The sequence below is a fragment of the Mus musculus genome, chromosome 9 (assembly GCF_000001635.26).
Source record: "Mus musculus strain C57BL/6J chromosome 9, GRCm38.p6 C57BL/6J".
In the NCBI taxonomy this organism is placed as follows: Eukaryota; Metazoa; Chordata; class Mammalia; order Rodentia; family Muridae; genus Mus; species Mus musculus.
The window spans coordinates 110,410,570-110,526,282 of NC_000075.6; the positions used below are offsets into that span (position 1 = coordinate 110,410,570).

The following is a 115,713-nucleotide window of genomic DNA, read 5'->3' on the forward strand; positions in this document are numbered from 1 at the left end:
AGCCCTGCTGAGCAAAGAGAAGCAACAGCTTAGATCCCAAAAATGAGGCCAGGAAGGGATCAATGTGAGCTAGAACAGGGAGGGGGTAGGGGGTAGTAGGAAGTCTTGGTTTTTGTTTTTTGTTGTTTTGTGGGTTTTTTTTGTTTTTGTTTTTGTTTTTGTTGTTCTTTCTTTAATTTTTTTACTTTTCTTTCTTCTTCTTCTTCTTTCTTCTTCTTTCTTCTTCTTCTTCTTCTTCTTCTTCTTCTTTCTTCTTCTTCTTTCTTCTTCTTTCTTCTTCTTCTTCTTCTTCTTCTTCTTCTTCTTCTTCTTCCTTCTTCTTCTTCTTCTTCTTCTTCTTCTTCTTCTTCTTCTTCTTCTTCTTCTTCTTCTTCTTCTTTCTTTCTTCTTTCTTCTTCTTCTCCTCCTCCTCCTCCTCCTCCTCCTTCTTCTTCTTTTTCTTCTTTTTTGGAAGTCTTAATTCTTGTAGACAGACCATGTAACAAAGGGGCATTCCAGAGGGTGGCACTGCAGGGAAAGCTCTAGGATTCAGAACAGCCAAGTAGCCGCCTCTGCATCTTGAGCATCCTATCCCTATTGGCTGCCCTCCCCTGAGCCTCACTACTTATTTGGCAGTGCCAGAGCTTGAACCTAGTGTGTTGTGTGTTAGGCAAGCACTCTCACCACTGAGCCCCATCTCTAGCCCCCCTCTCCTCTGTAGAATGGATAAATTCCCAGTGGATTCATTCCCAGCCCCAAATGGTACTTCTCAAGTCAAATTACTGCAAACACAGATGTGAGTTCTGGGGTATCTATACAGTTGCTATAACAGAGTACAATAGACTAGATGAGCCAGCTAGCAGGAATTTAAGGCTGGGAACGAGGCCCAAGTGTAGCATACTTCCCTAGCAAACGTGAAGCCCTGAGCTCAACGCTCAGTTACAGTAATTGGTATGAAAGTGTCAGAGAGCAAAAGATCCATCATAGATGTCAAATGCTGATGCCGGTGGTGGGATGGGCCGGGGAAGGTGAAGGGGTAGAAGGGATGCCCCATCTCATCCTCCCCTCCCACTTACCCATTTCCCCAGCAAAGCAGGAAGTTAGAGGTAACATAGGCTCCCATGGTTCAAGGGAAGAGTCAGTCCCATCACCAGGGGGCAGCAAACACCACATTAAGCCAGGTCAGCTTGTCCTCTCAGGACCTTTCCTTCCAGTAAGCTGCATGGCCCCTTAAAGACACACTGAAAGCCTTCCTCCTGTTACCAATGTGGAAACTTGTGTCTGGGTTTTGGGAGTTGACCACCCAAACTGCCCCCAGCAAGTGAATGTAAGAGTCCAGGATGGAGGTGGGTCATTTATTCAGCCTACTTTACTTGCCCCCCCCCCCACACACACACACCAGGATCCCACAAAATGTTTTAGGTGCTGTTGAACGAAACAGGTGAACATCTCTGCCCTCAAGAAAGACGACATTTGCCGGGCAGTGGTGGCGCACACCTTTAATCCCAGAACTCGAGAGGCAGAGGCAGGCGGATTTCTGAGTTCGAGGCCAGCCTGGTCTACAAAGTGAGTTCCAGGACAGCCAGGGCTATACAGAGAAACCCTGTCTCAAAAAAAAAAAAAAAAAAAAAAAAGAAAGAAAGAAAGAAAGAAAGACGACATTTTAAAAAAATGAGCCCAAGATATGACACAAAGCAGAGACTCATCATTTGGAAGGCTGAGGTTTGAGGCCAGCTTGGGCTACTTAGGAAACCCTATCTCAAAAGAAACTGTTGTTAGGAGAAGAGGAAGAGAAAGAGGTGGAGGAAAAGGAAGGGAAACACAGAGAGAGAGGCACAGACACACACACACACAGAGAGAGAGAGAGAGAGAGAAAGAGAGAGAGAGAATATATACAATGTGGATAGAAACTTATGTGGACAGTCAAAAATATGTGAAAGATGACCCATCTCATCAGTAACCAGAGAAATGCAAACCAAACTACACTGAAAAGCCATTTCAGATTGGTGACTATGATCCAGTTAATAACAACAGTCCTTGTCAAGAATGAGTTACTTTGGGCTGGAGAGATGGCTCAGCAGTTAAGAGCACTGACTGCTCTCCTGAATTCAAATCCCAGCAACCACATAGTGGCTCACAACCATCAGTACAGCTACAGTGTACTCATATACATAAATAAATCTTTTTTTAAAAGAGTTACTTTCACTGTACAGCTAAATTAAACTTGTTTACGTTTGTTTGTTTGTTTGTTTGTTATGGCGACAATGTCTCTGTGTCGCTCTGGCTGTCCTAGAACTTGCTCTGTAGACCAAGCTGGCCTCAAACTCACAGAGATCCACCTGCTTCTGCCTCTCGAGAGCTGTAATCAAAAGGCATGCACCACCACCTCACAGATCAAATTGGCACAAGGATTCCTTGGCCCAGAATTCTCTTCCTACTTGTCTGTGAGCTCTGGAAATGTTCCAAACCACCCCAAACAGGAAGCTTTGTGTTTTCTCCCTGATGCCTCCCTTGGCTCAAAATCCTGAATCTTTACAGAGCAGGGAATGAGGCAGAGAAGAGGAAAGTGTTCTCCCAAAACATCCTAAGATTGTGAGAGCCCAGGCACAGGAGAAGAAAGGGGGCGGGGCGGGGTGAGGACAAAGTTAGACTGTCCTGACTCTCTTAGTCTCAGACTTGGCAAAGCAGAACAGGGGCCGGGGCTGGGGCCGGAGTCGGGGCTGGAGTTGGGGCAAGAGCTGGAGCAAGGCTGAGGCAGGGCCGGGGGCTAGGGCGGGGGCCAGGGCGGGGGCAGGAGCTAGGGCAGGATCTGGGGCAGGGACCGGGGCAGGGACCCGGGCAGGAGCCGGGGCAGGGACACCCACCTTGCATTGCTTCCTTTCCAAGCCATCATCCAGGTTCTTTTTTTTTTTTTTTTTTTTTTGGTTTTTCGAGACAGGGTTTCGCGCCACCACGTCCGGTCATCATCCAGGTTCTTGAAGCTTGGGAGAAAGGCTTTTTCCTTACACCTAAAAAGAGGATGGATTATGCCGGGCGTGGTGGCGCAGCCTTTAATCCCAGCACTTGGGAGGCAGGGGCAGGCAAATTTCTAGGTTCGAGGCCAGCCTGGTCTACAAAGTGAGTTCCAGGACAGTCAGGGCTATACAGAGAAACCCTGTCTCAAAAACCAAAAAAACAAACAAAAAGAAAGAAAGAAGAAAAAAAAAAGAGAGAGAGAGAAAGGAAAGAAGATGGATTTGCCCCAGGAGGGAACACAGGAGCCACTCCTGTCTGCACCTCTTCCTTCTAGACGGTCCTGGGCCTTCGAAAAACTAAAGAATGTTGGGCACTTTTCCCTGGGAAAGATTCCAAAACAGGAGATTTTCAAGTACCTTTGAGGAAGCCTATCCAGGGGAACCAGAAACATAGCCCTGGCACCTAGGGTCACTTGGCCAGCAGATGGCGCGAAGGCCATAGTATTGCCAGGTCTTGACTACAAGCTTCCAATCCTGCACGAAAAAGCCCAGCAGATTCCAAAATATGTCTAGTCGACCTTCCTTTTTATTTTCTTTTTCTTTTTTTTTTCCAGTTTATATTTTGCATTACGTTTCCTTTGTCTGTATGTGTGTGTGTTGGGGGGGGGGGGCCGGAGCTCCGCATGTATCACAGCCTGGATGTGGAGGTCAATGGACAACTGGAGAAGGTTGGTTCTCTCCTTCCACCATATGGATTCCAGGAACGGAACTTGAGCAGCAGACTCGACAAGAAAGTGTCTTTTTTTGTTTTTCATTTTGAGACAGTCTTGCTAGGCCAGTCTCAAGTTGGTACGTAGCAAAGGATGTCCCTTAACTCCAGTTCTCTTGCTGGCCTCCACTTCCTAGGCGCTGAGATTGCAGGGACTACCTTGTTTAACTTATCAGTGGAATTCCTACAGCATCCTTTATTTGTTTATTTATGTAATGGGGAAGGAAGAGGGGGCATGCATGTGTGGAGGTCAGGGAACAACTCATTTCTTTCTTTTTTTTTTTTTTTTTTTTTTTAAAGATTTATTTACTGATTATATGTAAGTACACTGTAGCTGTCTTCAGACACTCCAGAAGAGGGAGTCAGATCTTGTTACTGATGGCTGTGAGTCACCCTGTGGTTGCTGGGATTTGAACTCTGGACCTTCTGAAGAGCAGTCGGGTGCTCTTACCCACTGAGCCATCTCACCAGCCCCGCCAGACTCATTTCTTCCCGTTCACTGTGTGGGTCCTGGGGATCAAACCTGGGTTGTCAGGTTTGGTAGGAAGGGTCCTTACCACTTACTCAGTCCACCAACCCAAAATCCTTTTTTTTTTCCCCCAAATGACTGTTTCATGTGGGGTTGAGGGATGCTTTTGTACTTCTATCTCCACATGGAAGAAAACAACAGGGGAATTTTTTTTTTCCCCGAGACAGGGTTTCTCTGTATAGCCCCGGCTGTCCTGGAACTCACTCTGTAGACCAGGTTGGCCTCGAACTCAGAAATCCGCCTGCCTCTGCCTCCCAAGTGCTGGGATTAAAGGCATGTGCCACCACGCCCGGCACAACAGGGGATTTATCCCTCTTATGCCTAGAACACAGTTGCAAATTTAAATCAATAATAAAAGGACCTTCATGCAGGGCGTGCCTATAGGTTGCATACTGCACCGATGTGTGTGCCAAAACTACTAGGTCAGGGGTGAGGTTAGTTAGAAGACCTCTCAAAATGTACCCAGGGATGCCATTCTGCCTGTGGATAATGACACAACTCATGTCCACACACTGGTTTAGAACATCAGGAAAGGGAAAAAGGCCTGTCACATACGTCTTCATGCAAGCACTGTGGCCACACCCAATTTCTTCACCCAGCTCACCTTGCTCAGACCACTTGAGCAAGGCTTCCGGAATCTGTGTCCACCTCCTGACCACACATTACAGAAATGGGGAGGCCTGAGAAGAAAACGGGCTTTCCCAAGGGCCCACAGGAGCTCAGATGGGTCTTTCTTCACAGTTCAGCAGCCCCAGTGAAGACTTCCGGCTAGGCCTGATATATGTTACATGGGAATAGATGGGCATCAGAATTTGGGGTGGGGGGCACCCACCCGAACCTGCCTTTTGAAGTTCATAGGTGGATGAGTTTCTTGCGGGAGGTGGGGTGCTTTTCTTGGAAGTGCCTCTCTTTAGCTCTATAGCCCTATAGGACCCAGAGACCCTGGGTTCTCTGCAAGAGCGGCAAAAGCTCTTAACCACTAAGCGTCTCTTCATTCTTCCTTTCTTTGTCAATTTTGAGGACCATGTGAGTGTCTCAGACTTGTGGAGAGCCTTGGCTTAGAAACCTGCAGACACCACTGAGTCTAAAGCCTTGACTGTTTTTCTTCAGTGCTGGGGATCGTAACCCCAGCCATCCACACAGGCCAGGTGAGTGCTTCACCAGTGAGCTGCACCCTGACCCCTAAAGGCTCGATTTTACCAAATCTGCCATCCTCTAATGGCCATCTTATACTTTTTAATTAAAAATTTAAAAAGATTTATCTATTTTATGTGTATGCCTGAGTGCTGTATTACAGATGCCCTTGGGATCCAGAAGAGGGTGTCAGATGCCCTATGACCTACCAGGTGTTCCTGGGGGTGAACCTGGGCCCTCAGCAAGAACAGCAAATGCTCCTGACCACTGAGCCATCCTACAGCCCCTTTATTAGATTTCATATATAATATATTCTGCTTATATTTCCCCTCCTCCCAAATCCTCTGCACCCCTCTGCCTACTGAACTTTACGGTCTTTCTCTCTTTAAAAACAAAACAAAAAACAGGGTCTCTTGTTAGACCTGTAGCTGTGGATGTCCTTGTACTGATCCCCCTGCCTCCACCTCCCAAGTGCTGGGATTACAGGTATCTGCCAACACTCCAAACCTGAAATATAAAACATTTAGTGTTAAAACAATTATGGACAATTCGCATAACTGTATTCTAAAATGTGCAAGCTGAGTGTGGTCTTTGACAGCCCAGTTACTCAGGAGGTGGAAGCAGGAAAATTACCTGAGCCCAGAAATTAAAGCCCTGCCTGGGTCACACAGCACGACTCCATATCTTAAGAAAGAAGGAAAAAAAATATAAGGGAAGAGAGGAAGGAAGGAAGGGACAGAGGGAGGGAGCTGGGAGGGCAGGCAATTGTTTACCGAGCTGTACTAAGCTTACTTTCCCCCTTTTCATGGGGAGCAGGGGTTAAGACAGGGTTTCTCTGTGTTACTGTCCTAGAACTCACTTCATCGACAACGCTGGCTGCAAACTCAGATATATCTGCCTGCCTTTGCCTCACTAGTGCTGGGATTAACACCTGAGCACTTGCCTTTTCTTAATGTCTTTAAAAAACAAAACCACTATTATTTTGTTTTATGTGTATGAGTGTTTTGCCTACATGTATGCCTGCACCACATGAGTTCCTGTTCCTGAGGCTGTCAGAAGAGAGCAACAGTTCCCCTAGGACTGGAGTTACAGGCAGAATCCAAGCCCTCTACAACAAGAGCCAGGGTTCTTAACCACTGAGCCATTTCTCCAGCTCCCGCCTGCTCACTTTTCTAAATTCTAACTCCAAAAGTGTAACTTTTCCCTTTCCATCTCTTCCTTGGACACCAGTCCAAATCTTAAGCATGTTTGCCCTGACCCTCTGGCTTTCTCAGTGTTTCCTCCGAAGGCTCCTCCCCTCCCCTGGCCCACACATACTTTCTACAGCAGCTTGCAGACCCTAACTCAAAAGGGACGGTTTTCTGTCTTTCTCTTAGGCTTCCTTCTCCTGGCAGTTGCTAGGATTTACAATTTGCCTGCCTAGTTTTTTTTTTTTTTTCTTTTCCTCAAACTCTAACTGTGAGAAATGAATTGATTAATTAATTAAAGAAAAAGGGGAAAAGAAACTTTACAGATTTGGATGAGCATTTTGCTAAAAGACAGACAGATAGACACTAAGCACATAAAACATGCTAAAAATAATTAGCCATTAGTAAAATGTGATTTAAAACCACAATAAAATAACATCCCATCACCAATGCTGCACTCAAGCAGCTAAGGCAAGAAGTTTTTGAATTTGAGGTCAAAATAACCTTTTGAAACGGAGGTAGGGTTGCAAGATAGTTAGTATTCGTTTTGAAACAAAGAGATAGTTGCCTTTTTCCTGGACCAGGAAGTGCAGAACCATTTATAGTTAAGGTTACAGACATTTAATCCTAAGCAGGACTGGGCCTAGCTTGTCTTTACTATAAGATGGCTTCTAAGCCTAAGATGGAGGCAGGCTGGTTTGTCACCTGATAACAATGGCTCCTTAGCCATGGGATGGCGGGGAAGCTAACAGCCATTTCCACTAGCAGAAAGGTGGGGCCTTTTTGGTCCTCTCTGAAGATGCTTCCCGGGACGACCTATACCCACTAACAGGAATTTTTGTCCCTTTGCACAGTGAGCTGCTGGGGGCAAAACACAGTGAGGATGCTAATGTCAGCTCTGTGAGGGGCTGGAGGGCCATGGATTGTCAGGTCTTAATTTTTCAAAGTTTTATCCTTGATCTTATCCAAAAGGCTAAGGATGACTGACAAAGAGATGGCCAGTGGGTAAAAGGTATTTGCTTTGTAAGCCTGATGTCCTGATGTTTATCCTGGGACCCACGTGGAAGAGAGAACTGTTAGGGACCAGGTGCTCCCCCAGCCCGCCTTCGGTGACATTCAGCTCTGGCAGCTATGGCATCACCAGTCTGCAAACGCAACACGTTTCTACTGTTACCAGGAGTTGGGTACCCTTTATAAAGTCCCTGACATAAAGGCCTGCGCTTCTCCTTCCTCTCCTATTCCTTCCTCCCCTCCCTCTTCTCTCTATTCTGCCTGCTCAGTAGACCCCTCCCAAATAGATCTGGATTCCATACTTGTGTCATGGCTATGTGTGCATGTACATATACTAAATAATAAAATATAATAAATAAATATTTTATTTCATTTTAATTATTTATTAAGACAGGGACTCACTATGTAGTCTTCCTGGAACTCCTTATATAGACCAGGCTGGTCTTGAACTCACAGAGACCTTCTGTAAATAAGCCCCTTGAGGTGCAAGTAGCCAGACTTCCAGCCCCTTGAGATGAAGGTGGCCAAGCTCTACCTTACAGGGAAAAAAAAAAAAAAAAAGCCCAAGACCAGGCCATAGAATCCCACCAATGCCTGAGCTTGCCCAAGATGAAGTCATAAAATCCCACCAATCCCAGGCCACCCTGGAAAGCTCCCCCTACCCCTTGCTCAGCTCTTTGAAGCTTCTTCCCTCCCTCCCAGCAGAGGCAGCCATTTTTCTTGTGTCTTTCCCAATAAATCTCTTGTGTGATGATTTATGCAGTGTTCCTTGGTTGGCTCCCTATGGCTATGATCCCTTTTCCTCAGAGCTGTAATGCTTATACCCTCCTGCCTCTGCCGACCAAGTGCTGGAATTGAAGGTGTGCACTACCATACCACACTTTTATTTTTTAAAGACTGGGTCTTACTATGTAGCTCTGGCTGGCTTGAGACTCATTATGAAAACCAGTCTGGCCTTGAACTCACGGAGATCCACCCGGCTGTGTCTCCCAAATACTGGGTTTAAAGATGTGTGCCACCATGCCCAGTCCATAAGCAAAATTTAAAAGTCAAGATGTGGTGACACTCAGTGTTTTAAAAGTTCATGTATTTTTGGTTTGTTTTTGTTTTTTTTGAGACAGGGTTTCTCTGTGTAGCCCTGGCTGTCCTGGAACTCACTTTGTAGAACAGGCTGGCCTCGAACTCAGAAATCCACCTGCCTCTGCCTCCCAAGTGCTGGGATTAAAGGCGTGCGCCACCACTGCCTGGCTAAGTTCATGTATTTTAAAAATGTAGTTAACACTGTGGGTAGCGCCTTGAGTGTGGCTTCACAGCATCTCTTTATGAACCTGGGTGATGAGCTCACACGTGGAGTCCGTGGGTTCTGGGCAGCTATTTTCGGGATCAAAGCAGAAGAGCCAGGTAGACCGAAGAGCTGTGAACGGGCAGGTCTGGAGAGGGTCGACAGGGACACTGAGGCCCAGAGTGAACAGGCAGGCCCAGCCTGCCCACAAGTCTCTTGCTCCTAGCTTAGGACTCACGTTGATGTCCTGGTTTATTGCCCAAACCTCCTTGCCTTTCTTGGCCAACAGTGTTTCATAACATTGGCTAATATTTGATCTCTAGCCAAGGAAAGGAGGGGTCCTCTTTCTAGAGACACCAGACCTTTATGTCACCGGCAGTTCTTGGGCAAGGCAGTCTCAATATCATCTACATAAAAGGGGCCAAGAGTGGTAGTGTGTCAGAGACAATGGCAGGGCTGTGGAAGACCTTTGTATTGGTGGTGGCCTTGGCTGTGGTCTCCTGTGAGGCCCTTCGACAACTAAGATATGAGGAGATTGTTGATAGAGCCATAGAGGCATACAACCAAGGGCGGCAAGGAAGACCCCTCTTCCGCCTGCTAAGTGCCACTCCGCCTTCTAGTCAGGTGAGTATCTGCCATTCCAATCTGGAAAACAGGCAGTGCACGTTTCTCTTACCCGGGTGCTGGGGAAGTAGCTCAGTTGGTTGAGTGTCTGCCTTGCATGCAAGAAAGCCTGAATTTGAATCCTAGCACTCCACAGACGGATGCAGGAGGATGGGAAGTTCAGGGTTAGTCTCAGCTAGGTAATGAATTCTAGGCCAGCCACTTCTATTCACAGATAGGACATGTCTATACTCTCAGCCAGTCTCCTGGCATGAGACATGAAGAGAAGGGACAAAAATCTTGTTCCTATTTTATATAAGAGGATACTGAAGGGCAATCACAAGAGTGTCACATAACTGTTGGTGGGAAAGAGCACATTTTTTTTTAGACAGAATGTCATGTAGCCCAGGCTACATGGAACTTGCTATGTAGCTAAGGATGGCCTTGAACTCCTGATTCTCCTGCCTCCACCTCCTGACAGGTTTGTGCCACCATGCCTGGTTGAACCCTTTATTTATGTCACCCTAACTGACTTGGAACTTGCTATGTAGATCAGACTGGCCTTGAACTCACAGAGATCCACCTGCCCCAGTCTCTTAGTACAGAGATTCAGGCATATACCACCACTGACTTTACCCTGTAGGTCTCCATTATGGCCATTTAATAAGTCCCAGATATTGGTGGACAGGACAGACTTGGACTAGACTGATGCAGGCAATATCATGTGGCCCCTCTGTGCTTTGTTCCCTAACCTGTAGAAGAGAGATGTTCATGAGTTCTCTGTTGCTTCTTTAGAATCCTGCTACCAATATCCCACTCCAGTTCAGGATTAAAGAGACAGAGTGTACTTCCACCCAGGAGAGACAGCCTAAAGACTGCGACTTCCTGGAGGATGGGGTGAGTCACCTTCTTCCAGATCCTAGACTGCCTCCTGGAGGAAGAGAAGTCCCCTCCTCTCTTGCCTTCTTTCATGTCACCTGACCACTTCACCAGCAGTTGTAATGTTGAAGCCTTTTTCAAAATCAGATTTTTGGGCCCTGAGATGGTTTGGTGGTTTGAAGGGACCCTGGGACCCACATGGTGGAGAGATCTGACTTCCACAGCTGTTCTCTAACTTCTGTAGACATTACTCTCACACAACCCAAGTAATCAAAGGAAAAAAAAAAAGATTCTCTTTAATACCCTTTCTTACTATAAATTATTGCAATATCTCACTACAACAGCATCATGTGGCTCAGTGATAGAGTCTTATTTAGCATGTACCTGGTGCCACCAACAAAAAAAAAAAAAAAAAAAAAAAAGAAGAAAAAGAAAAAGAAAAAAAGAAGATGATGCTGTTTAAAGACAGAACCAGAAAATTTTTAAAATGTTCTTTTTACCATTCACATTTAAAGTAGTGGTTAAATTTACTGACTCATGACCCAGGAACAGGCATTGCCTGTTGACATGGCTTCACCCACCATCTTCAATAGACATGGTTTTCTTTGGGAACGATAACTTATGGTTACCTCTCCTGTAATCATCTATGTGCATGTCCTGCCGTTTATATTAATGGGTGTGCATCTGTTCCTCCCAGCCACTCTTTTCTGGGTCTGCCTTGCATCTCTGGTTTGAGGATAGTCCCTCTTTCCAGAAATGTGGGAAGGTGCCTCTAGCTCTTGCCCCCACTCACCTACAGGAGGAGAGAAATTGCACAGGGAAATTCTTCAGAAGGCGGCAGTCAACCTCCCTGACCTTGACCTGCGACAGGGATTGCAGTCGAGAGGTGAGTAGCTTTACTGCCCCATGTCCACTCCAGGCCTCTCACCACAGAGGCCGGATCCTGAGGTTAGACATCCCCTCGTGCTGGGCTCTCTCCTGGGCTCTGGGAGACACTGAGTTGCTGTGTGTGTGCTGCATACACAGGGTCTTCATCTGAAAAACCAAGCCTTTCAAAAAGTGTGGCATGTCCTTTGTCAGTATGGCTTAGATCTTCCCACTGTTAGGGGAGTGGGGAACTTGGAAGAGTTCTAGAGGAGACTCTGGGGCTTGGGAACATCACATGACAGCCTATGGAAGCCTACCTCCCCCCAATTCAGATCTGCTCAAGCCCTCTGGCCGCCTGTGGATGGAGGTCAGTCCTCCGTGACTCATCATGCCCTTGTAGCTGATACCTCTGTTGCCTCACCCTCTTCTTGAGGGGAAGACCACAGGCGGGTTGGGAAAGGACTCTCTCTGCTGTGATGGTGGTGACTGTACAGCATCTTTCCCATAGGATACCCAAGAAACCAGTTTTAATGATAAGCAAGACGTCTCTGAAAAGGAAAAGTTCGAAGATGTGCCCCCTCACATCAGGAACATTTATGAAGATGCCAAGTATGATATCATCGGCAACATCCTGAAAAATTTCTAGGGCTGGAAAGAGGAGGGAGGTGCTCCCTGCATACTATGACCTCCTCTTTACCTCCACTACCCATCTCCCCCTGCTGCATTCAGGATCTGCCCCTCCTTCCTGCCCTTCCCAGGAACACCCCCTCTAGAGTAGCTCTAGCTCCTAAAACATCCATACCTTTGTCCATTTGCTTCCTTCTGCTGGGCCTTCCTGCCTTACCCTCTATCTGAAACCCTTATTGATTCTTCAAGGCCCAAGTTCAAAAGTCCCCTCCAGCGGGAAGCCTCCTCATTCTCCCAGAGCCAAAGTCCTGCCCACATCAGTTCACTCATAATCTTCAAACCACATTGGTATTACCTGCTGTGTCCCCAGCCAGACAACCCTGTATCTATTCACAGCTGGGCCTCCCGGGCCAGTTGCAGGTAGAATGAATATTTCAATGATGTGTCCCTGGAATCCTGGGAGGACAGAACCCTGTAGACTCCTGCTCTCTGCCTAGTCACTGTGACACCAAATGCCCCTTTACATACCCAGATCCCTTAATGGGGATGTGGCAGGTGGGTGTGGTCAGATCACCTTGTGAGGCCTATAAGAGAGGTTCAATAAAAATGCTTCTGAGATTAATGACGATGTGGCTGGATGATGCACAGGTCCTGGGATGGCTGAACTTGGCGTGAGGAGCCAGGTGTCAGGCTCTGGGTTAGGGGTGAGGAGATCTAGAGTCTGTGAGGCCAGAGAAGGGGGACCATAGAGAAGTAAGAGGCCAGCTAGATGGCTCAGTGGATAGGGGTGCTTGCTACCAAACTGGACAACCTGAAGACAATCCCAGGACTTACATGATGGAAAGAGAAAACTACTGAAGGTTGTTCTCTGACCTCTGCATATGTGCACGCACACACACATTCACACAAAATAAAAAATAAGAATGTTACATTCTTTCCCTAATTTTTAAAAGAGAGGAACTGGGTCTGGGGACAGAAGAGCCCAGGAAGGCAGAGTAGTCTGTCCCCAGTCTCTCTGGCTACCTTTAGTTCCTTGGCACAAAGTTCCAGTCAAGACTTTAAACTTTCACTTGGGTATTAAGAAGATCACCTCAATCATCACTATCTGAAGGTCACTGCTTGTGTGTGTGTATGTGTGTGTGTGTGTGTGTGTGTGTGTGTGCGTGTGTGTGTGTGCGTGTGACAGGCAGGGTCATGCTGGTGAGAGGCCAAACCTACTGTGTCTTGGGACTGGACTCCATCTTAAAAAAACAAACAAAAAGCCTGAGAACTTGACCTGTAGCTAAACCAAGTACCAGGAAGGACCCCATGGCTTGTCCTTGGCTCATATTCCAGAGTTACTCCCTAGCTACTTCCTAGTGACAGTCAAAGATTAGTCTGGTGGTCTCAGATGTACTTTCAGACTGTTTGTGATTGTGTAAGGTCTTGCTTCAGAGCACCCACCTGTCGGTGTACAATAGACATTCAGTTAGATGCTTGCCAGGCTGACCCCCCCCACCACTTGCTCCCATTCCCTATACAACCTTGTCCGGATGAGAGTTCGAGGCTGCTTCACCAAACCATCCTGTGAGGCAGCGGTGAGTAGGTCCAAACTTGAGTTTGTGATAAAGAGACCCTAATGTGATTACATTGGTGTCGGCTCCTTGGTTGTCTTTTGGGGTTCATGAACACTTCCTGGCACAACACTGGATAGCCCAGGCTGATGTTAGACTCACATCAATCCAACTTCAGCCTCCCCAGTGTTCAGATTTGCAAATATGGACCTCCGAGCCAGCTTTACTTCTTTTACTTACTCTGTTAACTGTAATCGAGGCATCTTGATATGTAGCTGTCCTCCCCTTTTACCTCCTCCAACTCCCTCCTCCCCTACCCCCCCCCCAGCATCCTCAACACGTCCCCTCCCCCACCTCATGTCTTCTCTGAGTCCTGTTAGCGCCACCGGTTGCAAAGCTGACTGATCTTGTGGACTTGTCCAGGGAACCACATCTGCAAGTGAGTCCACAGATGCAGAGGCCATACTATGTTCAGAAGACAGTTTCAGAGCGCTCTATCCTGTCCATCCCTCTTCTGTGATGCCCCTGAGACTTGGGTGGGGCATGTGTGATACAGATGACCCACTTAGGACTGAGCACGTGGTAGACACCCACCCTCAGCACTCTGACCAATTATGAATATCTGCACTAACACTGATCTCTGTGGATGTGAATTAAAGGCGTGCGCCACCTCTGCACAGCTGGAAACTCACCACTTTATAAACTAACCTAAAGTTACAAAAAAAATAGTAGTTTGAACATAGATGCCCTTGACTTGCTGGATAATGATCCCCATGAAAGACAAGAGTTATTAATGAAAATCTCAGTACAAGTCACTGGCCAGGGAGGCCGGAAAGGCCCCCCAAACAACACAGGCTAGTGCCCCTGTTGCTGAAGACATAACGTCCTTTGTTATAGGACATAGAGAAATAAAGTTGTTTTTAGGGAGCTAGATCTATAGTTTGGTGCTGGTTGAGGAAAGGAAACCCTTGAACGCTGTGGCAGTCTGGAGAAGCAAATACGCAGCGGGGGGTGACAAGCAAATGCCATCTGTGTGTCTTCCACCAGCATCGTTCGTAGAACGTGAAACGCACAGATGCTGGTTGCCGACACTATGACCAGGGCGAATTATCGAAAGGTTTTATTTGGGCTTACGGTTCTAGAGGGATGAGAGTCCATCGTGCCAGGGAATTGTGGCAGAGGGTGGCGACATGGCAGCAGGAACAGCTGAGCTCACATCTTGACATGACCCAGAAGCCGGAGGCAAAGATTTAGTGCAAAACTTTTGCTATCTTGAGGCCTGCCCCTGGTGGTGCACTTCTTCCAGTCAGGCCACGTCTCCTAATCCTCGCCAAACAACTGCTAACTGGGGACCAAGTATCCAAATGCCAGAGACTCACAGGAGATGTCTCATTCTAACCTCTCAAAGATTGCTTCTGCTAGAGGTTCATTTGGCTTTTCCCTTATTTTCATGGGAATATTTATAATTTGTCCAATATACTTTTTTTTTTTTTTTTTTTGGTTTTTTGAGACAGGGTTTCTCTGTGTGGCCCTGGCTGTCCTGGAACTCACTCTGTAGACCAGGCTGGCCTCGAACTCAGAAATTCACCAGCCTCTGCCTCCCAAGTGCTGGGATTAAAGGTGTGCGCCACCACGCCCGGCTATACTTTTCTTTTAAAGCAAACCAAATAAAAATGTAATTTACTTCTAATATTTAAAAATAAGTCAGGAGAGGGCTGACTCAATTGGTTAAGTAGTTGCTATGTAAACCTGAGGACCAATATTTGATCTTGGGCGCCCAGGGTAAGAGACAACACAAAACACTGGATGTGGCGGTGTACAGCCTGCAATCTCAGTACTTGGATTGGATGAACTTCAAGCTCAGTAACGATCCTGCTTCAAAATCTAAGGTGGAAAGCACTCAAGAAAGACACCTGATGTCGACCCCTGGCCTCTGCACACACACCTACACACATCGACACACAATCAGGAAACTGCAAGAATATTAGGCGTGTTCTCTTTATTTCTCTTTGGTTTCTCAACACAAAAGACATGCGTCCTATAAATAAAAGTTTCCCGTGAAATAGCTGTGGGTGAAGAGGGTCAGGATTCCTACTTAGTTCCATCAGAGGCTGGGCTTCAGCTCTCTTCTGCTTGTGACCTCTGGTGAAGCCCAGAGAGAGAGGAGAAGAGGAAGTGCAGTGGCCAGACCCCATGGCCCACCAGGCGTGTCGGACCCACCTCCTGCTACATTCTTTCCAGTGTCCTTGGGTGATGCCTGTTCTCACATGATCCTACAGTTCTGACACTGAGACAGATCAGCCATCGCCCTCAGACAGGGGAGTATAAAAATGTTTCTGTTCGCTTGTGTGCTCAGAGCCTAGATCAAAACACTGACTTGATGGTTCTTGGAAACACTGTCTACACTAGGAGGTGGGAGTGGAGGCAGGAAGGTTAACCTGGCAGCAGCAGGCCGGGGTGGGGTGGCGGGGGGGGTGGGGAGATGGCGTATCATCTCTAGGGATGCAGTCTGCTTGCATCGTGAGGACCCAGGAGGCCCACCTGGGAGCCCACGGACTGGTTCTCAGCACCTTCACAGTCGAGGCTGGGCAGTACATTCACAGAAGGACTTAATAAGAGGAGCGTGGATACACCCCTCCTAATAGGACTAAGAGGAAACCAAGACCCATAGTCCCCTAGAGTCTACCTCAGCAGGCAAACTGAGGGGCAGGAAGAAATGCTGGCGCTCCACTGGGAGCCTAGTTAAGATGTATCAGTTACCAGATTGTTCAGTCTTTTAAGATAAAAACATTATTTTCAAGTGCTTAGAGCAGAGGCCCGGCTCTTTACATTGCAGGGAACAAGAGTCCTTCCTTCTGAATCTATGGCAATTGCACACACTGGGAAACCTGATGGTCTGGGGAAAGGGACCACCCCCCTGCCCCCGCAGGCTTCACCCAGAGCCGCCTGAACCGTCTTCTAGGCCGATCCAGGCAGGCAGCAGAGGGCAAGAAACCAATCAGGTGGACAGTGGAACAGACCGGACCCTAAGACCCAGTTTGGGGCTAGAAACAATTATATCCTTCTCGTCGCTACTGGAAGGATTTTAGGAAAGCAGATTTTGGCAGCGGCAGTTGAAGGTCTGCCCCACTGCCCAGTGCACTGGTAAGAGACAGTCTCCCTCTGGGTCCTTCTGTGCTATGGTAAGGTCCCATCCAGAGGGAGGAGGAGCATTGAGTCTCTTCACGAGGTCATTTGCCAAGATCAGGGGAAGAAATAGAAAATCTCTTCCTTGCAGCAGCAAAAGACATTTCTTTGTAAGCCTTTATACCATGACGCCAGCGTTCGTAGCTTGAATGTAAAGGCCCATCTTGCTGGAGAGAAGGTGGACGGACACCCAGGGTTGGCAAATGGATGGAAAATAGCGGAATGGCAGGGAAGACGAGTCACCTGACCAAGCTGGTCCATGGCTGGTAGGAGCAAGCCCCTGGTTAGGTCCTAGAGGTACAAATGGTCAATGTGCTCTGGAAGCGTTGTGATGAGGGAGAGTTATTCAAGGATGGTGGATGGGTGAGTGCGAATCTGGGCAGACATGTTGTTTCTTGCTGGCCAAAAAGGGAAAGGATGTACGTGGGAGTGGGGATCTGTGGGAGCGCTGGGTGGTGTAGGGAGGTAACCATGGGGTGACAGTTGGGAGCTCGGGCAGAGGTGAGTGGCAGTAATTTAACCCGCTCCCTAAGCCTATGATTTAAAAAGTCCTCTGACGTGGGTGAGGAGACCAAACCCCATGAGCACCTTGCTACAGGTCAGTCAAGAATGTCCTGATTTCAGACACACTGTGGGATTCAGAGGAAACCCCGACTGCTTTAGGAGGACGTAGGACCCTGGGATCCGAATGTGGGAGTGGACACCACTGTTGTCATGGTTGATGGTTCTCCATGTAAATGTGTGTTTGTTTTTAGTGTCTTTTCTGTTTCCGTCCTGTGGAAAATGTTCACTTCAAGCCTTTTCCTTCCAGTTTCTCTTCAACATTTTCTTGTTTCCATTTCCTCCAGTTTCTCTCGAGCATCTCCATTCCCTTCCTGTTTCTTGGGGACAAGTGGAGAAAGACCTCACTGGATTCCCAAAAAATCAGGCATGGGGAAGACTTCTGTTCTCCCTGCTTGCTGGAGACAGGGGCCAAGTCCTCTGTGCCCCTGTCGAAGGGAGAGCCCGTGCACTCGCAGCATGCTAGCTGCTGTAGCTGCACCACCACAGGCAGTGACAACACCAGGGTGTCCCTTCTCTCCCAGCTTTACCCACACTTCCCAAGCGGCCACAGCAGGGCTGCAGGAGAAGGGAAGGCTCGGCTGGAAGACCTCCTGCCCATGAGTGCTCCCTGTGGCAAGGGGGAGCTGGGCCAGTGCTGCAGCAGGTGTTCGCTGGGCTTGGATGGAGCCTGTGTGCCTGGACCAGCAAAGCACTTCCGTGTTACTGGCTGTGGGACCCCAGAGGGACTCCTGTCCTGTGCTGTGCATCTTGACAACCTAAGGTCACAAGGGCAGCACAGTGAGAGAGGACTTAAGCACCTGGAAAAACTGTCCCTCTGGCAAGCTCACATTACACCCCGTCTTCTGGTCCACCACTGCCTCTTCTGAGAGGACTCTCCCCTGGAAGGAAGCGCCTATGCTTGTACCAGATCCCTAGCCCACCACGTCCCATCCTCTCCTTAGATGGTGAGAAGAGGGATGCAGCCCACACCAACCCCCCCCTCGTGGCATGCCATGGGGGCCATAAATGTCCAGCGGTCCGTCTCTGGGTCGTACATCTCCACTGAGCTTAGGTTTGACTGTCCATCGTAACCTCCCACTGCATAGAGGCGCCCACAGCTGGCCACGAGGGAGACCCGGCTCCGGCGTGTGTGCATGGGTACTATGAGACACCACTGGTCTGCCACAGAGCTGTACATCTCAGCAATACTGAGGAAGCCAGAGCCATCATAGCCCCCACAGACAAACATCTTGCTTCCCAGGGAGGCGGCTCCGTGTCGGCAGCGCTTGTTGAGCATGCTGGCTGCCGGGTGCCAGGTGGCCGTGTGGTGGTTGTAGTGTTCCACCTGCAGTGGGGAGAGAGTGTGCGGGTACAACACGGTCAGTAACAAAGCCTGGTCCTTGGGGTGACCCTCCAAGGCACAGAAGCCTACACGGTGCCAGCCTGGGAGACACTGGGAACAGGGAGTTCAGTTAGTGTGTACCCTTGCTCTGATGCTCTCTCTTCACAGCTGTGCACCTGCTCTTATACTAAGCTGATACCCTCTGGGCACATGCAAGGAAACGAAGAAAGGGTTTTCCTAAGGAAAGGTTTCTAGGTGATGGTGGAGCTGGAAGGAGAGTACTGTCTCACTCGACTGTCCCCAGCGCTTTCTGCCTTGGTACTGACTGACTCTGGAGCTGCTACTGCATGGCTGCTGAGCCCAGCAGTGTCCAGAAGAACAGTTGCTGGCATTCACTCCTGGCGTATGCCTGGGCTTTCTCTGCAGTGGGCTTTCAAAGGCTTTTCAGCATTCCACGGACACCTGAATGGAGTAAGTTCAGGATGGTTACACCCCACACTTCCTTGTGTACATGGGCTGTCTGGAGTTTTAATGTTTTTTAAGGTTTATTTACTTATGTATATGACTGCTCTATTTACATGTATGCCTGCATGACAGAAGAAGACAACCAGATCCCATTACAGATGGTTGTGAGCCACCATGTGGTTGCTGGGAATTGAGCCTAGGACCTCTGGAAGAGCGGCCAGGGCTCTTAACCACCGAGCCTCTCTCCAGCCTCAAGTGAAGAATTTTAGTGGATGCAGGAGATGCCTTTACCCAGAAGTGGCGGGGTTGAAACTTTTTTGTTTGTGTAGTGTTGGGAATTGAACCCAGGGTCTTGTGCATGCTAGACAAGCAATATACAACTGGATTACACCCCATCCCAGGACTGAATTTGGAAGAAAAAAAAAACTAAGGATGGAGGAAGTCACCCAGGAGAGGCCAGACTCACACTGCTGAAGATCTGCAAGCCATCGTGGCCTCCTGACACATATATCCTGCCCTCAAAGACTGTCACCCCAGCAGCACTCCGGTTTGAGCTCATCGGAGTCACCACTGTCCACCTGCAGAAACAGTGAAAAGAGCAGGGGTGTGAGTTTGGCGTTCCTGACCTGCCAAGACAACTTGTGTCTGGAGAGTTTCAGATCTTCTCACTTCTCCCTCTACCCCTGCAGACAGCACTGCCTGCTGCTATGTCTCTCCCCCAAGTCTCAGATGCATCGAGTCAGTATGGCACGTGAAATCAGCACATTCCAACAAGACTTGCCACACAGGGCTGCAGCCGCTTTGCATCCCTTGGTCTTGTTAATGAGACCTAGTTACTCTGCTTATGAAACTTCGGAGAGTGTCCACTGGAACCCCCCTCCCTCAGCACTCCTGTGGTCCACAGTACTGGTTAGCTCACCTCCTAGTCGGTATTGCTTCCACTCCTAAAGCCACTTGCCTGGCTCTGGTTTCCCATCCAGATGATTGCTACAGCCTTGTCCTCAGGCCATCTTTATCTCAATCCCACACAGAAATGGGAGTTGAATTGCTTTTCCTGCAGCTGTAACTCGTCCTTAAGTGGTTTCTCACTGTCTTCTTTCAGGCAATGCACACGTACCTCAGTGTGGGTTTTGTTTGGTTTCTTCCTTCCTTCCTTCCTTCCCTCCCTCCCTCCCTCCCTCCCTCTCTCTCTCTCTCTCTTTCTTTCTTTCTTTCTTTCTTTCTTTCTTTGAGACCTGTAGCCCTGTGTAGCCCTGGCTGTCCTAGAACTCTGTAGACAGGGCTAGCCTCGAACCCTCTACCTCTGCCTCCTTAGTCCTGGAATTAAAGGCATGTGCCATCCTGCCTGGTTCTGTTTGTTTGCTGAGGAAGGCTCTCATTCTGTAGCTCGGGCTGGCTTTGGACTGGAGTCCTCCTGTTGTAGCTCTCAAGTGCTGAGACACAGGATCTTACTGGCCTGGAGCTCATCTATTAAGCTAGACTGGCAGGCCAGCAAGCTCTGAGGGATCCTCCTGTCTCCACCTTCTCAGCCAGGACTATAAGCATGAACTATCATGCCTGGCATTTTTGGATTCATTCTTGCAGGGCAAATATTTTATAAACGTAAGCCATCCCCTCAGCCTCACTGTCTGTCTGGTGAGTCCACCTTGTGCCCCTGCCCTAGAGTGATGAATGCTCCCCACACCATGATAAGAGCTCCAGACACAGCACAGACCTCCAAGGAAAGACAGTGACAGTGCGCTCATGGCCTACCAAACTGAGCGCTAGGAGGAACCTGTCAATCTGATAAAAAAAAAAGCAGGCACCAGGGAGGACCAGCCTACCTGAGGATAACCAAAAGGGAGCACCAGGGAGGACCAGCCTCCTTTCTACTTGATAAGAGCTGCAGTCAGTTGCTAGGCAACAGAAGACTGGCTTTAGAATGTGCTGATGAGTTGGCTCAACCCATCCGCTCAGTCAGTTATCTAAGACGGGAGGATACAAACACCAGAATGAGTAATTCAGCCAGCATTGCCAGTGTTTCTAGTGTTCCACAAAAGCATCCTACACGATTGTAATGGGTGTTACAGAGAACGCAAGTTTAAACGGGATTCCTCACCGCCAGATTTTCTAGAACTTTTGCAATGTCGTATGTGTGGTGGCAAGACAAAGGCTCTGAAGAAACAGATACCAACTCTGCCCGGGGTTCTCTGACCCCACAGTCCTTCACAGCAGGCCTCACTGCTGTGGAACAAGCTGTGCAGATGCTCCTTATCTGCTTCTAAGGAGCATCTGCACCTGCACTTCCAGTACAGTGGACTGACGTGACCAAGGAATAAGTGTTTCCAAACATCTCAGCCTTTCGTTTATTTGAAATGGGTTCATGTCACCTCGAACTCCTGAGCCTCCTGCCTCCACCTCAAGTCTTGGGATTGAACCACCATTGCTTTAGCTCTTTTGAAATTTAACCATGAAATTTCACTTAAACAAGGAATTAAAAAATATATTTTTTTGTTTTGTTTTTTTGAGACCAAGTCCTGCTTTGTAGCCTTGGCTAGTCTAGAATGCACTACATAAAGCAGACTGGTTTTGAACTCACGGAGACACACTTGCCTCTGCCTTCAAGTAAAGGGATCAAAGGGGCGCATCACCGTGTCTGACATTTAGCCAAGGATGTAGACATCGACTACATGCAAGTATTGTTAAGTCACTTCCTAGCCAGGAGAAGCTTTAAGCTCCGTGCCACGGCATGTCTCTGTGGCTGAGGTGGCTCATCAGAGTCCTGAGGTTGAGACCTTTTCTCCAACAAAGCAAAGCAAAACTAAACAAGAGGTGGGAGTGGGGGTGGGGGGAGGGGGGCTGGAAGCCTGGCAAGCACAAAGGCCTGGAGGTGGGGAAGGTAGGCCGAGTATAATAGTTTCTATCTGTAATTTCAGCACTCAAGAAGCTGAGGCAGGGGGATAAGTCAGCCTTACTTGTCCGTCTCAGGTGAGTAGGTCTCCACAGAGTTGAGGGAGGAGTTGCCGTCATAGCCTCCACACACGTAGATCTGTCCATCCAGCACGACTGTCCCCATGGCACTGAAACAGACAGAATGGTCATCCCAGCAGCCTCTCACACACGCTAAGAAACTAATCTGTCAACTGTCTTTTTCTAGAACAGACCCGATCCCAGGGACACAACCAGGTAAGGGCAGACCACAAAGATCTGTTCAGTGGTCCTCTGCTCCTGCTTCCTCCCCGATCCCCCCCCCCCCCCCAACGAGCTCTCTCCTCCTCAGGCATTCAGCCCTTGATCTGCCTGAAGTGCTCACCTCTCATCCCATGGCAGGATGAGTTCATTCACTTGTTTATGTAGCTGAGGATGGCCCTGCACCCCTAATCCCCCTGCCTCCATTTTCCAACTGCTGAGATTATAGGTGACACCGTCGTGACTAGCCTGATTTACCCCAAACTACTTTTAGGCTGGAGAGATGGCTCAGAGGTTGAGTACTGGCTGCTCTTCCAAAGAACTACAGGCATGTGCTATACAGATATACATAAAAGCAAAACACTCCAACACAGATATAAATAACAAGAAAGAATAAAAATGTATTATTATTAATGTGTGTGTGTATGCGTGTGCACATGTGCAGAGATCAGAGGACAGCATCTGGGAGCTGGGTCTCTCCTTCCACTGTGGGTTCTTAGGACTAAGCACAAATTCATCAGGTCTGTATAGTAAGCACTTTGGCCCACCTAGCAAACCCAGGGCCTCAGCCTAATTTAACTGTGGGTTCAGTCACACACTTTCAGAATTACTACCTTCTGACCCCATGCTCCAAGAGTGGCTTCTCTATTAGGACACATGTCACATCTATTCATTCACCAGAGTTTCATCAGCCATGTAGAAGGCATAATGTTTTAGACAATGGTTTTATGAGTGGAGAACAAAGGCTCGGCATGGTGGTGCAATCCCAGGGCTGAGGAGGCTGAGGCAGGGAGGGCTCAAGTTAGAGAGCAGCCTGGGCTACATAGCAAGAGCCTTTTTTTTTTTAAGAAAAAAAAAAATCAATCAATCAAACAAGCAAAAGTAACAAATGAACAGCCAAAACTCCTGATGATGGGTACTCATGTGTCACCACGAGATGAGGTAAACTCCTGATGATGGGTACTCATGTGTCACCATGAGATGAGGTAGTATGTGTGTTGCCTCTGACTTCCTACTCAGTTCCTTTGTAGTTTAGCCTGTGCTTCTGTGATTCCTGGCTCTGCACAGCCCCTCCTTGGCCTTGGTGGAGGAGATTCCAGCTTCTGTTTGTTATACACTTATGCATCACCCTTCAAGGAAGAATTGCTGTAAGCATGGCCTGCTGGGCTCTTCTCAAGGCTGCTTGGAGAAGACATGCCTGAGAGCTAAACAACACAAGCCCAGAGTCCCCTGTTCCACACATAAGCTTCCCTAAAATCCTGATTACCCAGGGTCTAGGTAAGCACAGATAACCTTCAACCCTATATAAACCTTGTGAGACTTTAAGCGGTAATGCCAAGCTGCCTGACAAAGTGTTGATGCTACAGAGACTAAAAACTGGAAACTGCCACTTTTCAAGTATACATAGCAAGTCAAACTACAGTAACAGCCCTTTGAACCTGCTCTAAGAGGAGATCTTCCTTGTCTTAAGGAAGATCATTAGGAAAATGACAAATTTAATAGGCATTGATCCCCCTCCTAGACATGGATGTGAAACATACCTGAAGTAACTCTATTTCCTTTTTCTTGGTATATAACATTGGGAATTGAACCTCGGGCCTCGCTCTTGTTAGAGCAAGCTTCCTACCACTGAGCTGCTGCCTTGGTCCTAAGCACAAGGCGGCTAAGTCAGGAGGTGAGCAATGATGGGAGAATGAATCAAGAGGTGCTCCCAAACCATAGACAACAGTCAAGTAAGAGGGATGGGCTGGAACAATCCAGTACCAGAAACAAAGATGGAAAGCGAGCAGAAAGGAAGCTGTCACTGGCAGGATGGAGAGCTATGCGGGATGTCAGAACAGAAGTGACTAAGAACATTTAAGGGAACCTGTAATTTAAAAGGGACAAATGGAACTGGGCCCATATTGCTAATACCAGGGCATTAGCCACACGAAGGAGAGGGATGCCCAGAGAACTTTCCTCCCATTTAAATAACACAACAAACCCTCCGACATCAAAGCCAGAACGTCTCCTAGAGGGACACACACGCTGTCAAAGTAAAAGAGCCACCTGTGGCTGGGATATGAGAAAGGGGTCCCTCATTCACAAAAAGCTGCAAACTGTACAAAGGCAGAGGGTAGACACAGAAAGGTGGGGAGGGGAAGAGAGAACTCTGGGAACGTCCTTGGAAGAAGCACATCGTGCGCATACACTGCTTCTCCCTACAGGGATGCGCACAGACCTCTGTGCACTCTGTAACTCTGCCCTCCCTGCTGCTGAGCAGGTGCCTTCCGGCTCAGGCCAGTACTGCTCAACGTGGATCGCCTCTGGGCGTCAAAGCCCTCCACGCTAACCACTGCCTCACCACACGTGCCATCACTTGGCATCTTTTCCCCCTTCCCAGACATGTGATCTCCCAAGTAGAGAACCAGATGTATGGCAAGGAGGATGGGCCTGTGAGGCCAAGGCTAGGCCAGAGAACTATACAGAAATACCTTTAAAGAGCAAGTGGCTGGTAGGTTTCAAAGTATCCTTTAAAAACAGCACATTATTCTCCTCCCTAAAATTGAGTACAAGTCATAGAAACTCAACATACAGGCAGACCTGTTCTGGTTAAATGTGCAAGGGTCCTTGGGCTTCCTTCCTTCCTTCTCAGACCCTATGAGGAGAGCCAGAAGAGTAACATTTGTGACTGCTCGTCTGCTGTGGCTGACTGATTGACACCCTTTAAATAGTGTGGGCCCCTACCACTGCAGCGCATGCCTGACGTAAGGAAGGACACTGCCCATCATCTCTGGACTAAGAGGGTTACACTCGGGCACTACCACGGTGTCCTCCAGCCATACTTCTCATCCTGGAAATGAGCAGGCGAGCGGTGGGAGACACGGATAGCTAGACCATGTTGGATGATGTACAAGTTCAGTCCACCTCGTGAATACACGCGTGCTCACGTCTGGAGAGTGTGCGCTTCCGGGGCAGCGGGAGCGTATGTATGGCACGAGAAAGCAAGCACAGAGAAAACCACCCCGGGCTTCCTCCATTACTAATGAGGTTAAAACTCCTTATCCTTCAGGCTTCAACTTTAATCCCACCTCTTCCCAGATCTTCCAGTCTAGTCTCTCGCCCTCCTGGAATCTTCCATTACACACATTTTCAGTCCTTAGCTGCCACTTACATAACATGTCCATGTCTTGGCTCCCCAAGTTCCTCAAAGGACAAGGCAGGTATTTTATGCTTAAGCAGATGGGGGCTTGCTCCCAGGAGGTGCTGGCAGTGGCTGGCCTGGCAGCAGGACTTCCCAGGCATTTACTTTATTATGTGCCCCTACATGGGGCTCCCCAGATGCTCAGTGTGTGCTCAGCCTGCACTTGGCTTCCAGAATACCTTCGCTTGCTATTCATGCTCCCCACTCGGGTCCATGTGTCCGTCTCAGGATTGTAGGCCTCCACGGTGCTCAGCCGCAACTGACCATCATATCCCCCGATAGCATAGAGGAGCCCGTTCACCACAGCCACACCCACACGGCTTCGGGCTGTTGTCATGGGATGGCACTTTTCCCAGCGATTGGCGATAGGGTCGAACACTTCCACCACATTCAGGGAATCACCTGCATAAAAATTTGCTACTCAAATTAAAACAAATGAGACCATTTGTTTAGCTCACAGCTACTGGGTATTGACTATACGGAACATCTGACTCAATCCTATTGGCTCTTCCCACAAATTACTCAGAGTAAGTGGGCCCACTAAAAACTCTAGCTATAATAAAGATTTTAGACTCAGATGGGAAACATTTGCTCTTTAATGAGAGTAGTTCTCAGTCATAATCAGGTAAGCTTGAAATCGACAATGAGGGCAAATGCACAGGATGGTCTGCCCAATGCAGAAAGCATGCCAGAGTCAAGTGCATGGGTCCCAGTGCTACCGGCCACTTCATCTAATGACCAGACGGGCTGCATTGGGTCCTCATGCTGTTTTGGATGTGAAGTTAAAGGCTACCAGAACTGCCATGAGGGTTAAATGACATAATGGATACAGCACCCTGCATGGATCTAGAACATACTTAGAACTCAGTAAAGAGCAGCCACAGAACCCAGGAACCCTCTCATCCTCCCCAGATCATGATTAGCAACTCAGACAATTATCTTCCCTGTGGCTTGCGTGGACCAAGCCCTTGTTACATCCAGTGTTTGTTTCTGAAGACTTATCTTTTCTAGGTTATGCTGTTAACAAGCAGAAGGTCACTAGCTACCTTTCCTAACCTTAACTGAAAACAGATCTGTCAATTTCCCCCTGACCCCCCAGGAGGCTTTCCTAGAAATGTGACTGTCTATAGTACAAGAGCTATAGGTAATGGTGGTTTTGTACTGTTTTGTTTTTGGAAGCAGAGTCTCAATAACTGTAGCCCAGGCTGGCCTCAAACTCCAGACCCTCCTGCTTTAGGCTCTGAAGTACTGGGTAATACCGTGTGTAATGGAGCTGCTGATGTTTCAGCATCCCTAGACTGTAGAGCCTAATTCTTCAAGGCACCTTTAGCATTGACATCAATTCAATATTATGAATCCATAATAAGCCCTACTCTAGGGCTACTCTCTGGTGTCTTAAGATAAGGACGGGAGACAGAACAGCATAAAGAGGAGGAACCAGAACAACCAGGCTAGCTTGACTGGGTTTCTTCATTCACTCTAGGAAGGGCTTTGCAAAGGGGAGCTGCAAGATACCTGCTGAGTTGAGGCCCCCCACAGCGTAGATGAGCCCAGCGATGGACGTGCAGCATCGGGGCCGAGTCCTGAAAGCTGGCAGGTGGGGCCGGCGCTCTGGCATCAGATGATAGTCCTTTGCTTCATCGACCAGGTCCCTGGAATAAGGCGCACGATGCTAGGAGAGGAGGCACCTCTCATTTTGGTCTACCTTTACACTTATGGGCCTGGCTCCTCCAGATCTCAGTGTAGGGAATCTAGGAAAAGTCTTGTGGAAAATTTGGTCTACCAGTGTCTGTCTGTCTGTCCACCTGTCTCTTTTGGTCTCTCTCTCTCTCTCCGTCTCTCTGTCTCTCTCTCTCTGCCTCTGTCTCTCTCTCTGTCTCTCTGTCTCTGTCTCTGTGTGTCTCTGTCTCTCTGTCTGTCTCTCATGCTAGGGAGTGAATCTAGGGCCACAGAGAAGCCTGAATGCTCTACTACTGAGTTCTATCCCCAGTGAGGTTTAGTGTCAGGAACTCAGGTGAGATACAGGCTACTGAGAAATGCTCCGAGGTGAATGAACCACCAGGTGAAGATGTCTCAGCTAGGACAACCGGGGCAACTCCTCCTAACAGGCACAAACCAAATGTGATTTTGAAAAACAGTGTGGGAGTTAAAATGGGAGCATTGGGGGAACTCAAGCAGCCTACTTCCTATCAGCACTCAGACCTAGCTCTTCCTTCCTGCCCATCACCATCCACGGCTCACACCCTCCTGTCAATCACCCCTTGCTTGCACCTCGGCAACTGCTGTCAAGTGCTCCAGATGGATTTCTCAGGCCCTGGCTTGCCCTCCCCAGCCCCTCCAAACCACAGACTACATTGCTTTTCTCTAAGAACCTTCTTTTGTTAGCTACCTACTGCTGACAGAATAGTTCGTATGCCTCGATATTATCCTTCAGACTGCTTGTCACAGGGCCCCGGCTCCCTCCAGCCACACAGTTCTTGCTCCCTGACATACTATCACAAAGCCCTGTACCACGCCACTGCTTACTCCCGGAACCTGCTGATCCCAACTAGGGGTGGAATCATGGGAAACTCAATGTGTAAAAATCTTGTCAGTAAAGGAAAAAACCAAAACCCAGCATTGTGGCTATAACAAGCAACTGGGAAGACAGGCCTTCTTTGTTTAAATTGCTTAACAACCCATCTCCTGTGCTGGTGGCTCTAGGCAGAAGCTCTACACAATGGTATACAAGCCCCCCCCCCCATCACTCATCAGAGGCTAGTCACAAGCTACAATTTATTGCAGAGGGCAGGGAGCCTCCGGGAAGCCCCATTTGTACTATCAAGTCAGCTGCCAGTGTGGGCAGCATACACAGAGTACATTCATAACTCTCAGTGGATGAAGCTGAAGAACACATAGATAACTTAGGGAAGAAAAGCCCCTTCTGCTCCTACATGGCATCTCTCTGCTTGTGAGCAATGTGTGAGTTAACTGCCTGCTCCAAATCCTTCCTCCCCTGAGCTACGACAGGTGGCCAATTCCTCCTCTTTGCTGGGCCGTGTCCTGGACAAGGCCACCCACACTTACCTGCATTTGTGACAGCACCGTACCAGGTCATCTTGCTGCACTCGATCTGATAAGAACTGGGGCCGGCAAAGAGGCAGGCGGATATTGGACAGCAGCTCGGGCAGGCATGGTCCCCTCTGCTCCCGGTCATACCTGACCCAGGCCAATGCAGCTTCAAAAACCTATGGGACAAAGAGCAGATGCTCTTGCAGCTACCCAGAGACCACGCTCCTGCCTCCTCGCTCTCAGTTCTTCCACTGCCTGTACTGAGGCAGGTCCTCAGGCGATCCAGCTTTCCTCCCACCCATGTCTGCAATCCACTGCTTTCTTTTGTTTTTGTTTTTTTTAAGATCTATCTATCTACCTACCTACCTACCTACCTACCTACCTACCTACCTACCTACCTACCTACCTATCTAGTGATAGTACATCTCTGTTTTTAGACACACCAGAGAGGGCATCAGATTTCATGAGAGATGGTTGTGAGCCACCTTGTGGTTGCTAGGATTCGAACTCGGGACCTCTGGAAGAGCAGTTGATGCCCTTAACCGCTGAGCCATCTCTCCAGCCCATCCACAGATTTCTTTACACTCCTCCAGCTATGCTCTTAGGCCTAGTCTTTTGTTTTTGAGACAGTTTACGATGCAGCCCAGGCTGGCCTAAAAGGATTCAAGATGCTCCCAAGTGCTAGAGTTCCAGGCACACGAGACCACGGAAAGCTTAGGTCCACTGGTCTGTAATGTAAGCCTGGGTTACTGGAAAGCTTCCTGGATTTCATTATCGATTCTTTTCCGCATCACAACAGAACATCTTTTTCCTGGTTGATCTTGCATCCAACCAGCTCTAAATTCCAGGCCAGGCCAGTTCCTCTGTTTACACTGTCCACCTAGCAACCTTCCTTATTCCTTCAAACACAAGAATATAACCAGTTGAAGCCCCTCAGGCCTCGCAGATTGCTACTCAAATAAACTCGCGTGGGCTGCTCCAGGATACATTGGTTACTGGAAGAACCTAGGAGGTAAACATTCTGTTCTTAGGATCCCGTGCTTCTAAGTCTCTGTCCATGCTGCTAAGCTCAGGGGCCACTTCTCTACCTGTCACTAATAGTTAAGGGTGGGGCAGGTTATCTTCAGATAGTTACGGAATTTAGCTGAGTTTGTGTTAGCATCTCGACGGCTGCCTCCTAGTGTTGGGAGTTAGATGAATCCAAGATTTCTCACAGCCCTAATGAAAGGACAAAGAGAACTCTAGCTCTGTCCTTGCCCAGGGGCAGACTTGGCAAGGTCTAGTATGGGGCTGGGGCCAGGCTCACATATTAAGGTTTTGGTTCCTGGGGAAATCGCCTTTTCCCCATGAAAGACTGCAGTTATCAGTCCTGAGGCAGCTGTGTCTGAGGTATCCTGTGTTCTCTTGCCACATTGTCTGACTTAGCTTCCTGCTGACCGTGGCCCATTCGCCCCCCCCCCCCCCCCCCGCTGTAAACAATATGCAAGATGCTATTCTTCTTTTGTTTGTTTGAGACAGGGTTTCTCAGTACAGCCCTGGCTGTCTTGGAACTCACTCTGTAGTCCAGGCTGGCCTTGAGCTCAGAGATCTGCCAGCCTCTGCCTCCTGAGTGCTGAGATTAAAGACGTGCGCCACCACTGCCCGGCAGAATGCTATACTATTTAATACACTTGCTTGACATAAGCTATCAGTTTATGCAAAACCTCAATCCCAGGTTTCTGCCTTCTTTATTTTCTCATCCGCAGTCCTCCCCACCAGGCACTATTCACAGCAGTAACTCCTCCCCTCCCCCATTGTATGCACCCGGCACACGCTTGCCACAGCACCACATGGATAGAGGTCAGAGGACAACCTTGGGTGACAACCCTCCTCTCCCATCTTGTTGTTTGCTAACTGTGTACAGCAGACTAGTTGGACCACAGGCTTCCTGGAACCTTTCTGTCTTTGCTTCCCCTTTTACAAAAAGAGTACTGGGACCCACCGGAGGTCACTGCTGTGCCTAGCTTAATGTAGGCTCTACGGATTCCAATTCAGGTCCCCCGTCTAGAAGAACAAACTCTTCAGCCACTCAACCAGGCTACGGCTCTTGGCTACAAACATCCTACATTTTTATTGGACTTCTCAGTGGATCAAAGGCAATAGTGATGACCCCAGGAGTTTGCTGAACCAAACTTGTTACCGTGCATGCAATGTCCTTCACTGCTAGCCCTCAACACTGTCCCAAACATCACACACTAGCTTCCTTTTTTAAAAAAATTTATTTATTTATTTATTTATTTATTTATTTATTTATTTATTATATGTAAGTACACTGTAGCTGTTTTCAGATGGCTGTGAGCCACCGTGTGGTTGCTGCACACTGTCTTCCTAAGGCTACTTACACTACACCTCTGCTGATAGGTGCATCCTTTGCTCTTCCTTGCCCTGCCTGATAACAATCTGCTTTTATTTTAATTTTTCTTGACCACTCCAAGAAGGTAAGACTTTTACTTTGCTTTACCAATAGTGCCACCATACAAAATGGTTGTTATAAACAGATTTCAAGAACTTCCCAATTTCATAGCGAGGTGTATGTGTTTGTGTGTGCGAGCGTGTGTGTGTGTGTGTGTGTGTGTGTGTGTGTGTGTTTCCCAGGCTAGTTTCCAACTTGTTTTTGAGATAGAGTCTCACTACTTAACTAGTCTGGAACTTGCTTTGTAGCTGACCTGGAACTTGCTATGTGGAACAGGCTGGTCTTAAACTCATAGAGATTCTCCTGTCTCTGCCTCCCACATGCTAAGATGAAAGATTTGTGCCTATGCCCAGTCCCAACTTGTTATACAATTAAAGATAAGCATAAACTTGTAAGTCTGCTGCCTTCGTCTCCAGTGCTGGGATTACAAATGTGCACAGCCATGTCTTCTTTATGTGGTACTAGGAACTGGATCGAGGGCTTTGTTCATGGTAGGCAAGCTCTCTCCAAGTAGATCCCATGCCTGACCCTGATTCCAGAGTTTCAAGTCCACCCATACTTCAACACCACTTCCACCTCTTCCAGCTCAGAAATCCCTGATTGCCTCTCACATTGCCTGGTCCTCCTCCCTGTCAGCTCTCTAGATCTGTTCTAGTTCCTCACCTCTCTGCTGACCTGTGTTCTAGAGATGGCTACATGGGTGTCCTCCATTCCTGTGCCAAGCTCCTCCCTCCTTTGGACATGCTCACTCTAGAAAAAACAAAACAAAACAAAACACCACCACCACTGCTAATTTCATAAAGGCCGCATATTTTTAAAGATTTATTTTAAATAATTAATGTGTGTGTATGTGAGTGTGTGTGAGTGTGTGTGTCACATGTGTGTAGGGTGCCCATAGGACAGATAGGGTGACTGATTTCCTGGAGCTATAGGTGGTTTTAAGCCCTGCAACATGAGGAAATCAGACATGGGTCCCCTGGAAGAACAGCAGATACGCTTAACCACTGGACCACCTCTCCAGCCTTTAAAGTCCAGCTCTTCAAGTTCAGTGTGCCTTTTATTCAATACCTGCACCAATATGCGACACTGACAGAGAACACCCATGGAGCTGAGCACTTTACGTTTAAGCCAAATCATCAGCCCCATCTCCCTGCCCCTCTCCATCTCTCTGCCCTTCTCAATCTCCCAGGCTCATCTGTCCATCTCATATATTTCATTCCCCCAGATTTCTAATATTCTCCCCTCAGGCTCCCTCTCAACTGAGAAGACAGAAACAAACCAGAGAAAAATGTCAATAACAGATGTCTCCTAGCATCTCCCTGTGTGCACACAGGCTCTCCCTTGGGCTGCTAGGGATGCAGATGGCTTTTTGCTCCTGTCTGATACTGCCAATCCCTGCTGCTTTAGATGATCCTTCTCACTTCAGAACACCACGCAGCCACTGCTTCCCCATTCCTCTAGGATCATCCATTCTCCCTCTCCTAGAAAGTCCATCAACAAGTCAACGATGGATAATTTCTCTAGAAAGTCCATCAACAAGTCAACGATGGATAATTTGTCTTGCCTTAACAAAAACAACACTACTTCCTCTAAATTCAAGTGCTTGATTTTCAGGTTAATTAAAAAAAAAAGATTTATTTATTTCATGTATGTGAGTACACTGTCGTTAGTTACCTTTGGACAGACCAGCAGAGGGCATCAGATCTCATTACAGATGGTTGTGAGCCACCATGTGGTTGCTGGGAACTGAACTCAGGACCTCTGGGAGAGCAATCGGTGCTCCTAACTGCTGAGCCATCTCTCCAGCCCAATTATTTTTATTTTATTTTATTTTATTTTATTTTATTTTATTTTTGGGGGGTTTTCAAGAAAGGGTTTCTCTGTGTAACCCTGGCTGTCCTGGCACTCACTTTGTAGACCAGGCTGGCCTCGAACTCAGAAATCCACCTGCCTCTGCCTCCCGAGTGCTGGGATCAAAGGTGTGCGCCACCACACCCGGCTTCCAATTATTTTTTTAATGATAAATATTGGAGGGCTAGAGAGAGATCACTCAGTGGTTAGGAGTACTGGCTGTTCTTCCAGAGGTTCTGAGTTCAATTCCCAGTAACCACATGGCCATTCACACCTATCTATAATGTGACTTGATGCTTTCTTTTGGCAGGTAGGCATGCAAGCAGGCAGAACACTCATACATTAAATTTAAAAAAAATTAACTCAAGCTCTAAAAATAAGGGAAATGTAGCTGATAAATATACTACCATTTAGATAATAAAATATAAGAAAGATTTTAAAAAATACATATAATAAAACCCAAAAATATATAAAAATTGTATATTCATAGTTTGTTTTTAAAAAGGGTGGAAGGAAGGATGGACAGGAGGAAAGATGGACAGGAGGAAAGATGGACAGGAGGAAGGATGGGCAGGAGGAAGGATGGACAGGAGGAAGATGGACAGGAGGAAGATGGACAGGAGGAAGGATGGATGGAAGGAAGGATGGACAGGAGGAAGATGGACAGGAGGAAGATGGATGGAAGGATGGACAGGAGGAAGGATGGGCAGGAGGAAGGATGGGCAGGAGGAAGGATGGACAGGAGGAAGGATGGGCAGGAGGAAGATGGACAGGAGGAAGGATGGATGGAAGGAAGGATGGACAGGAGGAAGATGGACAGGAGGAAGATGGATGGAAGGATGGACAGGAGGAAGGATGGGCAGGAGGAAGATGGACAGGAGGAAGGATGGACAGGAGGAATATGGACAGGAGGAAGATGGATGGAAGGATGGACAGGAGGAAGGATGGACAGAAGGAAGGATGGGCAGGAGGAAGATGGACAGGAGGAAGGATGGGCAGGAGGAAGGATGGACAGAAGGAAGGATGGGCAGGAGGAAGATGGACAGGAGGAAGATGGACAGGAGGAAGGATGGACAGGAGGAAGGATGGGCAGGAGGAAGGATGGACAGGAGGAAGATGGACAGGAGGAAGATGGACAGGAGGAAGATGGACAGGAGGAAGGATGGATGGAAGGAAGGATGGACAGGAGGAAGGATGAGCGGAAGGAAGGATGGATACAAGGAAGGATGGACAGGAGGAAGGATGGACAGGAGGAAGGATGGGCAGGAGGAAGGATGGATGAAAGGAAGGATGGATGGAAGGAAGGATGGACAGGAGGAAGGATGGGCAGGAGGAATGATGGATGGAAGGAAGGATGGACAGGAGGAAGGATGGGCAGGAGGAAGATGGACAGGAGGAAGGATGGACAGGAGGAAGATGGACAGGAGAAAGGATGGACAGGAGGAAGGATGGATGGAAGGAACGATGGACAGGAGGAAGGATGGATGGAAGGAAGGATGGATGGAAGGAAGGATGGACAGGAGGAAAGATGGGCACGAGGAAGATGGGCAGGAGGAAGGATGGGCAGGAGGAAGATGGACAGGAGGAAGGATGGACAGGAGGAAGGATGGGCAGGAGGAAGGATGGGCAGGAGGAAGGATGGGCAGGAGGAAGGATGGATGAAAGGAAGGATGGATGGACAGGAGGAAGGATGGACAGGAGGAAGGATGGACAGGAGGAAGGATGGGCAGGAGGAAGGATGGGCAGGAGGAAGGATGGACAGGAGGAAGGATGGACAGGAGGAAGGATGGACAGGAGGAAGATGGACAGGAGGAAGGATGGATGGAAGGAAGGATGGACAGGAGGAAGGATGGGCAGGAGGAAGGATGGACAGGAGGAAGATGGACAGGAGGAAGAATGGACAGGAGGAAGATGGACAGGAGGAAGGATGGATGGAAGGAAGGATGGACAGGAGGAAGGATGGGCAGGAGGAAGGATGGACAGGAGGAAGATGGACAGGAGGAAGATGGACAGGAGGAAGATGGACAGGAGGAAGGATGGATGGAAGGAAGGATGGACAGGAGGAAGGATGAGCGGAAGGAAGGATGGATAGAAGGAAGGATGGACAGGAGGAAGGATGGACAGGAGGAAGGATGGGCAGGAGGAAGGATGGGCAGAAGGAAGGATGGGCAGGAGGAAGGATTGGCCAGAAGAAAATGGCCGGAAGAAGGATGGATGGAAGGAAGGATGGACAGGAAGGAAGATGGACAGAGAAGATTGGATGGAAGGATGGACAGAGAAGGATGGCAGAGGAAGGATGGACAGAGAAGATGGACAGGAGGAAGGATGGACAGGAGGAAGGATGGGCAGGAGGAAGGATGGACAGGAGGAAGGATGGATAGGAGGAAGATGGACAGGAGGAAGGATGGATGGAAGGAAGGATGGACAGGAGGAAGATGGACAGGAGGAAGATGGATGGAAGGATGGACAGGAGGAAGGATGGGCAGGAGGAAGGATGGACAGGAGGAAGAATGGGCCAGGAGGAAGGAAGGAGGAAGGAGGAAGGAGGGAGGAGGAAGGGGGAGAAAACAGGAGGGGGGATAAGAGGAAGGAGGGCAGGAGGAAGAGGGAGAGGAGGAAAGATGGACAGGAGGAAGACGGACAGGAGAAAGGAATGGACAGGAGGAAGGATGGATGGAAGGAAGGATGGACAGGAGGAAGGATGGATGGAAGGAAGGATGGATGGAAGGAAGGAGGGACAGGAGGAAAGACGGGCAGGAGGAAGAAGGACAGGAGGAAGGATGGGAAGGAGGAAGATGGGAAGGAGGAAGGACTGGCAGAGGAAGGGAGGGGAGGAGGAAAAAGGAAGGAGGAAGAGGGCGGAAAGGAGGAAGGATGGACAGGAGGAAGATGGACAGGAGGAAGATGGACAGGAGGAAGATGGACAGGAGGAAGGATGGATGGAAGGAAGGATGGACAGGAGGAAGGATGAGCGGAAGGAAGGATGGATAGAAGGAAGGATGGACAGGAGGAAGGATGGACAGGAGGAAGGATGGGCAGGAGGAAGGATGGATGAAAGGAAGGATGGATGGAAGGAAGGATGGACAGGAGGAAGGATGGGCAGGAGGAATGATGGATGGAAGGAAGGATGGACAGGAGGAAGGATGGGCAGGAGGAAGATGGACAGGAGGAAGGATGGACAGGAGGAAGATGGACAGGAGAAAGGATGGACAGGAGGAAGGATGGATGGAAGGAAGGATGGACAGGAGGAAGGATGGATGGAAGGAAGGATGGATGGAAGGAAGGATGGACAGGAGGAAAGATGGGCAGGAGGAAGATGGGCAGGAGGAAGATGGACAGGAGGAAGGATGGACAGGAGGAAGATGGACAGGAGGAAGGATGGGCAGGAGGAAGGATGGACAGGAGGAAGATGGACAGGAGGAAGGATGGGCGGAAGGGAGGAAGGAGTGTGTGCTCTGCCTGTGCAGACTGTGGCTGCGCTCACTGACCTGCTCCTCTGACTTCACATTCAGCTCATCCCGGGACACCAGCTCAAGCACGTCTTCCAAGGGCAGGGCCAGGAACTCTTCGGACAGAGACACCTCTACAAAGTGCTGGTGGATGAAGCTGTTGGCTGCATCGTACAACACAGCACACATCATCGTCTCGGCAAACTGGCGCACACCCAGGCAATTTTTGGGGTGAAGCCTTTGGCATGAGATGCAAAAAGAAGGATCAAAGGAAGGAATAGTGCTATCTTCAGTCATTTTCTAAATGGTTTTGAGTACAGCCATGGGACAAAAGCTAAATTTTGTTCCCAGCATTGTTAGAAACTCCCTATGGTGTGAGGTACCATTTTCCATGACCCATCTTCATAAGGTATCGGCTTAGATGGGCTAGCCTTAAGTCTTTGTTTCCTGGGGCATGCGTGGCCTTGTCATGTCAAAGTGGAATGGACTGTCAGGAAGTCCTATGACCTAACTGTCACATGAGAAGACAGCGAGAACACACTGGGATGCCTTGTCACCAAGCCAGATGCTGCGCTTTCTGAGTATCCAGGGCACGAGTCCACCTCTTAGGCACTAGGAAGGCACCAAAGGCATGGAAGAGTCACCTTTATTCAGGGACCATTACACATTTTTTTAGGCAGAGGGAGGCTCCATGATCTAAGAGTTCAAAACCCTAGGAACAACAGCAGAACTCCATGCAAGCTGGCCCATGTCCTTCATGTCTCTCTTCTCTGCCTCCAGTCCCACAGTGGGCATGCTGGGATGTCCAATGTGTACCACTACATGGGGCTTTGTAGTGGGTTCTAGACTCAGTTCTTAGCAGCAGCAGAAACAAGAGGGACCCTGCCTCAACGATATGAAATGAGATTCCATACACCCCTGAAAGCTGTTCTCTGACCTCCATTCATTTGTGTGGCATGCATGCCCCTCTCCAAATAAATAAGTAACATCAACAAGCACACACCAGAAGATAAAATTAAAAGTAAAATTTAAAAGTAGCATTTTCAGACCAGTGAGATAGTAGATGAAGGAGCCTGTTGCAAAGCCTGACAAGAACCTCAGCTCAATCCCTGGGACCCACACAGTGGCTATCCTCTGATCTCCAGATGTACAACATAGCACGTGTGCACTCATGTAAACACACACATGCATGCACGGACACGAAACACACAGGCACACACACACACACACACACAGACACACACATGCATGGAACAAACAAAATGAATGTAGGCAAAAGCACTCAGCACAGTGCCTGGCATGAAGCTGGATGCTATTAAAGTTCCTATTATATTTGCTTTCTTACTCTCAAACAAACCGAGCAGGATTCTGCAGTCTTTGTGACAGAGTAGACTCTGAGGGATCCAATTACCCAGCTTTCCTGTTCCCCTCTAGAGTCTTGGTTGCCCTGGAACTCTCTATGTGGTCTAAGAAGTGGCCTCAAACTTGAGGCATGCTTTTGCTTCAGCCTCACGAGTGCTTCGATGACAGTCACAAGTGACAACATCTGGCTCCTCAGTGGGTTCTCTGAGGCCAAGGAAACAAAATCCCCGTGGAGCAGCCGAGACTAGACAGCAAGGAGCAGGGGGCTGAGCTGAGGAGAAGTGTCGCTTAAGAGACGTTAAGCTGGTGTAAGGCAATGAGGATAGCTGAGCTCCCACAGCGGGTGCCTCACTTGGGGCCCATCCACCCAACCGCACACACCGGGAGCTGAATGGAGCCCACAGATGATGGGGCAAGGGTGAGCTCGCGCCTTCTGCTCCCCTCCCCACTCTCTCCAAAGGTTAGGACCGCTGCATGTACTTTGGTCAGCTTGATATAACATGGAGCACTGGTCGTGCCTTCCTGAGTGAGCTGTGCTACTCCACCCCACAGGAAGGAGTACGGGAAGGCAACCTGCGAGGCCGCAGATGGGAATGGCAGAGAGTGGCCTCACAGGCGAGACACCCACTCAGGATAGAGGTAGGAAGGAAGCAGAGACCTGTGTCTTTCACTAGCTCCTTCCACAGCCGTCCGCTTCACTGACAGCTCAGTTTTGCACGTAAGGAGACTGTCAGGGTATCGTGCTGCGCTATTGCAGACCTATCTAAAACAGAAAAGGAACTGCTGGGCTTTGTTGTTGTTTGAGTGAGGGTCTATGTAGCCTGGAGGGAAACAGGAGAGCTGGGGAATTGGATCCCTCAGAATCTACTACATATGTACCTAGAGGTGATATGTAGACCAAGTTGGCCTCATCCAGCCCCACCTGCTCCTGGATGCTGGGACTAAGGATGTGTGCCACCTTGTCCAGCGGCTCAGCATCTAGAAGAGAAAATGCCTTATGACAGATAACGTCTGGTGTTGCAGCGATAACCTCAAAAGCCCCTAGGTGGCACTGTTGTCCTCTGATGAAAGTGTAAAGAATAGCAACTGGCAGCACCCATTGCATCTGCAAGTCATTATCCGTTTGTGTGTGTGTGTGTGTGTGTGTGTGTGTGTGTGTGCGCGTGCGCGAGTGTGTGTGTGTGCTTGTATCCCTCCAGCCTCCTCTAGAGAGTGTCCTAAGGCAGGGACAAGGCTGGTCCTGGAGCTGCAAGGTTTCCACCTGCAACACATGGCCTCAAGGTGAAACCATTTGCCCTGCAGCTAGCTGAGGTGCACCTCTACATTTGAGGCATCACTGCCACAGTTGTGTGTCAGTGTGCACATGACAGTGCTCAGTGATGCCCACGGGCATCAAATAGGTAGGATGTGGAGACCCTCCAGGGGCCACACACACTCTCAGTGGGCAGGACTGGTGGAGTGGGGTGGGAAGGGGAGGTCAGCTCTGAGAGGATGATGTTCTTGAGCACAGGGCTCAGGTGGAAGGCACGTTGATCATCAGGCTAAGCATGGAGACTGGACTTGGAAGAACATCAAATGCACACGGGAGCTCTTCTGCTTCTTCCATGCCTGTGTATGGCCCAGCCTAAAGCTCACCTCCAAATCTCTGGTGATTAAATGGCCTTTAGCTTATGACAGAGCACTGTCCCCTGAAGGGAAGGAAGAGCTTATCTGATCAGCTAAAAGATCACAGAAGAACCCAGGAAACCCCTTGCCAGGAAGCAGAAACAGTAGGAGTATAATCCGCGGTCATCACCCTAAACGACCTCACAACGACGGCCTCCAGTGGACAGACATAAAGGTGGGATCTGATTGAGCTGCGTATAAAAAGGGACTCATGTGGGTTAAGGATCTAAACAAACATGGAGATGGCTATGGAACAGTTCGAATAAATAAATAAACAAATAAATAAAAAAAGCAAACAGTGCCAAATAAATCAATGTTAGTTTGTTGAGAAGTTAGCTAAGTTATGAGCAATGCTAAATGGATACAACAGACTGTATTTAAATGTGCACACACACACACACACACAAAATGATAAAAGAAAAAGAAGTCATTATTTAAGAGGGTCTTGGGGAGCACAGAGGAGAGGGAGCCGGGGAGCACAGAGGAGAGGGAGCCGGGGAGCACAGAGGAGAGGGAGCTGGGGAGCACAGAGGAGAGGGAGCCGGGGAGCACAGAGGAGAGGGAGCCGGGGAGCACAGAGGAGAGGGAGCCGGGGAGCACAGAGGAGAGGGAGCCGGGGAGCACAGAGGAGAGGGAGCCGGGGAGCACAGAGGAGAGGGAGCCGGGGAGCACAGAGGAGAGGGAGCTGGGGAGCACAGAGGAGAGGGAGCTGGGGAGCACAGAGGAGAGGGATGGATGGAAATGATGTAAATACAGAACACATTAGAAATTCTCAAAAAAATAAATTTAAAACTAACAACAAAAAAGGGGGGATAAATTAGCTAAATGAACTGCTGGTCAGATTGAAAAGGGATGGTCACAAAGAGTCTATGCCATGCCACAACAGTGTATGTAAATGGCCAAACAGTTGGGTCCTGCACAGTGCTGATCCCAAGAAATGCCATCTTTACAGAGTAACTCCCAGCTCGTTGTTCAAAACACTGCAGACACACCATTAACTCAGCAAGGTGGCAGGGGTTTCAGGACAGAGCACGGCACCCACCACCTGCTTCGCTCACCTTTCTCGGAGGAACGTGCAGCAAGCATCTTTGATGCTCTGCAGCTGCAGGAAGCTTGCCCCCATCAGCAGGGACTGCACATTCTGCTGGTCGATAGCAAGGTTGCCATTATAAGCAAAGTTGATGAGAGCCTCCAGGGCACTAGAAGGAAGAGGAGAAGCACGAGAAGCTCTTCAGAGATGAGTCTTGGCCCACCGGTCACTCCGTCCTAACTGAACTGACATGACAATCTACGGTGGTCTGAATAAGAATGGCCCCAAAGGCTCAGCTATTTGAGTGCTTGGTCATCAGGGAGTGGCACTACTTGAGAGGGACTAGGAGGTGTGGCCTTGTTGGAGTAAGTGTGTCAATATCGATGGGCTTTGGGGTTTCAAACACTCAAGCCAGTCCCAGTGTCTCTCTCTTCCTGCTGCCTACATGTTCCTGTCATGATGATAATGGACTAAACCATTGATAAGCCTCAGTTAAATATTTTCTTGTATAAGAGTTGTTGTAGCCATGGTGTCTCTTCACAGCTGTAGAACACTAAGAAACTACCTGAAGAATACATGAGCCATGTTCAAAAATAGTGCTTACTGTACAATCATGAGGACCCATGTAGCAAGGAGAGTCCTACAAATGCCTGCAGTCTTGGCTCCTAGGAATCTGATACCCTATTCTGACATCCCTGGGTGTCTGTCGTAGGCACACTCACCTGCACACCCACATGTGTGCATATACTCACACAGTCACACACATAACAAATAAACAAACAAATCCTTTCTGGAAATTTGTTTAGCTGAGTTGAATGCGGCAGCACATCCTGTGAGTTTGAGGCAGGAGGATCTCAGGTTCAAGGTCCAGCCTAGACTACATAAGGCAACATCTCAAACACACAACAAAATCTACCTTATTGAGACTATTTTAAATGGAATAACTATTTCATCACAGTCAAAGATTCATCCTAGTCAGGAGTGGTGGTGCACACCTTTAACCCCAGCTCTCAGGAGTCAGAGGCAAGCCAGTCTGGTTTACACAGTGAGAACCTGTCTCAAAACAAACAACTGAATAACTGTCCACATATATTTCTTCAGAGTCCTCATAAAGAAACAATCATTTCCAATCTCTCTATTGAAAAAGTTAACGGTGGCTGTCTTTCTAGTTTAGCTTCTCTGTCCATCTGTACATGTGATCTATGTGGACAAAGTCATCAAGAGTTTCACTAATCCCTCTCATTCTGCTATACTAGTTAGTGTCACAGTCACTGTTTTGGGGTGATTGATGTATAATGATACTAAAATATGTTCTAAATTTATTGCCTTTATTATCAGGCACCATAATTATTGCCATTATAAATTACTGGCATTATAGGGGCTGGAAAGATGGCTCAGGGGGTAAGAGCACTGACTGCTCTTCCAAAGGTTCTGAGTTCAAATCCCAGCAACCACATGGTGGCTCACAACCACCCATAATGAGATCTGATGCCTTCTTCTGGTGCGTCTGAAGACAGCTACAGTGTACTTACATATAATAATAAATAAATCTTTGTGCCAGAGCGAGCAGGGACTGAGCGAGTGGAGTTGACCAGAGTGAGCAGAGGTCCTAAATTCAATTCCCAACAACCACATGAAGGCTCACAACCATCTGTACAGCTACAGTGTATTCATATACATAGAATAAATAAATAAATCTTTTTAAAAAACAATAAAAAATTATTGCCATTATAAATTTTTAAATTAGGGAGTAAATGTTTAGGAAATTAAAAAAATGTTAGGGAGAGATTTCTTTTTTTTTTTAATTAAATTATTTTTTACACTCCATATTGTGTTTCTGACCTTATATGTGCTCCCATAGAGAATGAAATAGAAATCCCAGCCGTGTAGCTCTGGCCTCTCCATCTCTCTGGCCTCTTCTATCCTGGCCGACCTCACTGTATCCAGCACTCTAAGCCCACTCTCACCTCCCCCCGGGCTGCTCCCTCTGTCTGGAGGACTGTTCCTGCAGAAAACTCACTTCTCATTTCCTGGCCACCCCTTCACTCTCTGCTAACTTTTACTTTTACTTCTCCTTCCTCCCCCACTTCCCCCCCCCTTGTTCTGTTTGTTTTTAAGACAGGATCTCTTCTTTTAGCCTTGACTATCCTGGAACTCACTCTGTAGACCAGGCTGACCTCAAACTCACAGAGATCCACCTGCCTCTGTCTCCCAAGTGCTGGGACTAAAGGTGTGTGCCATCTTCTTCCAGATTCTTTAAAAAAAAAAAAAAAGTCATGTAGCACAGGCTGGCCTTAAACTCACTGTGTAGCCAGCGATGACTTCTGAACTCCTTACCTTCCTGCCTCCACCTCTTCAGTGCTAGGATTACAGCTGTGTGCCACCATACTCTTTTCATGCCTTGCTGGGGATCGAACCCGGGGCTCTGTGTATGCTAGACAAGCACTCTACCAACTGAGCTATACGCCCCATCCTGCTTTGCTCTCCTCACATTACTTTTACTCCCAGCTACATATCACTGTTTCTGTCCTGAGGTGTCTACATGGACGCTGTTCAGTGAGGCACTTGAGTACCTGGGTCATTTACACAGCTCCTCCAGACACAGTCTGACACTGGAAGGATAAGCCAATCCATTCCCTTCAATGTTCTGATCCATCAAATGACTATTAAGTCTGTCACACTCTAGATAGATGCTGTTCCTTAGAATACAGTAGCTATTATCCACATACATTATTTAAGATTAAATTGAAATGAATTAAAGTTAAATAAAATTTTTAAATTAGACCTTCTGACTCAGAGTCCCGTTTCAAGTGCTCAGTAGCCACACTGTAGTGGTGCCTACCTACAAACCCACGTGGGAGCCTGAGATGAGATGACTGCCACTTGAGGCCAGCCAATAACAAGGCTATTACAAAACCTTATACAGAAGGCTTAATGGATAATACAGTTCTAGACTGATGAAGAAAAATGTATCACAATGTTCACTGGAAAAGCCCAGAAATGTAGACAGTAATAAATATATTTACTACACTGGTACACAACCCTAGTTAAAAAAATATCTTGGCCAGGCAGTGGTGGCGCACATCTTTAATCCCAGCACTCCAGAGACAGAGGCAGGCAGATTTCTGAGTTTGAAGCCAGCCTGGTCTACAAAGTGAGTTCCAGGACAGTCAGGGTTACACAGAGAAACCCTGTCTCAAAAAACAAAAAAAACAAAAAACGAAAAAACACCTATGAAACTCCCACAAGGAAGGTATGACAACACATGTATAATCCCAACACCAGCAGGCTATATAGCCAGGAGGATTTCTAGTTGAGTTCGAGGCTAGTCTGGGCTACACAATAGACTGTCAAGCCAGCAAACCTCCTTCATTTCACCCTGCTTTGAATCAGCGCTCGATATATGGTACAGTTTCACCCATAGCCAGGATTCATGGGTCCAGGAATCAAGGGGTGGAAAAGGGAATAGTTCCACTCACTATCACTCCTAGCGACCCTCTAGGAAAATTTTTGCTCCCTTTCCCCATAACTCTAGGTTCTGCTGGCCTAGAAGTTTTGTCTCCAGAGAGGGGAGTGCTCCTACCAGGAGCTACAACAAACATTCCACTGAACTGGAAGCTCAGACTTCCCCCTGGTCATTTTGGGCTTCTAATGCCCTTAAACCAACAGGCTAAAAAAGGAATAACAGTGTTAGGAGGGGTGATAGATCCAGATTACCATGGGGAAATTGGATTACCTCTTCACAATGGTGGTAAGCAAGATTATGTCTGGAGTGTAGGAGATCCCTTAGGGCGTCTCTTTGTACTACCATGACCTGTGATTAAAGTCAATGGGAAACTACAACAGCCTAATCCAAGCAGGATGACAAAGGACACAGACCCATCAGGAATGAAGGTATGGGTCAATCCTCCAGGAAAAGAGCCAAGACCTGCTGAGGTGCTGGCTGAAGGTGAAGGAAATACAGAATGGGTAGTAGAGGAAGGTAGTTATAAATACCAATTAAGGCCACGTAACCAGTTGCAGAAACGAGGATTATAAAGTAATATGAATGCCCCATTGTAAATTTACTAATGCGTTTGCGATTGTACGAGGGATAGTTATATCATGTTAGGCGTATTTACAACCTTGTTATTGTTTCATGTGAACATGAGATATTATTTGTGTCAAGTTGACAAGGGGTGGATTGTAGTGGCTATTCCTGGTTGTCAACTTGACTATATTTGGAATGAATTACAATCCAGAATTGGAAGGCTCACCAGTGACCCTTATCTGGAGGCTTGGAGATCCTTATCTGGATCTTGGTTTGGAGATCTTGAGCCATAGTGGCTATGGATCCCAGAAGATTGAATCTCCGAGTTTAAGGAACACACCTTTAATCTGGGCTACGCCTTTTCGATGACTGAGGTGCTCACTGTCTGCTAGTTCCCCACAGTGTGTGGAGCTATTCCACCACAGCTGTGCTCTAAGGCAGCCAGCCCCTCATGTGGTCTAAGGCTCAGGCTGAATCTGGCCACGGGAAGTGTAAGGGTGTGGGGGGTGGGGATCTGGCCACAGGAAGCATAATGGCGGCAGCGGGGGCATGTGTGTGTGTGTGTGTGTGTGTGTGTGTGTGTGTGTGTGTGTCTGGCCATGGGAAGCACAATGGTAGGGGTTCAGGTTCAGTACCTTGGGTCCATTCCCTGCATTACAATCTCATCCTGCTTGCACTCCATCATGTCGTTCGTAAACATAGCATGGAAGTACGGGATGGAGGCCGCTAAGACGATCCGGTGAGCACTGAACTTGTGGTCCCCAATCTGTGGGCCAAAGAGAATACAAAGACAAATATTGAGCGACACTGCTACAAAAGCCCCATCTTGATTTCCACAGCTTACCCCTGCTCATGGCAGTGACAAGGAAGACATCCCAGGGATGACAGACGGGCAAGGCTCATCCCAGAGACCCTCCCTGGGCACATAAAGCCTATACACTCAGTGATGGTGGAAGAGATGAGGTGTAAAGATGGTAGCAGAAGCAAGCCTGAAAGTGACAAGTACCAGCTCTTATGTACAGTGCAATTCCTCCCATTCTCTAAAACACACACTGCTTCAGCACTTTATCGGAACTCCAAGTTTATTAAAAGGCAGATTTATTAAAAGACAGAAAAGTACTCAAATTAGAGCACTTAAAAGAATATTTGTAAAAAAACAAAACAAAACAAGAAACCCCCCCCCAAAACCAAAAACCACAGAAATAGTGTCAAGAAAGGAGAGGAAAATAAGGCTTGACTTGAGGAGGGCGGTGAGGGTGGCGGGGAAAGGACTGAAGACACAGCAAGCTGTGGAAGATGACAAGCAGCTCACATGGTGTCACAGGAGAAAATAACCCTGCCAGAATCTTCCAAGAATGGCCTATGCTACAATGGCTGCCAGAGGGTCAGAGGCCATGTCTTTGATAGTCCAAAGGGTCAGAGGTCATTTCTCTAACATGCTCTTAGCTACTGAGTCGCCTTTCCAGTCCTATTTGAGTCAGGGTTGTGAGAGGTAAATATGTAGCCCTAGTTGGCCTGGAACTTGAACTCAGAGAGGTCTGTCTACCTCTGCCCCATGAGTGTTGGAATCAAAAGTGTGTGTCACCATGCCCCGCTCTAATGGGCTATTTTAATATTTTTAAAAATATTATTTTTTTTCTGAGATAGGATTTTCCTGTGTAACCCTCGATGTCCTGGAACTCGCTCTGTAGATTGTCCTTCCTCTGCCTCTGGAGTACTGGGATTTAAGGCATGTACCACCACTGCCCAGCTTTAACATTTTTATTTGTGTATGTATGTGTGTCTCTGTAGTATGTGTGTGCAGGTGCCTGTGGAGGTCAGAGGAGGACATCAGATCTCCTGGTGTTGGAGTTATAGGTTGGTTGTGAGCTGCCCAATGCAAGTAGTGCTGGGGACTGAGTTTAGATCCTCTGGAAGAGCAGCTCTTAAACACTGTGCCATCTTCCCACTCCCTATTATTAGATAATTTTGCTTCTAGTTTGTTGCTTTGGAGTTTTCTTTCTTTTGTTCGTTCGTTTGGTTGGTTGGTAGGTTTTGTTTTGTTTTGTTTTTTTGTTTAGGATTTTTCTGTGTAGCCTTGGCTGTCGTGGAACAGGATCTGCAGACCAGGCCTGCTCTGCCTTCCAAGTACTGGGATTAAAAGCTTGAGCCACTACCACCTGGCAAATTTATTTATTTTTATTTCATGTGCATCAGTGTTTTGCCTGCATATATGGCTGTGGGAAGCTGTCTGATCCCCTGAAGCTGGAATTGCAGCTGTAAGCTGCCATGTGGTTGCTAGGAATTGAACTCGGATTGTCTCGAAGAACAGCCAGTACTCTTCGCACTGAGCCATTGCCCCGGCCTGCTTTGGAACGTTCTTACAGCTTTCTGAACACTAACCCTGAGCGAGCAGCTACTCTTTCTGGAAATTTTAGACTTTCTCTGTTTGTGGAGTACTAAGGTTTCAGGCTCTGTACCTGGGTGCTGATTTCTCTTACACATTCTCTGCCTTATTTTAAATTCTGGAAAAGTATTTTCATAGCACATCTTTTATTTTTCTTTTTCTGTGTGGGCATGTATGTAACATACATGTGTGTGTGCAGGTGTGCTTGGCCATGCTTGCACATATGGGAACCAGAGGTTGACACTGGATGTCTTCATAGATTGTGCTCCACCTGCTTTTGTGAGCCTGAATCTGAAACTTGCTGCTTTGGCTAGGCTGATGGCCTGAGCCTCTGGATCTCCCCTCCTCTGCGCCCAGCACAGGTTACAGATGTGCTGAGACTCCTGCCTTCCATGTAGGGATTGGAGATCCACACCTGGGTCCTCGCGACTGTGCAGCAGACATTCCATTCAGAGTCCTCTCTCCGTCCCTCACCACTTCCTCGTTGGATCATTCTATCTTATCATCCTGTGTGTGAGTGCTGGGATACACATGACCAAGTTTGGGTGTGGGGGGGTCAGAGGACAACTATCAGTGACCAGTTCTCTTTCCACCTTGGGTTTTGAGGATCACACTCAGGAGGCCAGCCTTGTGTTATAAGCATCTGAGGGTGAACCATCTTGCCAACCTCTCATGCCATTCCCTTGATAAGATTCCTCCTTTTCTAGTGCTGTGTGGGTACGTGTATGGAAGCCAGAGGCTCATGTTCAGTGTCTTCCTTAATCACTGTGTATTGTTCATTATGTATGCACAGGTGTGTGTGTGTGTGCTGTGTATGTGTGTGTGTGTGTATGTATGTATGTGTGTGTGTGTGTGTGTGCTGTGTGTGTGTAGGCCAGAGGTTGATGTTGAGTGTCTTTTTTTTTTTGAGATAGTCTCTTTTACTGAACCTGGAGCTCACAGATCCAGGGCTTAGTCTTCAGGGTGTATGACGGCAGGGCTTCACTCGGGCAGAGGTGCTGTGTCCACTCCTTGTATAAACCAAACAGCATGCATGCCTGCTGTGGTTTTGTTAGAAGTGGTTTGGACTTTCCAGTTACAGCTGATTTCCTTTCTTAGAAGCTGCTAAGAGGATCAAGCTTTCAGAATCATTATGTGCATCTTTAAGAACTGTGTTCCTTTCGGCAGCCATGAATGGCAAGAGCTAGTTACTGAATATTTTTAAGGTATTTTTTCTTCTGGTATTGGGGATTGAACCGGGGCTTGTACATGTCAGACAAGTACTTTACCCCTGAGCTACATCGCCAGCCTGGTAGGAGGGTTTTACGTTTGAGGCCAGAGTGGACTAAGCATATAGTACATTTCAGAAATAGTTTCAGCTATGTAGTAAGATCCTGTCTAAAAAAGTCCAGGAGCCAGGTGTGGTGGCACATATCTTTAGTTCCAGTATCTGGAAGGCAAAGGTGGGCAGATGTCTTGAGTTTGAAGCCAACCTGGTCTACCTATTGAGTTCCAGGGTAGCTGAAGTCACATGGAGAGACCTTGTTATAAATCAATCAATCAATCTCTCTCTCTCTCTCTCTCTCTCTCTCTCTCTCTCTCTCTCTCTCACACACACACACACACACACACACACACACACACACACACACACACACACACTTACTTTTCTGTCCTGTCTCCTGTCTTGGTATGGTCTGTGAGTAACAATAAGGTTTTGCACTTTTAGGTGGCTAGGAATAAAAGCTAGAAGAAGCATTGACATCTCAGGATGCTGTGAACGAGATGTGAAGCATGGTCCACGGCCCCTGTGCTAAAAGTCTGGTCCTGAGCTCACAGTACTATCTGGGAAGGCCTAGCTGGAGGAGTGTGTCCCTAGGGACAGTGTCTTGTCCTGGCCTCTTCCTCTTCCAATTTCTGCTTCCTATGAACCATGAGGTGAGGGGCTGTGTTCTGTCATGCCCTCCTCACCAGGGTGGCCTAACACCTCTGTTAACACTGGCTTTGATAACACTGGATACCAGAGTGGAAAGAAATTCAAATGTCGGTGTCCAGATATGGTCCATATTATGCTCATACCTTGGTTTGTTTTCCTGTGTGATGCTAGGAATTGAACCTGTGGCCTTGTACACACTGCTCAGTCACTCTGCAAACTGACAAAGCTCAGCAGCTGTTGAGTGACTGACGGCCCACAAAGCCAAAACAGTTACTATCTGACCTTTCACAGGGAACAAATACCAAGAAGGAAGTGGGCCAGTCCTCCAGAAAGAGGAAGCAGCAGTTCTCAGTTAAGACCTCAGCCCTGGGAATGCCTCCCTCAGCTCCTCTCAATGCTTCCCTCAATAAATCTATATGAGCTCTGCTAAGACAAACCAACACCTCTAACCGAATCCCTCTCCATTTCCTGCTCATGCTCATGGACTCTCTTAGCCAAATCAGCAAAACTTATCTGCAGTCTGTGGAATTCAACACTGACTCTACACAAAGTGCTTCCTCCTTTGTAGAATGCAGAAAGGCTGAGCCTGAGATAAAGGCATTTAATCCCCAGGACCTGCCTTTTTGTTAAACAGTCTCAAATTCAAGCTGGCCTTGAACTTGCTGTGTAAGTGAGGCCCAGGTGGACTTGTGAGTCTCCTGCTTCAGCCTCCCTAGTGTTAGGGTTATAAGTATCACCACCATGCCTTTAATCTCAGAGACAAGATCTTGCTATATAGCCCTAGCTGGCCAACAACTTTAGCCTAGGCTGCCTTCAACTCAGAGTAATCCTCCTGCTTCAGTCTCCCAAACACTATGATTATAGGCATGTGTCACCATAGTCAGTCCTCTGTCATTAGCCTTCTTTTTTTTTACTGTGTGATGCTCTCCAGCATCACCTGAGAGGTCAGCAGGTGTGGTAAGGGCCAAGCTGTGGACAGCTTGACTTCAAGGCTACCAATACAATCAGTCCTGAAGAAATAAGTGAGCTATACCAGGCTCTCTGTTCAGATGGCTTCTAACAGGCTAGTGTATAAGGAACTGTCAAGGAGGGGAGGGGGGTCTTTTTCTTCAATGCTGGTGATCTGCCCACCAGCCCACAACACTGACAGAGGAACCTTGATCAGCTTGTTAGAAGCAGAAATGAGCCTCACAAATCCACAGGGCTGGGAAATGGATGGCAAGTGTTCTCAAATACACCAGGTTCAGCCTGAGGGTCTGGCAGTGTTTTAAAGTATACTCCACCAAAAAGTGAGGGGGGGGGGGCTGGCGAGATGGCTCAGTGGTTAAGAGCGCCGACTGCTCTTCCGAAGGTCCCGAGTTCAAATCCCAGCAACCACATGGTGGCTCATAACCATCCGTAACGAAATCTGATGCCCTCTTCTGGAGTATCTGAGGACAGTTACAGTGTACTTACATATAATAAATAAATAAAAAAAAAGTGAGGAGGGGACATGGTGGCACACATCTTTAATCTCAGCACTCAGGAGGCAGAAGCAGGTGGACCTCGGAGTTTGAGGCTAGCCTGGTCTACAAAGTGAGTTCTAGGATAACCAGGATTACCCAGAGAAACTCCATATCAATAATAATAATAATAATAATAATAATAATAATAATTAAAAAATAAAATAAGAGATAGAAGGAATATTCCAGACTACTGATGAAGCTTTGGTCTTTCTGCTTTTCAGACTCCCCAGGGTAGGAACTCAGGAAGGCAGTGAGAGTTGCTGAGTGTTGACAATGGGATGTGGGGTTCCACCCCACATAAAGAGCAGGTTAAGACGGTCTAGCCTATTTCCAGCCTTTGAGAAGCCTATTACCTTTTATCACTCATACTGGACAGGGGAGCAGAGGAGAGGGGGAGAGGAAGGCAGAGTCCTCAGGAATCACTGCGTCTGACAAGACCAAGATCAAAGCTATTTCTTACCAGTCCAGAGTCCTCATCATGAGACTTCACGTGCACAACCGGCTCCCATCTCACCTTCCTCCTCGCTCCTCTAAGACGTGCATTCTTGAAACCACCGGATGCTATTTTCATGCCTGAGCCTTTGAGGCCTCCCTCCCTCAGCCCACAATGCCTCTTCCCACCCTATCTGTCTAAGATCTGTCATCCTGAAATGCATCGATCACATACCATTCTTCCCCGTGAAACAGGCACAAACCCTCCATACTTTAAGCAGGAATCGTCCTTTTGGTTTCTTGCAGGCTGCTGGTTACAACTGCACACCATAGAACTCACCACACTGTGTCTTATCTAACAGTGAGTTGAAGAGCATCTTTGCCACTAATCTATAAACACCAAAGACAAAGGGAGGCCTCTTCCTGGTGTTGCTTCATACACCTAGCCAAGCGCCATGCCCAGGTGAATGTGCTTGGCTAGCAGTATGCTGACTCATGGAACATCACAGACAGACAGACTGCCTTAGCCCTGGGGGGGGGGGGTTCAGCAGCCCCTTCTGAGCATTTGAAGGACAACGGGAGGTGAAGAAGGCTCGGGTGCCTCAGAAGCTCACCCTCTAGAGGGAGAAAGCAAACGCACTTGTGCTTAGGAGAGGAGGAGCGGAGTGCCAGGGCTTCCTGTGCACAACACACACATCTCTAGATCAGCCAGGAGCTGGTGGTGGCGGCGGCACACGCTTTTAGTCCCAGCACATGGGAGGCAGTGCCGGGCCAGCCTGGGCTACACACAGACAAACCCTGTCTCAAAAACAAACAAACAAACAAACAAACAGAGCCACTAGATCCAGTTCAGGACAGCTGATGTGGGCCCTAAAACTCTGCGTTCAAACAAGCTCCCAAGCAGTGCTGATGCTCTGGGTCCAATGACAACAATGTAAAGGTATCTTCTAGTGAAGGTGCAGTAGAAGAGGGAGTGACTAATTACACCAGAAGAAAAGTGAGACTCACAGAGACTCAACTTTACACAATTACCCACTATGCTAGGACAGGGCAGAAGAAAGAAAACTCGGGTCATTTCCAAACAGAAACACATGGGTCGGCAGGGAGAGAGGTGTGTGAACCTGTAACTACAACATTAAACGCAAATGCCCAGTGTTCTAGGACCCCAGTGGCTGCACACACCTGTGATCACACCTGGGAGAAGGTAGCAGATCAAGAGTTCAGGGTCATCTGTGACATCACCAGTTTGAGACCAGCCAGGAGATATGAAACCTGGCCTCAAAAACAAACACACAAAGATGAAAGGATCCTTAAGGCACGAACATAAACCTGCCCGGCAGATGTGTCTGCAGAGGCAGGAAGCATGGAAGACAGAGAGTGCAGATCACAGACAGTTACTGCAGGAGACTGGGCGACTAGAGGAGAAGAGCAAGAGGGGCGAGAGGAAAGTCAGAGTACTGAAAGCACAGTGGGCAGAGCTAGGAAAGCCAGCGGGCTGCCGGGTCCCATCATAAGCACCTTTTGCTGGCCTCTGAGTCAGCAGGGGCAGTGGGGATTTGTGAGCAGCTTAGAGTAATCGGGCAGTCAGTGCAATCAGCAGTCCCTCCCTACACCCTCCAGAAAACTAGCTGCCATCTGCTGCTTTTGCATTTCCCTCCACCTCTGGACAGTGTGATAAACTTATTACCTAGTCCAAAACACAAACAACAAGACAGTATTTACCAAAATAAGGCAGCGGTACCTTGAAGACGCTGGTTGCTGCACAGCTCTGCCCCGCCCCATACTTCCCTGACAAGTCCATAACCTTGTTTCCAGTGTACAGAGTAGGCTTTCCTGGGGTGGTGGGATAGCTTAGTGGAAAGAGCTCACGATACGAGCATGAGGACCCGAGTTCAGATCCCAGCACCACATACAAATCAGGCTGTGGCAGAAAGCGTCTGGAATCTCAGGAGTCAGGACAGGAGGTCCCTGGAGCTCACTGGTCATTCGGTCTAGCCCAGCTGACCTCCAGGTTCAGCAAGAGACCTTAGCTCAAAAACATAAGTGGAGAGTAACTGAGTAAGATAGCCAAGATATCCAGTATTGACCTCTGGCCTCCATATGCATGCACACACAGAGGGACAGGTACAAATGCACCATGCGTGCACACATGCGTGGGAGAGCCATATAGACAGGACACACACACACACAAATGAAATGAGATAAATTAAAAGTGTAAAAGACGGGCTGGAGAGATGGCTCAGCGGTTAAGAGCACTGACTGCTCTTCCGAAGGTCCTGAGTTCAAATCCCAGCAACCACATGGTGGCTCACAACCATCCCTAATGAGATCTGGCGCCCTCCTCTGGTGTGTCTGAAGACAGTACTTACATGTAATAAATAAATAGATTATTTAAAAAAAAAAAAAAAGTGTAAAAGACTCGCCTTCAATAATGAGTTCTTGCTCTGCTTATTCCCACCATCTCCCCTGAACAAAAATGAAGGAAAGTGCAGGTAAAATCCTGTGGATTCCTCATGATCCATGGAGCAATCCTACCACGTATGCTACAGATTTACCCCTAGCCTCTGCCTTCACTCACAGATAAGTCATAATTATTGCTGGCTTTATCCACTTATTCATAAAGGCAAGGTAGTTTGATAAGAATGGCCTCCATACTCATGGGTTTGAATGCTTGCCCCATAGGTAGGGGCACTATTAGGAGGTGTGGTCTTGTTGGAGTAGGCGTGGCCTTGCTGGGGGGGAGTGAGTCACTGTGGGGTGGGCTTCAAGGATTCAGTTTTCTTCTGCCTGCAGATTAAGATAGAGACCTCTCAGCCGGGCGTGGTGGCGCACGCCTTTAATCCCAGCACTCGGGAGGCAGAGGCAGGCGAATTTCTGAGTTCGAGGCCAGCCTGGTCTACAGAGTGAGTTCCAGGACAGCTAGGGCTACACAGAGAAACCCTGTCTCGAACCCAAGCCGCACCCTCCCCACCCCCAAAAAAGAGTTGCTGAGGTCATGGTGTCTCTTCACAGCAATAGAAACCCTAAGACAGACAGTGTACATCTGTTTTGGTGCTGGGGTTGACGTGAGAACCTGAGGCTTGCTGGATACTGCTCTTCACTGAGTTGCTCATAAGGTGCTAGAAGATCAGAGTTTTAAGCAAAGAACTAAGCTGAGTGGGGAAGAGAGGGACCTGGGCTGACTTCACGCACTTCCTCTTTTCTTTTTGGTTATTCTGTTCTTACCATGTCAGCTCCCTGAAGGTTCCACAAAATAACAAACACACATGTGCCTACCTCTGGCCCCGTGCTTATTCTTCTTTTCACTCCATACTTCTCCCTCCCCTGCTGGAATGAATCACTCCTTGCCCGTGGATCTCTATTCAGAGAGGCTGCTCTGGCTCCTCTGATAAAAACAGCATTCTCAGACTCCTTACTCTGCTCAAATTCATCACAGACTTATCACTATTGGACATTCATAGCAGTTTTTCGGTTTGCTGTTTGCTATCCTACTACGAGCACAAGCTTACATTCACAAAGACCTTCCTTGAACAAGGAAGACAGAGACACATCTGTGGAATAAAATGAAAGTCACCCAGAGAGAGCAGGATAACAGAGTCAAGAAGCTGAGCAGGGCTGGGCAGTGGTGGTGCACACCTTTAATCCCAGCACTCAGGAGGCAGAGGCAGGCGGATTTCTGAGTTCGAGGTCAGCCTGGTCTACAGAGTGAATTCCAGGATAGCCAGGGCTACACAGAGAAACCCTGTCTCGAAGAAAAAAAAAAAAAAAAAAAAAGCTGAGCATGTATATGAACACATGTGCTCGTGTGTCAATCTGTTGGTTACCCAGTGATCATTCCCTGAGGTCTACAGTAACTCTCTGGGAAGGCCAGCAAGATGACTAACAGGTCAATGCCCAGAACCCATATAAAAACCAGAGGTTCAGGAACATGAGCATCTGTAATGCCAGCACTCCCACGGTGAAGACAGGTGGCCAATCAGCAAAGTGTGCCGTGTTACCACATCTTATATATAACAGTGCTGGTGGGCCAGTTAGTTAGTGTTGCAGAATATTTGATCACACTGTTTTGTTTACTGGAAAAACCTATTTCTAGTTGTGGTGTGGCTCAGCCCTCAGCACACACCTTTAATTCCTCTGGCTGGAATACAGACAAGCCCTTAGTGCACACCTTTAATTCCAAACAGGAAGCACCCATGTTTGTAAGTGATGTCTTAAGTTGAGCAAAGTGACGAATCAGAGAAATTTGACAGAATAGGATATACCTAACTCTCATGAGAAGAGAGAGGAAAGGGGAGCTACTTAAGAGACCAGTGAAAAGAGAGAGAGTGGGGGAGAAGCATTTTAACTGAGACAGTTGTAGAGACTCTGTGAGAAAGGCATGACGGATGGCATGACTGCTTAAGAGATCCCATGAAGCAATGAGGCTTGGATGACCTGATACTTGTGAGCTCCGACTTAGAGCCAGGCAGCACGCTGGGGCCCATAGCCATGTTCCCAGAGTAGGCAGAGGTCAAAGGGCAGGGCATGTGGGCCTGGAGTTGCCAGTCGGTGGGTGCCCGAGGGTAAAAATCTGCACCTTACAGAGGCTTGGTAGGGCAGAGATGCCAGCTCAAGGTTCATGGTGTCAGCACCACCCCTTCCACCTCTTCCCTGTGAGCAAAGGCTGCAGCCTGAGGTACAAGCTAACAGCCCAATGGAAACAACAACCATAACTGCAATCCCAGAGAGCGGCCTTTGACCAGGTAAAAATCTTTGGAATTCTGCTTAAATGTGAAAGAAAGAAAGAAAGAAAGAAAGAAAGAAAGAAAGAAAGAAAGGAAGAAAGATAGATATGAATATATCATATATGAATATGAATATAAAAAGTCATAGGGAGAAATAGTAAATAAAGTCTCTGAAGGAAGGAGAGAGCTAGAGATTTAAAAAAGGAGCCAGGTGGTGGTGGCGCACGCCTTTAATCCCAGCACTCGGGAGGCAGAGGCAGGCAGATTTCTGAGTTCGAGGCCAGCCTGGTCTACAAAGTGAGTTCCAGGACAGCCAGGGCTACACAGAGATACCTTGTCTTGAAAAAACCAAAGAAATATAATAATAATAATAATAATAATAATAATAAAATAAAAAAGGAAAATATTTTCTATGTTAAAAATGGAGAAAAACGCAATGACGGAAGGCATCTGGATCCTGTATAACTTTGTTTCACTTATCAGCTTACAAATAATTATATTTTCAATAATGATCAAATGTTAGATATCCTAATTTTTTTTGATATCCTAATTTTTAAGAGAGACTATAACAAAGCAAACTTAGATAATAAAGAACTGAAAAAAAATCCCTGCTAAATTATAGACAATACAACAAAATTTAGGCAATCCTTTGAATCATGAAATTTCAGAGGAATCCAACCTACAGCCAACAGCACCACCTTGTGCCACGACTGCAAATGGCAACCCATAGAGATGCAACATTGTGAACTAAGAGTACAGGTGGTTTCAGGATGGCATCTTAGCTGGGCATGGTGGCGCACGCCATTAATCCCAGCATTTGGGAGGCAGAGGCAGGCAGATTTCTGAGTTCAAGGCCAGCATGGTCTACAGAGTGAGTTCCAGGACAGCCAGGGCTACACAGAGAAACCCTGTCTTGGAAAAAAAAAAAACATAAATAAATAAGCCTCTGCACCATTCTTGGGAACTGAGGTGGACAGAGAAAAGGCCCAGCCAGCTACAGAGAGAGAAAGGGAGCTTGCGGTCGCTAATTAGTGAGCACTACTGTCTAATCTGACTATGTGAGTTCTATCCCAGGGCTCTGGAAGGTAGATGGGGAGAAGTAATACCCACATGTTGCTCTCTGACCTCTACGTGTTCTCTGTGGCATGTTCTCACTCCCTCCACAATAATAAATCAATGTCTTTTAAAATTTTACATAAATGTATATAGAGCATACATACATATACAGCTGAACATGTGGTTCATGCTGATAATCTCTGCATTCATGAAACCCAGGCAGAGGACTTGTCAAAGTCAACCCAGGCTACACAGTGAGCTCCAGGTTAACCTAAGCTACAGAATCAGACCTTATCTCAAAAACAAAGCAAAGCAAAACAAAGCTCTTCATTTGGTGTGTGTGTGCATGTGTGTGCATGTGGGTGCATGTGGGTGTGGAGGTAAGAGGGCAATCTCTGGGATCATTCCTCAGCACTGTCCATCCACTTCGCTGTCCTGGAACTTGCCAGTTCAACATATCCATGTGATAACCACAGAATATATATGATGACTGACTGGTGAACCCCAGATATGCACCCATCTCTGCACCATCATGCCCAAACTTTGGTTCTGGAAAGCAAGCTAAGCCATCTCCCTGGCCCTTTTTCAACCACTTCTGCAAGTAGCCTGGCATCCTCAGCTTCAAGTGAGGCAGAAAGGGAATTTGGTGCCTTTCATTAACAATTTGGAAACAGTCATCTTCATGCTGTAATGGAGCTATGAGACTTTACGATCAAAATTGGGAATTTTGAATAAGGCCATCTGTCTTTACTGTGTTTCTTCCTATAGCACTAGAGATGGAAACCAGGGCCTCCCATACGCTGAGTGCGTGTCCCACAGCCAAACTCCATCCCTAGCCCCTCAGCCATACCATTTAGTAGGAGGCACTTCCAATTCCTAGATACTGTATGTGGAGTCACAAAGTAATTGTCACTGTACCCTACAAAAACTTCAGCGCTACAAAGGACCATTAAAACACACGGAGGCCAATAAGCTGTAGCTAGCCGTGTTTGTTTCAGACTTCCCTTTGTCAATAATTTTATTAGAACACAGCCACATTAGTGCTTAAGTGTACTGTGCAGGGCAGCTTTTCAAGCTATTCACAGTCACAACTAAAACTGTATTACCTAAAATCCCCAAGGATTCTATTTTTAGGTTTTCTAGCTCATAGCTCACACACACTTTGATTCATTCATTTTGTCCTCAACTGGAAGAAATGATGCAGTCCGATGTTTGGGTGTTCTCTCTTCTCTCTATGGTCTTGCTGACACATAAGCTAACCGCAAAGACGCTAGATGGTCCCACGCCAAAGAGGCGGGAGTGCCAAAAGTCAACGAGTTGAAAGTAGGAAGGTGAGGGCCACGCCTGTCATTTAGGAAAGTCTGGGAACATGCTCTAGGAAAACTGTGGTTTCATTTTGCCATCATCAAGCTGAACCAGCTGGGGCTAAGCGCAAACAGAGGAGCCTCATGCACACAACAACAAAGGAACCGTCTACGGTGAGAAGCATCCCCAGACACAGGCTTCTGACGGTCATTCACCCCGCCAAGCTCCAGAAGCATCAGGGAATCCCATGGATGGCTCTCCACTGCTAACAGGGTTGCAGACCGCTGAGCCTCCAGCTTCCCATGTCAGCTGTCAGGCAGCATTTCGTGCACAGTCTCTCACAGCCGCCCAGTCGGCATCCAAACGTTAAACTGCACCATCCAAAATGTAAATCAAAATGAGAAAGAGATCAAAGCCTTTCTTCCCTTCATCTTTCCCTTTCCTTGTTGTTTTGAAGCAGGCTCACCTTGTAGCCAAGACTAGCCTGGAGTTTACTAGGTAGCCCAGGCTGACTTTAAATTGGTGTCAGTCCTCCAGTTTCGGCCTCCCATGTTTTGGGATTACAGGCGAGAGCCACCACACCTGGGCAAAAGCAAACTTTTGCTGAGTATCGAGTTCTTGCCACAAGTGCTTTGCTCCTCAAGGAGTGTATTCTTCCCCTGTGACTACTTTAGAGACCAGGGACTCTAAAAGTGAACACTACTTTAAGAAATTGGGAGGAAGTCTTGTGAATAAACTAGTCAATGAGTGTTCGGAAGTTTAAGATCATACACGTCTCCATGTGTGGCATGGAGCTTGTGCTGCAATCTCAGCACTCTGAGGCTGAGGCTGGAAGATCACCAAGTCTGAGACTGCCCTGGCTACACAGTCAGTTTCCGGCCAGCCTCAACTACAGATCAAGACTCTGTATCAAAGCTACCTCCACCCCCAACCCCTACCAAAAAATACAAATAAAAAGAAAGAAAGAATTAATTAATTAATTTGCATCTAGAAGTCAGCCAAAGGGTCTTTCTTTTCCTCTCTGCTGCAACATCTGTAGTGTTGAATTTAGACACACTAACATCACCACCTTCCAGGCTCAGAAGTGACTCTAAGGTGGTTTGGTTGTATCCTGCTCTGTGTGCTTCATGCCATCTGCCCCGGCGCAGGAGAGTCAGCTGACAGAGAGCGTAAAATCATCACTTCCACCCATACAAAAATAGCTACGTTGGATCTCAGCTAATGCAGTTTTGTGCCTTGGATAAATCCCTTAATAGCTCTAAGCTTCAGGCTTTTCGTTCTACAAAATAAATGGCTTTAGTAGAGCCCTCTATGGATTCCTTTTAACATGGTTATTCTAGCTCTATAATTACCCTGTATTATACACTATACCATACATAACAAATATGGCATGCACCAGCAAGTCCTGACTTCACGTCCTTCTCCACCTACTCCTCTATTGCAGACAGGGAACAACTTCAGACTCACATGTGCAGCGCTCCAAGCCAGCTTCAGGGGAAATTCTGTACCTGGATCTGGTGGCCCAAAAGAAAACATTCTAACACTGTGCCCTTCGCTCATAGAAAAGGCATTTCCTTCTGGAGGTTAAAGTCTCTAGTTCAGAAATTTTGCAGGGACAGAAGAGATGGCTGTCGGGTCAACTGTGTGCCACACAAGCCCCTCAGATTTGAGTTCAAATCTTGGAATCCACAAAAAGGCAGAAGAATCGACTCCACAAAGTTGTGTTCTGACCTCCACACGTGTGTCATGGCAAAGTGTGCACCCCACACCCCCACACCCATCACACAAGCACACAGTCCTCCCCCTCTCCTCTAAGCTCACGGGGTCTGTGAATACTAAATATTCAGGGTTGCTGACAATCTCCCCATTCTGTTTTCACAAATACAGAAGAAAGGGAGTGTGTGAGTTGAGGGGAAAATAGGAATAACCCCCCTGCGGCCTTGAGATCTCAGGAGAAAGGATGTGACCTGGATCTGGGAGGTGGCTGGACCCGGGTGAACCTGATGCTCACTTTGGAACTCTGTCAGAGGCATGGGGATGAGATGGGGAGAGAAGCTGAGAACTTCCACAGACACAAACTGCTCTATGCAGACCTCAGTCACATCCCACAGGTTGCCAAGAACCTGTGGGCCATCCTCCTTGCCAAAGAGAAGAACCATGGGGTTTTGTTTTGTATCTAATAAGTCCATATTCAAAACAAAACAAAAACTACTCAGGAGGCAGAGGCAGGCGGGTCTCTGTGAGTTCGAGGCCAGCCTGGTCTGGAGGCCTAGCTCTAGGACAGCAAAGATAAACAAATAAACCCTGTCTTGAAAAAAAATAATCAACCAACCAAACAAAAAAGTTCAAGTGACTGCAATAAGAAAGTGTTTTTTAAATTCTACTTTTAATTAACTAATAAATTTAGAGGTAGGGTCTCTTTATTTAGCTCTGGACTGGAACTCAGAGAGATACCCCTGCCTCTGCCTTCAGGGTGCTGGGATCAAAGGTGTGGGCCACTAAACTTGGGTAAAATGTGATTGATTTTTAAAAACAAAAACAACTAATATATTACTCTTCTTTGTCACACTTCTACTTAACTACCCAACAGGCTCCCAGGGAATTTAAGTTTAAACATTTCCAAAAGGAAAATTAAATCTAGGTTCACTCGTCAGCCGTGGACTTTGAGGTGTGAGAAGACCATGCATGCACACTTTCAGTCTTCCTCGGGATGAGAGGAAAGAGGAGAGCTTATGGTGTTAAGACTGAAGTATCGACCATCTAGTGATTGCCATATGCAGGGATCCATCCCATAATCAGCTTCCAAACGCTGACACCATTGCACACACTAGCAAAATTTTGCTGAAAGGACCCAGATATAGCTCTCTCTTGTGAGACTATGCCGGGGCCTAGCAAATACAGAAGTGGATGATCACAGTCAGCTATTGGATGGGTCACACGGCCCCCAATGCAGGAGCTAGAGATATTACCCAAGGAGCTAAAAGGAACTGCAACCCTATAGGTGGAACAACAATATGAACTAACCAGTACCCCGGAGCTCTTGTCTCTAGCTGCATATGCATCAAAAGATGGCCTAGTCGGCCATCACTGCAAAGAGAGGCCCATTGGACTTGCCAACTTTAGATGCCCCAGTACAGGGGAACGCCAGGGTCAAAAAGGGGGAGTGGGTGGGTAGGGGATTGGGGGGGTGGGTATGGGGGACCTTTGGGATAGCATTGAAAATGTAAACGAGGAAAATATCTAATAAAAAAAATTAAAAAAAAAGACTGAAGTATCTTAAATCCCATCACAAAGCAGTAATTGAAGTAAGTCCTGACGCTGTCAGTCACAGAGTGCTCAACACTAGACTGTAGAAACTACACTACAAGTCTAACCCTACTTTTGCCTAGTTCAGCCTGTAACCTTAAACAAGACCTTTTCAGGCTCTGGTCTCAACTGTAAATGCAAACTATTGAAGTAGAGCAGTAGACTGCAAACTCTTTGAAGGCAAGGGGCATAGATAAACTAAGATAAATTCAAAACTGCACACCTAAACCAAGTGTAGTGGGGGCACTGTTATCAGTTCAAGGTTATTTTCTGCAAGCCAAATCCAGCATACATAAGACCCTGCCTCAAAAAACAAACACAAATAGCTAGGCATAGTGGGAAAGGCCTTTAATCCCAGCACTTGGCAGGCAGAGGCAGGCTAACCTCTATGAGTTCCAGGGCAGTCTGGTCTACAGAGTGAGTTCCAGGACAGCCTGAGCTACGTAGTGGGTAACTGTTTTGAAACAAACACAAACAAAACAAAACAAAAAAACCCTGCCAATGGAACACATACTTTTATTTATACTTTGTCTTAGCTAGGGTTCCATTGCTGTGAAGAAACACTATGACCAAAGCAACTCTTATAAAGGACAACATTTAATTGGGGCTGGCTTATAGGTTCAGAGAGGTTCAGTCAATTATCATCAAGGGCGGAAGCATGGCAGCATCCAGGCAGACCCGGTGCTGGAGGAGCTGAGAGTTCTACATCTTATTCCAAAGGCAGCTAGGAAAAGACTGGCATCTTAGGCAGCTAAAGGGAAACTCTCAAATCCCACCCCTACAGGAACACACTTCCTCCAAAAAGATCACACCTACTCCAACAAGGTCATACCTCCAAATAGTGCCACTCCCTGGGCCAAGCACATTCAAATCACCACATACTTTCTTCGGAAACATCATTAAATTATTATTAATGTCAGAAGCAATGGCATGCACCTATAGTCCCAGTTATTTTGGAAACAGAGGCATGAAGATCACTTGAACACAAAAGTTTAGGGCCAGCCTGCTCAACACATTAAGATCTTATCTCTTGGGGGCTGGTGAGATGGCTCAGTGGGTAAGAGCACCCGACTGTTCTTCCGAAGGTCCAGAGTTCAAATCCCAGCAACCACATGGTGGCTCACAGCCATCTGTAACAAGATCTGACGCCCTCTTCTGGAGTGTCTGAAAACAGCTACAGTGTACTTACATATAATAAATAAATAAATCTTAAAAAAAAAAAAAACATATCTTTAAAAAAAAAAAACAAAAAAAAAAAACAAAAAAAAAAAAAAGATCTTATCTCTTTAATTATTATTAAAGGCTTGAGAGATGGCTCTGTGGTTAAGAGCACTGGCTACTATTCCAGAGGACTCAGGTTCGATTCCCAGCAACCACACAGCAGCTCACAAACATCTGTTATTCTACTTCTGAGGGATCCAATGTCCTCTTTAGCCTCTAAGGGCACCAGGCACACAAGTGATGTACATCTGTACATGCAGGAAAACACATCCATACACATAAAACCAAACAAGTAGAAAATATAGCTGGATGGTGGTGGCATATGTCTTTAATGCCAGCACTTAGGAGGCAGTGGCAGGTAGATCTCTGATTTCAAGACCAGTCTGGTCTACAAAGGGAGTTCCAGAAAAGCCAGGACTACACAGAGAAATCCTGTCTCAAAAAAAACAAAAACAAAAGAACACACAATAAATAAATAAGTAAACAAACAATAAAACACAGATACCTACTATTCATTGAGCATTTATTACATGAAGTTTGAAGCTAATTAACTAATTGAATCCTTAGCAGTCAGGTGGGTAATGATGTCCATTCACAGAGGAATAGACTGACTCACTAGCATTTAAGGAATTTAAGTTTTGTCAGCTATGAAGTGGCAGAGCCAGGATTCAGATCCAGGCAGAGCCTGTGCCATATTGCCTCTCAGATCATAAGATCAGCAACATTCCCAAGAAAAACCCAGCACAGAGAGATTACAAACGCCAGCAAATGCGTACAAGATGAAAAGCAGACAAGTTATGTCTGACTTCAATGGAGAATTCTGAGCATTCCAGAGGTCAGCACCTGCAGAACCACCTCCAACTCCAAGCACCAGCAACACTCCACTCCTCTGTGTGTGTGTCACCAGGAGGGGCCCAGAACAGGCAATACTCGTCCTCTCTACCAGGCAAGCAACTGCTGTCACTGCCCTAACAAAAAACAGGTGGTTACCTTCTCAACAGGTTGAGCTCCCTGACTCCCGGCTTGGGGAACTAGCGCATTACTGACCTCAAAGGAGATTCATTGACTCTGAATACATCCTGAGAGGACAAGTCCTTTATTTTATAGCTATGGTTCTCACAATGCAGTCCTAGAGGAAGACAGCATCACTGGTGAACTCGACGGGGCTCATGCCAGACCTATGAATCAGAAATCCCAGGGTGAGCGATACGAACAAGGCCACCAGGTGAGTCTCATATCTGCTGAAGTTTGCAAACAACTACTCTAATTGGGGTGGGGTGGGGTGGGGGGGAGCTAGTTATTAAACCGCTAACCAATTCTTTAGAATCTGCTTATTTGAAAAACAGTCTGGACTCATGGGAAGGTGGAGAAAAGAGTAAATTATGAGAAACCAAGACAGATTTTGCAGAGAAGCTCTTGTGAGTAGTGACTGTAGCATTGGTGTACTAGGCCTTTCGATGGCTCCTAGCACCAGAATTCTCCTGAGGCTCTATAGAAGGGGGTTTTGGAACCAGTGAAATAAATGTTGTCTACAGTCTAGCTCCGGTCTATGCTTTTACACAGGTCCTTATGACTCTGACCTGACACAAGCAAAGTAACTGAGACTTGCACTCTCAGTCGGAAAGACGTTTGAATGATACAATTGTTCCTTTGCCTGAATGGAAAAGATTTTCGTGGGGAAAAAAAAAATCATACAAGCAATTTCTGCTGTAAGTTTGGTAGATTCAGCATTTATGTTGAACGCAGAGGCAAATGTATGGCTTTAGGGAAGTAAGTATCTGTGACCACACTCCATCTATCTACCACACAGCTTTCCTTACTGGCTCACCTCTTACAGCCCGAATCTTTAAAAACAAACACTTTTCTTTTTCTGCCGTCTCTTTGTGTGTGTGTGAGAGAGAGAAAGAGAGAGAGAGAGAGAGAGAGAGAGAGAGAGAGAGAGAGAGAGAGAGAGAGCGTGCAGGTGCCACAGCACACCTACGGAGGGCAGAGGGCCATTTTCAGGGGTCAGTTCTCACTTCCACTATGTGGGTCCCAGGGATGCAACTCAAGTCATCAGGCTTGGCAGCGAGTCCCTTTCCCCACTCAGCTTGTCACCAGCACACAGCCTAAATCCTAGCGAAAAACTTCTTTCTTATTACTGCCTTTCAGCAGCCTCTACATCCCAAAGGTCGGTGCCACAGTTAAATCAGTCTGCTTCCAAATCTCTACTGGCCTTGCCATCTTCTGCCTCCTCTAATCCATCTTATTTTTTCTTAATCCTCTTGGTTTCCCTATCTTATCTGAGACGATCTGCCCCTTCTCAGACCATTTCACTACTCTAATTAGAGATCCATTTCTTTCAGGATTGATGAAAAAGTTAACATAGGTGCTATACAAAGAATACCAAATATCTAATCCTCACTAATGGTGAGATTTAAGAATCGTCTTTAAGCCGGACAATGGTGGCGCACACCTTTGATCCCAGCACTTGGGAAGCAGAAGTAGGCAGATTTCTTAGTTCCAGGCCAGCCTGGTCTACAAAGTGAGTTCCAGGACAGCCAGGGCTACACAGAGAAACCCTGTCTCAAACAAACAAACAAACAAACAAACATTAAACACAAAAAAAAAACCCCACAAACAAACAAAAAAGAATCATCTTTAAACTGAGTGGTGATGGCTCACATCCTGACTTGAAAAACCAAAAACAAAGAACAAAAATTATTTTCACATTTCGAAATTTAAACTTAAAGAGATTAAGTAATGTGCCCATGGTTACAGCTAGTGTGTTCTTTCTCCAAAGCCACCCTCAGTTTGTTTTGCTTTTTAAAGTGCCAAACCATTAACCATTCAACTTTTTTTTTTTTTTTTTTTTTTTTTGAGACAGGGTTTCTCATAGACCTGGCTGTCCTAGAACTCACTCTGTAGACCAGGCTGGTCATGAGGTCTGCTTGCCTCTGCCTCCCAAGTGCTGGGATTAAAAGAGTGCTCCACCACTGCCCAGGAGCCACCCTATTCATTCCTACCAGTCTGACTCGAATACATGGAGAAGCAATGCTTCCTTAACTCAGTAGAAGATAAAGTCTAAGAGGTGTCTGTGTCTTTCTGTTGTTTTGAAACAGGAAGAGGGAGTGTCACACCGAGACAGTAAGAGCCTTCCAGGCAAGGTCCAACAGGAAAAACCACAGGCAGGCAGTATCCCCACCTGGAGGGATCTACCTGGCTCAGCAGGGCACCAAGGTGCAGCCCTGCACGACTCAAAGCACAGGGGGCACTGGCCCTTGACACCAGACCAGAATGCTGGATGGGAACAGGTGGCAAAAATATCCCTCTCCCCAAACAGTCCTTTAGCCTGGCCTCCAGGACCTTTTAAGGTGGTGACAGTAGATTGTTTTCCAGCATGGAAGAGAGTAGCCCACATCAAAAGATTTCCAGATCCGATTCTAAAAGCGCCAAGGGCAAGCAATGACTCCTGAAGAGAAGGCTTAGCATTTACAACAGCACAGCCAACTTCAAGGAGCCCAAAGAAATGACTTTAGGACAAGATAGGATGTCTTAGTGGTACCCATCGGAATGTGGAGTCAGCCACCGCCCCTTCCTCCATGGTCTGCCTGTAAGAACATTTTCTCTTTTCTGTATGACAGAAAAGGAGGCGGATACCCCAATGTCTCCTGCTCTTAGGGCGTCAGAGGCACACCTCTCAATCTTTCCTTCCAATGGCTGAACGGCTGTCCCCTTTACTCTCCCAACTTGGCCTCATTTCCCCCTCTGCGCTTGGCACCGCTCTCTACTACTCTGTTCCCCTCTAACCTTTCTCCACCCACAGTCGGCTGGACCACTCTTCCCCTGTCCACCACCCTTTTCTTCCCGCTCAGTCCCTTTCCCCTCAGCCAGCCACCGCCCAGACCATGGTACCTTTAGCGTCACGTCGCATAGCTTGCCCTGCCGCCGGATCTCCTCCATGACGCCGTAGCCGCGACTAGGCAACTCCGACACGGAGAAATGCACCAAGTCCTCCAGCTCCTCCGCGCCGTCCTCCACCATCTTCCCCGGCCGCCGCAACTGCGCAGGCCTGGCCAGCAGGCTTCACACTAACCAGGGCGGGGCAAGGGCTCACGCTGAAGGCTGCCCAGAACGCGAAGCCGGAATCTCACTGGCCTGCGCGGCCACCGTACCCACAAAGTCCTCGACACCGGAAGTCTCGCTGCCCCGCTTCCTGGTTTATACATAGCCTTTTTCCCCCCGTAACTCAAACTCAGGCTTCGCATATACAGCTACTCTAAGCCTTCCAGGTTAATTGACTCCATCTCTGTCTTCTTTGTTCAGCTCTGACTTTCCCTGTATCTTTAACGGAGAAATGTGGGCTTAAATTCCGCCACCACCCTACACTACTTCCGTAATCCCTGCAGGCTTCCTGTTGCCATGGCGACTGTGTACACAGCCAGTCGGCTAGCTGTCCTGGTTGCGAACAGAGCTCCCTCAAGTTGCTGCAGTTCTAGCGGTCGCTCTACCCGAGCGCCACTGCCCCGCGAGGTGAGCAGTGGTCACGAGCCGGTGGCGTTAGGTAAAAGGGAAACCTGGTGGGGATATCCTCCCAGCTGCTGTCAGTGGCTGGGTTCCTAACTCCTTTGGTTCTTTTATTTGTGAAAAAAAAAAAAAAATCGGAGACACCCCTGGAGATGCTCCTTTCAACCTGGTCGCAGCTTAGGGGAGCTAGGAGTTTCTGATGTTCCTTAGTCCCACGAGTCTCCACTGAGGTCCCACGACTTGCCTTAGACGGAGAGGGCGTGAGTTTGAGTGTCAGAGATCATTAAGACACGGTGTCATCACTTAGAGCCTTCTAACTACCGAAGAGGAAAACCCTCTAGAGGGGCACAGGAATGGGACCAAGGCAATCTGTCACACACATTTTAGAAAAGCATTCCACACACTGGGTGAGAAATAGGAGAGTGGCCAGTTTTGCCTGGGTGCAAACTTTGGGTTCATCTCATGCTGAGATGCAGTAGGACCCAGTGTTGTGGGTTTAAAGGGTGTTTGTTTCTTAGTCTTTATCCCTGATCGAGGTAAGAGCATGGTAGGTATGAACGCCTAGTGCCTATGAGTAATCCCATTGACTTCTTGTCAAGCCTTCGTGGGTGTTAATGTATATCCTGCTCATTCCCAAGCCCAAAACAAATGGAGAAACACTGACTCTCTCAGCACAGAGGTCTCCTGGTGGCTCGTCAGAGTCACTTTATTATGTGAAGTATGTAAGGACTGTGTTCAGATTTCTGGGAGTATTCCATCCTGAGGGGGAAAAAACACTACCTAATGGGAGGGTATCTTGAGACTGAGCATGGCTTCTTGTACTGGGAAATGAAGTATCCTCCCCAGAACGCTGCAAGTTCAGGGATTAGAGTAGTGTGGGAGGGGAGTGACATATCACATACCTTGGCACTCTCTCAGTAGTGGCTGAAGATGGTGGACCCACCTATGGAGATTCAGTCACCCTCTGACTTCCAGCCATGAGTATCACCATCAACTACCATTTCTTGAGCACCTGGTGTGTGCTGGGCGCTGTTCTGGACCTTGTGGGGGGCATCACAAGAGGTAAACGGCACGACCCTTATCCTCAAGCAGCTTGTAATTTGACTTGGGAGCTGAAGCCCACATAAATGAAGCGGCATAAGAACGGTAGCAAGCAGTACCTCAGTAAGTGCGAAATGGCATGTGCTTCCTTCCGCGGCACTGTTGGCTAGTGGGCTCCCGAGAGGAGTATAGACCCTCGGAAAGGCTTGTTGCCAACTGCGCATGACTCCAGGGATGCTCGGCGGCATGAGCATCCGGAGGACCCTGGAAAGGTCGGATGGGGGGGCTGCATGTGCACGCGCGCGTTGGAAGTTGTAGGGCAGAAACGGGGGGGAAAGCTCTGGAGCAGCCTTTGAGCTGGCCTGTGAACCCGCTTCCAGAACTCTCTGGATTCTTTGTAATTCCTTCTAGATGTTATACTCAACGGCACTGGAACCTTCCTGGGCAGGAAGATAAGACTCTTGGGGCTTGTGTTCAGAAAGGTTTCCCAGAGCTGTAGAAACTGAGTATTGAGTAAAAGAAGCACAGCTCCCATCTGGAGATACTAACCCCAATACTTGGGAAGCTAAGACAAGAGAATTGTGAGTTCAAAGCCAACCTGGGCTACACAGTGACACCCTTTCGCAAGGAAGACTTTATTTTTTTTTAATCGTGAACAACAAACCACTTCTCTCTGTTCTCAGTTCTCAGTAACAGAAAGTAAACTCGGAAGTGAAACCTTCAGTCTCCTTAATGTGGGGTCCAAGTTAGAGGCCGTGTGATTTTTTTCTAGAGCTCAAATTTGCAGACACACACACACACACACACACACACACACACACACACACACAAAATGTTCAGCCAAACTATGTTCTTTTCTTACTCCAATATTTTTCAGATTAATTTTCTAAAAACAAAAACAAAAACAAAAAAATTGGAAAGATCCAGCAGAGTGCTAGGGAAGACTCATGAAACAGTGACATGTGTGGACACAGAGGGTAACTTGGAGGAACTGGGTCTCTTCTTTGACCATGTAGGTTCTGAGGATCAAACTCAGGCCATCAAGCTTTGTGGCAGGTGCCTTTACCAGTGACATCTTGTGGGCCCTCAAAAGCCTTGTTTGTTTGACACAGGGTCTCAGTATGTAGCCTTGGCTGGCCTGAAGCTGGATTCGTAGACCAAACTCATAGACCCACCTGCCTGTGCTTTCAGAGTGCTAAGATTAGATGCATGTGCCACCACACTCGGCCGCTTAAATGACTTTAATACATACTAGCAGTAGTTCTGTGTCACGTGAGAGCGTTTTTCCGTAAAGGTATTTAAAAAATTACTAAACATCCCTTCAGAATGTTAGAAGAGTGAATCAACTCCTTTGTCTGGCATTTCACTTTTGCGGCTATATGCTTGCTATTCCACCCCACTCCCCCCCCCATCCCCCCAACCCTGTGTCCCCGTCTGCTCACCTGTCTACCTGCCCTCCTACTCCTTCCCTGTCTCCTCCTCCTTTAAAACTACAGGTTGCTTTAGGGGCAGGGGCTTCATTCCTTTTTAAACTGGCCCAACCCTGATGGGACAATTTAAAGGGAAATGTACAGTGAAGCCTATGTCATGCTCTGTGGACCTTCTCTGTACTTAAACTTTGTACATTGTGCAATAGTAGTTCCAAAAAGCCAAGTGGTGGTGGCGCACACCTTTAGTCCCAACACTCGGGAGGCAGAGGCAGTCAGATCTCAGAGTTCTAGGCCAGCCCAAACTACAGAGTGAATTCCAGAACAGCCATGGCTACACAGAGAAACCCTGTCTTTGAAGAAAAAGAAAAAAAAATAGTAGTTCCAAATGGGTTTGTCTTCTTTGAGCCAGGGCCTTGTTTATCCCAGACTGGCCTTGACCTCCATATGTAGCTGAGAATGATCTTGAACTTCTTCTGACCTTAATGCCTCTACCACCCGAGTCCAGAGATGTTAGGTAAGCATAGCACTGCCACCGGCACCTGGCTCTCAGGAAGGGCCCATCTTAGGGCTCTAAGGTGTCTCACTGGGTAAAGTCCGTGCCGATTCAAGCGTGAAGAGCTGAGTTTGGATCCCTAGCTCCCACATAAAGGCTTCGAGAACAGAGACAGATGCATCTCTGTGGGCTTTCTGGCCTGCAAGTATAGCCAAAAATGGTGAGCTCCAAGTTCACTGACAAACCTTGCTTCAAAACATAAGGTGGAGATCAATGGGGTAGACATCCCATTTCTACTGCTAGCCTCTACATGCACTTACAAGTGAGTGTACACACACACACTGTTTCATCTTAAAACTCTACTATGCTAATTTGCCTAATAAGAATGACATTTTTAGTATAGTATATATTTGTGTATATATGCAAATATGAATTTTTTTTAAGACAGAGTTTCTCTGTGTAGCCCTGGCTGTCCTGGGACTCACTCTATAGACCAGTCTGGCCTCAAACTCACAGAGATCCTCCTGCCTTTGTCTCCAAAGTGACAAAATGACTGGGATTAAAGTCATGCACCTCTTCATGTCAGCCACCCATTTAGTATATTTTCATCAGCTTTTCTTGATTTTTTTTTCATGTGTAATTTAGCTAGACTTAACAAAATTAATGATTTTTACAAGTAGATTTTTACTTCTCTTTCCTTGGAGCTCTTGGGATCTTGTGTCCTTGATCATCACTGTACGTCATGAGACACTTGAAAAAGCGATCAAGTTTTCAGTCCCCCTTAACGTCATAAAATTCAATAGGGCTCCACAGTCTACGTCTGTAATACAGTCCTTGAGAAGGAGACAGGAGCACAGGAGGTAAAGGACAGCCTTGGACCTGTGAGATGACTCATTTGCCTTGTTAACCTGGCGACCTGAGTTTCCTCCCTGGAGCTCATGTAAAAATGGAGAGAATGAACAGTGGAGCCCATGTAAAAGTGGAAAGAAAGAACTCTGACCCCACAATCTGTTTTCTGATTCCCACAAAAGTTTAACTAATGTTTAAAATTAATTCTTACAAAAGGCCAGCATGAGATAGATATACAAGCCCTGGTCTTAAAAGAAAACAAAATTAGTTGGATTATCAATTCTACTTAATCAGTTCTTTGCTCCTCCACTATCTGGACTCAGTGCAGCAGCCCCTTTGGCAACATCTCTCTTAACTAGCAGTTGACTTGGCTTGATCCTTAGTGTCTGTGACCTCAAAGTATTTTCTGTTATGAGATGACTCTTCATATTAGAAAGTCTTTTAACTAAGCTGGCCCCCCTATCGCTTCTATTCTCTTGTTTTACAAAGTGTCCATCCCACAAAGCTCCACCAGCATTTGTTTTAATGTTTAATGTTTAGTGTTATATAAATGGGTAAAGAATGTATGTGTGGCTCCCTGTTTGGAGGAGCCTGGAGAGATGGGTCCACAGTTAAGAGCACTTGCTGTTCTTTCAGAGGACCTAGGTTCAATTCCCAGCACCCACATGGTGGCTAACAACACTCTTTAACTCTAGTTCCAGAGGATCCAATACCCTTTTCTGGTCACTGTGGGCACTGATCATGTTGTATGCAGATATTTATGTAGAAAAAATACCCGTACACATAAAATATAAACAAAACAAACCTTATCTTTTTAAAAAATGAAAGTGGTGAGAATATAACTAGGTTTGAGAAGAGCAAGAAGGGACAAGAGACTGATTTTTTTTTCAGTAAAGTCAGAGAAGAAGACTATTGATTATGGACTAGATCAAGAACACTTAATTAGGGGCTGGAGAGATGGCTCAGTGGTTAAGAGTGCTTATTGATCTTTCCAGCACTCATGTCAGGCAGTTCATTACTGCCTGTAACCCCAGGTCCAGAAGATTAGACACACTCTTCTGGCCTCTAGGGTACTTACAAACATCATGTGGCACATACTCACATAGACACATACAAATAAAAACTGAAAAAGGAGAAGAAGAAGAAGAAGAAGAAGAAGAAGAAGAAGAAGAAGAAGAAGAAGAAGACTAGCAAGATGGCTCAACAATTAGAGCTCTCACCCTGCAAGCCTGTACTGCCATACACTGAAGCAAGTGTCCCTCATCCACAGAAATAATAATAAAAAAATATATCTTTTGAAAGATCCTGGACTGGAGAGATGACTCAGCAGTTAAGAGCACCGACTACTTCAGAACCAAAGATCCTGAGTTCAAATCCCAGTAACGACATGGTGGCTCACAACCATCCATAATAATATCTGATGCCGCCGGGTGTGGTGGCTCACGCCTTTAATCCCAGCACTCGGGAGGCAGATGCAGGTGGATCTCTGAGTTCGAGGCCAGCCTGGTCTACAGAGTGAGTTCCAGGACAGCCAGGGCTATACAGAGAAACTCTGTCTCGAAAAACCAAAAAAAAAAAGATCTGAAGCCCTCTTCTGGTGTGTCTGAAGACAGCTACAGTGTACTTACATATAATAATAAATAAATCTTAAAAAAAAAATAAAGAAAGTCCCTTAATCTATTCTGTTCTAGTTAGTGCGTTGGACAGGTGTGAAAGAACGGCTGGCTTTAATGTGTTCCAGGCAAATGTGTCAGGAGACTAAAAGAGCAAGCATAAATGGGTTCATCTTATATGCAGGACATTTCTAGAAACAGCAGCTAAAATTAAGCCACTAAAAGGGACCAGTTTTTTTTTTCTTCTTTAGATTTCAGTCTCTTTGGAATCGTGGTGGAAAAATCACAAAGCAGCTGAAAGACAGGAAGCACGTGTACTTACAGGGCAGGGACTGTGGGTTGTGATTCATCTCTTGTAGCCAAGGCTGTCCTCCAACTCACAATGGAGCTGAAGCTGGCCTTGAACTCCAATCCAGCTGCCTTTACCTCCCAAGTATTAGGGTTGCAGGTGTGCACCACCATGCTAGGCTTTTATTCTGATCTTATTGAATGGCATCTCCCTCCTGGTTGGTATTTGATGATGGCTACTAAAAATATTGTCGTTCTCCTTTCTCCAGCTAAAATGGGTACTAGGAAAAAGGTTCAAGCGTTTGTTCGAGTCAGGCCTACTGATGACTTTGCTCATGAAATGATCAAATATGGAGAAGACAACAAAGTAAGTGCAGTGTGTTTGACTTTGTTTATGCAGACCTTCCCTTTTCACACAGCCATTTAAAGACCGCCACAGAGGGACTGGAGCGAGAGCTCGGTGGGTACAGATGCCGGCCAGCATGCAGCATGCCTGAGGGCCTGAGGACTGTCCCCTCCATCCGAATGGTGGAGGGAAGGAACCAACTCCTAAGAGTTGTCTTCCAAATTCCATACACATGCTATTGTGTGCACATTTACACACACACACACACACACACACACACACACAATTTTCATCAAAGGGGCTAAGACAGAATTGATAGATGTTCATGTAAACTCTAGAGTCAGTCCATCAACTCCAAACTCTGCTGTTAGTGAGGAATTTCTTGAGATTCTCATTTTTTTTAATGTGTTCATATGGCGGGAGGAGCACACTGGTGTGCTCCAGCTCAGGTGTGGAAGTCAGAGAGCAGCTTGCAGAACTGTAGTTTCTCTTCTCTCATGACGTGGGTGCTGAGGAATCAAACTTGGATTGTTTGGTTGGTAGCAGGCACCTTTCTTCACTGAATCATCTTGCTGGCCCTCAGGTATTTTAAATGAATAGCTGAAGAATAAATTGCTCAGGTGCTGAAAGTTCTGGTAGTCATAAAAGAGCTCAGGGATGGCCCTGTGTAATGTGCTCTATGGCATGATTTAAACAAACATGGACCCACAGAGCATGAAATTTTCTCAGCAGCACTTGCTATGGGGTATTCATTTGTTTGGATTTTGTTGGAGTCGGGGTCTCATGTAACCCAGCTGGCTTTGAACTGGCTGTTTAAAATAGGGTAACTATGGCCCTTGTGCTTTTACTTCCCAAGTGCTGGGATTGTACCTACAAATCACCCTGATAACCCTATCTGTCTTAGCCTTAGTTTTGTTTTTCTATGGACAGCTAGGTCTTGGTTCTTCTATTACAGTAGCCAGTAGAAGATTTCAGGGAAAGCCCCATCAGGAGCTTGGGGAATAAGCTGGATATATATGGTGCTGTACCATCATCTGAACAGTTGGGAGACTGAGAGGAAAATCCAAGTACCTAAATTCAAAGCGAGCCTTCATATCACAAAAGTGACATTTAAAAAAGGCTTGGAGTCTCACTGGGAAATGGCTGGAGGTGCATTTGAAATTCTGCTGGTCACAAGTAGGTTAGGCCCCCTCCATTTACATTAACATAAGTGACTACTTGTATCTGAACACTTGATCATCCCACCATTGCTCCCAGTGGCTCCCAGCTGAGGAAGTAAGCGCTGGCCATAGCGCAGAGGATGCAGAGGCATCAGTCACACAGACAGGGCCTGCCCGGGCCGTTGTTTCCAGTTTCCCTGTTGCTTTGCCTAAGTCAAGACTCAGTAGTTAAAAGCACCGGGTGCTCTTCCACAGGACCTGTGCTTAGTACACAGTACCCACAACCATACATACATATACTACATGCATACACATTCGTGAAAACATGTTAAAAAACAAAAAAGTAAATTTAAAAACTTTTTTTAAGCCTCACATCCTCTGTTATTTCTAAGTTGGACTTTACTGACCAGTGATTGATTATTTATTTGTTTGTTTGTTTGTTTGTTTGTTTGATACAGTCTCCCTATGTAGCCCTAGCTGTCCTGGAATGTTCTATGTAAATCAGACTGCCCTTGAACTCACGGAGATCCACCTGCATCTGTCTCCTGAGTGCTATCAGTGATTCCTTTTACAAAGGCTTCCTAAACATAACTCCAACTCTCTCTTATTTTTTGTGACATTTCACACATGTTCCCCACAATGGCCTGAAACTCCAGAGCCTCCTAACATAGCTGTCCGGGGCTGGGTTCAAGTGTGTGTCACCCACACCTGTTGTCTATCTCTCTCTCTCCCCCTAGAGCATCGACATCCACTTGAAGAAGGACACTCGGAGAGGGGTTGTCAATAACCAGCAGACAGACTGGTCCTTCAAGCTGGATGGAGTGCTTCACAATGCCTCCCAGGACTTGGTTTATGAAACAGTTGCCAAGGATGCGGTTTCTCAAGCCCTTGATGGGTACAATGGTAATTTAATTAACTGTTACTTTATCTAGGACTCTGAGGATCCCCACTTGGAGGAGGAGGTACAAGATGTACTCTATCCTGAATAAAACAACACAAAAGAACTTCATTTACTTACATTGTAAACTTACTTGTCAGCCTGTGATCTAGTGGTAGAACATAGATTTACTTAATGACATTGTAGGCATGGCTTCATGGCTTCATCAGTCTCTGAGATGTTACCTTTATTGGATTGTTAGACGATCTTGGCTTTTTTATCATTAATTAATTAGTTTATTCACTTTACATCCTGATTGAAGCCTCTCTATCCCCCCCCCGTCCTCCTAGTCCCACCCTCGCACCCCTACCCCCATTCCCCATCACAGAAGGGGAGACCCCCCAATAGTACCAACCCACCCTTTGCATATCAAGTCACAGCAGGACTAAGTGCATCCTTTACCACTGAGGCCAGACAAGGCAGCCCAACTACGGGAAAAGGACCCAAAGGCAGGCACCATAGTCAGAGACAGCCCCACTCCAATTGTTAGGGACCCTACATGAAGTCCAACTGCACATCTGCTACAGATGCTCTTTATTTGGTGGCTCAGTCTCTGTGAGCCCCATGGACCCAGGTTGGTTGACTCTCTAGGTCTTCTTGTAATGTCCTTGACCTCTCCAATTCACTCAGTCGTTCTCCCAACTCTTCCAAAGGAATCCCTGAGCTCCACCTATTGTTTGGGTGTGAGTCTCTGCATCTGCTTCTGTCAGCTGCTGGATCAAGCCTCTCAGATGGCAGTTATGCCAGGCTCCTGTCTGCAAGCATAGCAGAGTATCATTCATAGTGTCAGGGGTTGGCTCTCTCCCATGGGGTGAAGACTCTGGCTTTTCATGGGTCTTCAATGGTCAACTTTAGGCTTGTTTCAAGCCTCTCAAGCAGTGTGTGTGTGTGTGTGTGTGTGTGTGTGTGTGTGTGTGACTGTGTCTATCCGAATCTCAGTCTCACTATGTAGCCCTGTCTGGCCTAGAACTCACTATGTAGACCCAGCTAGCCTTAAACTCTCAGAACTCTGCCTGCCACCACTGCCTGGATTTTTTTTTTTAAGATTAAATTCTTGTTTGTTTGTTTGGTAGTGTTTTGTTTTGTTTTTTAGACAGTATTTCACTGTGTAGTTCTGGCTGTCCTGGAACTTGCTCTATAGACCAGATCTGGAACTCATGAAGATCAGCCTACCTCTGCCTCCCAAGTTCTGGGATAAAGGGTGTGTGCCACCCCACTTAGCCCTACATGTGATTTTTTTTTTTTTAGGTATTTATTTCATTTACATTTCCAGTGCTATCCCAAAAGTCCCCCACATGCTACCTACATGTGATTTTTAAAAACACTTTAAAAGTAGATGGGACTGGAGAAATGACTCATCAGTTAAGAGCACTGGCTGCATGCTCTTCCAGGGGACCCAGGTTCAATTCCTAGCACCCACAATGCAGCTCACAACCATCTATAACTCCAGTTTCAAGGGGACCCTCTTCTGTCCAATTTGGACACCCACCTGGCACTCACATGATCCACAGACATACGTGCAGGCAAAACCCCATGCGTTTAAACATTACTTTAAAGCAGAACAAACCCCAGCACCCTTTGTGTGTGGCATAGTAGCAAATTCCTATAATTTCAGTGTTTAGAAGCAGAGGCAGGAGGATGAGGAGTGTAAAGTCATCCTCAGCTACCTACCAGTTAGATGTCATCTTGAGCTACATGTGGCACTATCTAAAAATAAATAAAGCTTAAAATATAAAACTAAAGTTGCAGTTTGAAGACTGCCGTCTGGTGGCTGCTGATCGGAATGTTCTCAGTTTGTTGGTTAGTTGCTTGGTACTGGGTTTGAAACCCAGAGTCTCACAAATATTAAGTGCATGTTCTCTCACCACACTATATGTGTAGCTCCAAAAGTTTTAGACTCCTCTGTAGGAAAGCCCATGGAGGGAGCCAGGCGTGGCTGTGCATGCTTGTACATCCAGCACTTGGGAGGTGACGCAGGATGACCAGGGATTTGAGAACAGTTTGGATTATATAGCTAGACTTGGTTTCAGGAAAATCCAGTGACTCTTGAGTTCCCAAAATTGTAATGTATTCTTCATGTGATACATAGGTGTGGTTCCCACTGACCCAATGATATATTCATGATTCCCTGAGAGGCTCTGTGGCCTGGAGATAAAGATGGAGGGGGGTGGGTGGATTAAGAACTAGGGAACGCAGTAGTCTTAGTCACTTGATGCTACAGAATCACTGATGGGCCGTGAATCCCAGCTGAAGTGAGTTCTGGCTCATTAGCAGTGGGCTAATTACTAATTGTTTCTGGCTTCAACCCAGATGCTGAATTAGGGCCACCCTCTAAAACCTGCCTCCAATCCCAGCACCTGGGGAACAAAGACAAACAGACTTCTGGGGCCTAGTGCAACCTCACCAGGTCTGCCATGTAGATTCACAAAAGCAGTCTTTGGAAACCCTTCCGTTCAAGAGGAAGGAGGAATAAAAGCCCAAGGTGACAGTGGTTTGCATCCCATGGCCGCCTGCTGCTGCTGCTGCTGCTGCTGCTGCTGCTGCTGCTGCTGCTGCTGCTGATGATGTTAAAAAAAAGTGCAAATGAAAGCATTCCCAGGGTAGGCAGTCAGACACAGGTCATGGCCCAGTTGCGGTAGTCCATTTCTGGAAATACCATGGTGCTAACTAGGAGCCTTGTAGTCTATAAATAATTCCCTTAGCAAGATATAGGGTCACAGGCAGGCTATTCCAGCACTTGAGGAGTAGAGGCAGGTAAATCAGGAGTTCAAGTCATTCTGGGCTACATAGCTTGATGCCAACATGAGCTACATGAGACCATGTTTCAAACAAATCAACAAAAGGCCCACCATCGACAGGAATACCCTTCTTACTCTCTCTTTCTGGAAATTTGTCTCTGGGGGCGGTGTGTGTCTCCTGTTAGCTCTCGGACACATGCAGTTCATGGCCTTGAGAATGACTGGAGTCCAATGCTCAGCTCCTCCTATTCTTTTCAAGAAAAGTTGCAGCCACAGAGTACCCTAGCCCTGGGACCAGGGACCTAGATCACCTGAGAACAGGGAGGCAGAGAGGTCTGTGTGGATCACACATTGATGGTGCATGTTCAGGTTTGGCTGTTTATGTCCCTGTCCCCCTGTGTGCTTGCTCTCTTTCAAGGTGGAATCCCTGATGTCTTTGAATGTTCCTGGTGGCTACCCTCGCATCAAGATCCTGGATGGCACCAAGCATGTTGGGGATATGAGGGCTGTCCATGGAGGGATATTTCTGAGTGTCACTCAGTCATATTTTGAAATGTTTGCAGGTACCATCATGTGTTACGGGCAGACAGGAGCCGGCAAGACATACACCATGACAGGGGCAACGGAGAATTACAAGCACCGCGGAATTCTCCCTCGTGCCCTGCAGCAGGTAGAGAATGGGCCTATGGTTGGGATACCACACAGATACCCTCTTCTTTACCATAGGTGCAGCCAACTCCAGGTTACCTTCTAGAGATAGTGTGTCCAGCCCTCAAGTGAACTGCAGCTCACTCTGGTTCGGGGTACCATGAGACAGGGTACCATGCCTGGCCTGGAGTAGAATCAGAGTCCCATGGAAACTCGGGGTTTGATTTTCAGACTGACCCTGGATGCCAATAAGCCTGTTTCCTTATTTGTGAAGGAGGGAACAGGCATGCTAGTCAGGTCTCTGCTGCTCCCGTGGTCTGCGATCCTGTAAGGAAGGGTTTAGAGGTCTTGGCTGGTTTAATGCAGAGAGTGTAACTCTTTCAGAGCGTCCTTATTGTCCTGCTGTGACTTTTTCCATTCAGCAGCTCCTGGAAGAACAAAGGCAAGAAGGAGGGTGTGGCTGAGCCTTTAGGACTCTCAGCCAGGACTCTGGGAAGTAAAAGAGAAAATGGGACAGAAGGGACCTGCTAGTCGAGGTTTTGGTTAGAGGTAGGATGCAAACAGCCTTTCTCCCATGCTCCATTTCCTGAAGAAATATGCTCACTATCTCACTGTCAAAATGTCAACTTCTCAAGGCTGAGAATGTAACTCAGGTGGTAAAGAGCTTGCCTACCATGCTCAAGCCTTGTGCTCAGGAAGGCAAGAGGATCAGAAGTTCAAGATTACCTTTGCTTACACTGAGAATCCTGAGCAGCCTGGGTTACATGAGACCCTGTCTCAAAACTAGACGGGCATGATGGGGCACACTTGTAATCCCAGAACTCGAGAAGACTGAAGCAAGAAGGTGGCAAGTTGGATTAAATAACTAGGGATACATTTTTTAATTACAGCCAGACTGGGACACAGTGTAGAACCTGCCTCAAAAAACAAAACAAAACAAAACAAAACAAAACAAACAAAACCCAAACCAAAAACCAAAACCAAACAAACAAAAAACAAAACCAACCTGAACCAGCAAGGCCCAAAACTGGATAATCTTACCCAGTAGACTAACAACAGTGGCTGTTGTTGATCGTGACCCTGACATCAGCCAGACTGTAATCTCTTAGGACAGGAATTGCCCCGTGCTCCCTGACGCCCTCCTGAGGGAAGATGTGGGCTGGGTGAAGCACTCAGCCTTTTCTGTACTTGGCGACTGGTCAAATTCCCGTGCAGGTGTTCAGGATGATTGAAGAGCGTCCCACGCACGCCATCACAGTCCGTGTTTCCTACCTGGAAATCTACAATGAGAACCTGTTCGATCTCCTGTCCACTCTGCCCTACGTGGGACCCTCAGTCACACCAATGACCATTGTGGAAAACCCTCAAGGGATCTTCATTAAAGGCTTGTCAGTGCATCTCACCAGTCAAGAGGAGGACGCCTTCAGCCTCCTCTTTGAGGTGAGAACGAGAGGCTCCTCCCTCTCCCCCCTCCCTCCTTTCCCCCTTCCTTGCTAGCCTCTTCTTACTTTTTTAATAGTTTTTAAAATTTACCTTGATAATCAGAATGAAAAATTCATATGTGCTTATATAGCAAACCCTGTGTTCTGTAAGAAGAACAGAAACTCAGTGTTTTTCATTGAAAAACAATTAGATCATGACCATTTAGTCCTTTCCTTCTGTGAGTTTATTTGTTTGTGGTACTGGGGGACTGAGCAGAGAGCTTCATATGTGCTCGGCAAATCCTCCGACACTGACTAGAGTCCCTGCCCCTTTTTACTTTTAAAACCATTAAAAACAAACAAACAAACAAGCCACATTTTAGCTCTTAAGCTCTCGCCTTTCTCACTCCCATCTTAGCTCTCCCTTTCCCACTCCCTCTCTCCACGTGGCCAGTCTCCCTCTTTCTTTTACCTTTTCTCTTTCTCTTTGTCTTTCTACAATAAACCTCTAAAACCATAAACAAACAAACAAACAAGACATTTTAACAAGGCATGCTGATGAATACCTTTGATCCCAGCACTCCAGAGGCAGAGAAAGGTGAATCTCTGTGAGTCTCTATAAAGTGAGTTCCAGGACATCCAGGACTACACAGAGAAACATTTCTCAAAAACTTTTAAATTTTAATATTCTAGATCATGTCCTTTCTTTCTCTGATGTTTTAATTTTTTTTTAATTTTAAAAAACTAAATGAGAACCTATTTTAAATTTAACATTTTTTTTTCTTTTAAACTTTTGGGGTTTTTTGAGACAGGGTTTCTCTGTGTAGCCTTGGCTGTCCTGGAACTCACTCTGTAGACCAGGCTGGCCTTGAACTCAGAAATCCCCCTGCCTCTGCCTCCCACGTGCTGGGATTAAAAGGTGTATGTCACTACCACCGGCCCTAAATTTAACATTTTTATAATTAAAAAAATAAATTTTAAAAGTTAAAAAGTAAAACATTTAAATTTTAATTATATGAATGCTGTGTGTCTGTTTGTGCATGTGTGTGCAGTACCCACAGCGGCCAGAAGATGGCATCAGATCCTCTGAAGCTGGACTTACAGATGGTTATGCGCTTCCCCATGTGGAACGCTGGGAACTGAATTTGGGCCCCCCTACAAAAATAGTGCTCACTCTGAGCCATCTCTCCAGCCTCTCCTATGTACTTCATTATTTTGAGACAGATTCTCAATACATTGCCCAGGGTAAGCCAATTATAATGGTTCATTCCTGTAATCCCGGCATTTGGGAAGCTAAGGTAGGAAGGTGGCTGAATTTAAGGCCAGCCTGAACTACATAGTGAGGCTTTATCTCAAAGAAACGAAGATGCCCAGGCTGGCCTTGAAGTCACTCTGCAGCCCAAGTGGGCTTTGAACTAGTAAACCGTTTGTCTTTGCCTCTTGAATAACTGGGCTTATGGATCTGCACTGTCATGCCTGGCCTTACATAGTTGAACTTATTTTTGTGTTCTTTTTCTCTTACCCCTCTTGGTAGCGCTAAGGATCAAATCCAACCTTGTGCATGTTAGACAAGTACTCTACCAGTGGGCTACACTCCTAGCCCATCTTATGTCCTCTTTTTGAGTTAACCTTAAGTCACAACTACTTATTGAATCCAATGTAAGGACTGCTGCCAAGGTTGCCGATACTTGTAATCCCATCTCTCAGCAGGCTGAGGCAGGAAGACAGTGAGTTCAAGGTCAGCCTGGCCTCTTGTAAGAACCCTGTATAAAAACAGTTCTTTGTAATTAAACTTAAATATGGAAATTAGATCCGTGGGATGGCAGTGGGGAAAGGTATCTGCCACCAACACTGATGCCCTGAATCCAGTACTCAGGACCCACAGGGTAGGAGGAGAGAACTGACTCTGGCAAGTTGTCCTCTAATTATAATACACAAATACATAATATATAAATCATAATCAAGGAAAATCAGACCACACTGATAGTTTCCAAGAAAAAAAAAACCTTAATCATGTGTTACAAAAGATCTAGCAATTCTACTCCTAGCTGTCTACCCAAGAGAAACCAATACATGATGCATATACATATACACACAAAGATTCATATGGAAGTGTTCAGAGCAGATCCGTAAGCCCAGCTATTCATAGCCATCAAAGGTTGTCACCACAACATTTGTTAGCCAGTGAATCTATGAACATCTCTGCAGTGGAAAATTAGCAGTGAAAGGAAACAGGTGGGGGAGGCCAGACAGAATGAGGTTCTACAACATAAATGAACCTTGGGAACATTGAAGCAGTCAGCCACAGAAGGCCACATATTGAAAGAGTGCATGCCCATGAAAAATCCAGACTAGTCAGGCAAAGAACCAGAAAGTAGCTGAGTGGCAGCCTGAAAAGGGAGTGGAAGGGACTGCCAATGGGCCCCAGGGAGCGCTGGGGTGATGTAGCAGTTCTAAACTAGGATTGTGATAATGTTGCACAATTCTGTACATTTACTAAAAACCATTACATTATAAAAAAATAGCAGACTAGTGCCTTTTGTGGTATATAAATTACAACAGCCAGGTATGACGTTACGCCCCTATAATCCTAGCATTTAGGAGGCTGAGACAGGTAAATTTAAGAGTTCATGGTCATCCAGGCGTGGTGGTGCACGCCTTTAATCCCAGCACTGGGGAGGCAGAGGCAGGTGGATTTCTGAGTTCGAGGCCAGCCTGGTCTACAAAGTGAGTTCCAGGACAGCCAGGGCTATACAGAGAACCCCTGTCTGGAAAAACAAAAACAAACAAAAATGAGTTCCTTAAATATCAATGCCTTCCAGAACCAAGTCTTGTGAGAAAGGGACAAATGAAAAGCCTAGAGGAGCTCATTGTGGGGCCGCAGAGGTCACTCACTAAGAGCACTGAATCCTCTTCCAAAGGTTCAATTTCTAGCACCTACATGAAGGCACAACTGCCTGCAATTCCAGTTCCAGGGGATCTGATGTGTTCCTCTGGCCTCTGCAGGCACCAGGCCACATGTGATGCACAGACTAAACACCCACACAGGTAAAATAACTTAGAAAACAACAACAATAACAAATCCACTATGGCAATGAAGAGGGAGTGGGAAAGGCCCATGATGTAGACCGTGTGAGCCCCATTCCAGGAATCAGGTACCCTAGTGGGAGTGGTCAAGACATGCACTCTCGGAGCCATTCTGCTGATCTCTGCATGGTTTTAACTATTGGTGCTTTTGTATCACTTACATCATACTGTGACTTTAGATCTTGTATTTCTCACTTATTAAAATCTGTCAGTAATCAATTAGAACAGGGCATAACTGTATATATGTATGAAAATGCCCCTATTAAATCCATTACTTTGTATGCCAACTTTAAAAATTAATTTAAAGAATATATTTGTCAAGCTGGATACAATAACTCTCACCTCACCTATAATTCAAGCACTTGTGAGGCAGAGACAGGAGGGTCTCTGAGTTTGAGGTCAGACTGGTCTACAGAATGAGTTCCAGGCTAGCCAGAGCTATGTAATGGGACTCTGTCTTGAAAATAAACAAAGAAGCAAGCCAGGCAGTGGTGGCGCATGCCTTTAATCCCAGCACTTGGGAGGCAGAGGCAGGTGGATTTCTGATTTCAGGGCCAGCCTGGTCTACAGAGTGAGTTCCAGGATAGCCTGGGCTACACAGAGAAACCCTGTCTTGAAAAACAAACAAACAAAAAACAAAAAACAAAAACAAACAAACAAAAAAAGCAAAGCAGCAAAGGAATGACTTCTCATTGCTTTCTTGGCTGCCTGACATTCCTGTGTACTGATCTCAGATTGTTGGATATGCAGTTGATACCATTCCAGTATTCATGACCATTTTAAGCCTCTTTTTTTGTTTTTGTTTTTTTTAAAATGTTTTCCTTATTCTTATTTTATATGTCTGGGTATTTTGCCTGCATGTATGTCTGTGTACCACTTGCATTCAGGACTCACTGAAGTCAGAAGAGAGTGTTGGATTCCTGGAAGTTAGAGACAGTTGTGAGCTCCCGTGTGGTTGCTGGGAATTGAACCTGAGACCTCTGGAAGAACAGCCAGTGCTCTCAACTGCTGAGCCATCTCTCCAGCCCATATTTAAGCCTTTTGATTCTTACTGTGTCTCACTTCTCAGAAAACATCAGTTTGTACACTTCACCCCAAATCTCTGGTGGTGAAAGTACAGGACCAAACTCCAGTTTGTCTCCCTTTTATAGTTTACCAAAAAAGACATTTCCTAGAAGGTCCAGCTGACTGTAAGGGTCCGAGTATTGGACAATGACTCAGATTCCTTGTTTTCAGTTTTCAAAGTGTCGCATACGCTGCCTTTCCCTTCCAGGGCGAGACCAACAGGATCATTGCCTCCCACACGATGAACAAGAACTCATCCAGGTCGCACTGCATTTTCACCATCTACATGGAGGTCGGTGCACATTCTTTGTTCTCCAGAAGGACCTGGAACTCCTGTGGGTGCCACCCACACAGAAGCTCTACCCAGGGCATTCTAAATTGTTTGGATGTTTTTGTAGGCCCACTCTCGGACCTTATCAGATGAAAAGTATATCACTTCTAAAATCAACCTGGTAGATCTGGCAGGCTCAGAGAGGCTCAGCAAGACTGGGGTAAGTGCGGGGAGTAGCCACAGACCCTGTGGCTTGGAGCCTGTGTGTATGCATAGTCCACATTGGATGCTTGAGGACAACCAGACAGAGTGGAGCGTTTTTCTAACCATTACATGAGATGATTGCCCTTAACATCATGCCTATGTTAGACGTAAGCCTGGGGCTCAGTACCTCACTGGTATCTCACAAAGGGAAAGTAAAGTGGCAGGCAGGTTTCTACTTTTGTGAAAGGGTACATTGCTTCAGTCAAGTGACAGGCACACCTAACCAAAAACATGATGGGTTTTTATCCTAACGCAAGAATGCTGTGTCTTTTCTCCTTTGGCTGGAGTCTGACCTCAGTCTTTGGTGACAGGTTAGTTTTGAAACTTGGTGTGAAGAAATGGGGGAAAGGGCCAGCCTCCATAGATCATTAAGTTCTGAAACTACAGTGGGTCTTTGCTAAACAAACAGCTTTACAGAGTAGGGAGATGGCAATCGCATCACAAAGGTTTCCTTCCTGTGAGCATTCTTTTGGATAGGAAAGAGCTGGGTTCCTTGTAATTACCCCTTACCTGGGTTCAGTAAGTGCTCAGTGAATGCTCCATGCTGGTGTGGCATTTCTCTGTGTATGGACGTGAAAGAATTCACATGCATGTTTAATTTCAAATGTATATTTGCAAAGGGTTTTTTATTAGATATTTTCTTCATTTACATTTCAGATGCTATCCCCAAAGCCCCTAAACCCTCCCGCAAAGGTTTTTATTAAAACACAAAATTTCGTAAGAGTATTTAGATGAGTATTTGCTTATGTGTGTACTGCTATATTTATATGAATATTCATAGGCTTACCTGCTGAGGTATTTCACGTGCATTTGTACATGTGGATGTGAGTATCATATGACTATTCATATGTGTATTCTTATTCACGTTAACCTTCATATGAATGCTCCGTGAGTTTTACTATTACCATTATCAGTAGACCAAGACAGAAAACATCACCAGCTTTGAGGAAAAGGTCCTGATTCTGGGGAGGAGGCTCAGCCTGACTGCAGACGTTCATATCACTGCAAACCAGGAAGCGTGGGCAACCTTAATACGGTAGCCTCCTTATTCTGTCCAGAGTGACCACACATTTTGTTTGCAGTCTGAAGGTAGAGTCCTAAAGGAAGCCACCTACATCAACAAGTCACTGTCATTCCTGGAGCAGGCCATCATTGCCCTTGGGGACCAGAATCGGGACCACGTCCCTTTCCGGCAGAGCAAGCTCACCCATGCCCTGAAAGACTCCTTAGGTGAGGATGTGGACGGTCCTCAGAGGAGGGGCTGTTTCCTGGGGAGGACTAGGCCCGGATCATCTGCCATTCAGGATCAGAGAATCACTCTGACAGAGGGAATGAACTTATTGCAGCTCTTCAGAAGCAATGCCAGTCAGACGCATGGGACAAGCCTTCGTGCACTCTTGCTGTTAGAATATTTATTCAAGCTTTTGCCTCTGCTGGCAACATTTTCTCTTTCCACCTTGTCCCTAAACTGTTTGGCAGAGACCTTTGTGGCCTTGGAGACTCAGGGAAGGGGCCTCTCCTATCATTTCCCTGTGTCCTTTACACCTTCCTAGATGCAACAGTGGGAGCCACCTTGTCATCCACTCCTGTGTTGGGCTTTGTCAGGCCTAATGATACAGTCACTGGTTTCTGGTCATTAGCCCTGTGACACCATGAGCAAAGTCTGAGTGTGCTCCAGTCTCCTTAATTGTCCCTACTGTTCTGTCCTGGGGTTCCTCCTGGGTACAAATTATGGTCTCTCTGTTCCTACCTCTGTCTCTTGCCTCACAGCCTCATGCAGACTAAGGCCATCTCCTTTGTCTCTAAGTCAGCATGGGCTGTTAAAACAAAGCACCACAGGTTTAGATGACAAATGCATTCTTTGCAGTTATGTGGACATCGAAGGCTAGGATCTAGGTGCTGATAGATTTGGTTCCTTCCTTGCAGAAGGTCACTTCTTGGCCATATCCTCACCTGGAGAGAATGAAATGGCTCTGCCTTTTCTTTTCTTACAAAGACAGCAACCCCATCACAGGGGCTGCCCACACAGACTGTATCTAAGAGTAGTTACTACCAAAGGCTCCATTCCAAATACATCAGACTAGGTGTTTGGGATTTTGGAGGTTGTACATTTTGTGGGGATACAAGCATTGAGTCCATAACAGAACCCTGTTGATCCTAAAGGAATCCCTTGTGTCCCTTTCTGCAGGGGGAAACTGTAATATGGTCCTCGTGACAAACATCTATGGAGAAGCTGCCCAGTTGGATGAAACGGTATGTAGAGACAGCCAGTGCAACCAGGCTGGAGTTTCTCCCCATGGGTGCAGAGGGTGAGGGTGGGGGTGGGGCATAGATAAGGTTGGATCCAGACCGGCTCACATGGGGCACTATCCACAGCATTGTTAGGGACCCCAAGGACAAACCTGAGCCACAACTGCTGAGGGTGACAGAGACTAGGATGCGAACACCAAGCAATAAACCATATTAAGAAAGAAGGCCAGGTGTAGGACAGACTTAACCTTGGGGGCTTATTATACAAGGAGGCATGGTGAGAGCAGTCTTGTGGGGACAGAGAACATGCTTTCAGGGGTGCAGCTTGTGTGAGTTGAATAGTTCAGAAGAGATACAACAGAGCCTTCCCTATAGAAAGAGAAGCCCTGGTCCAAAGTCATGTCAGAGTCCTGGGTGGGTGAGACCTTCAGAAGTGGCCAGGGAGGGGAAAGGACCCCCCACCCCAAAACTTGGGTGGGTACTGAGCTGGGTGGCATTAAAATATTGGCAGCAGGATGCATAGTTGTTACAAGTAGAGGTGATGACAGAACTGAGTATGTGACTCATACCAGGAACATCTTGCCCCTCTACTGGAGGGCTTAAGAAGGAAAGAAAAGAAAATTGCAGGGCCTTGATGTGTCTGGAAAGGCTGAGCCCTTAGTTGTTCTGCACATGGATGGAGGCATGGTAGAGTTTTAAGAGGGGAAAGCTGTGAACATGGATGGGACTCAGGGAGACAATGCAGTGGCAGGACACGGGTGTCCTGAAAATGTCAGACAGGAATAGGTGTCCAACACAGTAACAGGTGAATCTGTTCCAGGTTGGGTTTCCCCCTCTAAAGTACCCTTGTCATAAACAGTTAGGAAAACTGTCCCTAGCTACTTTACTGTTGCGAATGCTGAAGGAGTGCTTCAGCTATCTGGAGAATTCACTTAGGTAAAATGGGTTATTTCCAGGGATGCTGTGAGGCAAGCCGTGACTGTAGAGCCTCTAGCCTGTATGCATTAGGGACTGTCCCAGCACAGGGAGAGTGTTCTTGCCACACATTCAGTGCCCTGGGATTTGGCAGGTCAAACCAAAGAGCTCCAGCTGACGTGAGACTGCACCTCCAGGGAAAGGGTTTAGGAACCTCCTGGTCTCATCTCATAACAAAGCACAATTGAGCCCCAAGGGGAGCTCTAACTACTTTAACCTCTAGGCTGCCTTATGAAGAAAGCTGCTGTTGAGAGCTCTATCCATGCTTTGGGGAGGCATCACCCACGCTGGGATGTTTTAGTCAATGGACCTTTTGGGGCTCACTCCATGCCCTTCTGTGATAGGAAGACATGATGGCAGATACAGGTGTCAAGGTACTTGGGTGGCTTTGTAGTAAGCATTCTTATTGTCCTATTGCTTTAAGAATGGGCCTTGGAAAGCTGGGTGTGGTAGCACACACCTTCAATCCCAGCAGTCAGGAGGCAGAGGCAGGAGGATCTCCATTGACTAAAAATGTCCCAGCGTGAGTGATGGCCTCCCCAAAGCATGGATAGAGCTCTCAACAGCAGCTTTCTTCATAAGGCAGCTAGAGGTTAAAGTAGTTAGAGCTCCCCTTGGGGCTCAATTGTGCTTTGTTATGAGAGTTTGAAGCCAGCCTGGTCTGTAGAGTGAGCTACAAGCTGGCCAAGGCTACTTGGAGACCATATCTCACAACAAAACAGATGAGCCTTGGGGTCCATCAGTGGCTCTTCCTCTTGACACATAATTCCTTTTTTTTTTTTTTTGCCTTTCGAGACAGGTTTCTCTGTATAGCCCTGGCTGTCCTGTCTCTCTTTGTAGACCAGGCTGGCCTTGAACTCAGAAATCCACCTGCCTCTGCCTCCCAAGTGCTGGGATTAAAGGCATGCGCCACCACCACTAAACTAAAAAGCACACAAAGGGAAGGCAAATAGTATTTTTAATAAAATGGAAGGCAGTTCTTGCTACTAACCAGGCCCAGATTACTTTAATACTCTAGAGAGTCAGTGAGCATCACTGTTTCCTCCTGAATTATTCAGTCCTGCTAGCCAGTGATTGTATATTCTGCAGTGTCTTGCTTTCTGAGTACCTCTCTGTGTCTTAATCCTTGTGCTTAAAAATCTATTTAAAAATACCTTTAGAAGCCAGGCGTGGTGGTGCACGCCTTTAATCCCAGCACTTGGGAGGCAGAGGCAGGCGGATTTCTGAATTTGAGGCCAGCCTGGTCTACAGAGTGAGTTCCAGGACAGCCAGGGCTATACAGAGAAACCCTGTCTTGAAAAACAAACAAACAAACAAACAAACAAACAAACAAACAAACAAAACAAACGAAAGAAAGAAAGAAAGAAAGAAAGAAAGAAAGAAAGAAAGGAAGAAAGAAATTGCATACTGAGTCTCCCCAGGATTCATAAGGCAGACTTCCCATTCCTGTACAAGTGAGTGGTGAGATTTATGTAAGGTCACTCAAATGTCCAGTGGCAGAGCACTTAATCAACCAAACAACACAACTGAGGAAGAACCTTACCAGTCCTTCTTGGAGCCCAAGGTGACCCATCCCTGTTCCAAGTCTGTTCCTAGTCTCAAGGCCTCTTCACTGACAGACCAGCATTCCAGGAGTCACACATAGCCACTATCTCACTTTTACATGGGTCCAGGGAGCTGAGCTCAGGTCCCCTTGCATTCACCACAAGTGCTCTTACCCAATAAACCATTTCCTCAGCTCCTACCTTGTTTTTTTGGGGACAGGATCTCTCATTAACCTGGAGGTAGCCCATTAAGGCTAAGATAGCTGGCCAGCAAACCTAAAGGATCTATCTGTGTGCGCCTTCCCAGGTTTGAGATTATAAACTCATGCTACCACACAGGCTTCTCTATGTGCATTCTGGGAATCAAATACAAGTTTTCTGGTCCTCATGTTTATGCAGCCAACTGCTTTACCAACTGAGCCCTCCTCCCCAGACACACATGACTTATTTGCCAGGAATGGTAACACAGCCGTTAATCCCAGCATTCTAGAAGTAGAGGCAGGCAGAAATCTGTGAATTTGAGGCCAGCCTGCTCTTTATAGAGGGTTCTAGTACAGCCAGGACTACATATAAAAAGCCTGTCTCAAGAACATACAAACAAAAAAGCAAACAAAGGAAAAACGTAATAATGAATATGGTCGCATATTATTTCTTTTAGACTTCACTGATCTAGACTGAGAGAAGTAGGTAAGGAAGAGTAGAGGGCACGACCTGTAGGAGGGACACCATGCCTGTGTCTTTCATGTGAAGGAGAACCTGAAAGGCTTTGTGCTGGAAGCTGGTTTCTAATTGTGCCTTTAGGAGCAGAGAATAGAAAGACGAAGAGGAGAGGAGGAGAAGAGGAGAGGAAAGAGTGCCTTAGGCGGGGCAGCCTGAGCACAGGGGTCTGGATGGAAGTTGGGAGGTATGAGCTAAGAACTGGAACTATGTGGAGCAAGGATGCTCATCAGTGTAGGAAGCTTGGCTAGTGAACACAAGGCCCTGGATGTGCTCGCCAGAAAAGGAAAAGAAACAGACCAGTGTGCAGCAGGTGTGGTGGCTCATGGCTTTCATCCCAGTATTGAGGAGGCAGAGGCAAGGCTGGTGGATCTCTGTGAGTCTGTGAGTATTGAGGCCCTATCTCAGAAAGAGAGAGACAGAGAAACAGAGAGAGACAGAGACAGAGAGAAAAGAGGAAGGGAGGGGAGGAGAGGAGAGGAGAGGAGAGGAGAGGAGAGGAGAAAGAGAGAAGAAGGAGGAGGAAGAAGAGAAAGGGGAAAGGAGGGAGAGAGGGAGGGAGCGAGGGAGGGAGAGAGAGAGAGAGAGAGAGAGAGAAGGAAAAGTTAAGAAGAGTTGGACTAGTGTCTGAGTAGTGAACTAGATAAGGACCTAGCTACAACATGGGCCTCTATCAACTTCCTATTCCTCCTGTTACATTCCCCACCCTACTGAAGACCTCACTGCTAAGGTCTTGTTTGTTTATTAAGATTTAATTTTGTTTGTTTACATGTATGTGTGTTTGTGAATATGTGAGTGTGCATGTGAGTGCAGGTTCCCAGAGAGGCCAGAGAGGGTATTAGATTCCCCTAAAGTTAGTCTAACAGGCCATTGTGAGCCACTCGCTCTGGGTACTGGGAATTGAATTTGGGACCTCTGGAAAAGCAGCAAGCTCTTAACTGCTGAGCCTTCTCGCCAGCCCTATTTATGTATTTTTGATACTGAGTCTAATGTAGCCAAGGCTAGCCTCCAGCTTGATAAGTAGCTGAGGATGATCTTAAACTCCTGATCCTGTTGTTGCCACCTCATAAGTGCATGTCCCATCATGCCTGATGTACCCTTTTTAATTTTATATTTTGGTTAAGGATTGGACCAGCCTGGACTACATATTGAGTATATGGAGGTCCTCCACTTGCTAATCAGTGTCTATATAACTCACTTAACCTTCAGACTCTACAAATGCTCTTTTGATCACTGTCCCCTTGAAGACGTGAACTAATAATACCAGTTAAGGCACCTGGAAGAGTTTGAAGAGGACATGCCCTATGAGAAGGCTGATCTTTAGGGCCTCATGTGAGTGGTGAGCCACCTGACATTTATCTGGTCTGTTTTCAGCTGTCTTCATTGAGGTTTGCCAGCAGGATGAAGCTGGTCACCACTGAGCCTGCCATCAATGAGAAGTATGATGCTGAGGTACTAAGGGGCTGATGGGAGCTTCCCAACTGGGAATGCTGTCTGTGGGTTTGTTGCCTGTGTGTTTGCTACCACACGAGTATCTGCTGGAGGTCATAAGGAAAGCCAGACTTGAGTGGTTTCCTTCCTGCCTCCACTGAGTTTTGCTTGGAGTCCAGGGTCAATCCTTTCCTTTCCGTGATATCTTTAAGACTCCCTGGAGACCCCGCTAGACCGCCACAAACATGAAAGGAAAGGTGATCTACCACTTAGCTTACATGCGGGGGTCCAGGGACTTGGGTATCCCAGGAGTCCCCAGGAGATTTCTTCAGAGCTCAATCAGCATGCATTGTCTCTCAGAGTTCCCTGTCTGCCACAATAGAACACGTTTATTTTATGTGTGTATATGTGTGTGTGTATATGCATGGGCACATGAGTGGAAGTCAAAGGACAACTTGTAGGAGTCAGTTTTCAGGAAGATCACGAGTTCAAAGACAGCCTAGGCTCCATGAGACAGTCTCAAAAATCAACCCACTGGCTAGAGAGATGACTCAGTGGTTAGAAGTACTTACTGCTCTTACAGAACACCTGAATTCCATCCCCAGCACCCATGTGGCAGCTCTTACAATCATCTGTAACTCCAGTTCTGAGGAATCCAGTGTGCTCTTCTGGCCTCCCTGGATACCAGGCACACACACACGCACACACGCACACACACACAAACTCATACATGTAAAATAAAGATAAATCATTTTTTAAAAAGCAAGCAAAAATGCTTATGAAATCATGGTTGCTGGAGATGGGCATGTGTATGTCCCTGTGTTCCTGGCAAAAGGATCAAACATTTCTAGATTCTAAACCCTGAAGGACGATGCCATCGTGGAACTAAACATGGTTTAGCAGGGAAGTAGAGCGCCGAGTTCTGGTTCTTAAACTCAGCGAGGGTGAGAAGCACCTGGCCAGCTAAGCCCCTGTCTACTGAGCTCCTCATTCTGTCAATGGGAGAGCCTGGATATTTCCTTTTCCTTCCTTCCTTCCTTCCTTCCTTCCTTCCTTCCTTCCTTCCTTCCTCCCTTCCTCCCTTCCTCCCTTCCTCCCTCCCTCCCTCCCCCTCCCTCTCCTTTCCTCCCTTCCTTCCTTCCTTCCTTCCTTCCTTCCTTCCTTTTCTCTTCTGGTTCCTCTCCTCCCTGCCTTCCATTTTGTGACATGATCTCATTATACAATCCAACCTGGCCTCCATTTCCTGTTCCTCCTGCATCATTCCCTGTGTGCTAGCATATAGACTTGTGCCGTCGCAGTTCAGTGAGGGTTTGTGTTTTTGAGTTCACAGTTGCTGCATTTGCTCTTTCTGGGTTGGACCACCCTTGTTCAGTGACTTGCTCCTTCCTTATCTGAGGAGCCTTTGTGTGTGTGTGTGTGTGTGTGTGTGTGTGTGTGCGCGCGCGCGCGCGCACGCAATGTGTGTATGTGTGTGTATTATGTGTGTGTACAATGTCTGTTTGTGTGTGCATGCATGCTTGTGTGTGCATGCATATGTGTGCAAGTGGATGTGTGCATTATGTGTGTGGGTACAGGAGGTGCTTTCAAGTCTCTAAATTGTGGGGTCTGCTTCTGCAGCCCTGTTTCCAGGCAGCTGCTCCCAGCAGGAGGAGAGGCTGCTATACCTGTCAAGCATTAGGGAAAAAGTTCCCTTGTTCTCAGGGTAAGTTGGAGGCTGGTTTTCCCAAGAGGGTCCACTACCCAACTCACCTTCTGATTGGACCACATATGTCCTCTGTGATACACTGAGCAGAGTCATCCAGCGGCAGGTGCCAGCATCTCAGCCAGACTTTTTGTATCTGGGGCATAATGTATTTCTTAGAGTGGGGAGGATGAGGTGCCTGAGAATAGCCACCAAGCCTTTCTCCTTGGCCCCAAAGACAGTCCATACTAGAAGGAGGCCTACTTGGGGTTTCCTAAAAGGCTGAGCCTGGATTTGGGTTCTGATCACATGCCTCAGGCTTTGTGTCTAAATTGCCACAGAGCCACCATGATCCCAGAGGTCTGTCAGCCCTTGCTGTGCACTCACATGGTAACAGGTGATCCGAATGAATGAGGCTGGACTACAGCCTGTGCCCCTGTGATTAGACACTGCTGTGGTCACTTGTTTTGGCAGCAGCTCCTTCCAGTGGCCATTTTCTGACAACGAGGAGCCTGTTCATGGTGAGAGGTCTCTGAAAATTTCCTTGTGCCTCGGTTACAAAATATTCTCAAGAGCCGGGCGGTGGTGGTACACACCTTTAATCCCAGAACTTGGGAGGCAGAGGCAGGCGAATATCTGAGTTCGAGGCCAGCCTGGTCTACGGAGTGAGTTCCAGGACAGCCAGGGCTACACAGAGAAACCCTGTCTCAAAAAAAAAAAAAAAAAAAAAAAACAAGAAAACAAAAACCCAAAAACAAACAAACAAAATAAATAAAAATTTAAAAATTCTCAAATATCACATGTAAGTGACTTGGCAAATAGTCTTTTGTTTTTTTCCAGACAGGATTGCTCTGTGAGGCCTGGCTGTAGCTCTGTGTAGACTAGGCTGACCTTGAACTCAGAGATCCACCTTAGTGCTGGGATCAAAGGCAGGTACCACTGCCTGGCAAGATTTGGCAAATTTTGTTGCTCAAAATTTATCATTTCTGGATTGGAGAGCTGGCTCAGAGGTTAAGAGCACTGGTTGCTCTTCCAGAGGTCCTAAGTTCAATTCCCAGCAACGTGGCTCATAACCATCTATAATGAGATCTAGTGATCTCGACCTCTTCTGGCCTACAGGCATATATTGCAGGCAGAATGCTGTATACATAACAAATAAATAAATCTTTTAAAAACCTATCATTTCTCAGTACCTGAATCCATGATATGTTCTCTGCCAGACGTTTTTTCTTCTTTCTTCCCTCCTCCTTCTCTACTCTTCCTCCTTTTTAAAATGTTTGTGACAGTTGCAGGATAGCCCAGACTGGCTTTTATGCTAATAGTAAGGCCAGCCTAGGCTATTGATCCTCCTGCCTCCATCTACCAAGTGTTAGAATTACACACATACACCATCACACTTGCCTTTTCTTTTTCTGTGGTGTTAAGGCTTGACCCCAAGGCTCACACATGCTAGGCAAGTGCTTTGCAACTAAGTCATGTCCCAGTTCAAAGAATGTCCATTTATAAAAACGGTCTATCAGGAGGTGCTGGACCCAGTTGGAGGAAGCAGATCACTGTGATGTGCATCTGAAGGGTGTAGCTTGTGCTTGGACCTTTCCTCAATCTCTCTGCTTCCTGGCCATAATGAGGTTGATAGCTTTGCTTTAGCATCCTCGCTCTTCTATCATGTTAAGTCTTGTTTTGGACCCAAAGCAATTTGTTCAGATTTGCTTTTTTTTTTTTTTTTTTTTGAGTTTTTCAAGACAGGGTTTCTCTGTGTAGCCCTGGCTGTCCTGGAACTCATTCTGTAGACCAGGCTGGCCTCAAACTCAGAAATATGCCTGCCTCTGCCTTCCAAGTGCTGGGATTAAAGGCATGTGCCACCACTGCCTGGCTGCTTGTTTGTTTTTGAGACAGGGTCTCACTATGTAGCCCTGGCTGGCCTTGAGATCACTGAGATCTGCCTGCCTTTGCCACCTGAGTGCTGGGATTAAAGATGTGGGCCACACCTGGCTTGCTCAGATATTTTGTTACACCAACAAAAGTGACTAACACAGGGATCAAGCCTTTACCATGTGCCCTTCAGTGGGTATTTAAGATATAACCATAAGAGTCCAGCACGGTAGCATATGACTGTCATCCCAGCACTCAGAGGGATTGCCTAGAGTATCAGGACTTCAGGGTCATTCTTGGCCACATGATGGCTTTGGAGCTAGCATGGGTTACAATGAGTCCCTGTCTCAAAAATTAAAAATACACATACACACACACACACACACACACACACACACACACACGAGCGATATTTTAGCAAGAGCAGTAGAGCAGTGTTGGGTGGGGAAAATTGAGTTCTGCATCTTGTCCTTTGACCCCCACACATACGTCATGGCCTAGGAAGGGCCTTATCCTGGGAGACTAGGGAGCTCTCCAGGAGCTTCTGGGAGTTGGGTTTGAAGACAGCATATAAACAACAGTCCTATTTGCTGAAAGAAACCATCTTAGACCATAAGCTCATTCTAGTTGGAGAAGGGTCACCCATCAACTAAGATGGATGGCCTAGAAACCAAGAACACACTTTGTATATTGGCAGGAATAACCAGGATATCTGGGTCCAAATTAAGAAATTGAGTATTTGGCTGCCGTGGTGGCACATGCCTTTAATCTATCACTCTGGAGACAGAGGCAGGTGGACCTCTGTAAGTTTGAGGCCAGCCTGGTCTGAGTAAGTTCCCAGACAGCTAAAGGCTACACAGAGAAACTCTGTCTTGGAAAAAAATAGAAAAAAGAAAAGAAAAAGAAAAAGAAAAAGAATTTGGGCATTTTCTATGGAGGAGCCAAGTAATTTTCTGACGATTTTCTTTCCGACTTGTTTTGTTTTCCCTGGCAGAGAATGGTCAAGAATTTGGAGAAGGAACTGGCATTGCTTAAGCAGGAACTGGCCATCCATGATAGTCTGGTAAGGGATTGGCTATGGGAGAGGGAAAGTTGCTGGGGACAGAGACCAGGGGCAAACAGCACGGTGGGTTAAGGCCAGGGGCAGTAGCGTGGGGTAGAAAGTAGGAAAGGATCAGCAGTGGACATTCTGTGGCAGGTGGAATCCTCCAGTGGCCTAGCTGGGCTTGTGGTCACGATTCTGATGGCCCTAAAGGCAAAGAAAAGCATCTCCCTACCTTATGGTTTGCTGAGACATCTGGCCTGCTTCTCAGGCCTTCCCCACCAGGACCAGCGAGTAAAGCAAACAGCCATCACAGCAGTCAAATACTATACCCCAGCTCCACACTTCAGCTCTCAGGAGGCCCCTTGATGCTCCTGCTTGGGCTCAGATTCTTATTGCTTATGTTCTTCATCCTTCAAGTCCAACCGCACCCTTGTGAATTATGACCCCATGGATGAAATTCAGATTGCTGAGATCAACTCTCAAGTACGGAGGTACCTGGAGGGGACGCTGGACGAGATTGACGTAAGGAGCCCTGCTGTGGGACCACAGGCTCAACTCTCTCGGACTTCCCTTGCTGAGTACTATGATGTGGAATGGATGCAATAGATGGGAAGTGGTGTGTAGACCCTAGTCAAATGCCTTCAGCCACCATGGCCTTAGGGTCCATGTTTAGGATTACACACCCTAAAGTGAGCTATACGTGGTGTATATACCAAAGGTCGTCCATCTCAGGGGCATGGGAACAGACCTTAAGCAAAGCTGCTCTGATGGAGTCCCAGGTACCTCCTGGCTGAGTGACCGGGATGGATGTCCAGGAGCCTCAGCTCTGCAGTTGAGAAGGAACGTAGGTTCGGGCTAAGGTTCCCCTAATAAAGGGGGTAATAAAGGACAGTAGTCAGGTTGATGGTTGGTTGGTTGGTTGTTAAAGAAGATCCTGCCTCCCATGGCCCACTGTTGGAGTGTAAAAGAAGAATGCAGTAGGCACACAGGAAGGGCTGGAGAGGGGAATGAATCTCATTTACAGTGCAGTCATTAAACCTTTCACCAGGGAACTACATGGACTACTATCCCTGCCCCTCTTAAGTATCAATGTGGACAGCAGCAAAAGGAGGGTCTCGGGCAACTGAAGTTTGGTGGCCTTTCCAGCACAAGGGGAGCATCAAACCAACCTTGAGTCAAGTTTAGTGTTCATAGGCTGCTAACCTTCCTCCAGCTGCGTGTGTGTGTGTGTGTGTGTGTGTGTGTCTATCTATGCCCAAACAAGAAGTTCATTAATGGGGTCCATCTTAATCTTCTGGAAGTGGAAGAAAGATAGTTAAGTAATTTTATTTTTATTTTTTGGTTATTTTATTTGTTTACATTTCAAATGTCTCCCTTTCTGATTTCCTCTCTGCAACCCCCCATCCTACCCCCCTGCTTCTATGAGAGTGCTCCTCCCACCCACCCACTCTGCCCCTCCTCCCTAGCATCTCCCTACACTGAGTCATGGAGCCTCCACAGGACCAAGGGTTTCCCCTCCCACTGATGCCAGATAAGGCCATCCTCTGCTACATATGCAGCTGGAGCCATGGGTCCCTCCATGTGCACTCTTTGGTTGGTGGCTGAGTCCCTGGGAGCTCTGGGAGATCCAGTTAGTTGATACTGTTGTTCTTCCTATGGGTTTGCAGACCACTTAAGCTCCTTCAGCCCTTCCCCTAACTCCTCCACTGGGGTCCCCGTGCTCAGTCTGATGGTTGGCTGCAGGCATCCAAATCTGTATTGGTCAGGCTCTGGCAGAGCCTCCCAGGAGACAGCTGTATCAGGCTCCTGTCAGCAAGCACTTCTTGCCATCAGCAATAGTGTCTGGGTTTGGTGTCTGCAGATGGGATGGATCCCTAGTTGGGGCAGTCTCTGGATGGCCTTTCCTTCAGTTTAATATAGTCTTTTCCTTAGGGAGTATTTGTACTAATTTTTCTCATTGCCGTGACAATGACAATATATCTGACAAAAGCCATATGAGACAGGAATGGTTTTTTTCTGATTCACAGATGATGTAGCCCATCATGGCAGAGAAGGCAGAGTGGCAGAGGCTTGAGGCTGGTCAGACTGTGCACAGTCAGGAAGCAGAGAGAGCGGGAGTGCTAGGGTTTATCTCCCCGGGTATTTCCTTCCTTCCTTCCTTCCTTCCTTCCTTCCTTCCTTCCTTCCTTCCTTCCTTCCTTTCTTTAAATTAAATGTAATGTACATTGTTGTTTTGCCTGCAAATATATCTGTGTGTGAGGGTGTCTGATCTCCTGGACCTGTAGTTACCGACAGTGAGCTGCCATGTGGGTGCTGGGAATTGAATCTAGGTTCTCTGGGATACCAGCCAAGTGCTGTTATCTGTTGAGCCATCTCTCCAGCCCACTTTCCTTTTATTCAGTCTGAACCTCGCCCATGGAATGAAACTGCATGAACTGATGGTGAATTTTCCTCATTAATTGACTCAGTCTAGAAAATCTCAGCCTAGACATGCCCAGAGAGGTCTGACTCCATGGTACTTTAGATCTGTTGACAGTGTTAACCATTATTGTATTTTAAAAAGTAGCACTATCCCTAGAGATTTCCACTCTAAAAGTATTTTTGTTGGTCATGGTGGCACATGCCTGTATTGGGAGGCTGAGGCAGGTGAGTTCAAGGCCAGTCTGGACTACACAGTTAGACCTTTTCTCATAAAACAAAAAGTGGGGACTGGAGAAATGGCTCAGCAGTTAAAAGTACTTGATGTTCTTGCAGAAGACACAGGTTCAGTTCCCAGCACCAATGTGCAGCTCATGGCAGTCTATAACTCCAGTTCCAGGGAATCTATTGTCCCCTCAGGTCTTTGAGGGCACCAGGCACACACATACACGCAGGCAAAGCACTTATACACATAAAAATATTTAAAAATATACATTCGCATACACATATCTGTGTGTGGGTTTGTACTTTGCGTAGGGTGCCTATGGAAACTGAAAGAGGGTATTATCCTCTGGAACTGGAGTTAAAGACAGTTGTCAACTTTCTGATGTGGGTGAGGGAACCAAGAGAATGCTCTTAGCTGCTGAGCCATTTCCCCAGGGACTGCTTGAGGGGCTACTTCTCATATTATCAAAATGAGATGGTTCAGTCAGCCAAGGCTCCTGACTGCTCTGCTTAGACACAGCCTCATTCCTTGGTATCATTGTTTAAACTCTGCTTTGCTCTCTTCTGCCAGATAATCAATCTAAGGCAGATTCAGGAGGTATTCAACCAGTTCAGGGTGGTTCTGAGGTAAGTGTCTCCTCATTCTCTCCCACACTCCATTTTCATTTTATTTTATTTTATTTTTTTTATGGCCTGGGCAATTGCCTTCAAGCAAGCCCTCTTATGTGAGATAGGTATGTGTATGTTTTGTGTGAAGAAGAACATTCTGTGCCACGAAAGGAACCAGATCTGAGTGCTCAGGGTGTGTGCAGGTACCTGATGGGTGTTTGTTGAGTTAATCAATTGGACAGGAACTCTTGGCGTGCCACCTATGTGTGTGCCCAGAGCCAGGCCTCAGGAATCCTCCATGTCCTCTGCCTCAAGGAACACTGACACTTATGTTTGAGTACAGATCTACCCATTGTCTGAGCAGCCAATGAGCAGCAGCTGGTACCAGACTGGTTATTCGATTCCATAGGACCTGTTAGAACCTAGGTGACATCACAGTCCCCAGGCAGGTTTACAGGCATTATCAGATGTCATCGTAGATCATGTAGCTGGCATGGAAGGTGCTCTAGAGGTTTGGGGATGGATGATGTGGGGATGTGTACATTGTGAAAAGGGATGGGCCTTTTTTTTTTTTTTTGGTTTTTCGAGACAGGGTTTCTCTGTGTAGCCCTGGCTTTCCTGGAACTCACTCTGTAGACCAGGCTGGCCTCGAACTCAGAAATCCGCCTGCCTCTGCCTCCCAAGTGCTGGGATTAAAGGTGTGCGCCACCACGCCCTGCTTTTTTTTTTTTTTTTTTTTTTTTTTTTGTCTTTTGGCTTATGGTGAGGCTGTGGCTCCATCATCAGGGCTTCACCTAACTGACGTTGAATCTAGTATTTGGGTCTCAGCCAAGTGGACTCAGCATATCCCCCATTACAAAGTGTTATCTCGCTCTTTCTCCCAAGCCAACAGGAGCAGGAAGTAGAGTCTGCCTTGCGCAGGAAGTACACTCTCATAGACAAAAATGATTTTGCAGCCATTTCTGCTGTCCAGAAGGTAAGCATAGTTGCTTCTTGCTGACATCACTCACTTCAGGCTTTCCATCTTTGGGGAGACTTTGCGGAAACTGCCAAGTGTCATGCACATTCCCAGATCAAGATAACACCGGAATGAATATGGAGTGCCCTGGCAAGTGTAAACCGCTTTAGGGGCGGGAGAGAGAGCTCAGTCAGTAAAGCAGTTGCTGCACAAACACGAGGCCCTCGGTTCAAGTCCCAGACCCACGTAAAGCTGGGCATCGTGGTGCATCCTTGTAATGCAAGCTCTGGGAAGGCATAGGCAGACAGAGCCTTGGACTCTCTAGCCAGCCAGCCTAGCATAGCTTGGGAGTTCCAGGCCAGTGAGAGACCCAGCATTAGACTGTTCCTGAAGAATAACATTCAAGGTTGACCTCTGGTCTCCTCATCTACATACATACTTACACAGAAAAAAATATAGTCTATCACTTTTGCACTTAAAATGATGTCCATAAATTGGACATATGGCTAGTGATATAGATGACCAATACTTGGAATTAGGTTGGAAATAGGTCTTAAGATTCGTAGGGAGATGGATTGGTAACACATGCCTTTGACTTCAGCCCAGGAGGATGGATTATTAGGAGGCCAATATGGAAAGTAGACATTGATTTTCTAGGGTTCAGAAACAGGTCTACTAAGGACAGCATGAAGCTGGTAGAAGCAACCAAATCTTGGGGTGTGTGTGTGTGTGTGTGTGTGTGTGTGTGTGTGTGTGTATGTATGTGTAGAACATGCTTACCCCAAGGTTTGCACCATGAATACTTGCATTCCTGAGAGGCCCAAACCTCTAATATAACCCATGCTCCTTGTCCTGACCTCTATCCAGGTGGGGCTTATGGATATAGAAGGTAACCTAGTAGGTGAGCCCGATGGACAAAGCTTTGGACTTGGAGTTGCTCCGTTTTCTGTCAAACCTGGGAAGAAACCTAAGACCAAGAAGACACCGAAGGACCAGTTCAGGTGAGAGCTCTTTGTCCATCTTGGAGGCACCTAGGCCCCTTGGTAGATAGAGGGTACATGGCCTCCCCATTTTCCAATGGGTACCTCAGCTACGAGTGCTCACTACTGCAGTATTGCCAAGGCAGCAGTGGGGTAATCTGTGGGGTTCCGGTCAGGGCCATGCCCCAAGTGTTACGACTCATCCTCATAGCACCCCCAGTGTTTCCATCTTACTGCACTACTTCCAATGTTCTGTCCCTATTGAGTAGTAGGGTTGTAGGAAGCACTAGGCCAGCCCTGCCAGCACTAGGGCACTACTGTGCCTGCCATACTTCTGTGATACCTCTGACTCTTTCACCTGCATCTAGCACTCAAGCCACAGAAATCCTGAACTCACCTTTTAGGTAAGACTGGGGGAGCCTGAGAAGGAGTCTCACACTATATAGCCAAAGATGGCTGGTTTCAGACTCATGATGATCCTCCTGCCTTATATTCTCAAAAGCTCAAAAGGGTCTCATATCCAGCTAAGACAAGTTGGAGAAAGCATTTTCCCCAGTCTGCTGCCCAGGCAGTGCCTGGTAGTGGTAGCCAGAACACGGGATTCAGAGTCAAGACCTGGGCACATCTCCCTTCTCTGTGCTTCTTACTCCTAAGAGACTTCCTCACATGAGACATGAGAACTGATCTTGTATCCCTAAAATGGGAATGATGATTGTAATAATGATAGCATCAGAGCTAATGGCTTTGTGGGGAGTATAAGCTAGGGCATGCAGTCCTTCCACATGGGAAGTTCCACATGCAAGCCACAAGTCATGTAGCAGAGAATGTGCCTTTTGCCTGCTATGTCCTTTCTGCTGCAGGGAACTGGAGTAATAACCTACATGGAGACTGATCCTCTCAGCAACACTTATTGTAAGAAGAAAGGGGGCTGGGGTGTGTTATCCATGACTGTAATCCCAGCACCTAGGAGGCTGGGGCCATAAGAGTGTGGATTCAGGGCTGGTGAAATGGCTCCACAGATAAAGGTGCTTGGTATACAAGCCTAAGGGTCTCATCTGTGGAACTTACATTAAAGTAGAGGAGAACAAATTACACAGTTATCCTGTGGCCTCCCCCTCCCCCAGTCATGGACTCTGTCACACACAATAAAAAAATATATGAGTTGAGGCCTCCTTGGACTTACATGGTACAACCATCTGACAAAAAAAGAAAAGGAAAAAAAAGGAAAGGAAGAGGGAAGCAAGGGGAAACAAATGGAGGAAGTAGAGCTGAAAGGAAGGACTAATAAAGGGTGTGGGCATGGAGCTCTGCAGGTGCAATGACTGCCTAGCATGCACAAGGCCCTGAGTTTGGTGTTAAGCATCACATCAACTGAGAATAGTATCATACACCTGTAGCCTCAGCAGGAAGATGGAAAGGTCATACTTGTCCTCAGCTACCCAGGGAGCTCTAAGCCAGCTTCAGATATATGAAATCCTCTTTTACTCTAAAAGAAATAAAAAACTCACTGCATATTGCTCATGGAGAGGACTGACTCAGCTCCTAATACCCATGTCAGGTGGCTCACAACTGCCAGGAGCTCCATCTCCAGGGATATTTTACATCTCTGGCTTCTGAGGATACTGCTCTCTTATGTACACACGCATGCACACAAGTGCACGTGCACACGGGCGTGCGCACACACATTTTAAAAGAAGATTGGAGCTGCCAACTGCCAGTTATGGTAGTGTACTCCTTTAATTCCAGCACTTAGGAGGCAGAGGCAGAGGCAGAGAGGCAGAGAGAGGCAGAGAGAGGCAGAGAGAGGCGCAGAGAGAGAGGCACAGAGAGAGAGGCACAGAGAGAGAGGCACAGAGAGAGAGGCACAGAGAGAGAGGCACAGAGAGAGAGGCACAGAGAGAGAGGCACAGAGAGAGAGGCAGAGAGAGAGGCAGAGAGAGAGGCAGAGAGGCAGAGAGGCAGAGAGGCAGAGAGGCAGAGAGGCAGAGAGAGAGGCAGAGAGGCAGAGAGGCAGAGGCAGAGGCAGAGGCAGAGGCAGAGGCAGAGGCAGAGGCAGAGGCAGAAAAATCTCTGTGAGTTCTAGGCCAGCCAGGGCTATATAATAAGACCTTGTCCGACTGGAGATATGGCTCAGTGGTTAAGAGCACCATCTGCTCTTCCAGAGGCCTTGAGTTCAATTCCCAGCAACCACATGGTGGTTTACAACCATCTGTAATGAGATCTGATGGCTTCTCCTGGTGAGTCTAAAGTATTCACATACATAAAATAAATACATAAACTAAATCTTTAAAAAAAAAAAGAGTAGGGTGTGGTGGCGCACGCCTTTAAATCCTTTAAGTCCAGCACTCGGGAGGCAGAGGCAGGTGGATTTCTGAGTTCGAGGCCAGCCTGGTCTACAAAGTGAGTTCTAGGACAGCCAGGGCTATACAGAGAAACCATGTCTTGAAAAACCAAAACAAACAAGCAAACAAACAAAACGGGCCCCTAATGAAGGAGCTAGAGAAAGTACCCAAGGAGCTAAAGGGGTCTGCAACCCTATAGGAGGAACAACAATATGAACTAACCAGTACCCTCCAGAGCTGTTGCATATGTAGCAAAGGATGGCCTAGTTGGCCATCAATGGGAGTAGAGGCCCTTGGTCTTGTGAAGATCATATTCCCCAGTACAGGGGCACGTCAGGGCCAGGAAGCCCCGAGTGGGTGGATGGGTTGGGGAGCAGGGCAGGGGGAAGGTATAGGGGACTTTGGGGGATAGCATTTGAAATGTAAATGAAGAAAATATAATAAAAAAAGACCTTGTCTCAAACAAATAGGTTGGATGGATGGATGGATGGATGGATGGATGGGTGGATGGATAAATGATACATGATAAAATAAGCAAGCAAGCTGAATGTAGTAGGCTGCTTGGTCTAGTAGGCTTGAGAAAGGTCTCATTCTAGGATCTTAGTTTCTCACTGCTAATGCCTGGGTCTTGGTATTTCCCTGATGTTTTTCAGCTCCTCAGCAAGAAAGGAAGGTGCCAGTAGCCCTGTGAGTGGCAAGGACTTTGATGTGGCTTCCATCTCCAAGACCCAGCTGATCCCATCTTCCAAAGATGGGGATCTCAAAGACATGCTTGCACGAGAGAGAGAAACTTCCAGCATTGAACCCCTTATCTCAGACTCTCCAAAGGAAGAATTACGTGCGCCCAGGTACCCACCAGATCAGATCAACTCAAATCAGGGTGTGGTCCTTACATGGTAGGTAAAGGATGCTCAGAGCAGAAGAGAAATAAATGGGAAACAGAAAGTCCAAAAGGAAGAAACATGACAACAAATATGCATGCAAAATGTCCCAACCTCAATCTGCCAAGATACACAGTCAAACAAGAGTTATTTTAGGGGCTGGGAAAATAGCTCAGGTAGTAAAGGAACTTGCCAGTTCTGATGACCTGAGTTCAATACCCAGGACACACAATAGTTGAAGGAGAAAACTACCTCTCACAAGTTGTCCTCTGACCTTTATACACATGCTGTGGGGCACGTGCACGCAGGAACACATGATTTTAGGACTACCACATATCAATGATTTTAAAGTGAGGTATCTTTTGCATAAGTAATGCATTGTAGAAGTGTGGCATAGGAACATACACCTACAATCTTAGCACTTGGGAGGCAGAAGCAGGAAGGATTTAAGGTGATCCTTGGCTACAAAGACAGTCAGACACCAACCTGACATGAGACTTTGGCTCAGAAAATGAACAACTGGGGCTGGGGAGGTGGGTAAAAGTGCTTCCTGGGCAACTGCGATGGCCTAGAGCAGAATGACCAGGAGCCATGGGAAAAGCCAGGTGTCTAGCACTAGTTTCTGCTATCCCAGTATCCCTACAGTAAGGTGGGCGGCAGAAACAGGAGAATCTCTGGAAAGGAGGGGGGGGTAGAAGCTCGAGCTCAAAATTTTAGAAACCCAGGCTGAGGAACTAGGAGTGGGGCATGAAAAAGCATGCTCATCACACCATTAACAAAAAATATTTTTATAAAAGTAAACACTTTGCCAGCCAGATCTACAGAGTGAGTTTTCAGTACTGCCTGGACCACACAGAGAAACCTGTCTTGAAAAACAGACAAAGAAACAAAAAGAAAACATTTTCATAGTTAATACTAGATAAAGGGCATCGGGTGAATTGTTATCTCTGCCCCTGTGGTGTGCAGTACATACAGGAAGAACTTCTTCTGAGCCTGTGTACATTTCAGACCATTCAGAAAAGTTAAGAGTTGCATAGTGAATGCCCATACACTTGGAGCCCTCTTGTCTCTGTTGGCAGGCTATTACATTTGTTCCATCTTGTGTTGTCCTTTTCAAAATGCATTTCAAATAAGTTGCCAACTACCAGCCCACATCCCTCTGTGCCAGAGGTTGTATCAGATTAACTGGGGTTCTCAGGGAATCTTCTGCTTGGGGGATACATGTGTATAGTACATATGCATGAATATATGGGTGCATACCCCTGTATGTGTGCGCATGCTAAGCCCTGATCAACACACTTACTGTCTTCTCTTACTCTCTGCCATATATATGGAGACACAGTCTTTCAACAAACGTGAAGCTTGCTGTTTTAGCTAAGCTGGGTTTTTGGCACCCATTTAGATCTGCCTGTGTCTGCCCCTTAGTGCTGAAAGACATGTGTATAGACATGATGATGGATTCTTACGGGGATCTGGGGTATTGTATGAGATTTTTCCTAAGGAGATTTGAACCATAGTCTACTTACTCTAGATAAGGAGCCGGTGACAGAACACACTAATAATTCCTCCAGAGTCCAAGTTAGCAAACAAATGCCTGTATTGGAGTTACTTACAGAACATGGGTAGCCTAAAGGCAACTACATCACCCCAAAGCCTACCCCAGCCTTGGTGATGACTCATAAAAGCTACACCCCTTGGCCGGGTGTGGTGGCGCATGCCTTTAATCCCAGCACTCGGGAGGCAAAGGCAGGCAGATTTCTGAGTTTGAGGCCAGCCTGGTCTACAGAGTGAGTTCCAGGACAGCCAGGGCTACACAGAGAAACCCTGTCTTGAAAAAAAACCAAAAACCAAAAACCAAAAAAAAAAAAAAAAAAAAAAAAGCTACACCCCTGGAACTCTGTGTGACTGATAGACTGATAGGCAACTGGATAAGGCAGAGAATCTCCTCTTTCCCCAGCAGTTTACTGCTTCTATAACCTTGTAAAAAGGGTTTGGTAAATCTTGTTAGTTTTAGGAACTTCCTAAGACTTAGGAATTATTTAGCTTTTTGAGTCTCATGGGCTTCTGTGCTGGTTTGAATAAGAATGGTCCCCCTGGGCTCATATGTTTGACTGCTTAGTCACCAAGAGTGCAACTCTTTGGTAGGATTAGATCTTTGTTGGAGGAAAAGCCACTGGGGATGGGCTTTGAGGTTTCAAAAGCCTACTAGGCCCAGACTCTCACTCTGCCTATGGATCAGGATGTAGCTCTCAGCTTTCTTCAGCACTATGCTGCCATGCCTGTCACCATGTTCCCACGCTGATGATAATGGACTAAGCCTCTGATACTATAAGCAAGCCCCCAATTTTTATGAGTTGTCATGGTAACATCACATAAATATAATAGTGTCTAAGTCAGCTTGATTTCTTCTTTTTGGATGGAATTGCTATGTAACATGGGGATATGAACCTAGGTACTCATACTTGCAAAATATGGGCTCTTAGTCACAAAGCCAGACCTTGAGGCCTTCTCAGGGAAATTTTAATACCATGAAATAACACCCCTGTGAGAAAAAAATCAGTGGCTTTACCCATTTAAAAATATATCACAGAAATCTCAAGAGATCCAACAAATTGTTTGCTGATAGGTTGTAGTGATTTTGTTTTCAGTTTCTTTCCTTTCCTCAGCTTCTGCAGTGGAACAAAGATGAGGGATTGATTCCTACAGGCTAAGTTAAATAATCTGGCATCAATAGTGCCAGGACTTCTACCTCCTGCTCTTGGAAATCACAAGGTAGAAAGATGAAGAACCTGTGTCTCCAAGGCAGCTGTCCATTTCTTTTCCCTTTGACTTCTCCCTCTGTCCCTAGACCCAGCACCCCACCCTCTAGGACTGTGGCCTTTGAAGAATTTAAGAATGAACGAGGTAGTGAGATCAACCGCATCTTCAAAGAAAACAAATCCATCTTAAATGAACGGAAGAAAAGGGCCAGCGAGACAACCCAGCGCATCAACGCCATCAAGCAGGAGATTGATGAGACCAAAGATGCACTCAATTTCCAGAAATCACTTCGGGAGAAGCAAGGTAGATGTGAAGGGAAGATGGCCAGGGCAGTGAGTGGACTCAAAGTTACCATGCTGTAAGTGTGGCAGCTGGGGCACTAAAGGACCAAGATTGAGGGGTGGCAATAGAGGGCTGTAGGTACAGACCTATGTCATTTCACTAGGCTCTAGGCAGCCCTTCCTGCCAGCTAGCCTTTGCCAATGTGGCTACTTACTGTGGAGCCTTGTTCCTGATATGTGCTGTTGTCCATGAGAAATTGGCCCTTGGCCTAAAGGAAACCTGCTCCCCACCCCCTCCATACACACACACACTGGAGGCTCAGTAGAGAAAGCTAGGCAGTTCATTGAAAAGGTGGGTACCATCGACAGAGATTAAAAAAAAAATGGCAGGGTATAACACCACAGGAATGCAAAGAAAGTTTTCTTTTTCTTTTTCTTTTCCTTTTCTTTTTTTCTTTTTCTTTTTCTTTTTCTTTTTCTTCTGTTCTCTCTCTCTCTCTCTCTCTCTCTCTCTCTCTCTCTCTCTCTCTCTCTCTCTCTCTCTCTCTCTCTCTCTCTCTCTCTCTCTGTAACAGAATTTCTCTGTGTAGCTCTGGCTGTCCTGAAACTTACTCTGTAGACCAGACTGGCCTTGAACTCAGAGATCTGCCTGTCTCTGCCTCCTAGGTGCTAAGATTAGAGGTGTGTGCCACCCCAAGGTCAAAGCCTTGTCCATCAGTCTAACCCAGTAGGTAACCTTCAGTCATGTTGGAAGTTTGGAATGCAAGGCCTCAAACTTGGAGTGTGTATATTCTCTACGAACACCAACATTTGGCTGCTGCTGCCAGCTTCAGGCTGTCCTTAAAGCTGTCTCTGAACCCTAGAAAATCAATGTCTATTTTGTCTATTTTCCATTTTGGCCTCCTAAGAATCCTTCCTGAGGAGCTACTTATTTGACTCAAAAGAAACAAGCCTCTTTAAAGGGTGAATATCTTTAGCTGATGGGACAAGATCAAAATCAACATGATAACTAGTCTCTCCCTCCTCTCCTTGGCCCAGCAGCCCTCCTATTTGTTCTAAAATACCAGCCAGACCCCACTGAGCTGATCAGCCTGTCTGTGGATTCTCCTATTTGTTCTAAAATACCATCCAGACCCCACTGAGCTGATCAGCCTGTCTGTGGATTTGCTGTGGAAGCCTCACCTTCTTGTGCTTTGCCCACTCACTCCTTGTCACACCCACACATGCTTCCAGGCCCCGTCACATGGGATCTGCCAGGATCGTCATCATTTTGGAACACCGTTCTTCCCATACCCGGACTATTGCCTCATTCCCTGGCTTCTTCCATCACCCTGCAGGAGAGTACGAGAACAAAGGCCTGATGATCATCGACGAGGAGGAATTTCTGTTGATCCTGAAGCTCAAAGACCTGAAGAAGCAGTATCGAAATGAGTACCAGGAACTTAGAGACCTCCGGGCTGAGATCCAATACTGCCAGCGCCTGGTGGATCAGTGTCGCCATCGCCTGCTCATGGGTATTCCAGTTGGGAAGGTTGGCAGGCCCCTTAAGGTCAAGAGAGGCCTGAGGTCAAGGCTAAGGGTCAGTTCTGGAAGTGCTCTCTGAGATGCATGCTGCAGAGCCAGGGATTGGTCAGAGGCTTCAGGTATGTGCTTTCTAGGTCTATGATGGCTGTGAGAATAGAGAAGCTCATGGAGCAGAAAGCGACGAAAGGGAGGAGAAAGAGTCGAGCCTGTAAGAGCCTTTGCCTGCTTCCCCACAGGCTCCCTTACCCCTCACAGTGCTGCCTCTCTGACTTTTGCAGAATTTGACATCTGGTACAATGAGTCTTTTATGATCCCAGAGGACGTTCAGGTAGCACTGAAGCTAGGCAGCAGCATCCGGCCAGGAATGGTGCCTATCAGCAGGATTGTGTGTCTGGTGAGCAGCACAATAGTAGGAGGGTGTGGGTGATTCTGCCTCTTCCCTGGGTTCGTGTCTAGTGCTGCCAGTGCCCAGGTAGAGGGGCAGGTGTAAGCTCCTCCATTATTGAAAAGTGAAAGACAGAGCTAGAGGGGTGGCTCAGCAGCGAAGAGGGCTTGCTGCTTGTCCAGAGGACCTGAGCTTGGTTCTCAGCACCCATGTCAGGCCACTCACAACTATTTGTAATTCTAGTTCCAGTTCCAATGCCTTCTTCTAGCCTTTGTGGGCAACAGCACACATAAGGCATACAGTCGTGTAGACTTAAACACATACAAATATTTTTGAAAATCTTACCTTAGTTAGGTTTCCAAAGCAAGGTTGGGAGCGAAGAGGGTCTATTTCAGCTTATAAGCTTTAAGCTACACTATGAGGGAAAGTGAGCAGGAACCTAGAGACATAAGCTGAAGCAGAGACCATGGAGGAATGCTTGCTCCTTTGCTGCCCATGACTTCTTTCCCCAACCCTTTTTTCTAAGCCAGGTGGTGGTGGCACAGGCCTTTAATTCCAGCACTTGGCGGGCAGATCTCTAGGTTCAAGTTCAGTATGGTCTAAAGAGTGAGCTCCAGAACCACCAGGACTATGCAGAGAAACCCTGTCTCAGGAAGCCAAAGATAGATAGATACATACATACATACATACATACATACATACATACATAGATGTGAATGAGGTTTTATCTGTATGTGTCATTTATTACATGTGTGCCTGGTGCTTAGAGTTCAGAAGAAAGTGCTGAATTCCATTTGGAATTGGAGTCATACACAGTTATAAGACATTTTGTGAGTGGTAAGGGTTGAACCTGGGTCCTCTGGAAGAGAAGCCAGTACTCCTAACCAGTGAACCATCTCTCTCGCCTCTTCAGTCTGTTTTCTTATAAAATCCAGGACCTCCTTCCCAGGGGTGGCATTGCCCACCATAGGCTGGGTTATCCTGTATCAATCATTAATCAAGAAAATGCCCTACAGAGTGTCTATAGGCCAGCCTTATGGAGGAAATTCCTTAATTGAGGGTCTTTTTTCCCAGACATGTCTAGGTTTGTGTCCAGTAGACAAAAACAAAACAAAACAAACAACAAAAAACCCAACCAGCACAAATCTTAAAGGGGGACATGTAAGGGCGAAAGAGATGGATCAGTGGTTGAGAGCACTGGATGTTTGTCCAGAGGCCTTGAGTTCGATTCTTCACACCCACATGGTGGCTCACGGCTGTTTATAACTGTAGTTCCATGAATTCCAATGTAGACACAGCACCCATAGATCTAAATAAATCTTTGAGAGAGAGAGCAAGCGAGCAGAGAGACAGATAGCACAGAGAGAGAGAGAGAGAGAGAGAGGGAGAGAGGGAGAGAGGGAGAGAGGGACAGAGACAGAGACAGAGAGACAGCAAGGCAGAGACAGAGGAATCCATTTTATTACTGTCAATTTTCTGCAGTGCCCAGGTGGCCCTTACAGAGGGATCTGGAAGGACACTAGCAGACATGGATGTTACAGATGCTCTGGGTGCATTTGGAGGCCCAGCAAGGGACGTCCTGATGCTAAGCATAGGCAGGGTTTATCCTGACAAGCCAGGCTGAGATAATATTCTTGGTTGGGCCTCTCCTAGGGAGAAGATGACCAGGACAGGTTCAGCCATCTGCAGCAGACTGTCCTGCCTGAAGGTCTTGATTCCATCACCTTCTACAATGCCAAAGTCAAGACAGATCAGAAGGTAACTTTGGACATTCATGTCTGTGAGGGTGGAGGCCCCGAAGACTTTGTTATTAGGATACTCAGAACCACCAACTCCATTAGATAGGCACAGGGTGTGTCTGAGTGTATGTTGCAGGTGTGTGTGATGGTACCAGCCCAGGAAGATTGAGTGTCACCCTTAATCAGTAGGTGTCTTTTGCCAGCTCCAGCCTGGAATAAGGCTGGACTTTGGAAGTGGGGGAAGGAGGATCACATAGATCATGGCCAGGTCTGGACATGGCTTGTAAATGCTAGCCTACCTATAACCATGTATGGTGGCTTACAGCCCATGACAGTCTAAGAATTAAATCCTCTGAGACCATGGCCTGTGGAGAAGGGCTATCCTGAACAAATGGCAGGGGACAGAGGATCCTATGTAGCTCAAGTGGAAGTAGACATGGTGTCAGCCACAGAGAACCTATGACTCCCCAGGCTTCACTCTGCCAAGGCCCTGAATACTGTGTAGCCCTCTGTGCTCAGGTGGCCTTTGTGATTTGGTTTGTTTCTTTGAGACAAGCATCATGTATCCCAGGCTGGTCTCAAACTTGCTAGGTAGCCAAGGGTAACCTGGAACTGACCCTCTTGCATCCACACTCTGCATGCTGAGATTACAGGTTTGGGTTACTGTACTCAGCACTATTTGCTTTTTCTTTTTCTTTTTCTTTTTTTAGTTCCTTTCATTGTGAGACTGATTTATAGCATGTATGTGTGTGTTTACATACTTACATTTTTAAAAACCTTTATTTTATGTGTATTGGTGTTTTGCTTGCTTGTCTCTCTGTGCACCATGTGCATGTTTGGTGCCTGTGGAGGCCAGAGGAGGGTGTAGGATTCCCTAGGATCCCTCCAGAACTGAAGGTGATCGGAACTGAACCTGGGTCCTCTGGAAGAGCAGCCAGTGCTCTTAACCACTGAGCTATCTTTCCAGTCCCAAATATATTTTTTAAATCACAAGCTCATATTTGATTGGACTTAAGGACTGCAAAACATATGAATTGAAATAATTTTCTTCCTGAAAGGGCGTATACTTGTTTTTTGGAGCAGGATGGGAGAGGTGTTGTTTTGTTTTGATTTCTTAAGACATGGTCTCCTGACGATCTGATCTCTATGACTTTGAGACCAGTCTGATCTACACAATGAGTTCCATGCAAGAGCTACATAGTGAGGCCCTTTAATCCCAGCACTTGGGTAGAGACTAGTAGATCTCTGAGTTTGAGACCAGCCTGGTCTACAGAGTGAATTTCAGGACAGCCAGGGCTACACAGAGAAACTTTCTCTCAAAAAAACAAAACAAAACAAAACAAACAAGACACTAAATTCTTAGCTTAGGCTGGTCTCAAATTCACTATGCAGCTAAAGATGGCCTTGAAATCATATTACTCCTGCTTGTATCTGTGGAATGCTGAGATTATAGGCGTTCAGCAGCATATCTGGCTGGCTATTTGTTTTTCTTTGAAACAAAGTTCCATGTGGTTCAGGATATGCCTTGAACTTGCTGTGTAGCACAGAGTGGCCTTGAACTCCTGTTCGTCCTGCTCCTGCCTCTTAAGTGTTGGAATTTTCAGGTTTTCCCCACTATACTGCCAGTGTTTGCTTTTTGCAGTTACCCATAGAGTATTACCAACCTAGGACTGTTTTACTCCCTTCAAGAATTCCAGCTTAAATGCTGAGAGATGTAGCTCAGAAATAGAGCATTTGCCTTTGTAAGACCTGTGTAAGGCCCTGGGTTCAACGAAAGGAGGAAAAGTTCCATCTTGAGCCAGGTGTTATGTCAAATCCAATAATCTAAACACTTGGGGGCAGGGTGCTGAGGGAGGAGTATCTTGAGTTCAAGGCCATCTTGGGCTATATATTGAGACACTATCCCAAGAAAGAAAATTCCAGCTTAGTGTTGGCATTGCATGTTCAGCTTCTTATCTTGGGGACTTTAGAGTTCCTTTCCATATTTTAAGCTAGCTTTAACATTTGCTCCTTTCCTGCCCCCTGCTTTAGTGACAGCCTTTCCTATTCACTCTCAGGGATCCTAGCAGTGTATTAAAAGAATAGAATTTAACTATCAAAAGAAGACCTCTAGAGGACCAGCCCCTTCCTGTTAGTTTCCTATTGCTGTGACTAATACCTGGGAGTCACAGCCTAAAAGTAGGAAGGATTAAGCCATTCTGCCTCTTGAGTGCTGGAAGCAGGAGAATCAGGAGTCCAAAGTTATCCTTATTTGCATAGGAGGTTCAAGGCAGGCCTGGGCTTCATGGAGACCCTCTCTAGAAACAAACAGAAATAGAAACAAAGGGAAAAACAAAGATGAAAGATTTACTTTACCTCGTAAACTGGTTCCATTGTTATAGGCTTATGGTAGCATCAGAAGAGCATGGTGGAGAGCTGCTTGTATCATCAACGCGCTCAATCTGAGAAGGACTGGGGTGGATCAAGGATATGATAAACCTATCAGGCCATAACCCCAGTGACCTACATCCTCCAACCTGCTCCTACCTCTTGCGTCCCACCACCTTCCACTAACGCTATCAAGTTATGAATCCAATGGTGGATAAATTCGTTGATTAGCTCTCACTTTCCTATTACCTCTCAATGATCAGATCTACCCATGGAGACTAAGCTTGCAAACACAGGAACCTATATGCTTTAAGGTATATAGTATATAAAGTACTTCATATCCAAACTATTGTTGGGGTATATTGTGTGAAGGTTGTCTTTGTATTTTTCAATTGTTAATTCTGTAACAGCAAACCTGAACTTTGATATTGTTATTCTTATGGCTCATCACCTGCCTCAGTATTTTGTAAACATACACCTTCTTCATTTACTGATTGGTTTAATAAAGATCTGATGGCCAACAGCTGGGCAGGAAAGGGAAGTCGGGACTTCTCTGGACTGAGAGGATCTCTGGGAAAAGAGTCATGGACAGTTGGGTTACTAAGTTAGATGAGCTAGCTGGGAGGTAGCCTAAGCTATAATAAAATTAATAAGTCTCTGTGTCATTATTCGTCCACTGGTGGGTCCAAGAGAGTCCAACAATAAACTATAACATCTTTTCTCTTTTGAATCAATTCCCTGTCAGATTTTATGTAGGCCACTGAAGCATGCATGCCTATTTTTTTGTTTGTTTTGGGATAGGGTCTCACTATGTAGCTCTGGCTGTCTTGGAACTCACTAGGTAGCAGGTGGAGCTCACAGCCACCCACCTGCCTCTGCTTTCTGGCCGCTGGGATTAAAAGTGCATGCCGCTATGCCCAGTACACGTCTCCTTTTAAACATAACTGCCAGGGCATTTCAAACGTTTTACACACCTTCCTTAGACTGGAAGAATGAAAGTGTTTAGATGGAATGTTACTTTTCATAGCAGTTGCACTGTGCAGAGGTGCTTTGTCTCCAGACTGTGATGTTTGCAGGAGCAATGATGACGTGCACGTAACATGGCTTGTGAGTCCTCGCTAAGACCACACCTCCTCATCAATTTCCCTTCTCTTCATCTTTTTTTTTCTAGCACAATTATATGAAAACCATGGTGGGCCTCCAACAGTCACACAGAAAATAGTCTCATCAATAGCTTGAAGACCAGCAGCTCTAGTCTGTTCTAAGGAAGCTGCTAAACCACATGCCCAGAGTTCCAGCCACTCAGCTGCAAGCTGGGACCAAACCCAGAGAACACACAATTGCCTGCCTGCTAGGATGAGCATCCTCCAAAGGACACCCTTGCTCCTCTTCACAGAATATTTTTGATTTTAATTTACTACTATATGTAAAAGCAAGATAAAATTACTTTTTATTTCCTGTCTGAAAGGACATCTTCCTTATGTACAGGTTGTGGCTAAAACCAAGTCCTACGTTTGCCTAGCAAGCATCACACCTGGGATTTGATCCCTAGCAAAATGCACACAGACACAGACTCACACACACATACACACACACAGACACACCACCCACACAAACACGTACGAATGCATGTGCACACATAGGGATGGGAGGAAGATTGGGAGTATAACTCAGTGGTAGAATACTTGTCTAGCATTCATTAAGCTCTTCCATCTCCAACACCACCAAGAAGAAAAATAGCTAATATGGTAGCTAGGCATGGTAAGACAGGCCTGTAATCCCAGCATTTGGGTGGTGGCGATGGGAAGATCAAGAGTTACCCTTAGCTACATATACAGTTCAAGGTCAGTAGGAAACTCTATCTCAAACTAATTTTATTGAGTAGGAAATCAAAACAGCAATTCAGGCTCCTCCTGACAGGTGTTTCCCCATGGTCAGTCTCTCCTCTCTTCTGTGGGCATCCTGACATGAGCTTAGTCTGAGAATACTTCTAGTTCTCTCAGTCCAGACTTTCTCTGCTCCTGGCCTCTGAAGACAAGAGGAAATCCTTCTTCCTTGCCAACCAGAAGAGTATCAAATATAGTTAGTGACCTACAAAAGGCAGAACTAGGTCCCTGTGCACAGGAGTACATGACCTTAGATAGCACAGCCTTTCTGGCCAAGCACACATGTGCAATAGGTGTTGCAACTTCTCTGTGTCTTGGCCCCTCCCTTTTCTTTCTTAGTGAGTGGCTGAAGGTAAACTCAAGTGAAAGTGACGACAGGAACAGGGGTCACCCCAGCAGGGTTGAGCAGGGAGGAGGAAATGTTCCTCCTGAGTCAAGCTCTCAGGCTCTGTGTGCTTGGTGATGGTAGCACGGGGAAGAGCTTGCTGCTCTGCTAAAGGCAAACACTGTCCCTCTGGACACTGACCAGTGTGGTCTCTGCTGATGTTGTGGGCCAAGGCTTTCACCTTGAACATGGTATGACAGTGATCCTCCATCTGATACCCTTGACTGCTCAGGATGCTAGAGCTCCCACAATGGAATTACCTGGAAGCCTGGCAAGGGAAGCAGTGAGCGAAAATACCC

General features: G+C 46.8%; 3 protein-coding genes across 13 annotated transcripts; 2 read left to right on the top strand and 1 right to left on the bottom strand.

Moving 5' to 3' along the window:
• The first annotated feature begins 9,238 nt into the window (after positions 1–9,238).
• Ngp (neutrophilic granule protein) lies at positions 9,239–12,443 on the top strand. Its single transcript, NM_008694.2, has 4 exons — positions 9,239–9,469; positions 10,244–10,345; positions 11,127–11,213; positions 11,703–12,443. The coding sequence occupies exons 1-4, from the start codon at positions 9,293–9,295 to the stop codon at positions 11,838–11,840; spliced, it is 504 nt and encodes a 167-aa protein (NP_032720.2). The 5' UTR covers positions 9,239–9,292; the 3' UTR covers positions 11,841–12,443.
• Positions 12,444–15,356: 2,913 nt separating this feature from the next.
• Positions 15,357–66,168, bottom strand: Klhl18 (kelch-like 18). Of its 6 annotated transcripts, none has more exons than NM_177771.5 (10): positions 65,897–66,125; positions 44,788–44,918; positions 40,151–40,291; positions 36,105–36,303; positions 28,329–28,489; positions 26,778–26,914; positions 25,442–25,664; positions 21,865–21,969; positions 19,377–19,488; positions 15,357–18,448 (listed from the first exon to the last, which is right to left on the bottom strand). In NM_177771.5, exons 1-10 carry the CDS (start codon positions 66,023–66,025, stop codon positions 18,062–18,064), a joined length of 1,725 nt encoding a protein of 574 aa, NP_808439.2. In that variant the 5' UTR covers positions 66,026–66,125; the 3' UTR covers positions 15,357–18,061. The 6 variants fall into 6 exon arrangements, with proteins under 6 accessions (NP_808439.2, NP_001347235.1, XP_030100265.1 ...); NM_001360306.1 differs by having other exon boundaries at positions 25,442–25,679; XM_030244405.1 differs by lacking the exon at positions 44,788–44,918 and having other exon boundaries at positions 25,442–25,679; positions 65,897–66,160.
• Kif9 (kinesin family member 9) lies at positions 66,169–114,605 on the top strand. Of its 6 annotated transcripts, none has more exons than XM_006511943.4 (22): positions 66,173–66,514; positions 67,427–67,672; positions 72,492–72,589; positions 74,466–74,631; positions 77,967–78,073; positions 79,267–79,491; positions 83,833–83,916; positions 84,023–84,115; positions 85,242–85,389; positions 86,348–86,412; positions 91,020–91,097; positions 95,624–95,692; positions 96,092–96,196; positions 98,889–98,944; positions 99,812–99,902; positions 100,752–100,885; positions 103,860–104,054; positions 106,936–107,150; positions 108,466–108,642; positions 108,931–109,046; positions 110,691–110,795; positions 113,158–114,605. In XM_006511943.4, the coding sequence occupies exons 2-22, from the start codon at positions 67,636–67,638 to the stop codon at positions 113,266–113,268; spliced, it is 2,475 nt and encodes an 824-aa protein (XP_006512006.1). In that variant the 5' UTR covers positions 66,173–66,514; positions 67,427–67,635; the 3' UTR covers positions 113,269–114,605. The 6 variants fall into 6 exon arrangements, with proteins under 6 accessions (XP_006512005.1, XP_006512006.1, NP_034758.2 ...); XM_006511944.3 differs by having other exon boundaries at positions 66,425–66,514; positions 67,430–67,672; XM_006511942.4 differs by lacking the exon at positions 67,427–67,672 and having other exon boundaries at positions 66,169–66,545; positions 114,315–114,605.
• The last annotated feature ends 1,108 nt before the right edge of the window (positions 114,606–115,713 follow it).

What these genes read in the sequence shown, in the direction of transcription:
- Kif9 (XM_006511942.4), top strand. Translation starts at nt 66,404, where the DNA reads ATGGCGACTGTGTACACAGCCAGTCGGCTAGCTGTCCTGGTTGCGAAC. An exon ending in CCTTCAGCCTCCTCTTTGAG is followed by an intron (nt 79,492 to 83,832) that starts GTGAGAACGAGA and finishes TTTCCCTTCCAG; the next exon opens with GGCGAGACCAACAGGATCAT. An exon ending in AAGTCAAGACAGATCAGAAG is followed by an intron (nt 110,796 to 114,314) that starts GTAACTTTGGAC and finishes TTTTTTTTCTAG; the next exon opens with CACAATTATATGAAAACCAT.
- Ngp (NM_008694.2), top strand. Translation starts at nt 9,293, where the DNA reads ATGGCAGGGCTGTGGAAGACCTTTGTATTGGTGGTGGCCTTGGCTGTG. An exon ending in CCACTCCGCCTTCTAGTCAG is followed by an intron (nt 9,470 to 10,243) that starts GTGAGTATCTGC and finishes TTGCTTCTTTAG; the next exon opens with AATCCTGCTACCAATATCCC. An exon ending in ACAGGGATTGCAGTCGAGAG is followed by an intron (nt 11,214 to 11,702) that starts GTGAGTAGCTTT and finishes TCTTTCCCATAG; the next exon opens with GATACCCAAGAAACCAGTTT.
- Klhl18 (NM_001360306.1), bottom strand. Translation starts at nt 66,025, where the DNA reads ATGGTGGAGGACGGCGCGGAGGAGCTGGAGGACTTGGTGCATTTCTCC. An exon ending in ATGCAGGGAATGGACCCAAG is followed by an intron (nt 40,292 to 44,787) that starts GTACTGAACCTG and finishes TCTTCCTTCTAG; the next exon opens with TGCCCTGGAGGCTCTCATCA. An exon ending in CGGTGCTGTCACAAATGCAG is followed by an intron (nt 26,915 to 28,328) that starts GTAAGTGTGGGT and finishes GCCTTATTCCAG; the next exon opens with GGACCTGGTCGATGAAGCAA.